Below are 144,179 nucleotides of genomic sequence, written 5' to 3'. Positions count from 1 at the left end.
GGACATTCCGTGCTAGGAGCGTGGAGAGACTGCTGGAGGGCCAGGCAGAAGTAAGAAGCACATCTGCCTGCAGTTGGTGGCACCAGGTGGCTGCTCACCGGCAACTCCTGGTGTTGCGAGGCTGCTCTCTAAGCACAGCCTGGTTCTTGCAGGATGGTGCCAAGCAAGGGCCTCTGCCGGCCCCATCTGGAAATGGAGGGCGACTTCACCACTCAACAGGTGGGTTTGGGAAAGAAAGGCAACCTCCTGCAAGTGGTGGAGCTGTGCTCGCTTGTCCCTTGAGTGTCACCATGCAGGCTGGGTAGCCAAAGGGAGAACGTCACCTGGAGAAGCAAGGACACCCGCTCGTCAGTGGCCGCTGGACGTGAATGTGTGGGGACAAGGAGCCTCTGCTGCTGGCCACAGCTTGGAGGAGGGCAGGGCGAGGGCTGGGCCAGGCTGTCCCAGTGGCACGCCGGCGCTCCGGCACTCAGGAGCCTGCGAGCCGCAGCCGATGAGCTCGATCCGCGGCTCCAGCTGCTGGCTCCCTTCCTGTCCTGCCGCACTGCTAAGTACCATGCCGCGGGCAGGGCAAGGCAGGCTGCAGGAGCGCTGGCCTGGCAGTCTCCATTGACGGGCTGTTGCTCTGTTTTCCTTTGCAGCAGGAGGGAGCAGCGGGAGGAGGTGGTGGGGGCTGCCCTGGCCCTTTGCTCAGCGGCGGACCCCGACCGCTGCCCAGGTGCCAGGGCAGGCGGGCTCCAGCTGCAGCAAGGCACTCTTTGGGAAGCCCCTGGCAGCCCTCTGTGGGGAGGACGGAACGCTGCCCCAGCCCATCCAGGTAAGCCGTCCTGGCCAGGGGTTGCCAGCCCTCCGGATGCTCCAGAGAGGTGGTGGGTGTCCCCAGGGGCTCCGGGAATGGGGGATTGGGCTCTTCAGCCGCAGAACACGCTTCAGTTCGCAGCCGCTTTTGGGGGGAGGAGCTGTATCTGAGGCAGTTCTCTGGCCACTGCTGTTGGAAGGCAGCTCCTCAGCCAAGCAACTGACCTCCTGCCTCTCCTGCAGGAGCTGCTGGCTGCCCTGCAGCAGGAAGGGCCATCGACGGAGGGGATATTCCGCAGAGGTGCCGCCAGGACAGAACTTCAGGAGCTGCGCGACGCCCTGGACCGTGGCACGGAGGTTGAGCTAGGAAGCCAGCCCGCACTGCTGCTGGCCAGCATCTTGAAGGTGAGTGCTTCCGAGCTGCAGCTGGAAGAGCTCCTGGCTGGCCTGGAGTGTTCAAAGGCTCACCTGGAGGCCTGGCATTGCAGGATTTCCTGCGAAGCATCCCTGCCAAGCTCCTCATGACAGACCTCTACGAGGACTGGATGGCAGCAATGCAGAAGATGAGCAAGGAGGAGAAGATTGAAGAGCTGAAAGCGTAAGCGTGGGCTGCAGCCTGCCTGTTGAGCAGGAGCCCTGTCCTCTGGCTGAACGCTCCTGGGAAGCCGCGCCACACAGCCGCTACCTCCTACCTGCCTTGGGCAAGCCTGGGCGACGGCAGTGGGCAACAACTGCTTTCTTCACCTTGCCTTCCTCTTCCCTCAGGGTGGCCGAGAAGTTGCCCACAGCCAACCTCCTCCTCCTCAAGGGGCTGCTGTCCCTGCTCCACTGTATCAACAGCAACGCGTCCACCAGCAGAATGACCTCCAGCAACCTGGCCGTCTGCATTGCGCCGAACCTGCTGAGTCCAGCCAACGAGGACCAGCTCCCGCTCGAGGCCATGCTGGAGGTGACTAAGAAGGTACGCTTTGTTGAGCAGCCAGCTGCAGCCTTGCCAGCCCATCAGAGCTTGGCTGTTGAGAGGTCCCTGCCTGCCTCCTCTCTTGAGCAAATGCTGGCCGAATGGCTGCCTGGAAGAGCAGCCCCGCAGCCACAGCCTTCTGCGCAGAGGCAAGGGTCAGGAGCGGGAGAGGCTGCTTGCTCTGGTTTCAGGCAGCTGGCTTGAGACCAAGGGTTTGATGTCTGCAGGTCAATATGCTGGTAGAGTTCCTGATTGACAACTGCAGGGAACTCTTTGGGGAGGAGACGGCTGACGCGTCCAGTCCCTCAGCTGACGAGTCCAGTCCCTCAGCTGACGAGTCGCCAGCCCTCACAGACAGATGCACAGGTAAGAGAATGGACTGAGGGTTGTCACAGCCTGAGCAGACAGCTGGTGTAGGGCTTTGGGTAGGTTTTGCCGTAGCCCTTGTCCACTTCCCAGGAGTCACTTTGCTGTATGGGCTTTTGCTTTCCAGAGCTGACTTTGGAAGAGGAATGTGGCCTTGAAGGGGAAGCAGAGGTGGAACAGCAGGTAAAAGCCTTGTGGGACACAGCACCATCTCTGCCTGTCCTCCAGAAAGCAGCAGGGGCACACATGGTGGTGGGATCGGAAAGGGCCGAGGTACGGCACCCCGGCAGAATGAAGTGGGCAAGTCTTTTCTTGCTCGGAGGGGGACCGCAGGCTCCCTGCTGAATGCCCACCCCCCCAAATGCACTCGGTGCCCCACAGCAATGTGAACATGGTGTTCCAAAGTGAGGCCCTCGGAAGAAAGGGCTATTGCAAACCAGCCAAAGGGTTCTTCTCTGTAGAGCTGTAGTAGCAATTTGCCAAACACTTGCTTACAGTGCCAGGGTGTCCCTTGCCACCTGCTGACACAACATTTCTGGTTTAGGCACCTGTTGCTTTGCCTCCAACCACCCCAGAGACCCTGGTAGACACACTGGGAAGCACAGAAGAAATAAAGAGCCTTAAAGAGGAAAGAAGGTAAAACAAGTCAGCTTTGGTTAAATGAAGAACCGATTCCAGTTGATTCTGGCGTTGCCTATCTAATCACGCTGTGCGATGGAAAGGTTTGCAGGCTGCCCACAGGAAGCTGGAAATGGAATAAAAAGAAAGAGAGAAGAAACCTGGGCAGAGGAGAGGGCAAGCCAACGAGAAAGTAAGAGATGGAAGACAGAAGACAGGCACTGGAGAAGAAGCCGGAAGATGCAGGACGTCAGGAAGCCCAGGTGTGTAGCAGGCCCTGCTGCCCGTTTTTCCCAACTCTGAACACTGCTCTAAGTCAGCCCAACTCGCTGGCGAGGGACGGTGCTGCGCAGGGTTTGGAAAGAACTCTGCGGCCGCTCCCCAGGCGCTCCCGATAGAGCCCCGCTGCGTGGCACAGGGCTGCTGTGCATCTCTGCACGCGCACAGGTCTCTAAGGGCATCGCGCGTGGGGCGACAAGGTGGCGTAGCCGTCCCGTAGTCAATGCCGGCAAGAGCTCTCTCCTCTGGGCTGTGAACAGTCCCTCGTAAGCGGCGTTCCCCAAAGCCAGGGGAACCAAGTCATGCCTGGTCCTGCCTTTGTGGGTTTATCAGTGCCTTCTGACTCTGTCGTTGCAGGGGCCGTTGTTTCACTACTGGATGAACCTCTGTGACTCCTGGGCGCTCTGCCTCCCTCCATCCCTAGTTGATGTTTGCAATAAAACAATCTTTTCTCTCTTCTCATTGTGTCTGCCATACAATATTCTGGACCGCGGAGATGGCTGTTTGATGATGAATCCTACAGGAGGAGTTTGGGATCATCCCTTATCCCAGAATCCTTGCCAGCAGGTATCACGGCTGAGTTCATGTTTTTTAAGGTCAAACTGCAGCACAGTGTGACACAGGATGGTGGAGACAGGATGAGATCTCTGGAGGTGTGACTGTTTGCTCAGCTCCTGCTCGGATTTTGGCTGACACACACCTTGTGCTAAAGCCTGCTGTATGCTGGAAGCCACGTCGTTATGGTGGTGGAATTGGAAATGGGAGAGGTTCGTCAGGCGAACAGATGCTGTGATGTTTCTCAAGTAGAAGAGTAGTTTCTCATAGGTCCAAGTAGCTGAGTGTCATACACCTGTGTGAAAACTGTCTTCAAAAGCAAAGCACTTTGAAGAAAGGACCTCATTCTTGCTGCAGCCTAAAATCCTCTGAAAGTGAAAGCACTGTCATCAGTCTTCAGCTCTGCAACAGTTAAGGTTAAGGCCAGTGTGGGTTTACCATCACTCTTTATGAAGCAATCCTGTTTTAGGATTTGCTCAGCTGAGCACTCATGGGTGTAGATGTCAACTTCAGAGGAGTTTTGCTAAGGTCCTACTTCATCAGAGCTCTGTGAAGTCTATTTTGGGTCAGGGGGCTGTGCAAAATGTGGATAATGCAAACCAGTGAATGGCTTCCCTAACGGCAAATCATGCCTGATAAATCTGGTGACCTTCTAATGGCAAAGCATTTGACACTGTCCTGCATGACACACTTGTCTCTAAATTGGAGAGACATGGATTTGATGGATGGACTACTTTTGGTGTATAAGGAATTGGCTGGATGCTCAAAGAGAAAGAGTTGAAGTCAATGGCTTTGTGTCTAAGTGGAGACCAGCAATGAGTGGCGTTCCTCTGGGGTCGGTACTGGGACTGGCGCTGTTTAACATCTTTGTCAGTGACATGGACAGTGGGATTGAGTGCACCCTCAGCATGTTTGCCGATGACACCAAGCTGTGTGGTGTGGTGGACATGCTGGAGGGAAGGGATGCCATCCAGAAGGACCTTGACAGGCTGGAGAAGTGGGCTGAGAAGTATTCTCTTCTCTTAAACACAACAGCCTCTAAGAAGGAAGAAGATAATTTATATAAAAAAACAAAAACAAAAAACCCCCACTGTAAGCACTCTCTTTTATTATCTTGAATTTTGGACATATTCAGTCTCACAATGACCCTAGAATGTCCTGGCAAGCAGCATTAAAGACTATAGTGTCAAATATTTTTCAGCCATAACTGGAACTAAAAAGCAAGTTAAGTCTTTCAGGTAAAATAAGAATGATCTTGAACTTAATGTAAACACTTTAAAAAATATTATCCCAGTATTTTCACTTTGAATTAGGATTCATTATTTGCATTTCAGGTACCAGTCAGTGGCTCTGATTAAGGTCAAGACCTTTATTTTCCTTGACCATACAGTCAGAGATGCATCCTAAGAATTAACACTCTAACAAGGGTGTGAGAAACAAATATAGTTGGAGGAGGCATTAGGCTTCTATTTTATGGGAGGGAAAACTAGCATGAAGACTGAAGTGACTTGCTGAGAGTAAAACCAGGAGTCACTGGGACAAGTACCCATCTTTCATCAGTCATACACTATGAGAGCAACACAATTCCTCTTTCAAATGCTACTTCTTTTTGTCATGTCAGTTTTCTGTCTTGTTTCCACTCCTGACAGAAAGCAAAGTAGCGTAGACTCAAGGAGAAAGTCTATTCATACTGATTGAACTCCCAGGATTCTTTTGAGTAGTTAGTAACATTAAGTATATATAAAGCACCATTCGAGCTGTTGGAAGGAAAGAAATGATGATACAAAACCATAAAAAGCTGTTTATGTGTAATGTTGTAGTCTAAAAGTTCTTCAATTTTTAAAAGGAAAAGTAAGATGCCAAAACATTCTCTTAAATCCTAGAAATTGTTCTTAATTGAAATAGAAATCTTCTATAGGGTGTGGGCTCCTAATAAAACATTAGCAAAGAGGAGTGTGGAACTAAACTTACTGTCAAGAAATCATGTTTTTGTCTGATAAATAGGCACTAGCAGCTGTTTTTACAGCTGGGAGATTCCCTCTAACCATAGGACCAGACAAAGTCACTTCTTATCTTGAACCCTCCAGGTTGTCTTGAACAATGGTAGAATGGATGAAGAACTGAAAGAAATGTTGAAATTGCACCTTTTCTTATGGTAAACGACAGTATTATTTGCATTCTTCCCAGTCTTCTTCCATGTGCTGCCCACTTTTTTTTATGTGCTATAGTCTGTCTTCAAAGCACCTCGATAAAGGACATGCTCAGGACTGCACTTCTCTTAGATTCTGAGCTCAACTGCCTCCTCTGTCAATACAGACAGGTTATCAAGGTTATATGCAAACTTCATCCCACTGGCCCAGAATAGCGGAACCACAAATTATGGTAACTTCTCTGGGCATGACGGGAACAGGCAGCCCCACGCTCACCCTGCCGCCGGTCTCCACATATTTTCTCGACACATGTTTCTAACTGCAGCACCATGAGCACTTGAAAAGTCTTCTGCCTGCTTTGCCGGCTCCTAACAAGCCGCTTCAAAGACTTCAGGCCTCTCTTCTCTTCTCACATGCTAACCCATTGAATGGCCACATGCTTGTACCTGTAATGCACTCACAGAAGACGATTGAGAGAGTTATGAAAGTGTTACCAACTACAGGTGAAAATAATTATGTAAGGGATCTTTTTCCTTGAAGAATATCATAAAACAATAATATTTTGAGCTATCAATAAAAATAAAGTTGTGCAATAAAATGGGAAGTTCCAAGCTCCCTTCTTCCCTCCAAACAGTTAGCAGCAACCTCTAGACAGGAGCATGGAATGGCCTTGACCAGAGTCAGCATTGCATGGCATGGACCTGCTCTAAAATAGCTCTAACAAAAATCCAGCCTCAGAGAAAAATGCAGAAGATAAATCCTGTGACTATAACAAGATTGAGCTTATAAACTCAGCATCTCTCTTCAGTGAAGTGATTGTTAAGACTATGGCTTCAATTTCTGTCCTGGGGCCTTTTCAAGCTGATTAGGTCATTGTTTTATAAGTTTGACGTTTATTCAGGAAGAGATTGATTCAAAAACGGAGCACATATTTTAGCTGGTCAAGAGAATACATGGCACAAGATTCTATCTGTCAGTGTGTGAGATGATGTCCATTGAAACCCATGGACGCTTCACTGAGATTGCCTTCTTCATGTAGACATTCTTCAATGGGCTTCAGCTGGTTAAAAATACACAGTCTGTCCACTTAATGTCACTGTCCAGGAGAGGTTGTTTGTCCCAGGTAGTATTTCATGCGCTGATAGCGGTCTTTCTGAGGGAGGAAGTGTCCATGATGAAAGTATTTTTCATCCTAATCAGGGCAGAGCAAAGGTGTGATGCTGCACAGCCTCTCCCTCTCACGGGGAGGGAGGTGCATATTTGTGTCTAAGTCTAGGCCACGATGCTGCCTTTCTCTAGCAGCATGAAGTGCTCAGGATCATTGAGCAATGCAGAAAGTGCAAAACACTAAGTAGCTGTTAAAACGTTGGAAACTCTATACCTGGACTGTCAGCACGTTCATCCTCTTTCTCCCCGTCCTGTAACAAGAGATAGATTTCCCAACACACACTTCTAATCCTCATTGCAGTGGCACAGGGAGACGAGCAGCAAAAGGTGGGACTGACTGTGGATGCCACGTGTACAGGCATGGGGAATCCACGCAAAGCCACACACAATCGTGACTTAGACACAGTGGTTTAGGGACCTGGACAGTCGTCCTGGGGCATGAAAATCCTAGCAAGATCAGCTTCAGACAATCCAGACCCTGGAGACCAGAGGGAGAATCTGGAGCAAAGAAGATGTACCTTCAGTGCAAGAGCATCCGGTAAGCTGAGGTGGAAGAGGACGAGATTGGAGAACGCTTAAGCAAACTGGACACAAACAAGTCCCTGATGGGCCTCAATGGAGTGCACCTTCAAGCACTGAGGAAGCTGGCAGACTGAACTTGTAAGGCCACTCTCCATAATCTGTGAATGATCATGTCACCATGACATGAGGAGAGAGGTGACTGAGGACTGGAGGACAGCAAATCCACCTAGACTTTAGACTTCACACCATTTGCCAGAAAATCCTCATGGAGAAGCTGAAGCAGCATGGACTGGATGAGCAGACAGGGAGGTGGACTCAAAACTGGCTGAACGGCTGTGCCAAGAGGATGGTGACCAAGCCTAGTGTTCAAATGGCTCCAAGTCTAGTTGGAGGCCTGGAACCACCAATGAACTTTAAGACAAGGGGCACTGCCAGCAGCTGGAGGGAGGTGATCCTTCCCCTCTGCTGTGCTCTGCTCTGGGCTCCCCAGTGCAAGACAGACATGGCCATATTGCAGAGAACCTCCACCCCAGTAAACCACCCAGTGGTCCCCCCAGGTTCTGCTGGGAGTCAGAATGTTGGTCAGTTGGCCTTTCTCATTCCGGCCACTCTCTACTCTGCAGGGAGGCTCTCACCGATGCCAAGATGGTGCTGAGTGCTGACATACGGTCAACCTGGGGCTGCAAGAGAAACGGGAGACGTCTTCTCCTCCTCCAGGAGGAAATGGTCATTGCCAAGGACATCAAGCATGGAGAAAGGTGCCAGAGCCATCCCATAGTCAATGTCAGCAATAGCTCTCTCTTCTGAGCCAAGAACAGTTCCTCGTAAATGGTGTTCCCTGAAGAAAGAAAACCGAGTCCTGCCTCTTCCTGCCATTGTGGGTTTGACAATGCTTTCTGATTCCGTCGTTGCAGGTTCCAATTTCCTGTTACTGGTTGCAATAGTGCCACTCCTGGGATCCACACTTGAATTCCAAAATAAATGGATATTTTATCTCTCCTGACTGTGTCTGCTAGACTATATTCTAGACAAAGCAGACATTGTTTTGTCATAAATCGTGGTGTCAGGCAAGGCCATGCTGGAGAGAAGCCCCGCCCCCTGCCCAGGAGGGCTCCGCCCACGTTCCATTGGGCTCCGCCCACGTTCCATTGGTTTCCAGACAACCTTTGTTCAGTCAGAGCCGGCAGCCACCGGAGACAGCAGGAGGGAGCTGTGCGGGTACGGAGCAGTGCCAGAAGGAGGCAGGGTCTGACCCGGCAGCACCAGGGCGGCACTGGGAGCAGCTCCCCACGTGCCATCCTCACTGCGGCCGGCTGGGCCACGTCCTCAGGGCACTGCCAGGGCACTCCTGTCCCGGGCGCGATGGGCCAGGCCAGCTGCTGCTGCAGCTCCAGGTGGGCTCCCCTCGTGGCTCGGGGACGCGCGGGCACAGCCGGGCCCCGCAGCAGCGGCCCTTCTCATGCCCGCCGCGCTCTGCTCTGCAGTGAGGCGTTCGAAGAGGCCGAGGCCGTGCTGAGCGCGGACGTGCGGCTGACACGGGGCCGCAAGAGGAGCGAGAGGCGCCTTCTCCTCCTCCAGGAGGAGCTGATCATCGCCAAGTTGCGGTCAGAGCCTGCGAGCCCCGCTGCCTTTGCCCCAGCCCCGGCCCCCCAGGGCAGGGACAGCCTGGCACCAGCCCCAGGCCCCGGCACCTTGGGGCTGGACATGCCAGTGGCCGTCCCAACGCATGGGGGGATCCCAAGGAGGCCACCTCCAGCTCCCTGTGCCTCTCTTCTCTGCAGACATGGCACCACCGTGCGTCCACAGCTGCGCCTGGCCCTGGACCAGCTGTGGGTGCTGACCAGCAGGAAGGAGGCAGCGGGGGAGGAAGCAGAGGAGGTGGAGGAAGGCAGCGATGAGGACGGAACCTCCGTCATCCTCATCTGGCCCACCGGCTCCTGCATTGCCACTTTTAGGTGAGCTGTGGTGCCACGTCCCATGGAGAGGTTCCAACCATGCCCACGCCACACTGTGAATGGCCTCTGCCCTCCGGGCAGCGCCTGGGCAGGGAGCGGGCAGCACAGCAGCAGGGATGGATGGATGGATGGATGGATGGATGGATGGATGGATGGATGGATGGATGGATGGATGGTGGGGCAATTCCACATCCTGCATTCCCTGCCCACCCGCTTCTGGTCCCCAGGAGGGAAGGGCAAAAGCAGCTGCTCTGGCAGGACAGAGGGAGCCAGGGCATGGGCAGCACCTCTGTCCTGCCCCACGGGGCTTCCACCCGCCCCTGTGTCCTTCCCCATGGGGCAGGTCTGTGCAGGCACCCGCCACTGCCCAGGGGCTGGGGGACGGCAGGGCCTGACGCTGTTTCTCCTCTCTTCCTGCAGCTCGCAAGCGCAGAAGAAGCTGTGGGTGGGCATGCTGCTGGGGTAAGCCGGGGGGATGCTCCAGGCGCAGGTGGACTGGGGAACACAGTTCCTCGGCTGGGGAGAGGTGTCCCCGCGGCTGCGGGTAGCTCTCAGGCAGAGCTGCCTGACGAGAGAGAAGAGGCGGCTTGGAGCTCAGCCAGCTCTCTCCATGTCCCTTCCCGGTTCACAGGACACCAGAAGGAGCACACAGAGCCCGAGTGACCCAGCTTCCATCCCTCAAACTCCTGGAGAAGGAGCTGAGCCGCCGCCATCCCGTGAGTGTCTCTCTGGTCTGGGCTCTGTCCCGAGCGCTGGTCCTCCAACCAAGGATCAGAAGCATCGCTGCTCACCTTCTTCCACTCCTCCTCTCTTGCCCAGTGGAGGACATTCCGTGCTAGGAGCGTGGAGAGACTGCTGGAGGGCCAGGCAGAAGTAAGAAGCACATCTGCCTGCAGTTGGTGGCACCAGGTGGCTGCTCACCGGCAACTCCTGGTGTTGCGAGGCTGCTCTCTAAGCACAGCCTGGTTCTTGCAGGATGGTGCCAAGCAAGGGCCTCTGCCGGCCCCATCTGGAAATGGAGGGCGACTTCACCACTCAACAGGTGGGTTTGGGAAAGAAAGGCAACCTCCTGCAAGTGGTGGAGCTGTGCTCGCTTGTCCCTTGAGTGTCACCATGCAGGCTGGGTAGCCAAAGGGAGAACGTCACCTGGAGAAGCAAGGACACCCGCTCGTCAGTGGCCGCTGGACGTGAATGTGTGGGGACAAGGAGCCTCTGCTGCTGGCCACAGCTTGGAGGAGGGCAGGGCGAGGGCTGGGCCAGGCTGTCCCAGTGGCACGCCGGCGCTCCGGCACTCAGGAGCCTGCGAGCCGCAGCCGATGAGCTCGATCCGCGGCTCCAGCTGCTGGCTCCCTTCCTGTCCTGCCGCACTGCTAAGTACCATGCCGCGGGCAGGGCAAGGCAGGCTGCAGGAGCGCTGGCCTGGCAGTCTCCATTGACGGGCTGTTGCTCTGTTTTCCTTTGCAGCAGGAGGGAGCAGCGGGAGGAGGTGGTGGGGGCTGCCCTGGCCCTTTGCTCAGCGGCGGACCCCGACCGCTGCCCAGGTGCCAGGGCAGGCGGGCTCCAGCTGCAGCAAGGCACTCTTTGGGAAGCCCCTGGCAGCCCTCTGTGGGGAGGACGGAACGCTGCCCCAGCCCATCCAGGTAAGCCGTCCTGGCCAGGGGTTGCCAGCCCTCCGGATGCTCCAGAGAGGTGGTGGGTGTCCCCAGGGGCTCCGGGAATGGGGGATTGGGCTCTTCAGCCGCAGAACACGCTTCAGTTCGCAGCCGCTTTTGGGGGGAGGAGCTGTATCTGAGGCAGTTCTCTGGCCACTGCTGTTGGAAGGCAGCTCCTCAGCCAAGCAACTGACCTCCTGCCTCTCCTGCAGGAGCTGCTGGCTGCCCTGCAGCAGGAAGGGCCATCGACGGAGGGGATATTCCGCAGAGGTGCCGCCAGGACAGAACTTCAGGAGCTGCGCGACGCCCTGGACCGTGGCACGGAGGTTGAGCTAGGAAGCCAGCCCGCACTGCTGCTGGCCAGCATCTTGAAGGTGAGTGCTTCCGAGCTGCAGCTGGAAGAGCTCCTGGCTGGCCTGGAGTGTTCAAAGGCTCACCTGGAGGCCTGGCATTGCAGGATTTCCTGCGAAGCATCCCTGCCAAGCTCCTCATGACAGACCTCTACGAGGACTGGATGGCAGCAATGCAGAAGATGAGCAAGGAGGAGAAGATTGAAGAGCTGAAAGCGTAAGCGTGGGCTGCAGCCTGCCTGTTGAGCAGGAGCCCTGTCCTCTGGCTGAACGCTCCTGGGAAGCCGCGCCACACAGCCGCTACCTCCTACCTGCCTTGGGCAAGCCTGGGCGACGGCAGTGGGCAACAACTGCTTTCTTCACCTTGCCTTCCTCTTCCCTCAGGGTGGCCGAGAAGTTGCCCACAGCCAACCTCCTCCTCCTCAAGGGGCTGCTGTCCCTGCTCCACTGTATCAACAGCAACGCGTCCACCAGCAGAATGACCTCCAGCAACCTGGCCGTCTGCATTGCGCCGAACCTGCTGAGTCCAGCCAACGAGGACCAGCTCCCGCTCGAGGCCATGCTGGAGGTGACTAAGAAGGTACGCTTTGTTGAGCAGCCAGCTGCAGCCTTGCCAGCCCATCAGAGCTTGGCTGTTGAGAGGTCCCTGCCTGCCTCCTCTCTTGAGCAAATGCTGGCCGAATGGCTGCCTGGAAGAGCAGCCCCGCAGCCACAGCCTTCTGCGCAGAGGCAAGGGTCAGGAGCGGGAGAGGCTGCTTGCTCTGGTTTCAGGCAGCTGGCTTGAGACCAAGGGTTTGATGTCTGCAGGTCAATATGCTGGTAGAGTTCCTGATTGACAACTGCAGGGAACTCTTTGGGGAGGAGACGGCTGACGCGTCCAGTCCCTCAGCTGACGAGTCCAGTCCCTCAGCTGACGAGTCGCCAGCCCTCACAGACAGATGCACAGGTAAGAGAATGGACTGAGGGTTGTCACAGCCTGAGCAGACAGCTGGTGTAGGGCTTTGGGTAGGTTTTGCCGTAGCCCTTGTCCACTTCCCAGGAGTCACTTTGCTGTATGGGCTTTTGCTTTCCAGAGCTGACTTTGGAAGAGGAATGTGGCCTTGAAGGGGAAGCAGAGGTGGAACAGCAGGTAAAAGCCTTGTGGGACACAGCACCATCTCTGCCTGTCCTCCAGAAAGCAGCAGGGGCACACATGGTGGTGGGATCGGAAAGGGCCGAGGTACGGCACCCCGGCAGAATGAAGTGGGCAAGTCTTTTCTTGCTCGGAGGGGGACCGCAGGCTCCCTGCTGAATGCCCACCCCCCCAAATGCACTCGGTGCCCCACAGCAATGTGAACATGGTGTTCCAAAGTGAGGCCCTCGGAAGAAAGGGCTATTGCAAACCAGCCAAAGGGTTCTTCTCTGTAGAGCTGTAGTAGCAATTTGCCAAACACTTGCTTACAGTGCCAGGGTGTCCCTTGCCACCTGCTGACACAACATTTCTGGTTTAGGCACCTGTTGCTTTGCCTCCAACCACCCCAGAGACCCTGGTAGACACACTGGGAAGCACAGAAGAAATAAAGAGCCTTAAAGAGGAAAGAAGGTAAAACAAGTCAGCTTTGGTTAAATGAAGAACCGATTCCAGTTGATTCTGGCGTTGCCTATCTAATCACGCTGTGCGATGGAAAGGTTTGCAGGCTGCCCACAGGAAGCTGGAAATGGAATAAAAAGAAAGAGAGAAGAAACCTGGGCAGAGGAGAGGGCAAGCCAACGAGAAAGTAAGAGATGGAAGACAGAAGACAGGCACTGGAGAAGAAGCCGGAAGATGCAGGACGTCAGGAAGCCCAGGTGTGTAGCAGGCCCTGCTGCCCGTTTTTCCCAACTCTGAACACTGCTCTAAGTCAGCCCAACTCGCTGGCGAGGGACGGTGCTGCGCAGGGTTTGGAAAGAACTCTGCGGCCGCTCCCCAGGCGCTCCCGATAGAGCCCCGCTGCGTGGCACAGGGCTGCTGTGCATCTCTGCACGCGCACAGGTCTCTAAGGGCATCGCGCGTGGGGCGACAAGGTGGCGTAGCCGTCCCGTAGTCAATGCCGGCAAGAGCTCTCTCCTCTGGGCTGTGAACAGTCCCTCGTAAGCGGCGTTCCCCAAAGCCAGGGGAACCAAGTCATGCCTGGTCCTGCCTTTGTGGGTTTATCAGTGCCTTCTGACTCTGTCGTTGCAGGGGCCGTTGTTTCACTACTGGATGAACCTCTGTGACTCCTGGGCGCTCTGCCTCCCTCCATCCCTAGTTGATGTTTGCAATAAAACAATCTTTTCTCTCTTCTCATTGTGTCTGCCATACAATATTCTGGACCGCGGAGATGGCTGTTTGATGATGAATCCTACAGGAGGAGTTTGGGATCATCCCTTATCCCAGAATCCTTGCCAGCAGGTATCACGGCTGAGTTCATGTTTTTTAAGGTCAAACTGCAGCACAGTGTGACACAGGATGGTGGAGACAGGATGAGATCTCTGGAGGTGTGACTGTTTGCTCAGCTCCTGCTCGGATTTTGGCTGACACACACCTTGTGCTAAAGCCTGCTGTATGCTGGAAGCCACGTCGTTATGGTGGTGGAATTGGAAATGGGAGAGGTTCGTCAGGCGAACAGATGCTGTGATGTTTCTCAAGTAGAAGAGTAGTTTCTCATAGGTCCAAGTAGCTGAGTGTCATACACCTGTGTGAAAACTGTCTTCAAAAGCAAAGCACTTTGAAGAAAGGACCTCATTCTTGCTGCAGCCTAAAATCCTCTGAAAGTGAAAGCACTGTCATCAGTCTTCAGCTCTGCAACAGTTAAGGTTAAGGCCAGTGTGGGTTTACCATCACTCTTTATGAAGCAATCCTGTTTTAGGATTTGCTCAGCTGAGCACTCATGGGTGTAGATGTCAACTTCAGAGGAGTTTTGCTAAGGTCCTACTTCATCAGAGCTCTGTGAAGTCTATTTTGGGTCAGGGGGCTGTGCAAAATGTGGATAATGCAAACCAGTGAATGGCTTCCCTAACGGCAAATCATGCCTGATAAATCTGGTGACCTTCTAATGGCAAAGCATTTGACACTGTCCTGCATGACACACTTGTCTCTAAATTGGAGAGACATGGATTTGATGGATGGACTACTTTTGGTGTATAAGGAATTGGCTGGATGCTCAAAGAGAAAGAGTTGAAGTCAATGGCTTTGTGTCTAAGTGGAGACCAGCAATGAGTGGCGTTCCTCTGGGGTCGGTACTGGGACTGGCGCTGTTTAACATCTTTGTCAGTGACATGGACAGTGGGATTGAGTGCACCCTCAGCATGTTTGCCGATGACACCAAGCTGTGTGGTGTGGTGGACATGCTGGAGGGAAGGGATGCCATCCAGAAGGATCTTGACAGGCTGGAGAAGTGGGCTGAGAAGTATTCTCTTCTCTTAAACACAACAGCCTCTAAGAAGGAAGAAGATAATTTATATAAAAAAACAAAAACAAAAAACCCCCACTGTAAGTACTCTCTTTTATTATCTTGAATTTTGGACATATTCAGTCTCACAATGACCCTAGAATGTCCTGGCAAGCAGCATTAAAGACTATAGTGTCAAATATTTTTCAGACATAACTGGAACTAAAAAGCAAGTTAAGTCTTTCAGGTAAAATAAGAATGATCTTGAACTTAATGTAAACACTTTAAAAAATATTATCCCAGTATTTTCACTTTGAATTAGGATTCATTATTTGCATTTCAGGTACCAGTCAGTGGCTCTGATTAAGGTCAAGACCTTTATTTTCCTTGACCATACAGTCAGAGATGCATCCTAAGAATTAACACTCTAACAAGGGTGTGAGAAACAAATATAGTTGGAGGAGGCATTAGGCTTCTATTTTATGGGAGGGAAAACTAGCATGAAGACTGAAGTGACTTGCTGAGAGTAAAACCAGGAGTCACTGGGACAAGTACCCATCTTTCATCAGTCATACACTATGAGAGCAACACAATTCCTCTTTCAAATGCTACTTCTTTTTGTCATGTCAGTTTTCTGTCTTGTTTCCACTCCTGACAGAAAGCAAAGTAGCGTAGACTCAAGGAGAAAGTCTATTCATACTGATTGAACTCCCAGGATTCTTTTGAGTAGTTAGTAACATTAAGTATATATAAAGCACCATTCGAGCTGTTGGAAGGAAAGAAATGATGATACAAAACCATAAAAAGCTGTTTATGTGTAATGTTGTAGTCTAAAAGTTCTTCAATTTTTAAAAGGAAAAGTAAGATGCCAAAACATTCTCTTAAATCCTAGAAATTGTTCTTAATTGAAATAGAAATCTTCTATAGGGTGTGGGCTCCTAATAAAACATTAGCAAAGAGGAGTGTGGAACTAAACTTACTGTCAAGAAATCATGTTTTTGTCTGATAAATAGGCACTAGCAGCTGTTTTTACAGCTGGGAGATTCCCTCTAACCATAGGACCAGACAAAGTCACTTCTTATCTTGAACCCTCCAGGTTGTCTTGAACAATGGTAGAATGGATGAAGAACTGAAAGAAATGTTGAAATTGCACCTTTTCTTATGGTAAACGACAGTATTATTTGCATTCTTCCCAGTCTTCTTCCATGTGCTGCCCACTTTTTTTTATGTGCTATAGTCTGTCTTCAAAGCACCTCGATAAAGGACATGCTCAGGACTGCACTTCTCTTAGATTCTGAGCTCAACTGCCTCCTCTGTCAATACAGACAGGTTATCAAGGTTATATGCAAACTTCATCCCACTGGCCCAGAATAGCGGAACCACAAATTATGGTAACTTCTCTGGGCATGACGGGAACAGGCAGCCCCACGCTCACCCTGCCGCCGGTCTCCACATATTTTCTCGACACATGTTTCTAACTGCAGCACCATGAGCACTTGAAAAGTCTTCTGCCTGCTTTGCCGGCTCCTAACAAGCCGCTTCAAAGACTTCAGGCCTCTCTTCTCTTCTCACATGCTAACCCATTGAATGGCCACATGCTTGTACCTGTAATGCACTCACAGAAGACGATTGAGAGAGTTATGAAAGTGTTACCAACTACAGGTGAAAATAATTATGTAAGGGATCTTTTTCCTTGAAGAATATCATAAAACAATAATATTTTGAGCTATCAATAAAAATAAAGTTGTGCAATAAAATGGGAAGTTCCAAGCTCCCTTCTTCCCTCCAAACAGTTAGCAGCAGCCTCTAGACAGGAGCATGGAATGGCCTTGACCAGAGTCAGCATTGCATGGCATGGACCTGCTCTAAAATAGCTCTAACAAAAATCCAGCCTCAGAGAAAAATGCAGAAGATAAATCCTGTGACTATAACAAGATTGAGCTTATAAACTCAGCATCTCTCTTCAGTGAAGTGATTGTTAAGACTATGGCTTCAATTTCTGTCCTGGGGCCTTTTCAAGCTGATTAGGTCATTGTTTTATAAGTTTGACGTTTATTCAGGAAGAGATTGATTCAAAAACGGAGCACATATTTTAGCTGGTCAAGAGAATACATGGCACAAGATTCTATCTGTCAGTGTGTGAGATGATGTCCATTGAAACCCATGGACGCTTCACTGAGATTGCCTTCTTCATGTAGACATTCTTCAATGGGCTTCAGCTGGTTAAAAATACACAGTCTGTCCACTTAATGTCACTGTCCAGGAGAGGTTGTTTGTCCCAGGTAGTATTTCATGCGCTGATAGCGGTCTTTCTGAGGGAGGAAGTGTCCATGATGAAAGTATTTTTCATCCTAATCAGGGCAGAGCAAAGGTGTGATGCTGCACAGCCTCTCCCTCTCACGGGGAGGGAGGTGCATATTTGTGTCTAAGTCTAGGCCACGATGCTGCCTTTCTCTAGCAGCATGAAGTGCTCAGGATCATTGAGCAATGCAGAAAGTGCAAAACACTAAGTAGCTGTTAAAACGTTGGAAACTCTATACCTGGACTGTCAGCACGTTCATCCTCTTTCTCCCCGTCCTGTAACAAGAGATAGATTTCCCAACACACACTTCTAATCCTCATTGCAGTGGCACAGGGAGACGAGCAGCAAAAGGTGGGACTGACTGTGGATGCCACGTGTACAGGCATGGGGAATCCACGCAAAGCCACACACAATCGTGACTTAGACACAGTGGTTTAGGGACCTGGACAGTCGTCCTGGGGCATGAAAATCCTAGCAAGATCAGCTTCAGACAATCCAGACCCTGGAGACCAGAGGGAAAATCTGGAGCAAAGAAGATGTACCTTCAGTGCAAGAGCATCCGGTAAGCTGAGGTGGAAGAGGACGAGATTGGAGAACGCTTAAGCAAACTGGACACAAACAAGTCCCTGATGGGCCTCAATGGAGTGCACCTTCAAGCACTGAGGAAGCTGGCAGACTGAACTTGTAAGGCCACTCTCCATAATCTGTGAATGATCATGTCACCATGACATGAGGAGAGAGGTGACTGAGGACTGGAGGACAGCAAATCCACCTAGACTTTAGACTTCACACCATTTGCCAGAAGAAAATCCTCATGGAGAAGCTGAAGCAGCATGGACTGGATGAGCAGACAGGGAGGTGGACTCAAAACTGGCTGAACGGCTGTGCCAAGAGGATGGTGACCAAGCCTAGTGTTCAAATGGCTCCAAGTCTAGTTGGAGGCCTGGAACCACCAATGAACTTTAAGACAAGGGGCACTGCCAGCAGCTGGAGGGAGGTGATCCTTCCCCTCTGCTGTGCTCTGCTCTGGGCTCCCCAGTGCAAGACAGACATGGCCATATTGCAGAGAACCTCCACCCCAGTAAACCACCCAGTGGTCCCCCCAGGTTCTGCTGGGAGTCAGAATGTTGGTCAGTTGGCCTTTCTCATTCCGGCCACTCTCTACTCTGCAGGGAGGCTCTCACCGATGCCAAGATGGTGCTGAGTGCTGACATACGGTCAACCTGGGGCTGCAAGAGAAACGGGAGACGTCTTCTCCTCCTCCAGGAGGAAATGGTCATTGCCAAGGACATCAAGCATGGAGAAAGGTGCCAGAGCCATCCCATAGTCAATGTCAGCAATAGCTCTCTCTTCTGAGCCAAGAACAGTTCCTCGTAAATGGTGTTCCCTGAAGAAAGAAAACCGAGTCCTGCCTCTTCCTGCCATTGTGGGTTTGACAATGCTTTCTGATTCCGTCGTTGCAGGTTCCAATTTCCTGTTACTGGTTGCAATAGTGCCACTCCTGGGATCCACACTTGAATTCCAAAATAAATGGATATTTTATCTCTCCTGACTGTGTCTGCTAGACTATATTCTAGACAAAGCAGACATTGTTTTGTCATAAATCGTGGTGTCAGGCAAGGCCATGCTGGAGAGAAGCCCCGCCCCCTGCCCAGGAGGGCTCCGCCCACGTTCCATTGGGCTCCAAGTCATGCCTGGTCCTGCCTTTGTGGGTTTATCAGGGCTTTTGACTCTGTCGTTGCAGGTGTCGATTTCCTGTTAAGGGTTGAAGTGCTGCGACTCCTGGGCTCCTGCACGTGATGTCCACAATAAAAGGCCATTTTCTCTCTTCTGACTGTGTCTGCCATACGATCTTCTGGACTAGGTAGAGGTTGTTTTGTGATGAATCGTGGTGGAGGAGCCTGGGATTGTCTCTTTCCCCAGAATCTTTTCCAGCAGTCATCAGGGCTGAGTTGAGAGGCTTTAGGAGTCAAGGCAAAGCACAGAGTCAGAGAGGAGGGTTGAGGTTGGAAGGCACCTATGGAGGTCATCTGGCCCAAGCCCTGTGCTCAAGCAGGGTAGTCTAGAGCACGTTGCTCACGACCATGTCTCCTTGGGTTTTGAATATCTGCAAGGCCGGTGACTCCACAACCTCCCTGCACAACAGGTGTCAGCGTTTGACCCCCTGCAACTGTAAAAAGTTTTCTTGTGTGCAGATGGAATATCATGTGTTTGAAGTGGTGCCTATTACGTCTGGTCCTCTCAGCAGGAGCTCTTGAGAAGGGTCTGGCTCCCTCATCTTCATTTCCTCCCAGCAGGTTTATAGACATATATTGATAATAGACCCCCTCACACACAACTTCCCCCCAGGTTTTCTCTTCTCCCAGCTAAAGTATGCCAGCTTAAAAGCACCTGGGAAAATGGTGTTTCCCTGAGTCTCATTGTCTTCTGTGTAATTGCCCTGGTTTTAGCTGGGACAGTGTTAGCTCTTCTTTTTAGCAGCTAGAAGAGCTCCGTGTTTTGGTTTTACTCAGAGACTCGCTCTGAGAAGAATGCTGATAGCAAGTTGATGTTTGTGGTTGGACATGAAACTCCAAGGACTTTTCAGTGTGCCGGAGTGCAGAAGCACGGCAGGATAAGGGGGGAGCATAGTTGGGACAAGGGGGACACGATTCCCCTTGTGATTTGTGGTGGAACTTAAGATTGAGGGCCAAACTGGCCAATTAGTATTCCATATCATGCAGTGTCATGCCCAGTATAAAAGTGAGGGTCAGCCGAAAAGAAGGGCTTTTGCGCGTTGGCTCTTTTGCCGCTTCTGCTCTTTTAGGCTTGCTGCGCTTTTGCTCTGTTGCCTTTTTTTCTCTCTCTCTCTCTCCCAGTACTCCCACTCTCGGAGTACTATCTCTCTCTCTCTCCCCCCCTCTATTTCGGGGCCTCGCATTCGTCCGGGATTGCAGTTTCGGGACGAGACGGGCTTCGCATACGAGGGGGTGGTGAGCATCTACACTGTGTATTAAATCATCTGTATTAAATTTTTCTTATCTCAACCCACAGGTTTCCCGTTTATCCTTTAATTCTCTCCCTCATTCCTGGGGGTGGGGGAGGGTGAGTGACCGGTTGTGTGTGAGGTTCGGCCTAACCCACAACAGTAATGTATGTGTGGCTGGTGTGTCCACCATCTTCTATAGCTGACAGTTTGTGTGGTGAGGAAAGCCAGGGAACCACCCTGCAGCTGAGTTCTTGGAAGATACTCCACTCTGACCTGTCACACGCTGAGTCTCTCTCAAATGCTCCTGCCTCTTCTTATGCTTTGGTGCTGAGCTAAATGCTGTCAGACCTAGCATTAGAAAACTCGGAATTCCCCGTCCAGACTCTACAGCTGCTGTTGGACCTGTTCATGTATCTTCATCCTGACTAATATCTCTTTATACTCTTCCCCAATATTTTGCTTCAATTTGGCTTTTCTTTCTCTTTGGGCAAAGATTTAACAACCCCAGCATCACTTGTCTACTAATTGAACTTAGTTTTAAACATGTGGTCCAAAACCCACCTGAAGTTGCCCACACAGAATATCCTGGAGAGGGCATGATCTTTTTGCAATAATCCGGAGATGTCAGGTGTTCACACGAACCAATAGTTATGGTACGGTTCAAAAGGGCAATTTGACTTTCAGTCAGGGAATTGTTACACTTGCTATCAGCCTTACTAACATGAAACATAGAGCTAATTCCCCAGGTTATGCACCATTCTAAGTTTCCCATGTATTTCCAAGACCCTTCTTCCCCCTCATTTGGGAGAACTGCCCATCTCTCACTGCACAACAGTCTGGAGGAACAGCTTTATTCTCCAAGCTTGCAAATTGATTAAGAAGATGGCTGATAATATGTGTGGTGAGGAAAGCCAAGGAATCACCTTGCAGCTCAGTTCTTGAAAGATACTCCACTCTGGGCTGTCATTCCCTAAGTCCCTCTGAAATGCTCCTGCCTCTTACTGCGCTTTAGTGCTGAAGTCAATGAAAGGCCAGTGCAGCAGCATGCACAGAGGACCATCAGCCGAAGGGATCTTCTTAAGCTGCCTCCCAGGTGACAATCTATTGAGGATGACAGGTGATGATGACACTTCAGTGCCTTCTTCAGCATACCAGTGGCACCTTAGCATGAGAATTTGGGCATGAGTTCCCAAGCAGTTGCTCACACTGGTCTCCAGGTAACTGCAGTGCTGCAGAGGAAACTTTGAGCTGCAGAAATGGCTGGAATATGATGGCCCAGGCATATGTGGTGGGATGAGCAGACTGAAAACACAGCTGGGCAAGGGTGTCAGAAAGGACTACAGCACAGGTCATAGGAGATGAGAGTAAGTGTCTTGATGGTGCTGCAGACACACAGAGCCGAACTTGAGCACACTAGAGTATGTCTTTCAAGCCTTCCTCTCTATCCAGCAGAGAATCACAGTCCTACAACACGTAATTCAGAGCATTTATCTCTTGCTCTGAGTTGCCTTCAGAAGTCACTGGTTCCTCTCTGTTAACTACTGCAGGAGTCAGCAGAGACTAGCCCTCCTGAGCTGAAGTTGGTTTTCAGGATCTGCGAATAGGACTTCCTATGTGACTGGTAATATTACAATCTGAACATCTCTTTCTGACTTGAAACAGATCAAAATATTGCATTTTGGCAGTGCCCTCAAATAAACTAAACAAACAAAATATTTTTAACCATTTCAGTTGGGATTTGTGAAAAAAATTTTCAATTAAATGAAAATTTAAGATGTGCTCTTGCCAGCTGGACTGCAGTTTGATCAGTATCAAATATTCTAGAGTCAAATAGTTTCAAAAGAAAATAGTCTGTGTTCTGTCTGAAAAAGGTCAGCATGAAATATTCTGCTATTGTGAAAGGTTTTGCTTTTCATTTTCTCAATTAGAAAATGTCCTTGAAAACGATATCTTCCTGCAACCAAGATTTCCTTTTGATTAAATGACATTTTTTGATGGAAAATCTTCTAAGCAAATATAAAATTATTAGAAAATGTGGCCAGCTCCAATTGCTCCTGTGTGACAAGAGTATGCCAACAGATCCTATCTTGGAGGGCAGCTGGAAAAAAAGAGGTTGCCTGGCCTTTCTTCTTTGTTTGATGATTGAACAAGTCACGGGCTACTTGGAAGTTACTGGTAAGAGTTCACAGGTAAGGCTCCAGAAATGGTCAAATGAACTAATTAATCAAATGAAATAATAAAGTTAGATGAGGACAGGTTGTAACAGGTAGAGTAATTTCAGTTCCTTTCCAGAATACTGCAAAAACATGAAGAATGGGATAAACAGATATATTTGTGTGGAGCATATAGGGTGGGAGAAATGGTCTACAGGCCCATATAACATGATAGACAGTGGTTTATCGAGGTGTTTGCCGACACTCCAGAATGGAAAGGAGTTTTGCAACTATGTGCATATGTACATCACTCTAGTTGAACACATAAAATTTTATTGAGCAATTTGTTGAACCAAAGACTGCCTGCATTTTCATATCTGTCTCCTTTCTTGCTTAGAGAGCATCTCCACAGCTTTGATGTGATGAGGGAAGTTGGCATATCAAGAATTTGCAGTGCCTCAGTCTGCTACCAGATTCAACATCAGTCATTGTTCTCAAGGCTTGGGTCACATAATTACTTTCAGATATGACTGTTTCTGCAGCTTCTACTTAACTGACTGTTTCCAGAAGTGCCACTATTAGGCATCTTCTTAAAAGTTCTTTTCCTTTTGCATGCAAGCAAGTGTTCAGCCTTCATGAGATGTTTTGGGTTAGTTATTTCATGATTCAGTTTTGTGGGTTGACGTTGGCTACCAAAAACGTTTGTCCCTTGCATACCTGTGGCATAGGTGTTTCTTGGCACTATTGGAGCCCATCATCCCTGACATCACTACTTAGAGGTACAGGAAACTGGGACTTGGGATTCCCAGTCTTCTGACTGAAATCCAACAGACCAACCCCTTCTGACTTTCCAGTGTTTCACAGAGGAGTAGAAATCACGAGTAGTGACAGAAAATTCCTGAGATCATCCTTCCCATGGGGATGCTGGTAGACTTTTACCTTAACCACACATGCCAGAAGACCCTGAGGAAAGAGATTGGTGCAGTAGTTCATACTCACTTTTTCCTCAGGGATGGAATAAAAGTTTTGCTCCCATCCCTAATCTACACAAGGGTTGTATCTGTCACCCAGGCGATGGAGTGGGGCACACAGCATACTGGTGATATGCCATGGGGTTTGGCTATGGGTGACCCAGGTGACAGGACACTGGCTATAGGATGCTTCTCATCACACCCAGATTGGGAGGTTAGCATCTGTAGCTGATGATATTCGCTGTTCCCCCAAAGGGCTTGGGAGCAGGAGGGAAACACTCTTTTTACTGTATCATGGGCTGAGGAATTTGTAGCTTCCATGAGAACAATGGAGCATTGCAAAGCTGGAGAACTGCCTGCAATCTGCCACCAACCCAAATGAGGACACAGCTAAAAGAAGGAAGGAGGGAGGGATATGCAGTGCTAGATCTTCACTGTGAGAGACAAGAAGAGAATTTTCTACCAACCCCAGGGGACTGTACAGACCATGCTGCAACACAGAAAGCTGTTGGACAGAGGCCAAGAGGAAGGTCCTGTCCTACCTAGACAATGGGAATGGGGGTCATTTTTCTAAAGACTATTTTATTTTAACCTCTCATGTGAGATTTTCCTGTTCAACTATCCACCTCCACTAGTCACAGCTGGGGACACTTGAAACTGCTTGTTGTGGCCCAAGAAGTTGGTTGAGCACAATGCTGTGTGACTATATCCATGCTTTAGAGACCTCTGAGAGAGCCTCTTTGACATCCAGTGGCTGCTGACTGTCCAGCAGTATTTTTGCATGCTTGCTACATCCTTTATGTCAGTGTAGCAGTTGTACCTATGTCCTTTCTGGTCTCTTCAGTGGCTTACTTCCCTGATGTGATAGTTTGATGTGTGTGGGGGTGTTCTGGTGGCAGGGGAGGGGATTTGCTCCCTGTGCCACCAGATCTGAGTCCCATCCCCCCTGGGGGAGGTTGAGCCAAATTGGCGCCTGTGATAGTTTGATGTGTGGGGGGGTGTTCTGGTGGCAGGGGAGGGGATTTGCTCCCTGTGCCACCAGATCTGAGTCCCATCCCCCCCCCGGGAGAGGTTGAGCCAAGGCGGCGCCTCTGCGAATTGCCCTATTTAAGTTGGGACAAAGGGGCGGGAAAGGGCTTTTTGCTCAGGAGCGAGGAGAGAGCAGGAGGGCGCTGCCCTCGCTCCCGGCTCCCGGCCGAGCGGCCGCTCGGGCCCGGGCCGGCGCCATGTGCTCAAGATGGCGCCGGGGGAGCCGCATGGGGGACTCGGTAAGCGCCCCACTCCCGGGGTGCCCGCCGGGCCGAGCTTCCCCAGAGAGGATTAAGATCTAAGAGAAGACAACCACAACGACCGGGTCAGCAAAGATGAAGCAGGAGGAGGTGTACTGGAGCTGAGGCTTCCCTTGCAAATCGGTGTGAGATTGCAGGCGGCCCCCCTGCAGCCAGGGTGTACTCGGCGGAGCAGCGGCCCACTCGTGGCCTGTGGAGAAACCCACGTCGGGAAGGAGATGCCTGAGCCCAGGAGAGGTCGTGGAGCAGGGGATGCGCGACCAGGTACTGTTGATAATGGGGCATGGAATGCACGACGAGGTCGTGGAGGCATCTGGAGACCGTGGGACGACCCACGCCGACGCGAGTGGCAGCAGCTCCCTAAGAGGCCGAGACTGGTAAAGCCCGAACTGGTGCGATCCATGGGGAGGATTGCAATCCTGCGGGCAGGACTTACTTTGGAAAAGTTTGGGGACTTTTTCTTTGTGAGTAGGGGATCCACCGAAGCAAGGGAAAAATGGTGTAAAGACTCCTCCTCCTTTAAGAAAGGAGCGGCAGTGAACAACATGGATGAACTGACCTGTACTCCCCCATTCCCTGTCTCCCTGCGCCGCTGGGGGGAAGACAGAGCCAGGAACGAAAGGAAAATAGGGGGTGGGGAGGTGTTGTTTTAAGATCGGGCCTTGTTTTCTCTTTCTCCTCTCAAGTAACCGGTTTCGTTCCCTTTTGTCTTTTGTTTAGTAACTGTTAATAAATTGTTTTGTTTTTTTTTAAGAAGATAAGCCTGAGTCATGTTTTGCCCGAGACCATGGTTGGTGGGTGCTCCCTTTTCGGTTCTTGTCTCGACCCTCAGTCCAAAAAAAAAACCACGACAGCGCCTCTGCGAATTGCCCTATTTAAGTTGAGACAAAGGGGCGGGAAGGGGCTTTTTGCTCAGGAGCGAGGAGAGAGCAGGAGGGCGCTGCCCTCGCTCCCGGCTCCCGGCCGGGCGGCTGCCCGGGCCCGGGCCGGCACCATGTGCTCAAGATGGCGCTGGGGGAGCCGCATGGGGGACTCGGTAAGCGCCCCACTCCCGGGGTGCCCACCGGGCCGAGCTTCCCCAGAGAGGATTAATATCTAAGAGAAGACAACCACAACGACCGGGTCAGCAAAGATGGAGCAGGAGGAGGTGTACTGGAGCTGAGGCTTCCCTTGCAAATCGGTGTGAGATGGCAGGCGGCCCCCCTGCAGCCAGGGTGTACTCGGCGGAGCAGCGACCCACTCGTGGCCCGTGGAGAAACCCACGTCGGGAAGGAGATGCCTGAGCCCAGGAGAGGTCGTGGAGCAGGGGATGCGTGACCAGGTACTGTTGATAATGGGGCATGGAATGCACGACGAGGTCGTGGAGGCATCTGGAGACCGTGGGACGACCCACGCCGACGCGAGTGGCAGCAGCTCCCTAAGAGGCCGAGACTGGTAAAGCCCGAACTGGTGCGATCCATGGGGAAGGATTGCAATCCTGCGGGCAGGACTTACTTTGGAAAAGTTTGGGGACTTTTTCTTTGTGAGTAGGGGATCCACTGAAGCAAGGGAAAAATGGTGTAAAGACTCCTCCTCCTTTAAGAAAGGAGCGGCAGTGAACAACATGGATGAACTGACCTGCACTCCCCCATTCCCTGTCTCCCTGCGCCGCTGGGGGGAAGGCAGAGCCAGGAACGAAAGGAAAATAGGGGGTGGGGAGGTGTTGTTTTAAGATCGGGCCTTGTTTTCTCTTTTCTCCTCTCAAGTAACTGGTTTCGTCCCCTTTTGTCTTTTGTTAAGTAACTGTTAATAAATTGTTCTGGTTTATGAAGAAAGCCTGAGTCATGTTTTGCCCGAGACCATGGTTGGTGGGTGCTCCCTTTTCGGTTCTTGTCTCGACCCTCAGTCCAAAAAAAAAAAACCACGACACCTGATGAGACTGTTATTCTGTCATGGCTGTTAATCTGCTCGTAATCAAAGCACTTTAGTAATAATACAAGCTGTTGCTTCATGAATCCATTTTTGAAAGAAAATTTATATTACTTAGCCTGCATATTGGCTCATTCAAGCATTTATTTATTATCATCAGTCTTGCCTCTTAGCTATGTGTCAAATATGCCAAGAATATAGTAGGTGTTCTTAAAATATAATGGATAAACCAATTCCAGGACAGAATGAAGAAATGTGGCCCCAGTTCTAAATGTGAGTCAATCACAGTCCCCTGGGTGCTTGAATTGTCCTTCAGTTTAGGCGAAATTCAAAGAGAAGAGTTGCAACTTCTTCTGGAAGAGCACCTGCAAAAATGGTGGTCAGCCCACATGCTTGTTGTCTTTTTGCTTTGATTTGCACGAGGAAAATGTAGTTTCTGTGGGCCATGCAGCAGGTTTGTGGAAGAGGTAGGGGTAGCAGGCAGTACACTGGAGGGCAGAGCTGCCTTTCAAAGGGACCTGGACAGGCTGGAGAAATGGGTTGATACGAACATCATGAAGGTCAGTGAAAGCAAACATGAAGTCCTGACTCTGGGTTATAATCACCCAGTCTTGTGAAGTGTGTGAGGGAGTTAACCAGGACTCAGCAGGTACCCCTGCAACACAGGAGGCCAACTGGCTGTATCTGCAAGAGTGCAGCCAGCAGTATGAGGGGAGTGATTATACTCCACTCTACTTGAGACTGGTGAGATCTTGCCCAGTCTGAGGCTTCCCAGTACGAGAGACAGAGGAACAAACCGAAGTGAGTTCAGTGGAGGCCACCAAACTGGTTGAGAGGCTGAGGACAGTGATATGTTAAGCCAGAGGATGAATAGGTGAAGGGTAGGTCTTACCACTGCTAATGGCTACCTAATAGGGCAGTGCTGAGGAGATGGAGCTTCTCAGAGGTGCACTGTGGAAGGGCAAGATGCAGCAGAAACAACTGACATCAAGGCAAATTCTCATTCGATGTAAGGAAAACATTTTGCACCACGAGGATGGTCAAAGAGTGTGGGATCTCTGTCCCTGGAAATATTCATAATTCATCTGGATGACCTGATCTATTTGGCCCTTCAGAAGTCCCTGACAACCTGAGTTATTCCATGGTCCTATATGCAGACCACCATCTCTAATTCCTAGAGATTTCAGATGACAAGATGACTCCAGAGAGTTGGTAGACAGCTTGGGTGAGCTGCCAGTCCCTGTAGGGCAGAACAGACTCTACTAAGGCTTATCTAAACACATAGAGGAAATCCATAGCCAAGCTGGATCAAGACATGCCTTCCTAGGGGCCGGGTCCTTTCTGCTGCAAAACAGTGGGCAGCATGCTGCCCTTAGCATGTATCAGTACCACTTCCATGCACCATGATCAGCGTGCCCCCATCCAATGCTAGCAAAAGATGCACAGAGCAAAGGTGACAGGGAGAAAAAAACAGCAAACAGCTGACTCAAAAACATATAGCAGGGAAGCAGGAAAGCCTAGCTCTCATGATCTGTTGTTGGTTTTGTAGGTGATCATTGACCAATAATGTTGGGTTTTGTTCTGTTGAAATCCATTGTCCATTGCAGCATTCTCCTTGATGGAGAAAAAGTCAATTGATTTCTGTGTCTTTCTGTTCAATATCTCATATACACATATATGTGAGATAGGTATATGTATGTGTAAGTATACGTGTATATATGTATGTACACCTATGTATGTGTATGTATATGTATGTATGCACGTGTGTCTACATATAAGGCACTGACGAAGAAATGGCATGAGTGTGAAAGAGGGGAAAATATACTCTGAGTTTCCTGGAAGGACAAATTGAATCTGAGAGATACGCAAATACCTGACCTTGTATGGGGAAGGGAGGACTAGTGTAACCCACCTGGTGCGTCACTTCAGATGCTTTACCTTCACACACACACAGTCTGTTACTGGTCAGAAAAGTCTGCAGAGGGAGGGTTTTGACCACAGAAGAGTAGCCCACTGTAGAGTCATTGCCCAAGAGAAGGTGGATTTCTCCCCAGGCACATGGCACTGTGGTTGTGTGCAATCATAGATTGGGTATTGTGAATTACAGACTCTCTCCTACCCACCATCTCATAAAATCTGTCTTCCAGACCCCTTTCCCACCCTTCTGCTTCCTTCCACAGACAACACTATCCTGAAATAGCTAGAGCAGCCTGTCATAAGTACACTTGGACATGTCCCAAGAAGGAAAAGTGTCAGCACGAAGGACTAGCACCTAACTTCTGACCATTGAACGCAGCAGGGGCACCAGAGCTGGCTCATGGTTGATGAATATGCGACATAGGTTGTCCTCACCATAAACTGCAACAGTGTGTCAGCTCCTGCTGTCACTCCCTTGACATGGCTGTGATCCTGATGTCTGCAACACTTAGTCCTGTCCATGATGCCTGAACCAAAACCCAATGTTCTGTGTTGCACAAGAGAAGTTGAACCACGGGTTGCAGTGACCAGACTGCCTGAGGAACCACACCGTGTTTATAATGCAGCTGTGAGCAAAGCCACGCAGCCAGCAAAGAACATCCTTTGTGCTGGACTGATACAGAAAGCAGAGCCCGTGCACGATTTTGAAAAGGATTGGGTTTGTTTAGTGGGGAAAACTGACACTGTTCTTGTTGTCCATTTCCATTTCTGCCTCTTGCCTTGGATTTGAGGTTGTCTAAGCCCAGGACTAACTACTTGGACAGCATCTTTGCCCTAAAGAAACCAGGCACGTAAAAACCTCTCCTAGGTACAGCCCTTCCGCAAATAATCACCCTGTGGTCTTGTGTTGCTAACAGGCAAGTGTAACAAACTCTGAGACTAATGAAACCTGTTCTCCTTCAGACTGTATCATGGCCTGTTGTGCACTCTGACAGAAGCTCTACCACTCGTTGGGGCTTTCAGTAGTCTGAGTGTGGGTTCTCTTATGTCTAATGCACAGTGCACTCTTTCTTTGTGCCCTTTTGCTGGGGGCAATGATTAGGCACATGTCTTCTGTTGCACTGCCCTTTATTTTAAAGTTTCTAGGCACATAATTGTGTTAAAGGTGTCCACACCCTCTGTAAAGTTCGATTGAAAATGGTTACTAAATAAAAAGTCATCAAGTCCACAGGTCCCTCAGGTCAGAAGCACCCTCTGGCCAGTCATCATTGTATGCACTGATGCAGGAAGAAATTAAGGGGAGATTATAGAGGACCTGCCGATTGTTGGCTGCCTGTGGATTTCCTTTGCAGCTCACCAGGTGGCATTTCCCAAGCTGTAACAGAAGCATGACAGCCAGCCCAGGGAAGGTGATGCCATTGTCATGGGCAGACAGGCTGGTGTCTGCCCCTCATCTGTTCCAGCCTGGGTGTACACTGATGCTCCCAAGCAGCCTCACTCTGCCCTCTTCTTGCCTTAGCAGGGAGCTCTCACAAGCTAGCTGTATGGTGGGTGTTGCATGGAAGATGGGAGAAATTAATTTCAGACTGACGGAGCAATAAAAAATGCTCAAGGCTAGCAAGATTCCCAAATGAAGGCATCGAGAATCAATGTGGGTATCAGGGGGTTATGAAATCCTGTCAGGTGGTAGATGTAATGTGCAATTAGTCTCTGACCCAGGCACATTGCTGAGAGTCTCTCTGCTCCCTTGAGCTCTGAGACTTTCACAAAGAGGATTTTTTTCCTTCCAGTGAGTCTCCAGCACTCCCCATGCGTCTTTTGAGGTTAATCCACAATGACATCCTACATTATACGATTAAGCGGGAGCCTCCCAATCCTGGACTTTACAGGTTGATATGTTCCCTTGTAGTAAATCTTAGCTATCACTACAGCTTGTCATATGGTAAAGATATCAGTGCTACTTCTTTGATACCTCCTAACTGAGCCAATATGGGATGAAGGTCTCACTTCGGAAAGGAAGGTAAGCAACAAGGCAAGCTGTAGTCTTTGGGAGACTGGCTTCTCTTCTCTCTCTTTGGGATGGCAGAGCTCTTTCTTAAACTAAACAAGATCTCTGTATGTCCAAACACAGGAGGGTAGAGCACTTTGCTACCCCAAAAGTGATGTTTATTAAAAATAGAGTTGCCTTTAAGCCTGGAGAAAGCATAAAAGGAGCAATGGCTTCTGAATAACAGGTAGGATTAAGGGGCAAGTTCAAGCTGAAGTGAATGACAGATACATTAGCCCAGTTTCAAAAAGCTGTTTTGAAAAAGGAAAGCACTCAGAGTCATTTTCTTGGTGTCCCTCTATAGATAAGCAAACTTTCAGGGTCTATCTTTACCTGTCAGTACTTCCTCCTGACTTCTCCCAATTAATTATTCACAGCAGATGTAGGATCCCTGTCTCTCCTTACAAACCGAGAATAAACATCATCAACAAGCAGCCAACAATGAATAACAACTGTCTGCAGAGTGCTTTCCTAGTTCAACAATTGCTGACAACATTCCATAGTCAGTCTTGAATGATATGGCTCTGTCATGGTTTGGGGGGGGCGGGGAGGGGTTCTGGTGGCAGGAGAGGGGCTTTGCTCCCTGTGACCTCCCTGGTTTTGGAACCGGGTTAGACTTGGTTCTGGCCACCAGATCAGACTGCCATCCCCCTCGGGGTTAAGCCAATCAGCGCCTCTGCACATTGCCCTATTTAAGTCAGGACAAAGGAACCAGAAAAGGTGCTTTGCCCAGGAGCGAGGAGAGAAGGGAGGGGGGCACTGCCCTCGCTCCCTGGCTCCCAGATGGGCAGCTGCCTGCGTCGGGCCGGCACCACCCACTGAGGATGGCGGTGGCGGAGCCGGCTGGGGAACTTGGGGAGCGCCCCACTCCCGGGGTGCCCACTGGGCTGAGTTCACCCGGAGAGGACTGAGAACTGAGAGAAATGGCCGCATCGACACCAGGTCAGTGAAGATGGAGTGGGAGGAGGTGTGTGCCGGAGCTGAGTTTCCCCTGCAGCTGGTGGTGAGACGGTAGGCGGCCCCCTGCAGCCAGGACGGCCTCAGTGGAGCAGAGACCCACTCGCAGCCCGTGGAGGGAAGATGCCTGAGCCTGAGGATGGTCGTGTTGGGATGCATGACAAGGCAAAGAGGCATCTGGAGTCTGCGTGACGACCCACACCGGAGTGAGTGGCTACAACTCCCTGAGAATCCAAGACTGTGGTAAAGCCTGCACTGGGGCAATCCATGGAGAAGGATTGTTTCCTGTGGGCTGGACTCACACTGGAGAAGTTTGTGGATTTTTCCTCGTGAGTAGGGGATCCACTGGAGCAGGGGAAAAGGGTGTAAGGACTCCTCCTCCTTTAAGAAAGAAGCAGCAGTAACAGCACAGAATGAACTGACCTGCACTCCCCCAGTCCCTGCCCCCTGTGCTGCTGGCAGGAGGAGGTAGAGCCGGGAGGAAAAGGAAAGGGCGGGGGGGGGGGGGAGGAAGGTGTCGGTTTTAAGATCTGCCTTTGTTTCTTTTTATCCTCTCACGTAACCGGTTTTGTTTCCCTTTGTCCTTTTAAGTAACCACCAATAAATTGTTTTGCTTTTAAGAAAGCCAAGTCTGTTTTGCCCGGGACCACGGTTGGTGGGTGCTCCCTCTGTTCTTGTCTCGACCCTCAGTCCCTTTATTATATTTTTCTCCTCTCCACTTTACTGGAGAAGGAGAGACTGTGTGAGTTTTAGTTGCTGGATCAGCCTAAAACCACGACAGGCTGTAAGCAGCAGGAGTATTTGCTATAGCAATTTATGAAGATATTCCTCTATTTGACTGTGATTTCACAGTTTATACAGATTTGTACACTGTGGCATCACTCAGAAATACCAACATCATCTGGGTAAGGCAGATGCACATACTAGTCTTTCTGCCAAATTTGCCTCAGCGTACAATAGGAAGTTCGCGCCAGATTTGTTCTGGCTGGGGAAGGCAGGTGGGACCTGCTCTAACACAGAGCTTGTATGTGGAAAGATAAGATGACAGCTTATTTTTTAACGCATCTGAATCAGTGGAGCACTTGTCAGCCCATGGGCTGTGGCAGTCTGGAGCTGGTCCTCGGAAAGCAAAAGCTAGGGGTGCGGTTTCAGTTGCAGTGTGGGTCACGCAGGCTGTACTTCGTGAATAAAAGGACATGAATCTCACACGGCTGTTCAGTTTCAGAGCTGTGTTTCCAGCTTAAGCAACAGGGACTTGCAATTTCATGTGCACACAGACCCTCCTACCTTCTGCTGCTGAAAAAGGCTAGAAATGCCCCCATGTGTGTTTGAAAAGCTGTTTCCTGGCTTTGCCAGCCCCGGGTTTTCAGTAACATCAAGCAACACAACAGGCAGCCCAGGGCAACACTTTTACCTTTGGTTCTTGCTGTTCCTTTTACTCTCAGTTATCTTATGGGAGCCCAAACCAAGTCTCTCTCAGCTCTTTCTAGCTGGGCCCATCAGGATGGCAGGACTTTACGCATCTCCCAAGTTGATGCAGAAAGAGGTACTGGAATGCAGTAGGAAAACTTACTTCCACAGCTGGCACATTCAGAAGTATCACTGCAGATAGTGAGATATAAGCACATCCAAAACCAGAGTGAGCCTCTCTTTCTTCAGGGAGGCCATGTACGCATGCAAACCTGAAAGTGTTTTATGTTCCTTATGTGCATGTGAACGTACACTGACTTCTTGTGAAACCATATGTCTTTGCAAGGTCATACCAGTCAGCTGCTCTTCTCCTCCAGTTCTATGAAGGTCAAGCTCCACTCTGCCAGGATGACCCCACTGATGTGCTGGCCTGAGGCTGCTGGACAAGGACACGCCACACACCTACAAGAACGTTTATTTAAGGTGCACAGGTAAAGTAAAGATAAATCCTAAGATCTGTCTCTGCAACAGGCTGCTTCAATGTCTCAGATGGGTGGTAATTCCTCAATCCGGTGCAGTGAGGTGATGTGGAGAGTGTTTTGAGAACCAAGGTATAGAAAGGCAGCAGCTGCAATGCTGTATGGGCCCCTCACAGCCCACTGCAGTCTTCTTGCAGGAAGAGAATCCTTCAAGGCAAATGTGTCCTCCTGCAACCTGTGCAGCACCAGTGCACCCCACATGGTCTTTCTCACGCGGTCCTCCTTGCTCTTCCACCAACTGCCCCTGCTTGGAGGTGGTTCCTCTGTTTCAGCCACATCACAGCATGTGGCAAACCCAAAGCCTGAGCTGAGGAAACCCTGAGTCAAATGCCACCTCTGCAGCATTTCCTTCAAATTTCTCCTTCCTTCATCAGAACCTTCCTGACATTGAGGAGCAAACTTGTCCCACCCAGCTTCAGAGGTCCTTGCTCAGCAGAAGCTCAGACTGTAGCGCTGGTGTCAGTGGCACTTTCTAGTCTGAATGCCATAGATTTTTCTTTAAAGGGTTGTATCTGTTCTGCCGGCCAGAGATGCTGCAGTGGGCTGTGCCGGCATCACTTACCTTAAGAAGAGACAGGTCGCTGTTCAGCTCCTGGCTGACCCACAGCCCTGGGTAAATACCCGCACTGCAGGCATTCAGCAAACTGGACCCGTATTAAGGCATGAAAGCTATCAACAGGAGCTTTATCCCCACTTTGGGCTGCAGTGAGGCCCAGGTCTACCTCCCTGGGACACAAGACCCCTTTAGGTTCCCTGCTAATCCCCCTGAACTGCCATGCCAAATGCCAGCCCCGTGTGGCATGGTGGGTTGCTCCAGCATGTGCAGCACAGAGGCACATCCTCTACTTTCAGCCAGCTGATGCTCTCAGGAGTGCTCTTGATAGGCAGGTCTTTCCTACAGTGCTGCTCCTGTTTACTATCCCTTGGGGGTTCCTGGAGACATGCAAGTCTCCAGTTTGGGATGCTATCTTTAACGCTGGGTTCAAATACTTCTAAGGCATTTTTCAGACTGCCCATCCAGGAAGGTTTCTTCTAGTTCCAGAGCTGGCTTTTGCTTCTCAGGTCAATATTTAGCCTGCACAACAATCATCAAAAATCATAAGTCCAATCCCTCAACCACAAGATTGGTTTAAAAATTACATTGTTATTATTTTTGGACATGTATAATGACCTTGGAGTCTCTGTATTTGCTTTCTAATTTTTTGAACTTCAGGTTAAATTCAGATAGGGGCTAAGAAATATTAGCTTCTCTCTTTTTAAATGAAAAACCCTGAGTTTCTTCTTCAACACCACGTGCCCCAAAGTTCAGACTCAGAGAGAAGGAGTTAATTCCCCACAAATCATGCTGACATAAGGGAAGAGCATGTTACTCTCGGCAATCCACTTCCTCGGCTGCATGGTTCTTCAGGCTGATCTGTGTTCAGGGGCAAAGCAAAGGAGCCCGTAGTGACAGCCAAGTCCTAACTGAAATGTGTTACCTCACCCAAATTCAAGCTCACTGGGCACCTGTGTGTTGCAAAAGAAAATATGTGCGCTCACAGGTCTCACCGCTTATCTTGCACGCTGCGGCATTTAGGGCCTTCACACAGGGGTAGGGTGGTGTCCTGGGAGAGCTAGCTTGAACCCCAATCATCATTCTCCTTTCTTGCAATGAACCACACCCAAACACACTTAAATCTGAGTTATTTAGCAAATGGATACAAATCCATTGGGGTTGATGTGTGGTGCTCAGCTTTGAGGTCTTGGATGGGGCTTATATGGTCTCCAAAGACTCCCAAGGTGGTGACAGATGGAATAGGAGCCTATGCTCCCCAGCCTGGATGTCACTCAATGGCTGAGTGAGGCGAAAGCTCTGCTGGCAAAGCACAGGGCTTTTGCTGTGAGTCGATCCCTCCCACTGATACTCAGCTCCCAAGGACCTCCAGCCATGCATGTCATCTCCCCAGCTGACTGGCTCAGGAGTCACCATGTGGAAGGGCACACAAAAACAAATGGGAAAAGGACCAGATGGAAATATCTTCATGTAAGTTAAATAAATAATCAGTATTTCCAGTCCTTGCCTTTGCTTGTTAGATAAGGGCTTTCCTAGGCTGAGACAAGGGCTTTGCTGGACTCAGACAAGGTTTTCTCTCAAACAAGGCGTTACTACGTTATGAACCGAGGCAAGGTGAGATCTGGACTGAGATACATAAGTCCAGGCTTAGCCTACATGACCTTGTTGTGATCCAAGTCTAGTAATACCTCACTCCACCCTTAAAAACAACCATGAAAGAAACTTCCCGTTCTTCCTGAATGGGAAGCACAGTTTGAAACGGGGCAAATGTGAGCCAAAGCATTCACGGCCACCTGATTTCCAGGGAGAAGTGAGGCAAGGATTGCAACACGCATCCCAGGTTGGTTTTTAAAGCCATGACACACTGCTTTGGAGAGCCTGCTGTAAGCACTGTAGCTGGAAACCTTGTGCATCCTCCTGGAAAAAAAGACAAGGAGGCAGCAAATTGTGCCCTTGTCCCTCACTTACCCAAACCCAGATACTGCCCACTGGGGCAAATACAGAGTGGGGACTCTAACTTTCCCACTCACTACCACCTTGCTTCAAAGGGAAGGGGTCTCCATGGCAGTTGCTAGGAAAAAAAGTTGAAGGGGAAGAACCAGAGAATTTATTTTTAATAAATTTTAATAGGGCAACCTGGCCAAAGACCTGCATTTACTGAGTCCTCAGCTTTAGCAGTGGCTGAGAACTGATGAAGATGACTACAAGTACATTGGTAGTCTCCAGGCTTAGTTTGAAGCCCAACAAATCAATGCAAAAGAAGAATTGTCAGTGACTGCAATAGGCTTTTGGGTCCAGGTACAGTATGGGATGGTCCATACGGGTACTTCTCCACGTAGCTGAACTCAGGGTACTGGGGCAATTTTCACTCAAATGCTTCATATCCGTCCAAAGAAAGTGTCACACAGAGCACCAACAGCTGTATACCATGTGTTTTAATAAACTGTATAACTAGCAGAAAAATAGTTTTGAATGTGTTTGTCCTCCTCCCCCCTAAAATAAAAATACTCAAGTTAAAACCAAAATAGCGTCAACCCCAAAACAGAAGAAAAATATTGTCCCGGAGCAAAGCTGACACACCATACAGAGTTGGAAAAAAAGGTCTTTGATGACATTCTTGGGTAAAGAAATTTTGTTTGTAAAACACAAAGTAGTGAATAATAAAATGCTTATTGTTTTGATCAATTTATCTCTCTCTCTCTGTATATATATATATATGCAGATACATATATATCTATATTGATATACCCTTGGTGGGATGAAATGGTACATCTATAAGACAGAAAAAATAAAAGGGTGACTGTGGGGAAGGAGTAAAGAAGAAAATAAAGGTATCGTTTCAGTCAATGAAGTAAGGACAATGCTCAATTCCCTTACAAGGTACCATGGCACTGCTTATCGAGGGATATGCTTGTCTCTCCACGGCTATGCTATGTCCTTGGTCCATGGATGAGCTATGAGTTTGTAATCTGAGTGGTCGCCTTCACTGCTCTGTGTATGGGCAGTACCTCAGAAATGTATGAAGCATTCCTTCCCCTGGTTAATTCCCATGCTTTACCATGATTTTTAATTTAAAATTGATTAGCATTTCAGTTTGCATTTTTTCCCCTGGGTTTCTTGCATTGACTGCTGTGCAAGTCTCCACAGTAAGGCAGAGCAACCTAGAGGAGCAATATGCCACCGGAATGTGCCGTTATCACAACGTGACTGGATGAAGAATTCATTTTACAACGGATCCCATGCTACTTTGACCTCATACTCAGTCTGTGGAGCTAAGTCATGCAGTAACCTTGGCTGTTCTGCATTGGGTGGGCCTGTGGGTCACATCTTAATCCAAAAACAAGGATAGGAAAGAAAAAATATTTTTTATTTCCTTTTCTCCTTCCATGGAAACCTACCCACACAAGAAGAGTAGTCAATACCCTTCTACGCTGAGGTCTCTGCTTCACTCTTAGGCAAATGAGTCCTGCGTTCAAAGAAAAGAAAACATATTCTTCCTCCTGTTGTTATATTGCTCTTTCAGAGAATCAGCCACTGTCCATGCTCTCCCAGATCTCAGTGTCGTGCTTAACAAGCAAACTAAGCACAAGCTCATGCTGGCTGCAAAGTTCAGGTGACCAAGAAGGTATTAAGAGAACAGCTCAGTTTGCCAGCTTCTTGTAAACACCACATTGCAAAGAAGGCAAAGGCAAAACACCAAAACAACCCTCTCCACATCTCCCCCAACCTCCTTCCTTCTGCTTTTCTTTCTTTCTCTCTGTTTTTCTTTCTCTCTTTCACTCTGTCTCTCTTTCTTTCCTTCTTTCTTTCTTGTATGGGGGTTCATGAAGAGAAGTAAGACTTGTGCATCACAAATGATGGAACTATCCCCACCTCAGCGATCTCTCCACTCTACAATAGTGCACAAGCCCATCTTATCCTGTACCTGCCCCCAGAAGGTGTCTGTTTGTCTCTTATCATTTGGAAAATCATGCAGTCTGATCTGCTGGGGAGTTCTGCAGTGCAGGTGACTGGTGGCTGGTTCTCCTCCTTTCCTGAGGCTCATAAGTGATTGTTTTTGGACAGATAAGCAATAAGAGCCACAGCCACCCCAACGTAGATGCCAGTTCCAATTGTGATAGACAGGACAGCCAGGAAGAGTGCTCGCCGGGAGCTGGAGCTTGCATGATGGAAGTCCCCCTTGGCTACTGCTTTGTTTGTCTGCAAGATACACAACAACAACAATGCAATATATTTATTTGTTTTATCTGGAAATTAAGATGCGATGCTCATTTCTTGGCTAAAACATGATCCTAGGATACGACAATAAACTGGCTGGAAATCAGATACTTTTTTAGTTGAATGAAGTTATTTGCACAATTAGGATGATGATGAAACCAATAGTATCTCAAGTGGTACTTTTAAGTGCCTTTAGGTTTAAACATATCCTAGGATTTAATACTATGCATCACAATGACTTCTGAGACGGCTCAGCCTGCCCTGAGAACATGGACAGATGGGCCGTGAGCCAAGGGTCTGCCATGTCCCCTCCAGACACAGCTACAATCCTGCTTTTGTGAAGTGGCTGGATTCCAGCCTGGCTGGGGAAGGTAACAAGGGAAAAGCCCTTTAAACATGTCACTTGCACAAAAACATTCTTCTGAGTTAGGTGAAATGTTCGATCTGTTCTTACCTGGACAAGAACAAGAGGGGCTGAATCTTTCCTTCCAGCACAGTGCTTTCGAGTATACTAACTAGGTGGAACTACTGGTCCAAGTTCCCCACCACAGAAAGGCCAGACACCACCAGTTACCTGGCATCCTCATACCTCAGGTCTGAGCTTTAGTGCAGGACAAACACCTAGGAAACTAGGGCTGGTAGACGCTCTTTCAGCCTTGATTCAGATGAACTCTTAGGCATACGAGCAAGGCAGTTCCCTTGACTATCCGAGGGATGACGCACATGCTTAGTGGGGCCATTGGTGTTGGAGCCATGGTCTTCTCTCTTGGGGGTGGTGCATTCAGCCGGATGCATCAGCTGGAGGAGGAATTTCCATTTGATGTTAAAGTGCATCTCTTGCTATGGTTCCCAGTAGCTCAGAAGACTAATCCAAAGCTCCGGTAACTGTATCACATCTTCTATTTAGCTTTGAGTACTCAAGCAGGTGCCTTGAATTCAACCTGATCAGCTGGAGTTCCCAAAGTTATATGCACGGCATTTAGGCTTGAGCACAATGAACCGCACAAAGTTACAGCTTGTTAGTACAGCTGTCAATAACGGACACAGAAAGCAGAATCACAGCTGGATGAGGATTGTCTCCTGTGATGATCCCACAGTCACACTAACATCAATGGGATGGAGTTTGAGAAGTATTCAAATATCAGTTCTTCTAACGCACCTTCCAGGCACCTTCAAGCCCAGGAGCCAAGACAAAGCAAAATCCCGGCTCAAAATAGGCAAACGAAAGCTAAAATTAGGCAGGACTGATCCACTCATTGACAAGACCACCTAATGCCCTTTCAGTGGGTCTCAGTGACCCTTGCAGCGTGATGAAAGGAGGACATCATTTTTATAGACCGTGGTGTGGTATCAGCAGGGTCAACCAGCAGCCAGTAACAGATCTGTCACCTACAAGAAAGGTCTTGTAGAAGCCTATGAGCTCCACAAGTTCTGACACAGCCTTCGTTCCCTCGTTACAATGACTAAGGAATTTGTAATGCTTAATTGTATTTCTCCACAACTACAATTTGTTTGGATTTGCTGAGACGCTTTCTGCTTCAGTGTCATCTATTGCTCTATTTTTGTCTTCTTTTTTTACTATCTTGCTACTCTGAGCAATTTACAGCAGCCATGCTGTAAAGTTTCCATGCTTAAAAAAAGGCTTCTGGCCTTTCTGACAAGGACTTTATTAGGAGAACCGTCTCCTCTCATTAATCAACCTAATTTTTTAAGCATAATGCCTTATAAATGTTACAGGCAGAAGCAATGTCAAATAATACATATTAAAAAAGAGACAGACTAGGCTGCAGGCAGGAGGAAAATTATCATTTCGAAACAGCAACATATAAACAACTCCTTGGTTTACACCTAGTGTCATGTCCTTTAGTTTAGATGTGGAAGGTATCCTACTCTCTTCGCTAAAGATGTCCGGCCAGGCAGGGTGACCAGGGATTGCATGAGCTTCTTGTCTGAGACCACTCAAAAGAAGAGTCCTTTCTGGAAAAATGCAAGAGGATTTGGGGACCATGGAAATATTTCTTAGGGTCGCGTAAAAGTCTTGGCAAGGAAAGCAGAGAAAGCTTTAGAAAGAGTCAGTCATTCAGCTGTTCTTAAAGATTTTCTTCAAGCATCTGCTACCCATCACAACATTAATAAAAGGCTTGAACAGAGAGGCTTCTATTCACAGAAGTTAGGTAGGATTTGTCAGGCAAAGGTGAATGCACAGCACTGAAGCTATCTGAGCCTTTGGATAAAGTGAGGTAAACAGTTACAACCTCTAAAATGGAGAGAAAGTTTGAAAATGCTGGAACATTTCAATTTGACACTTCTGAAACGTGTTATGTTCTGAAAAATTCTGCAACATTTTGGGTTGACCTCTTTTAAATAAAACTTTGTACGGTTTCAAAACAGTATTTTTTTCACATAAAAATAGATGAAATGTCAAAGGGAAAAGAAACCATTAACCAAAATGTCAAATAAAAAACTTGACAGTATGTCTTGATTGGATTCAATAAGAGGTCAGATTTACCCAAAATTATGTGTTGAGCGACTCAAAGGGATTCAGAAGGCTGATTTGTCAAGCACTAATAGCCTTTTTTCTGATAGGATCTTCAACCTAGCAACAAACCTGCTCCCAAAGAACAGCTTTTTTTCTTGATGAGCTATTTGAGGACAGCCCTGACCTTTGTGAAAGGAATTGACCTGTGGTGGAAATCCAGCTTCTTGTTGAAATGTTCAGTCCAGCCAAAACCAGTTGCTTGTATTAGCCATGTGCTGCCACAGAGCTGCTGAATTTTGCAGCTCCTGTCATCACAATATAGCTTGAATTTACTTGGGGAACAGGTCTGCGTTTTTACCGTTCTAGTTTCCAACAATTTACCTAATCCGAGTGTGTTTTCTTTCTTTCAACCTAATGCATATTTGTGATTGAGCAAAATCAAATCCCTCCTATATCAAATTCTGAATGTAGAGCGCAATGGTAAAGGCACATGGGAAGGACAATTTTATATTCATAGAATCATAGAATCATAGAATGGTTTGGGTTGGAAGGGACCTTAAAGATCATCTAGTTCCAACCCCCCTGCCATGGGCAGGGACACCCTCCACTACACCAGGTTGCCCAAAGCCTCATCCAACCTGGCCTTGAACACTTCCAGGGATGGGGCATCTACAACTTCTCTGGGAAACCTGTTCCAGTGCCTCACCACCCTCAATGAGAAAAATTTCGTCCTGATATCTAATCTAAATCTCCCCTCCTTCAGTTTAAATCCATTGCCCTTGTCCTATCACTACACGCCCTTGTAAAAAGCTCCTCTCCAGCTTTCCTGTAGGCCCCCTTTAGGTACTGGAAAGCTGCTATAAGATCACCCCGGAGCCTGCTCTTCTCCAGGTTGAACAGCCCCAACTCTCTCAGCCTGTCTTCATAGCAGAGGTGCTCCAGCCCTCGGATCATCTTCGTGGCCCTCCTCTGGACTCGTTCCAGTAGCTCCATGTCCTTCTTATGTTGGGGACTCCAGAGCTGAACACAGTATTCACACTTCTTTTGATACAGCCCAGGATACGGTTGGCTTTCTGGGCTGCCAGCGCACATTGCCGGCTCATGTTGAGCTTCTCATCCACCAGCACTCCCAAGTCCTTTTCCTCAGGGCTGCTCTGAACTCATTCTCCGCCCAGCCTGTACTTGTGCTTGGGATTGCCCCGACCCACGTGAAGGATCTTGCACTTGGCCTTGTTGAACTTCATGAGGTTCTCACAGGCCCACCTCTCCAGCCTGTCAAGGTCCCTCTGGATGGCATCCCTTCCCTCCAGCGTGTCCACAACACCACACAACTTAGTGTCATCTGCAAACTTGCTGAGGGTGCACTCGATCCCACTGTCCATGTCACCAACAAAGATGTTAAATAGCACTGGCCCCAGTACCGACCCCTGAGGAACACCACTCGTCACTGGCCTCCACATGGACATTGAACCGTTGACCACAACTCTTTGAGTGTGACTATCCAGCCAATTCCTTATCCACTGAGTGGTCCATCCATCAAAACCATGTCTTTCCAGTTTAGAGATAAGGATGTCACGTGGGACAGTATCAAATGCTTTGGATAAGTCCAGGTAGACAATGTCAGTTGCTCTTCCCCTATCCATCAATGCTGTAACCTCATCATAGAAGGCCACCAAATTAGTCAGGCAGGATTTTCCCTTAGTGAAGCCATGTTGGCTGTCACCAATCACCTCCTTATTTTCTATGTGCCTTAGCATAGTCACCAGGAGGATTTGCTCCATGATCTTGCCGGGCACAGAGGTGAGACTGACTGGCCTGTAGTTCCCTGGGTCTTCTTTTTTCCCCTTTTTAAAGATGGGGGCTATGTTTCCCCTTTTCCAGTCATTGGAAACTTCAACAATTCCTCCTTTATTCCATTCAGAAAGGTTTCCATTGAGATGGAGAAATCATCAACACATAAAACACCCTCCATCAGTGTAAGACTAGACCAAAACGTCTTGCTTATCAATAAGAAAACTCTTTGTTGCTGTTCCCTGATGAGCAAAACCATCCCATTACTCCCCAGTGTCACTACATGTAAATTACAGCATTTCTGCAGGCTTTAAGCTAAACAGATCTGGAAAATAGTTACTATACAAAATGCAATTGAGGTCAATTTTAATAGGTTAGCATCTGGAAACTAAGAAGCAGGTTGTCTTGAATTTACTTTTTGAAAAAATAAGGATCAGATCTTTGGTATCTCTGTGCACTTTGAGGAAGTTCCTTGGTTTTGGAACCCATCCAACAGCTTATGACCCAGCCCATTTGATGCCTGACACAGAGAAGTGACGCTCTGTTTGGGGGCTTCCACATCAGGGATGCCCATTCTCTAGCAAACTCTGTGTGGGAAATGAGGACAAGAAATGTCTCATGTAGATCAGAGAGCCCAGTCAGACACAGTCTCACCAGCTTTTCCTTGATGTGGTAGAAAAGGTGAAAACAATGCTTATTAAACCTAAAAAGAAATGAAGACATCTAAATGCAGACAGTGGTCACGCTGTTCACTTGTCTTCATAGTGTCTGTGCTTCGGCTACTGTCAGCTGAAAGATTAAATTTGTCTACTTAGAAGGACTGGCCACCTAAGCCCACAATCAAACACCACAGACAGACAAGCAGACACAATGATTCAAGTCTCCACAGCCAAAACAGGTACAAGTACAGAGAGTGGTATCTGTTGCAGACCCGTCTTGGTAATTGCTGCCAGCCACAACATTGGGACCTCAGGCATCAAAACAAACTCAGTTTTCCTTTTCAGCACATGTTTCTGAGTCAAACAATAAATGTTTTCACAATGCCACTGTGGTTAAAATTCCTCAGAAAAAGAAAAAAAAAATCCATTTTATCTATTTTTTTTTTAAAAAAAGTATTTTATATAAAAAATACTGAGTAAGGAAAATATCCCGTCAAATTTTGGTTAAAAATGAAGTCATGTTTATGGTGTGCTAGTCTGCAAACTAGTGTAAGCTAGGATGTGTTAGACTGATGCTGTCTCCACTTTCACTAAACAGCCCTATCCTAGATGTCCACAGTGCCTGTGATGGACCTGCTCTGTGCAGCCCTGGGTGCCACAGGTGCCCCAGTCTACGCAGAAACCTTGCCTGAGATGACAAATCCCTGCATCCATCCAGGTGTTTCGGCTCAATTAGAGGTGAGGATGCGGTAACGTGCACGACCCCTGGGGCTGATGTGCCAAGAAGTACAAAGGCACTGTTTGTCCAGCCATTCATACCCAGCCTGGAAATGGATTTCTGTGGGTTCCTCTTCGCAGATTCAGCTCCAGACTCACTAAAATAATATTTGCTTTTGTTACTTCTTGCCCTGAAAAGCAAAGCCCCAGCAATGAATATTACTGGGCTGAATACTCAGCTGGTATTAACTAGTCCATTGTGCTTTGACTCCAGAGGGTAATGCAGCCAGGACTGGTGCATGAATGAAGATCCAAATCCCCTACTAACAAAGGGCTTGATTTACTACAGCTAAGTGCCTTAATTTAAGCAGTAAGGAATACAAACAGCTATTCTAATGGACTTAAAAGTGGCTGCAGAAGTAAGCACTTTTCCTAATCAAAATTACATTATCTGTGGAGTTTTATGGTACTTCTATCCATTCTCTTCTTCCCTTCCCTGGCAAGAGTGTGGCTGGCAGCCAGATGATTGATGAACCTATTTAATACAGTCTTTGGGCAACAGCAGGATCAACAGGTTTGATAAACAGAGCAGGGGACAAGTGCAAGACATGGGATGAATTATGAGTGGGGGATAATTCATCGCAGAACACCAGGCAAGTTCCCTCACTGCACAGCCAGAAGATGAGATACTTTTCTTGCAAAGGGTTTGTATGCCTGGACTACCCCTGCCTCTTGGTTTTCCCTTGGTCTACGTCCTCTGGATGCCCAGATATGACTATGAACTTGCCATCTACTGGCACAGGTTGTGATGAAGGCTGGGTGTTCCAAAGCTGACAAAACAGGCTTGAGCAAATACTAGCCCCAAATCAATCCTCTCTTTAGAGGCTTTGGATGTAAACCAGGAAAGTGAGAGAGGGCGGGGGAAGAAGAAGGGGTAAGGAGTCCTGGAAGGTTTATCTTACTTCATTTAAGTAACAAAACAAATGTCTTTTTGTTTAGAAACACTTTCAAGGAACTTCCCTGGAGTTTCCATTTGAGCTTCTGCAAAACATATTCATCATGTCTCTGGGCTGTGTGTGTTATAGGCTAAGAGAAGATGAATACTGTACCTCCACAGCTGCAAGGCCAAAAAATTCTGCTGCATCCCACAGTGACTCATATATCATACTCACAAAATACCTTCTGGTATGCTGTATCTGGAAACAAGAAACACATTGATCACAGTTATTAATCCTGCCTCACCTCCCTGAGGCTGGAGAGCAGGAATGGCTCCATGTAAGAGGAGAAGAGGGCATCCTAACCCCTTTGGTCAGGAGATGGAAGGATTTCTTTTCACTTCATGGGAAGACATGGCCAGAAGGGAGCAGGGATGCACACCCTCCATGCAGCCACTGGCTAGGCCCGCAGTCTTAGTTCTTCAAGTGGCATGCAAAAAAATGCCAAAGAATGAGGAACAACTCATACAGAAAATGCTTCTGCTCCTGTATCTTCTCCTATCTTTCTTCTAGTCAAAATCTCTGACTACTGTTTTTAACTTGCCCAACTTGTATTTCCATTGATCTCAAATTTCTGGGAAATATCTTCCACCTTCAGGCTTACACCACTTATTTACTGGTCATGCAGGTCGGAACTGATGAGGTAGCAGAGAGAGGCCCAAAAGCCATCAAAAGGGACTTCAGGGCATCGGGGTGTTTGGTCGAAGGGTCAGGAGTGCAGGTAGTGTTTTCCTCAATCCCTTTAGTGACAGGAAAGAATACAGATAGGAACAGGAAAACACACCTGATTAACAGATGGCTCAGAGGCTGGTGCCACCGAGAGAAATTTGGTTTCTTTGATCATGGGGAGGCTTTCACAGAACTGGGTCTGATGGCAAATGACGGATTTCAGCTGTCTCAAAAGGAGAAAAGGATTCTTGCTCATGAGCTGGCGGGGCTCATCAAGAGGGCTTTAAACTAGGTTTGAAGGGGGAGGGGGATATAACTAGGCTCAGTAAACTAGGCCCAGGGAACAAGGCCTCCCACCCCCCCAGGGTGAAATCGGCGTTCTCAGCTGGCTCTCTGAAATGCCGGTACACCAATGCACGCAGCATGAGGAACAAACGAGGAGTTAGAAATCTGTGTTCGATCAGGGGGTTATGAACTTGTAGCAATTACTGAGACTTGGTGAGACAGCTCGCATGACTGGAATGTGGTCATGGATGGCTATGTCCTCTTCAGGAAAGACAGGCCAGCAAGGCGAGGTGGTGGAGTTGCTCTTTACGCGAGGGAGCAACTAGGGTGCATTGAGTTCTGTCCAGGGGCGGATCAGGAGCAATTTGAGAGCTTGTGGGTGCGAATTAACGGACAATCTGGCATATGTGATACTGTTATTGGTGTCTATTACAGACCACCGGATCAGGATGAGGAGGTTGATGAGGCCTTCTACAGGCAGCTGACAGCAGTCTCGCAAATGCAGGCCCTGGTTGTCATGGGGGACTTCAACTATCCTGATATCTGCTGGAAAGTCTACTCAGCCAGCCATCCCCGGTCCAGGAGGTTCCTTCAGTGCACTGATGATAACTTCCTTATGCAAATGGTGGATGAGTCTACTAGGAGAGGAGCGCTGCTGGATCTTATTCTCACTAATAAGCAGGGTCTGGTTGAAGCGCTGAAGGTCGAGGGTAGCCTTGGTTGTAGTGACCATGAAATGGTGGAGTTCAGGATCTCATGTGGCAGGAAGAGAATACCTAGCAGAACTAGAACCCTGGACTTCAGTAGGGCCAACTTTGATCTCTTCAAACAATTGCAAGGAGAAATCCCATGGGATAGATTACTAGAAGGTAAAGGGGCCCAAGATAGTTGGTTAGCCTTCAAGGACCTCTTCTTCTGAGCTCAAGACCAGTGCATCCCAACAGGCAGGAAGTCAAGAAAGGGCACGAAGAGATCTGCATGGTTAAATGGGGAACTGTTGGGCAAACTCAAGTGGAAAAAGAGAGTGTACAGATCATGGAAGGAAGGGCAGGCCACTTGGGAGGAATATAGGTCTGCTGTCAGAGGATGTAGGGAGGCAACTAGGAAAGCTAAGACCTCCTTGGAATTAAACCTTGCAAGAAAGGTCAAGGACAACAGAAAGGGCTTCTTCAAATACATTGCAGATAAAACTAACACTAGAGGCAATGCAGGCCCACTGGTGAATGAGGAGGGTGCCCTGGTGACAGAGGATAAGAAGAAGGCAGAGTTACTGAATACCTTCTTTGCCTCAGTCTATACTGCTGGAGGCTATCCTGATGAGTCTCGGAACCCTGAGGAAGTCAGGATAGAGGAAGAGTCTACCCTGGTTGATGAGGACTTGGTTAGGGACCAGTTAAGCAATCTGGCCATCCATAAATCCATGGGTCCTGATGGGATGCACCCGTGGGTGCTGAGGGAGCTGGCGGATGTCATTGCCAGGCCACTCGCCATCATCTTTGCTAAATCGTGGGGAACGGGAGAGGTACCTGAGGACTGGAAGAAAGCAAATGTCACTCCAGTCTTCAAAAAGGGTAAGAAGGAAGACCCAGGTAACTATAGACTGGTCAGCCTCACCTCCATCCTGGGAAAGATAATGGAACAACTTATCCTTGGTGCTGTCTCTAGGCATATCAAGGATAAGAGGGTCATTAGGGGCAGTCAGCATGGCTTCACTAAGGAGAAGTCGTGCTTGACAAACCTGATAGCCTTTTATGAGGACATCAACCAGTGGGTAGATGATGGTAGAGCCGTGGATGCGGTCTATCTTGACTTCAGTAAAGCATTTGACACAGTCTCCCACGGCATCCTCACAGCTAAACTGAGGAAGTGTGGTCTGGATTATCAGGTAGTGAGGTGGATTGTGAACTGGCTGAAGGATAGAAGCCAGAGAGTAGTGGTCAATGGAACAGAGTCCGGTTGGAGGCCTGTATCCAGTGGAGTCCCTCAAGGGTCGGTATTGGGATGAGGGAATAGAGTGCATGGTCAGCAAGTTTGCTGATGACACTAAACTGGGAGGAGTGGCTGACACACCTGAAGGCTGTGCTGCCATTCAGAGAGACCTGGACAGGCTGGAGAGTTGGGTGGGGAGAAATTTAATGAAATACAACAAGGGCAAGTGTAGAGTCTTGCATCTGGGTAAGAGCAACCCCATGTACCAGTACAAGTTGGGGACTGAACTGTTGGGGAACAGCACAGGGGAAAGGGACCTGGGGGTCCTGGTGGACAGCAGGATGACCATGAGCCAGCAATGTGCCCTTGTGGCCAAGAAGGCCAATGGCATCCTGGGGTGTATTAGAAGGGGTGTGGTTAGTAGGTCGAGAGAGGTTCTCCTCCCCCTCTACTTTGCCCTTGTGAGGCCGCACCTGGAATATTGTGTCCAGTTCTGGGCCCCTCAGTTCAAGAAGGACAAGGAACTGCTTGAGAGAGTCCAGCGCAGGGCCACAAAGATGATTAAGAGTGTGGAGCATCTCCCTTATGAGGAAAGGCTGAGGGAGCTGGGTCTCTTTAGCTTGGAGGAGACTGAGGGGGGGCCTCATTAATGTTTATAAATATGTAAAGAGTGACTGTCATGAGGATGGAGCCAGGCTCTTCTCAGTGGCATCCAATGGTAGGACAAGGGGAAACGGATATAAGCTGGAACATAGGAGGTTCCGCTTAAACATGAGGAAGAACTTCTTCCCAGTAAGGGTAACAGAACACTGGAACAGGCTGCCCAGAGAGGTGTTGGAGTCTCCTTCTCTGGAGATGTTCAAAACCCGCCCGGACACGTTCTTGTGTGATCTGATCTAGGTGGTCCTGCTCCGGCAGGGGGATTGGACTAGATGATCCTTTGAGGTCCCTTCCAATCCCTACCATTCTGTGATTCTGTGATTTGCACTGATGGTGAGAAAAAGACTCCAGAGTCTTTGCTAAGTATACAGTTGGGAAAAGGGTGAAGTCAGGATTTTCCTCTGAACCATGAATGACAGCAGGGGGGAGCCAGTGAGCAGGGGAAAGCGTGGGGCTGGCAGACACCCAGTATAGGGGCTGGGATATGGCAGTAGAGTTTTAAGTCCTGAGGAGAGCATCAAAGGGACTATGGAGTCTTATCAAACAGCTCCACAGGCAGAAATGGTGATCTAAATAAACGACAAATGGTTCTTTGCTCTGTCAGGCATTTGCAAATTCCATTATGCCCACACTGTAAAAGAAACTCCAGTCTGTGGCAACTTGCCTTTCAGGTACTGAAGAGCTCTTCTGGAAGTTTCCATCATTTCTGTGGGGAAGTTGGCCCAGGAAATGGACACGAGTCTCAAGCAGCCATTCCCCGTCTGGAACTTATTGTGGAAACAGTGGGGAGCAGGTGCCACCTGAAATGTAAGCACTCCTAAACAGAAACACAAATCTCCTAGACTCAATGCTGGACTTAGAGTAGCATCTCTACTGATGCTTATTTTTTCTTCTTCAAAGGAAGGCATCCAACCTAGTCTAATCTAGCCTTCAGACTGCAGTGTCCAAAATCAGTTCCTGGATCATCGTCAGGAAATTCCAATCGACACTCTAATATTGACAGGTAGAGGCCAGATAACTTGCTAGGGATCAACCCCACCCTGAGCATTTAGAAGATAAAAAACATAATATCTTGACCATAACCTTCTCTCTCACTGTCTGGTAGCACTGAGATCCAGTTGGGATGGTTGATAAGGACCTTGAGACAGTAAATGCCTAGCCCACATGGAACTCCCCCTGGGGCAATACTATGAGTACTTGGGTAGCAGTGACAAAAGGATGATACTGAGATATCACCAGCATTTCATTAACACATGGAGAGGGGATAAACTGGCATATGCAGCTACTGCTGCTGCTTGCTCAAGGCTTTGCCAGATGTCTTAAGTGCTCTGCTGCACCTCAGAGTGACAAAACAAAACTCAGTGTGAAAACCTACCCCTGAAGGATTTCTTTAAGCAATGAATGCTCATTCCAGTAAACAGGCTTCCACAGGCAGAGCACAGCACTGTGCAACATGAGCGCATTACAGCGGACACTTGCTGCTTCCCATCGGCAACCCCTCTGACCTGCCTCACCCCCTTCCTTATCATGACTGTTCAGCAAAGCAATGACAGAAACAACAGGCTCAGCACAGAGGAGACAGGAACAGCCACTTGTGTGCGCGCAGTGAAAAGGACAGGCTGGTGGCATCCTGTGTCTGGAGTAGTCTCTTGTATTGCACTTCAAGGACAAGTGCAGTTTAACCAAATGTTATTCCAACAAGCCCTTCAAGTGGCATTTCCTTCTTTGCGAGCATCACCTTCTTTGCTCTGCTCTGCATCAGCATAGGAACTTCCAGCCTGGCGAAAATCCCACCAAGCTACTGAACAGTGATGGAGCAGATGAAAACAAGTGGCCTGAGTAAAGGAATCTCTACTGCCACCAAATTAAATGATGCTGTGTTGGCAGAAGGAGACGTACTGGGAACAATACTTATTCCTGGAAACCCATGAAAGGCTCAGGAGAAAAGAGTATGAATGGGGAGAAGAGGGTGTCAATTGAGATCAGCATGAGTCTGCCTCTTCTGCGTGATCAACTTTCATAACATCTGGGTTTGAACCATCGGATTGTTTTAGTATCAATGTTTTCTGCTGGAATTTGAAAATATGACACGCGAGGACGTGGTTCAGCCCCTGGCTGGTGCTGCCTGTGGCGTTTGATTGTATATTCAAGTGCAGATAAAACTATAAATGTCCGAGTGAGACTTTGGCACTTGGAAAAACAAGAACATAATAATGAGAACAGCAGGTGTAAAAGGCCTGAACGAGCAGAATGCAGAGAGATGTTTTCAGACAAACTCCACAGCAACAGCAGTTCATTCGATTGCACTTGAGAGGATGAGACCTCAGCCTGTGATACAAGGGAAATTCTGTTTTCCCGGCATATACAGGAATTTGGATGTTTATGGTAAAAAAAATGATTATTTCCCCCCTCCACTTTGCTTCTAGCCCTTAAGCAGATGTTTCCATTTTGTGATAAAAGAGAAGAAAATTTGGGAGAGATGACGTGGTGAAGCCTAGTTTACACACACACAAGCACATGCCCACACAGACTTATACACAGCTGACATGGGTTTGTGTCCGCACACACAGATGTATACATGATCTGCCTAGAGGCTGGATGCAGCTACCTAGGTACCACTGAAGTTTATCAACCAGTTGTTAATGACCAATTCAGTCCCAAGTGGCTCCTTTATTTTTACTATTTAGATGGTTGTTTGTTTCTTCTTTGAAGACACAGAGTTTAAAATGTGAGTGTTACTCAGGAAAGGAAATCTGGAAGTGCTTCCTAGTTTTCAGATTTCATTTTGAGAGCGGCAAGAAGTCGCTCTCAGCTCAGGGGACATCACAAGGTACTTTTGCCCATGGTGCTCCTGCCCCTGTTGCAAGATCTGGATTGGGACGGACTGGACAATGCCACAGATGAGTCTGCATTTCAGGACCATCAGAGTCTCCTGACTTTGCATCTGGTGTGTGGTCAGCAACAGAGGTCACCAAGAGGCTGTAGAGTCTTGATCCGCGGATATATTCAAAACTCTTCTGGACATGGTCCTGAGCAACCTGCTCTACTTGACCCTGTTTGAACAGGGAGGACGGTTTAGGTGATCTCCAGAGTTCACTTCTAACCTCAACCATTCTGTGATTCTGTGATTTTATGAAGACTTGACAGTTGTACGAAGTTGTTACTCAACCGTCAATTTCCTTATACACAAATATGCCTGGAGAAGCTCTCTCTTTCTTTCACAGGCAAAAGCAGGACTTTAAAGTCCTGCAATGACTTTGTTAGGGCTCTGCTGAAGGACCTGCTGGAGGTAGGTTCCTGAATTTGGAAAAAGCCGCATTCGTATCTTTCTACCTCTATCTTGTTATATCAGGTTGGTGTACAGAGCGGATTCCCTCTGTCCACATCCAACCCTACTGCCCTATATCTTGTGTCAAGGTGCAGTGTGTGGTCCCAACCTAGGCAGCTGTGGATCTCAGACCTCACTGTTGAGACCTCTTCTGTCCATGAGGATGGCCATGTAACCCCGCACCAAGCCATGTGGGTACATGTCTCATGTGGAGCGGTGGCATCAATCCTCAGCTCTAAGTTGAGGGCTTATCATTTTGGCTCAATTTGCTGTGCTTTGGGATAGGTGAACTGGTCATTATGCAGTATCCTTCCAATTCAGAATGTCCACAGTACTAAACAAGAGGGACACTGTGAGGCACCAGCTCTGTGCCATTTGTGGTGACCTGTCTTTGTTTTGCTCTGGTTTCTTCTGTCTGCCTTTGGTCCTGTTCCTCATTGTGATGAGAGGCAGACCATCGGTGGCTACTTTACATTCACTGTAGTGGCCCTGCCCTCTCTTTCCTCCAACAGGAGTCATACAGCAGAGGCAAGGGTAGAAGATGCTTCCCAGTGCTGCTAGAGAGGATCTCAGCCCTAGACCCCCACCTCCCACCCTAGGACCAGACCAGAGAGGGGTGGTGGGACACGGATATGATGGGGGTTTCTGCCTTGGACACCCTGAGCCACATTTGGTGGAGGACTCTCTTTGGGGAAAGAGAGTCAGAGAGACTACAGGTTTGAAGGTGTCTCTGGGGTGGTTTCTTCTCCTGATAGGAAGAGATTTGATCAGAGAATGAGTTCCTCCAGTTCCGAACTCTCCATTTTCTTACCTGCAGGTGCCTCTATTTGAGCTGAAACGAAATCTCTGGAATTTAAGTGAATTAAACAATCTGCTATCTAACAGACCATTAATGACTTTTTGAGGTAAAGAATCCTTGAGGTAAGAATCACTCGTTTGTCGATATCAGTAGCTATCTCAGCTTTGTGTCACAATCACCCATTTCTCTACATGTAACCTGTTTTACACTGTTCTTTATCTTATCCCAGTTTCATGTGTGGAGGACATTAAGAGTAGCTGTTTCTGATCTGTTGTTGGCAAAGCCTGGTTTCCCTGGGACAAGTGTTTTTCCCAAGTTGGTTTCCCAGCACATGGAGTGGGTACCACACCAGTTATATGGAAGTGTCTCCAGGGACCCAACTCAAGCTGCTTCTGAGAAACATTTTGTCATCTAGTATGTTAACTAGTAGGGTAAGAAGTTATCAGGTACTGTGAGCTCTGCACATCTGACAGCAAATGTGAGGTAACTTACTCCTCATTCTTCAAAGAGCACATTTACCTTGAATTAACTCAACTTTTTGACAGGACACTTCAGATATGTCCACAAAGTCACCAGAGATCAAATGATGAAGACCACTTCTTTCATGTGAAATGACACTTTCTGCCCTTTCCATTCCTTCTACTTTCTTGAAGCCCATAAGAAACACAGTATTGGGAACAAAACTTGAAAAAATGTATTTTTTCTTGCATCACTTCTTTGTTCTCTTTAAACCTTAATGCTCTTTTCTTCCCTTTCCTGGAGAGGCAACATAAGTGATGAGGCTGGCTTTAGCAGACAGACACAAGGGACTGTGTGACCAGAGGGGTGATTGACATGGAGCAAGAAACCTGCTGCTCCAAGACACTCCATTGAATGTGTTGAGAGGGAAATGAGGAAAATGCCTGACAAGCACATGCTGGGAGAAAGTTTTCTTGAGTTCCTAGCACATTTAATCCAACAGAAAAAATCCTGGGGGCAACCTGGGTCACAGGCTGTGTGTGTTTTAACATACCATCTCTTCAGTATGTCAGAAAGTTTAGTAAATTTGCTTTATAACCGGAGACAATAGCAAGTAATTAAGAGCCTGATGATCCTGCAGCACTCCTGCAAGGAGAATAACTTTAGTAGGGATATATCCCTCTTAGAGTCCCATCTGAATAAAGCGTCAGGAGTTTTCCTGTAATTTCCACACGGACACAAATGAGGCCAAACTGAAAGAAAGTTTCCTGACAATGACAATAGGTCAGGTTCTCAGTCTTTTGGAGACACTGGAGGGATTTATGTTGATCCAATGTGGCTACAGAACAGGGCTCAAAATTACAGCATTTCTCAGCTTGCAAGATAGACCCTCTGGAAAGATATTTGTGTCTTTTACATACTCTTTGGAAAATGCTATTTTATGCCTAGGACCAAAAGCCCAACTAGGTCAGCTCAGTAGGGCTGCTGTGACCTGTGGTGGTTGAGGATTTGCATCTCAGTAGGCAGACAGTAAGGCTTGATGTCAAGGAGACTTGGAAATCTAGACTTGTATGTGCTGGGGAGTGCTCCAGACGAGCAGAGACAGAGCGTACTGCTGCACAGATCCTGAACCACTTGCTGATGTTAACCAACATCTCTCCAACCTCTCCATTTTTCACTCTGGTCCCTTGGTTTGATTCAAATTAAAGAATAATGCTCAGGTTTTATTCAAATTTTTTAAATCAACCAAATCACCTTCATGTAAAAACAGGGAAACTGAGGCAGGGAGGCAGAAGGGGGGTGATGCTGCAAGCAAAGGCAGAAGCTGCAGCAAACCCAGGATCCTGAAAGGTATCCTGATGATACTATACTTCTTTGATTTTAACATCAGTCAGAAAGAAATCTAACTAAGTTGCAAAGGCTTCCGCGAGGGTCTGCACAGAGAATTTGGTTTAACTGCATTGCTTTGAGAGGCAAACCAGAGCTTTGATTGTATCAGCCGAGAGCTGATTTGTATCAGCTGGCTCTGAAACAACTTAACTTCCAGAGTTTGAAGGAGGCTGTTCCTCCCTGCAAACAAAGACTTCCTTTTTGAAAAGAGGTAAAGATCTTTGTTTAGGAGCCTTCAGAGGAAAGCAACTCTCAATTAATTTGGGATGTCCTATTAGAAGGGTGCATCTGACACAGTGGGAAAACCTGAAAGGACCTTCCCTTTGCAGGAATGTCGGATAGCCTGTGTGTCCGTGTAGCTTGGATGGTGGTGGACAGCTGCCCAGCGTGAGGAATGTGATGGGCTGAGCACCCCTCGCCTTCCCCCGTGCTTATCTGGACGAGTGGATTTCATCACCTATGGGAAGCCTGCTGCAAAATTGGCCCATGGATTGAAAAGGTCTGATGGACAGGCAGGACAGGCAGACAAAGACCACCAAAAATTAATACAGATTTCCCTAGTTAAGCGTGTATGGTGCCAGCAAGGAAATCCAAAGCCTTGGTTTGCTATGGATCGCATGGGGAACGCCCTCACAGACGATAGAGCTGCATGATAGCTAATTAGCAGCCAGCCATAAATTCAATTCCTGCAACCCACTGATGGTCTACTTTCCCAAGGGCAAGTAGGAAGTGCCAGGCATGGCCCTACAGAGCCCAGGAGAAAAAAAAGCAGGACCCAAACTTCTGTCCCTTCTCTTTCTACCCACCTCCGTTCCCTGACACCAGCAGCAGCTCCCTGCTCTCACAGGCGGAACTTTCCTCTCTCCTGACTTTGGCTCCAAGCCCAGATGACAGCAGCAAACCCAGCGAGGTGTCATGAAAGTCTCGATTCAGGTGTCTCAAAGCTCTGGGATCCCCTGTGAGCAGTGACAGGGATATAAACGGCCCTGGGCAAAATTAACTCTTTCTGGAAGACACTTAGGTGTCTTGCTTTGATTCTAAAAATCTGATGTGTTACCTGTCTCTTCTGATTAAAATGGTTAACATCTCCTCCCTACATAAAATAAAACGTCTTGGTTTGGTCAAATAAAACATTTCATTTCATTGTATATACTTTTTTCTTTACTTTTGTTCGTTGATGCCCTGAAAAATGTTGAAGAAGAGCGTAAAGAACTCTGTCATCTCCATATACTGCTACCTCTGACACAAGAGATTTGAAACTGTATTTTTTTCCCCTATTGAACTCAGCAGCAAAGTCTTTTCTTTCAAGGGACTGTCTCAAAGGGGAAATTCTATTAGAAGTTGTATTTCTGAATTCGTCACTGAAGTTTTACCAATGCACATATCATGGAAATTACTGGGGAACAACATCAAGAAAGCATTACAGAAGTATATGCTTGATCTGTTCTTAAAACCCTCTGTTCCTATCTGCTGACAGCACCACCGGAGACAGGTTATTGTGTTGGATGGACCGCTGCTCTGACCTGGAATTTTCATTTATTCTTAGGGACAGTTCAGCATTGCTGGTTTATAACGCAGAGTAATACACTGAGTTAATCCATTATGCTAATATGCTATTCCTATATTTATTTAACAAAAGACAGTTGATTTTGCTGACATAAAAATTGCACCTAATTAGCATAAGAGCTAAAGTCACTGTATTTTGATCAAAAAAATCTGTTTGTTCTTGATTGAAGTATGCAAAAAGCACTCTGAATTACTGGCTTCCTTAAGTTTTCTGCTCAGACTTCTATTTCCATTTTTACCAGAAACTTCTGAGCTGATAACAAGTATGGGAAAAAGGCAGTGGGTTTCTGTCTTTCTAACAGACATCTTTTAAAATGAAATTTTATTAATTTTCCCTCTCTTTCTCTTATTTCCTTCATTTTTTTTCACTATTATCATTGCTTTTACAATAGGTTCTATATTTACATGGCAAAAAAATAGTTATTAAAGTCCCATGAAAGATATAACTGTGACGTTTCAGAAGACAGAAACTCAGGAGGAAGGTTTTAGAAGCTCTGGAGGATAAAAGAAGAAGGAAGAAACTGCATTTAAGACTAAACAGAGATACAGGCAAAGGACTAAGCATGAAAAGTGACATTTCTTTCTGACCGAGGGCAGAAAACAGTGTCAAAAAATGTGTTGAACACAAATATGTGCTATCAGAATTAAAAAAAAAAATCACAGAAATTAACTTAAGCACTCTATATAGATAGTTTTGAAATATTTCATGTTGATTTTGAGCTTTTCTTCGGGATTTTTCTATATATACACATTAATCAAACCTTTCACATGAAAAATTTATTTCCAATTGAAAACAGGGATTTGTTTTGTTCTGCTTGAAAACGTATTGATATGGGATGCTCCAAACTTTTCGAAATGTTTTTTGAAAACTTTCTTAGACACAAAAATTCTCAAAACAACTCTTTTCTGAAACGCATACTATACACACACACACAATCTTAACAAATCAACAAAACTTTTGTGGATAAATTATTTGGCTTCAGTACTGTTTATTATGCATTCAAGTTTTAATTGCTTTTCAGTAACTAACCCATATTGCTTCTCTATAAACGTCACCCTTTCTGAGGAAGCTGCTCCTCTTGTTGGGGTTGGGATAGCCTCAAGTGAAGAAACTCCTATGGAGTAGTGACCCTCCCGAGAAGCCATAGTCTGGACCTATGGGGTATTTTGCGCTTGCTGCTGGATGCAGACCTGAAGCTGACTCTGCTACCTTGGAAAACACCTAGAAGGAGGACACTGAAGAAATTATTCCTGGCTAGGCTGCTCGTACTGTGGGGGAGACCTGGAAACTGCAGTTGGTAGGTGGTGTGATCACTGCAGTACAAAGAAGATATTCTCCATCCTTCATGCCTAGCCCCAAAACCATCCTTGGATGGGGAAAGAATGAATAAGGAGAAGAAAATGTGCTGTAAGACAGGCATCCTACCCAGACACCCACCAGCATCTACTAATGCCAGCAACACCTCTGCACAGGCTGAAGAAACTGGAGAGGCCTGCTCATCTCTTGACTCAACTCCATACTCAGTAGAGGAGGACTCAACAAGATCTCATTTTTTACTACAGGGAAAGTTCATCAGCTGACCTTGAAACAATTAATTTGTATTTGTCACCATGACTGTTGGCATAGAAATGGAAGGTCTAACCTTGTATTAAGCTGTCAACACCCCAAAATGACTGTTCTGTCTTCCCTGTGACTCAGCATCTGCAAGACAAGAACTCCACGTTCTCCAGCGATAACATGTCGTAGTGTTGTCATGCCAGCAGATACCAGCCCCTAATCTCTTGTGTACAAAAGTCCTCTCTGCTACACATACAGTGCTCCCAGGCAGACGGTCCTGTGTTTCAGTGATGCAGTGGTTTGCCTGTGCGGGGAGTCTATCAAAGCGCTTTATCTCAGCCCTTGCTCTTCCCTTGCAGACTTCTTCCCCTTTGATCTCCTGTAACTCAGTTCTGCTTCTCTTGTTGCTTCTCTGCTCCTGGTTCACCCTCTCTTTCTTCTATCCAAACAGCAACCCTGCTTTTGCATTCTGTGCACATTATCTCCACCTTTTAAAATGGGTGCAGGCTGTCTGAAGGGTGGGAGGTATGGTATGTCGTGTTCTCATGCTGAGTGTTTCAGCAGGAAAAGGGCTCTCTGTAGAGCTGGGACGTGGGTGTATAGAAGACATCCAGGCAGCACCACTACCTTCCCAGGGGTGGGCAGCTGGAAGGAGCCCAGCAGCAGCCAGAGTGAGCTGAAAAGACTTTGTTTGTCCTTCCGTTGCACCGTGAGCAGGGCAGAAACTTGGTGGGAGATCAGGGGAGCTCTCCAGAAAAGCTGCTGATTCACCTGCCCGAGTGCTAAAAACAACCCCTCCCAACTCAGTTTGTCCGCTGAAGTCACAGAAAGGCCAGTGAGACCCCACACTCGCAGTGCCTTAAGCACGAGAGTACGTGAGTGACCCCTGTGGATCTTGCAGCACAGAGCGGCTGGTTTCACCTCCATGACGGCAAGAACATCCTGCTAATGTGTCTTCATCATGCCCGAGGCAGCTCTTACTCCTGCCCTCAGGAAGAACACAAACTGGCTCCAGACACGTATCCCCAAGGATTCTCTAGCTTTGGTACTCTCTCCTCCTCCAGCATCTTACTAACGCCTGCAATAACCAGCTTATTATACTGTTTTCTCACTGCAGACTCGCTCCCTGAATCTCCTGTTGCCATGCTAAGAGAAAGGCGCAGGATCATAGAATCATGATTTTTTTCATGGATGGCGCAGAGCTGCAACAATTCTTACACTGGTGTGCAGGGGCCATTTTATTTTTGATTCATGGGGCCCCCAGACAGAATATTTGCTGCTTTGATGATCACTGGTGGCAGGAAGAGGCCATCCCGGAGGTCTCTTCTCCCTTTAAAAAACTGCTTCACAGGGGTAGGGCTCTTCTTCAGTGGAAACCTGTTAGCATATAAATGTTAAGTCTTGATGGTACAACAGGGAGAGCACAGATTGCTAATAAGGATACTTCTTAGTGACTCTGAGGGGTCACCAACAACCTGGCCAAGTTTTTTAATATCAAATTATTCCAAAGAGTACAAACAAGAACATGAAGTCTGCTTCTCTTCTCTTCCTCTCTCCTTCATTCTGTTGCATACATACAGCAAATATTACTGTGATGTAATTGGCAATGCTGTGTCTGCCAAAAGTAATGAAAAATGAAAATCAGAAGCCCTCCTCTCCAGCCAGTTGGCTTGTCTAGCAGCAGGTGGGTTGAGCCTGCACAGCAGCTGCAGCAGATGCCAGGTCCCTGTCAGCAGGAGGGCGGCGAGTTTGTGTGTGCGTCCCTGCTGTACATCCTGTGCCGAGCGGGAACACTGCAGAGAGGCAGGGAATGCACAAACACGCTCGCTAAGGGAGGATGCGACCCATATGCCACATTCTTTCTGTGAAGAGGGATAAAAGCCTCAACAGGATGCCCTGGTTGAACAGAGGACTCGTTCTGCGAAATGCGAACCTCAGGAGTTGGAGCAGGCTCCCTTTGATTTGAAAGGGCTTTGGTTCTTGCTCTCCAGCCCTTTCCCTTTAAGGTACCAGGAGCAGAGTGTGCTACTCTGGGTATCTGGGATGATGACAGCTGCTACGGAGAAAATCCCTTTTAAGTCCCTTTCATCTGGCCATCTCGTGTTGAGGACTACTCCATTGCACACAGGCAGGCAAAGGAATGCTACAAGCCTGCCTTTGCATTTCCTGCAAAACCCAGCTCAAAATCCTTCATGCCTGTTAACTATAGGATGTCACTTTCTGTGGTAGGGATCAGTGTGCCACGCTACTACAGCTTTGAGTTGCCATCCATCAGCTGAGCCTTGGGATCCAACCACTGACGCGCTATGTATCTTGAATTTACTGGTGCCAGGGTTTTCACCAAGAGCTCAGCCAGCTGGGGACAGAAGGAGGGCCAGATAATGCCAGGCTGTTGTTAAAACCTGCCTCCTAGGTGGGACCCTGAGTAAGAGTAGAGTAGTGAAAAATATCTGGTCTGCCCCTGGAGATCAAGTCTTTGGAACTCACTCAGAGCAATTTCAGCTGCGTGGGGAGGGGAGACGAGGACCAGCAGATCCATCTCGTTCATGCAGCAGCAGTTTTACACAAAGGGATATGGGAGAGGATGGACCACGTCCAGAGGCGGTAGCAAGTGAGTAGGGTGAAATTCTGGGTGCAGATATAAACTAGGCGGATGCTTAAACATCTTCCACACTGCGACAGTGGAGCTACAAAAGCAGGGCTGTGCTAGTGAGGCACAAAGCCGGTCCTGGTCTGATATCTCTATTGCATTAGTCCATCAGAAAATTTCAGCAGGAAGTCATTCGTATGGGGAGGGGTTTGATAATTAATTGTTTCAGAGCTTACTCACTCTCCTCCTCTTCCATCTCTCTCTCTCTTTCATCTTGCTGCCCCACTGGGCTAATACATGCTTCACGATTGAAATACATCCTTTCTGAAAATATTCCACTAAAATATTCATGAACAACTGTTTTCACTATTTGCTCAATGCTAAATGACTTCATGATAGGTATGCAGCCAGAGATGTAAAGCAACCATCTGCCACGGTGACCAGTGCTCCCTCTCTGTCTCCTTTTGCTCCCTCTCCGTCTCTCTCTCACTTTTTCTAAGCTGTTAGTCCTTTGGTACAGGCTCATGCATTTTTCTTGCCATTCCCAAGGTGTTAGCTTTGATTTGTAGAGCATCTAGCACAAGAGAGATCCTTGTCCTGGGCAAGTGCTGGTGGCAGTAACAAACATACAGATGTTATCAAGAGCATCCTAGTGACACTAAGTTAATGGCCCACACTTTTCTCCTCCCCTAGAAGACAGCACAAGGCCAGGCTCTAACCCTTTTCGGAACAGGATACAAATGTTATTACAGAGTGCTCTCCGAGCCTTTGTTCTCTTTCAGTTCAGAGATGGGGTTCTGACCGTAGCAAGGATGCTAACCGCAAAAACACTCTGAGTATCAGGTAAGATATATTGCACTTTTGCTTACATTTCTATCTCCCTCTACAGAAAAGCTGTCTGCTGATAGAGGAAATATTTCTTTCTAGTATAACTATAGGCAGATCTATTCCTGCTCAGTAGTTACCGTGTGGTTACTCATGCAAACAGCAGCACTATATGCGAAACTTTCAGAGATGGGATAAATCACTCCCATAGGGCACAGCTCCACCACTCCTGATGGGAGTGGGTGCTGCAGGACTTTGTCCCTGTCTCCCTCCGCAAATGTCTCTGTGACATTTCAAACCTCCAGCTGAGACAGATTTAAGACGTGGTCTGTGATGTCTGCAGGCTGGAAGGTGAAAAGCTGTTGAGAGAAGTATCCACTTGAAGGAACCCTTTCAGGGGATGTGAGCAAATACATTCCGCAGGCTAGTACTGGGCAGAAAGAGGGACTTCAAGTATTCAGAGACATCTGGGATGATGGGGGAGGACTGGAATGTCAGGAAACAGGAGGTTTTGAAGCCAGAAGGCCTCCTGACATCTCTGGAAGGCGATGTGGAAGAGCCACAGCTGTCTGCAATTTTGGCAGCCTTGGGCAGCAGGACAGATTGCCAATGGTGTGCACACCACTAGAGATGTCTTGGTCCATGTTGGGCTCCAGAGTGAGCTGGATGTGGCCCCTACCTCTCCACTGTGCCACCTCCTCTCTTGGGCAGGGCCACAGACAGAAATTTCCCTTCTACCATTCAGCGTTAGGTAACATAACAAAGAGCCCTGGGCAGGGGAAAGGAGATGCTGCGGAGACTGATGACCCCAATCTGTAGAAAAAAAACATTCTGTATGGTTGTCACTTCAGTGCCTAAGCCCAGCAGTAAGGTATCAGTGAGGTCAGGTCCCTGCTGCCAGCAGATGACTTTCATACGCCCATACTTGGCCCAGGTACACAAGGATGATGAGGGGCCACCAGCTCATTTGATGGGAAATGAAGAATCACAATCAAGGAGCGGTTGCCCTGCTCACTCCTGAGGAGGGACAAATGTGTCCTTGAATGTAGTTTCCCTGCACAGTGCAGGAGAAGATGGGTAGAGGAGCACAGCATCCTGCTTTGGGGCACATCTTCGCAAGGAAGGGAACTTAGTCTCTCTCCCAGTGCTGTGTCCTGACTCAAACCCACCAAAACTCCTTGCTCAAATTCTGCAGAGCTTTTAACTCAGTCTAGCTGCTTGAGCTGCCAAACTATCCATAGTAGGCCACTAACAACATTTCTATTATTTCTTCTCCTGAGAAGGCCTAAGGAGGCAATATGTTCCCGTGGTGGGAAAGACACACCTGGAGGTTCACCTTAGTGGAGCACAAAGGACTGGAGGGAAGTGCTCTCCAGGCTTCTGGGAATGCAGATAGGAGACTCAACCCCAGACAAGGCCAGGGATGTAGCGATGGGCATGACTGATCAAGGTTCATACAATAATGTCTTCTGCTGGATGAAAAACTGGGCAAGATATGGGGCGTGCAGGATCTTCACGGGGAATGAGAGAACATATGCATAGTTTCATGGATCAGCCAGGCAGCAAAGGTACATTGCTAAGCTGTTCACTGAGTGATGAGGGATGAACAGGGCACCTTTAACCCCACATATATGAACCAAAAGCAGGGGAGATGCTTTCTGACACGTCTAGCTGGGCACTTCTCTAACCATCACCACTTTTAGGCTGGATAATGTGTGAACTGTGAACCAGCTGAGATGCAGGCAGTGACATGTCTCCACAGAAAGAAAAACACCAATATTGAAAACAGAAGAAACTGTGTCACCAGGCTGGAATGAGTCCGCTTTCAAATGAGCCCTTCACTAAGGAGGAAGAGTGGTTTCATTATTTGCAAGCATGTGGCTTGGAGCAAAGCACCAGATCACGACAGCAATCTCGAGCATGTTTCAGTTGCCATCGCTGCTGTTAGAGCAATTAGGCTGAGTCACTTCAGAGCTCTTTAAAAATCATCTTGCTTTCTCTTTAACTTCATGTGAGAGAGAACTAAGGTTCTGGCCCTTGCCTACAGTAGGGAAAGTAATGAAAGGAATGTCTACAGCAATTTGAGTCTACCTTACTCTCTGCTTTCAGATTTCCCGTGCTTTTGGAGAGTCTTGAATTATTTCCAGAGGAAAACACTGGCTTTCTGAAACACCAGAGTGCTACTGCAAGGGTGTATCTTCTCAGACAGTTCTTTGCTTTGTTTCTTCCTCTCTCTTTGGTCCCTTAAGGTTTTGATTTTGCAGAAATGCCATCGGGAGAGTAAAGCAAGGGAGCTGTGCTTGAGTGGAACAAGGCTGATTTACATCCATCATTGTGTTGTCTCCCTGCCTTTCGTGCAGCAGCATCTGACACTCCTGTGACATTGTGGCCCTGCACACAAGTTGGATGGAGAGGTGTGAATTTACATCACCAGTCTCACAGCCTTTGAGGGATGGTTGCTCTTTGATACTTGCCAGCAACAGGGCTCGTGAGGACTACAGACTGGCTCCAAGTGGGGTCCTGAGCTCAGGCCCTTTTCCCAAGATGTCCTGTTCAGTTCTGGCTTTTCTAGGGTCTGATCTGAAGCTAGGTGGTGAAATGGATGGGACACTTCCCAGTGGCTTGAGAAACTTTGAAGAGTTTCTTCAAAGAGGGCTTTAAAGAAGCCCTTTAAATCTCCTTCCTTAGAGGCGCCCTTTAGATCTGAATTAATTTGTAGATTTGTGCCCATTTTGGGGCCAGTTCTTTTGCTATCTCCCAGTCTGGAAAATCACTCTTTAATCCAGCTGGGGTGGCAGAGAGGAGCTGGCTGAGTGTACACAGGAAATTAGAATCCTCTTGAACCTGTCCATGTGTGAGCTCTTACAGTCTAAGATTACATGTTGATGAGAATGCCTTTGGTCTTCGGCTCTAATGCTAATATCTTTCTTCTTCAGTTCAGCGGCTCCTTTCTAACACTGGATTTCCTACTTCAGCAACTGCAAAGGCAGACTGACTAAGTCAATTACAGACAAGAGTAGCGCTCAATTTTGCCCTTTCTACCAAAGAAGTGCTTTCCTTTCATAGTAGCAAAGGCAATGTGAAGCTTATCCATAATTGAGCCTCGCTGGAAAGGTTATTCCAACAGGATATCGACCTCTTCATGTCATAAGGATATTCATCTAGGGATAGCATTTCTCATGCCCAACTTCTTTCTTCACTTGCACTAGCATTTTACTGTGATTTATTGTTGTGTATGTAACTTCCAGTAAAAATTCTGAAGTCTTCAACGCCTTGCCAAAAGCACAGAGAGGTTTGGGAGAATACGGGAGTCCGGGGAGGGGGGACCTGACACATTTTCATGAACACTTCCACTGGGCTGGAAGTGTTCATTCACAAGGAAGTCTCTTACTGAGCCCCAGTAAAAGCACTTTTTTCTATATCGTACGTGCAGATGAGGTAGGCCATGCACATGGTATTGTCAAGGGAGGGAAGTAAGGTGGAGTGATGCCTACAGCAAAGCATGAAAGCTGGAACGCGTCTCATGAGACTATGTGCCACAAAGTCCTGTTAGCACTTACAAAACAAATACGTATTTAAAAGGGAATGTAATAACTATAGAAAATTGGACATGGGCATTGCTAAAACTACTGAAAACCAAGTGAACAAGGGTATGAAGATGTGTGTAAACCCAAAAGAGGCAGGTGACAGTAGTGACCTTTATGGCCCAAGGTTCCCCCCCACTGGCATCCCTGTCCCTCTTGTACTAGGTACTCAGCAAAGCAGAGAGATTCTCCCTCCTTGAAGCAATCTCTATCAACAGTCATCAGTTTAATTTTGCAGCAAGAAAGCCAGGAAGGAGTTCATGCCTGAACTTCTAAGAGCAGGAGCCATTTCACATTTGGAAGAAGGCCCTGTGGTTATCCAGATCTGATGCTTTTCTTTAGGCTGCAAATGCAGGAGACCACTAGCACACTCAACACAGCCTAATGGCAGATGAAAGGTGTACCAGCTTTAGTGAGACAATTATGGAAGCTAATTTTCAAACAATGTGCACTGAAACGTTCCATTCTTGACCTTGGATAAAACATCCATACGCACATTCTGCACCAGTGCAAGTCTTTATGCTTACAATGGGATTAAAGTTAAAGGGGGAAAACTTATCTTATAAAAAAAGAAGCTACCCTCTCAGTGCTGCCATCCTAAAGCTGAGTGGCAAAACATCATTTTCCACATGTTGGAGGATGGGGATGGACTTGGAAAAGGCAGCTGCACATTAGTTTATTGAAACATACTGAACAGCCAAAATATGGCAGCTAATACCTGGCAATATTTAAATATATGTTGTAGTTTAACCTCAGCCAGCAGCTAAGCCAAATATTTGCAAAATCAAGACTTGTTTATGTGTTTTATTAACTGACTTTTACCACCATTCTGTGGCTGGCTGAAACTTAAGACCATATCTGCAGTTTTGACATATAGACTGATCACACCACTTTTAAAACCAGCATTTTTAAAGAGCTCATGATTTAAATTATGGTGAGTGGATGCAATTTCAATAATTAATTTTATCTTTTTTTCCAGTTTTCACAAAATACGCACATTTGTATAGTTGTGGCTTTTCAGGGTAGAAGGCATTTTTAACCAGTGCTGGGCTTCAAGTGGTAGAATAACTGCATCTCATGGAATATTGAATTCAGGCCAGCTAGGCACAAGAGTAATGTTAGGAACATTCCTATGTCTGTATCTTAATTAAGGGTCTCAGTTTTTATACTAGCTTGCATTACACTGAAATGAATAATGTATCTTTGAAAAGAAGGAATGGTTTAGATTCCCCTAAAGGCAATGCCTGTCTTGGAGTGACAGACATATCAGCAGTACAAAACCAGTGTCACTGTAAATACTGGGCAATGGCTTTAAAAACACAGTTGGTTAATAATACATATTGGTTTCCTTCTTGAAAAGGATATAGTTATTTAAGTTGCAACTGCTGCTAAAATTTTTCTTTATTCTAATTAATTGACTTATTAATTCCAGGCAAGCTCTCTTCTAGCTTATAAAGAGCCAGAGCACAACATGTACTTTTCTTTACACGCTATAGGAGCAGAGGTGAGCAAACAAGAAAGCTCTTGGAAGGGTTCCCCAGGGTCTAAGGATACACAATCTGCCAGCTTTCAATGTTTCTGCTATTAAAAATAATGCTAAATTACCTCAGTAATATAATTTTATTTTTGCTTGCCAAGTGTCACAAGATTGCTGAGGAATACAAAGTAAATGGCATTTTTGGAAGACGCATGCCCTCCTCCTCTCTCACCAAGTCAGGCTTTTCATCAGCTTCTGAGAGCAGGGCTGTATGACGGCTATAGTCAGGCTTCAGCAACACAGCCTACTCATGTGGAGCCAGCCTCAGCATCCAGGACATATGTCTGCAAACCAAAATCATGTGAAGGTCCTCGAAGGAAATTCAGGGATGCGTAGGGTAGAAATCGAGGCTGATGTCTTGATATGGGAAAGCAGAGTCTTCTTCTGTTCCCATAAGTTCTATTTCTGAAATCAGATGGATGAGTTAATATGGTGGATGGGTGGTATTTATTGCATTGGATAATGGGCTTGATCCCAAAGATGTTTAAAACCTGTTGCCCTACAGGCATGTGAAGCTTGTTCTGCTGCCTAGTGATACCTGTCTAGCTCTGAAGTAGAAAGCCGGATGATTGAAGAGCAGCCTACTCATGACTGTGGAAAATCTGTCAGACTGAGATCTCTTCCCTGAGTGGATTCAGGTTTGTCTGTCTCCAAGGACCAAACCTGGATATCACTCCTTGCAAGTAAAGAGTGGAAAAGAGAGGTTGGGAACCTTGCTAACAGACATAGAATCATAGAATGATTTGGATTGGAAGAGACCTTAAAGATCATCTAGTTCCAACCCCCCTGCCATGGGCAGGGGCACCATCCCCTAGATAGATTGCTCAAAGCTCAATCCAACCTGGCCTTGAACACTTCCGGGGATGGGACATTCACAACTTTTCTGGGCAACCTGTTCCAGTGCCTTACCACCCTCAGAGTGAAGAATGTCTTCCTTATATCTAATTGAAATCTACCCTCTTACAGTTTCACATCCCCATAACTTGTTGGTTGTCTCATGCTGTTTACTCCACTCTTCTGGGACAAACAGAGACTCTAGCTGAGCCTCTGGCAGGGGAATAGCCACCAAGCAAGAGAAAAGTCAAGGATATTCCCTGAAGACCAAGCCTGCATTTATATCAATCATTCAGGAGGTTAATGATACTTCCCCTCCACATGCAGATGGTTACGATAGCGTTGATATTTTAATTTTACATGTAGCTGCTTATCTAGGAGTTGAACAGTGTCAGATGCAGAGAGGACAGAGATGGCTAATTGCTTATGCCAGTCAAGATTTTAGAGCAGGAAAGAGAAAGTGAAAGAGAAGGAGGATGAGAGAGAGAAAAATAATTTTACAAACTGTAGCATTGGGGAAGTACTCTGTAATTGCAAGACACTGAAAGAAAAAAAAAAAGCCCTGCTGCAATTAGGAGCCCAGAATAAACAGCAGGAGAACGCAAGTAGCTTTCTTTGGTGCCCTTTATCTCCTCTGGAATTTGAAATTTATTAGTGTTTGTATGTTATAACAAAAAATCTCCTACTGGCAAATTCAACAGAATGAGAAAGTCTTCACGTCACACAGTGGACTGATCAGGATGCTTTGATTCAGAAAAGCACTGAGCACTTGTCAGCTCTGACTTCTACCCTGCCCTTCAGCAACCTTCTCAAACCCATGGGAGTGCCAGCACTGAGTCTGTCTCACCAGCACCAGTGGCTGGTGGCAGGGGTGTTATCCTTCCCTCACCTCTCTTCTGCTTCATTGATGCATCTGAAGGCAGAGGAAAGAGAAGAAGAGTCATACGTGCAACTGGATAAGAGCACACAGGCAAGGAGAGGGAAAACACAGTGATGATGAACTGCTCTAAGAACTACCCACTGACCAGCAAGAGACTCAGGCACCATCAAACTAGGGCAACAGCAGCCAGAATCCCCATGGTCTGCACCTGTAATGGCATTAGAAGGTTCTTGTTAATGTTCTGGCACTGGAACTTGACTGTTCACACTTTGAGATAGTCAGAAAAGTTCTTGGTGTGGTTTTGGTTGTGCCAGATATCAGTGCCAGATGATGCCTCTGCATAGTGAAGGAGTTAGAGCAGAGCAGGACCACTACCAATGTTCATCTTTGATGCAGTGACACTGGTGGAAAATAAGAGAGCAGACTGGGCATAGACCATTCCTGCCCACAGACTTCAGTGTCAGAGAACAGCCCTGGGCAAATTCATCAGTGAGGATGTGGTCAGTATGGTCTAATCCACTGGTTCCCACTTCACTGGACCATGGACCACCACTCATCCTCAGAGTTTCTGGGAAAGTGCCATGCCAGACTCCACAGTTTGGTCACCACCTAATCTCATGGGCAGAGTGATCTGGGAGACCTAGGACATGGCTTGCACACCAGGTTCAGCAACCACTTCACAGTTTTAAGTGTAACTCCCTTCAGCTCCTCCTGCACTTGACTCTCAAGGCTGTGCCAAGGGACACATCCAACCCTTGCCTGAACTGATAGCAATGGGACATCTTGGGTGTGTACAAACCTACGCATGCTCAGACACACACACATACACACACACACATTATACATGTGTAATATCTGATGTAAATAAAATCACTGTAAATCAGATGCCAGCATTGAAAAGAGTTCAAAACCCGTTGAATAAAATTTTGATTGAGGATTATTCTTGGGTTTAGGGAAGAAATTACAGCTTTCCTGCCATTGTCAGCTGATGTCTGTGCTGAGCCGGGGGTGCCATTTGTGTTTTGCAAATGGGCCTTGGCTATCTGCATGGAGCTGCAGCTCTTCTCACTGTTGTTAAGTTTCCTTTGAAACTTTCTGAAACAGTGTTTTTACACCCACACACAAAGAGAATGACACACTCCCAGGGCTGTCTGGGGAACTTAGCAACACGCTTCTGCTGGGAAGCCACATAGGCAGCAGCAGTCTGATCTGAAACACCTCTTGATGCCGGCACCAGCTCTTCCCACAACCTTCTCTTAGACAACTGCAAGGACTCTAACGCACCTTGTCAGAGGTCTTGCCTCAAAGAACAGGATCTATCCTTTGTATCAGTCATCTTAGAGTGCAGCGCACAGAGGGAAGGGAATGCAAAATCTCAGGTCACGCAGCAGAACCAAGAACAGCCTTGGGTCCCTTAGTCCCAGCCTTGAGCTGGGGTGGTCTGCTCTTGCTCTGGTTCGTGTTTGAGCATGAATGGGTGGAAAGGGCAGCTCCTCAGAGTGAGAGTACTTGGTGATGAGGCACAGCTGCAGCTGGGAGAGGATGCAAATGTGGTAAAGCACCAGCCTAAACTGCACTGGAGTTTGTCTGTGTCTTTGATGCGCAATGCTACCTCTGCTTGCTGCAGCAGCATGTGGAGGGTTTCTCAAGCTCCTTCCACGCACACAGAGGGCAGGACAGGCTTCTGCAGGACGTGAGGAAGACGGAGGGCCAGTGTGCATCAAATCTTTCAAGAGGTCTGGCAAAATGAGACTCAAAAAACCTAGGATCCCCTACGAGCTTATGCAACATTGGCAGCCACCTACAGGACAGGTCCCTATCATGGTCCCTGATAAGGGAAAGCAATAGATGAGTCCTTCTGGGATAACAGAAAACCTACAAGAGGTGTGGCAAAGAGAGAGGCAGGACAGGCAGGCGGACTTTTCAGGTGCACTAACCATGACAAACCTTGGTCTCCTCTGGCATCCCTTCGCCCAGTCTGCACAGTTGGTGGAGTTAGTGCCTGCCTCCTCCAAGCAGCAAGCTCCTGGAGACCTCTACCAATTCTCCCGCAGTTTCCCCAGTGGTACAACAGAGATGTGCCATCTTTGGGGCAGACCTGAAGTGGCCCAAGGACAGGACACCTCCAGGAAAGTTTGATTCTGTGGTTTCATCTTACGAAAGAAAGCCAAAATGGCGTTCAGACTGCTTTTTTGGAACCCAAGAACTCAAGTGAGGATTGAATGTAGTGCTCCCATTTCCTATGTGTTGATCTGAGTCCTCGGAAATCTCATCTCTCATGCTGCCAGGCTTGGAGGAGAGACCTCTCTTTGAGATACAAAAAAAGTGGAGATCACTGCTTGACCCATCAGCAGTACTGCTGTCCCTCAGCAAGTCTGAACCAGGAAAAACTAAGAGCTTGCATAACATGAAAGAACAGACACAACAAATGAGACAAGGCTCCTCTATGGAGCCTTGCAGCTAAAAGGCTAAAGGCTCCTCTTTGGGCTCCTCTGGTCTCCAGCAGTGGAAAACAACTGATGCCCTGGGAAGTGTAAAAGGGAGGGGCAAGGACATCATGCTATTTCCCCTAAACAGTCCTCTAGTCTTCAAGGAAGGTTTCCATGGAAGAGGAGTGATTTAGACATCTCAGATTCCTTTGTTCATTCTGTTCCTTTGTTCATTTCTTTTTGCAGCGAAGATAGCAGAACCATCAGCCTGGCTAATATAGTCACTGACAGATCTCAAATATTAATAAACATATCTGCCTTCTGTAATTTGAAGCAACATTCCAGATAGAGGTGCTGCAAGAGCAGCTGCTTGCTTGCATGATCTGGTTGAAGAGGACGTGCGTGTCAAAAGGGGGATGTGCAGAATGCAGAATTTGCAGAGGAGGGTGATGAAAATAGCTGTGACTGCTAGTGGAGCACACACTAAAAGTGCTCCTGTTGTAAGTGGATAAGTTGCAACAGAGGAAATAGCTGTCAGGTGGCACAGACATATAGCCCCAACAGCCCAGAAATACGGACCCCTGAGGGGGAATTCATCATAGCCTATTCTTCACCAGTAAACTTGCAAGGCAGAAGCTTAGATTTACAGAAGCAAATAGCAGGGCCTGGCTGGAAATTTTCTCTCAATGTGTTTTATGTTTGTTTGCCTGCATATGGAATTTGACAGAACATGACTGCTCTCTGTAAAGATTTTCCTGGGGATGTGTAAAAAGTGCTGAGAAAAGGAAAATACTTCCATTCCAATACTCTGCTGCAGTGCTGCTCCAAGGCAGCTGCAGTTCGCCTTCTGAATGTCTCCCCCTCATCTGAGGATCAGTTTCCCCGCTGGAACTACATATCCACCTTGATGCACCATGGTGTATGCACAGTGTATGACATAAGTAAGCTACAGGACAGAAATTAATCCAGCAACATGTATCGGTGAGTCTTCACTAACACACCTGTCCTGTAGTCAATGAAAAATATGCAGAAATTCCATAGTTTGAATGTGGAGGGAATTTGGGCCATATCTTATAGACTTTGAGGTGTTGCAATGTTAGCTCAGGGAACGAAATTCATGACCTCTAGCACGCTGAGGCAGAGGCTTCAAAATTAAATGCCAGAAATACCAGAGAGAGGAGCTTCGTTTCTGAAATACAGTTCTATTATTCATCCAGGAAGCCTCAGGATGCTCCTGCAGGCAGTCCCGCCCGCACTCAAGAACACAAATGTAAAGCAGTACAGTAATTCTATATGGAGACATGTAGCCTTTTAGCTGCAAACTTGAGTTTTCTTTATTTTGCTTTGCCCAGTGCATTCTCACCAAAGCATTTATTCTTGTTATTGAACTCTTTTTTTTTTTTTTTTTTTTTTTCAGGGAACTAAAAAAAAAGAAAAAAACTCTGCTTTTGAATGAGCTGTCAGACCCTTTTTGATGGCTGTAAATATACCAACACAGCCTGCTGCTATGAATTAATAACTATTCTTAGTCATTCAGTATGGGTTTACTGAATATTAAGAAACCCGCATGACAAACAGTTTTCCTCCTGCTGAAGGAAACAACCTTTTATTTTCAGAATATAGGGGGTTAATATAATAAAGCACCGAATAAGTAAATGTTACTCCAAAAATACACAGTCTTGAACTCAGCAATCCTGTAAAAGCAGTTAGCTCACTACCTAGGAAAGTCGCCAAAATAGTACACTGTATACAGTTTCCATATTGACATGAGAATAAGCAAATCGGAGCAAGTTGCAAAAGTGACAGAGCTCTCTTATCAAGTTGGTGAGATTACCTTCACCAAAGGACACAAAATCTGCAGGAAGAAGTGAGACACAGAGTACCATGCGAAGATGAACGCCATACTCAAAAGCAAGGGAGTCAAACAAAGTCTGACTGTGCAGATGGCACAAAGAGCAGATCACAGATAACAAGAATAATTCAGAAGGAGCCAGCCCAGAGTCCTGATCTGTCCCATTACTCAGAAACAGAGTATAGAATTTAAGTTGAAAACTAAACTCTAGAGTCTTAAATAAACTTTTTTATGGCAGATGGAGAACTGTCACCTGGTAAGGCAGGGTCTCCAGATCTACAAATTGAATTTTAATCATCAGACTCACTTCTTTCCCATGTCTTAATGAAAAGCATCAAAAGTTCAAAACTGGAATTTCATCCTAAGGCAAATTTTTGACATTTGGAAAGACCTCTCAGGATGGAAAATTATTTTTTTTCTCCAGCTGATGACGGGAGGAAGCAGGCACCAGGTCTTTCTGTAAACTCTACCTTGGTCCTTGAAGAAACGAGCTACTTTTAAGTCCCATCTGCCTGCCTCTGTGGCTTGAAAGAGTGCTGGCATTATGTTTTCTAACAAAGTTGAGTGGCAATCTTGACAGAAGTAGTAGCCCACTCAAGGATTTGTAAATAGGCTACTTCGGAAAAGGTTGCAAACACACCAGTCATCAAGCAGCAAGTAAACCAATTCAAGACTGAGAGAGATTGCTGCTGCGTGAAATTAAACATTATTAAGCTTTTTTTTTTTTTCTGAATTAGTTACAGGGCACAGAGCAGAGGCATGTTAATAAATCAGTTCCAGTGTCAAGCTGGCATCAGAGAGGATTTTAGCCAAACAACCGATAAGCCTGTAGAAATGTTAAGCTCTGCCTATAAAAGCTGCAAAGCCATTCTTGACTGTTCATCTAAACTGTTCTCCAACCTCTGCCAAGATAAAGTGATATTGCATTTTCCCCTCTTTACCTCTAGAAAGCTTCTTCTAAAGCCGAACCCAGACTCATCTTACTGCAACCTAGGACTGAGTTTTTTTAGCCATCCTGGAGTGGATGTGGAGAAGAGTTTTTTCCTTCCTTGTTTGCACCTGCTTTTCACACACTTGGACAGAAATTCTTGCATTTCTCCCTGTTCACCTCTTCTCCAGGCTTTTTCTCTGCTCTGATCTACAGCAGCAAGGAGTCTTAGCTGGCATTCGGCAGCTGGTAACACTGCCACACACTGAAAATGTTGGCAACAGCAAGAAGCAAAAGCTGGCACAGGCAGAGATAATAATATGTATTATGCTGAATTTTATGTCAGGACCAGAAGGCTCTTTATTACCTGATTTTCTTCTTTACAGCTCCCAACAGAGCAGCAAGTGCATATATTACACTGTAAACCTCTACAATGCAATCTATGTAAATCACAAATGTAAAGCCATGTAACGTTCCCTCACAGCGACCCAACATCAGCATCATCAGCACTGTCAAAGCCAAGGGGGACCTATTATTGCCTTTGCTGGCATGTCTTCGCCAGCAGAGATAATGGAAAGGACTTCTCCCTCGCCTGGGTTGTATCTCCCAACCTGAGTGTCCTAAACAGCCACTGCTGGCTAAGGGACCAGCAGCTCGTTTTTTTCGCAGAGCCGCTGGCATGAAAGCTGACCCACAGGGGTTGGGTAAACAAAGCCCTCCAAAGTCATCCCAAAAAGCTCCTCTGTTGTCTCCTGCTGAAGGTATTTGGGAGCTGGAGGCTGAGCTAAGCCCTGGAGAGCAGGAACCCTAAATGCTCGCCTAACAGCTACTTGGAGGTTACTTGGAAATTTCTTTGTGGTCAGGGGAAAAAAGGTGATTCAGTGAAAGGGATTTTCTAAGGATGGAACATAGCTAGCGGAAGGGACCAACAATATCTCTGGGCACAGTCATCCCTGACACAAGGAGACTTACTCAAGAAATTTTAGAAGATGAATGAAGGAAGTGCCAAGACAAGTGTTACCCTTGACTAAAGGGAGAATCAAGCCATGACAAAATGGGTTTAACGATACCAGAGGCCTGACTTGCCTTTCCTCCTAGCACCAGAAATGAGTTCCCTGCTCCTAACCCGTCCACAAACTGCCCAGCTCTGCTGTGTCAACACCACCAGGGGGTAGCAGCTGGTGAAGTTTGTTGCTGCACCATTGACTTCCCCCTCTGAGGTGGTAGATTGTTGCAACCCAGTCTTGAGTTTTGAGGGGACCCTAAACTGACCTTCAGAGCATTTCTTGCCCGTTTTTCCACCTGGGGCTTGAAAGGAGGTGTGAAGAAGGCAGAACAGAGGTACATAAACCATTGCATGGGAATGCCTGCAATCCAGGACGCAGGTAGCATTTTTCCAACGTCGGGGATGTTCACGCCTCTTGCAGCACCTGCAAGGAAACTGCCCACAGACAGCTCTTCACTTAACACTCGCCTCTGAGGACGCACATTCACCTGCTGCAAAAGATGCTGTTTGACAACATTTTACTGGAGGAAAACTGGCTTGTGAACAAATCAGGAGCCCTGGTTGCCTGAATGATCAGTGGCACCTAATTTCATGTTAAGAGGCGTTTGCATCCTGAGGGGCCATGTTAATGGAGTCCGACTGGGTGTTGATTTGGTTATCCTTTGCTGCTAGGTATACAGATATCATTTTCCACAGGCAGGCAGGCTGCATGGTAATGATCCATCCTCAAAGGGGCTCAGAGGCAGCGAATTCTCAGAGAGATCCCTGCCACAGATAGCTAATCAGAGAAGTCAGGGCATCCCCGCGGGGGAGGCTCGGCAGCAGGGCGGCTATCCCAGTCACTCCTGCTACAGAGTCCATGTCCACATGCTGCTGAGGCCACAGCAAAAGTGATCCTGGGAGCTGAGGAGTGAACTCACCAAGCGTCCTGAGAGCAGAATAGATGCAGATCATCATGGATGTATTAGGCTTTCACGTGTTGTCCTGTGCATAACGATTTCCAGTGGGCTCTGCTGACGTTAGAGAACACGTGCAGCCAGAAAACCGACGAGCTGCAAAGGTAACCATCCAAATGGACACGTTTGTGTTTGCTGACGCAAAGCTGTGTTGCCAGCTCCTGCAAAAAATGCTTTCAGGACAGCAGCCAGAGGACCCAGGCTTGCAGTCAGCGGACCCAGGCTTGCAGTCAGCAGTGACAGCAGAGATGTCAGAAGAGGAGCGATGAAGGAGCAAGGAGGAGAGGCAGGGAGTAGGACTGGCTTGTGTGTGACCTCAGCTCCTACCTGCGAGGCACTGGCGCAATGCACCTGCTGAATAAACACACCACTCGCCTCTACTGTCCTTAGGAGCTTCAGACATGAGTTGTTATGCTGCAGCCCCGTAGCCCTGAACGATGGTCCCTGTCCCACAGAAAGGCAATGATTTGACGCGCGTCCCTCAGCCTTGTGCCAGGGGCGTCAGGGTCCAGGTGTGCCAGATTCTGTACAAAGGAGAGAGAACAGACCCTTCCTCCTCTGTCGACTTTTGTCTCAAGGTCTGCCTCTCACACTCTGGATTTCCAGCAGATCGTCCTTATCCCTGGCAGCTGTATTTTTGACTGCGCAATCTGAGGCGTTTCCAGCCGCAGATGCTCCCTTTCTGGGATGCTCTGGGGCTTTATTGCTCCCAGTGAGTTCAACCAGTGGTTCATGAAAACCAGTATCTCTGCAAACTAAACCACTAAATGTAAAAGGAAGTCACCATTAGTGACACATGACAAAACAGTTGTGGGAAGTGCTGTAAGCAAGAAGACATGGAGAGGGAACAGGTAAGGGTGGAAACAAGCTCTTTCCCTGTGGAAAGACTCCTTCAGCCCAGAAAGGCGAGATCTACTTCAGCCTCATTTGACATCCCGTGGTGTTGACTTCATTCGCATTGACTTCATGGTCCCTAGTCTCAGACCCAACAACTAAAGAGTATCTCCCCATTCTTTAAGAGAACATTGTGTCTGTCTGTAACGTGGTTTTCTTGTTTACCATTCCAAATAACAACCCAGTGGTGGCAGGCAGACGGGCAAGATGAACTTAAAGGTCTTTGTCATGCCTAATGTCTATGATTTTATTAGTCATTTCAGTCAGAAAAAGAGGAGACAAAATGTTTGAATGGAGCTAAAAGGACATGACATCATGGTTCTGTTTTCTTTCTCTGGAATTAGTAATAAACTGGATTATGCTCAGCCACTTATCATTAACAAAAAATCTTTAACTTGCTTTCTCCAAAATGTTTCCCCTCTCTCCTAAATCAATTCACCACAGAAAAGCAAGAGGCTTTCTCCCGTACACACAAAGCAGAACAATTTGGTCTTTGAGCAAGTAATAGAATTTCAGGCATCACAAACGACTCAGCAATGTCTCGGCCATACATATACCCAAACAGAAACTAAACTACTTAACTGCAGCCTTTAGCAGCACTTGTTCTGGCTGCTTAGTTGAACATCCTGTCCTGCCAGGCTGGCTAAAATGCCCTGGTGAGATCCTCTTGGCAGGGCTGTTTATGCCTTTCAGAGTACTGCTCTCGCCAGTTTATTTCATTTTAAGGTGAGAAGTCAGGATTTTCCTCAGTGGACTTCATGGCACAGTGAAACTCACAGTGACACACAATTTCACACAAAGTGGCGTTCACCCACAGAGGGGCTTGAGCTGGTTCAAGGACTCCACACCATTCACAAGCTTTTCACAGAGAGGGGCTCACCTCCCTCCTAGCACAGCCCTCTGCCTCCTGACACCTCCTAAACTCAGCCCTGCTCCAGGTCTTTGCAGCAGAGAAGGAGGATCACAACCTGCCAGGAGTGACGGAAGGAGGAGCACCGTCCATCTTCTGCTTCCCCCACGCTGTGATGCTGGTGGAAGCACTGCCTCATTACAAGAAGGGCTTCAAGACAAAGACATAGCAGCAGATGAGGGCAACCAGCTATGAGCAGATACTGCAGCACAGTTCACCTCCTCTTGAAGTCTACCCCTTCTCTTCTGACAGCTCAGTGACCCTCAAGACTCTACATGAGAAGGGAGGAGATGGAGCCTTTCAATGCAAGCACAGGTTGCGTTAGTCGATTCGCCCCTCTTATAGTGATTAAAACGCTGGCAATGAGGAAAGAGCTTCCCAGACCATATCAAGGTTGCTGCTTTGATTTTCTTCTCTGCTTGTCTCCCAAAACAGACTGCACGGTTCTGCTGTGCATATGGTGCAGAGAATAAATAAAAACAGTTACTATATATAACACAGTATTTTCTTCTGTAGCTGCAGGGCTGTAAAACCAACCCCAGAGATGTCATACCTAAATGGCACATCTTACCTAGGCTTCTTGTCTTCCCGACATTGTCAGAGCTTTCTAACCAAAATGAACACAAATCCTTTCCCAACACATGGCCAGATTTTCTTTTTTTCTCTTTAAGAGAAGTCTCCCTTTGTCCTTGCTGTTGTGCACCGCTCACATCAACGCCTTTCATGCCCTTCCAGCACTGTCATCCATCAGATGTTGCACGACCTGGCCCCAGCTCCTCCAGGTTTTCTGCCACAAACTCTCCCACTCAACCCAAAACAGCAATTTGTTTTCAGGTGTTCACAAGCACAGGCCGAAGGTAAAAAACAGACACCAGACACCAAACTCCGCAAGGCATCATCTTAATCTAGCTCTGAGACCAAAACCAAGTAGGAGGATATGCCAAAATGGCAATATAGCAAGCAGATCTCTTGTTTACAGGAGTGATGGCCATGTGCTCCTGTTGCTGAATAACTCTTCTGAACTACTGAGGGCCAAGTGGGTTTCAGGTCTTATGATATGTGTCATCTTGTACAAGTTGAGAAATTACAACTCGCCTTGTCTGTACCCCCTACACACAGGAATGCGTTTCCAAATCAGTGATCCGTGTCTCCAAGAGACCTCATGCTCCAAATATCATTTCTCCAGTCTCTGCAAAGTGTAGATACCTGTTGTCAGGGCTTTCAGTGCAGCCATGGGCTCTGCAATTGGGTGCTGTGGGACTGCTCCCTGTGAGGATGAGGACATTGCCCTGCTTCACTGTCACCCACCCCTGGCTCCCTGCTCCCCTTCCCTTGTGGAGTGGCCCTAATCTTGCTGCTCCCTGATGCCTCTGAGAAGGGAGACCACCGAGAAACTATTTTCATGGGATGAATGGAAATTTGTGTGGAAAAAAATGGTATTATATAGACTACTGAAGTTTTACCCTGAGATTGCCGTATGCTTATGGCGTCAGTTTGAGGTTATTCTCTGTGTCGAGACTAGCATAATTCCCTGCTCCGTCTATTCACCCTAAAATGGAAACTCTCAGATCCCTAACTTGGATGCCTGAGAAAGATATGAACTAGGCAACATTTCCACCTCTGTTCAGCAAAATAAATACCAGGCAGGGTATCTAGTCATCACCACTTGTAGTAGCACCACTGCCTTCAATCTCCCAATTCTCTCTTGATTAATCTTAATTGCTACAACAAATGTCCCCACACTGGATACCTACTAGGAGAAGCAGCTCAGGGTTTACAAATGGTGGCATTTCTACGTTTTACCTTTGATCCTCAACACAGCAAGTGCTAGGAAGAATGATCTTACTCGCTTTGCTAACAGATGCAAGCACATACGGTGAAGACTCCAGGTTGGTGAGGTATGGGCTGGTAGATTAAAAGAGAAGCTGCACACACTGGAAGGGTGATTTAATACCGACAATACTGTCACCACCCTGTGCTCATACTGGAGATAGCAGATGATGCACATTCTGCCAGAGAGATTTCACAGAGGTTGTCATTTTCCTTTGCACAGAGCTATGACAGCAATCTCTCAGCTTAATTAGCAATTGCCGAAATATGTCACACTTGGCAGGAGGTAAATTATTTTGGCTTTATCAAACCATTTTCAGACATGCTGTTTCCTTTGCGGTCACAAAAACATTACAGTCTTAAATCCACAAGGGAGCTATTACAGAGGGAGAAAAAAAAAAGTTTTTGTAATAATAGCAGGGCTCTGTAACAAAGCAGCCAATGCAGGGAAACAGTGATCTCTGCTCCAGGTTTCACTGTGATATTGCTCACTGTGAGATTGTTCAGGTCTGGCTGGCTTCCCAAAATGAGCAGAAGCAGCTATTTCCCCCAAATCACGTTACGGCAAACAGCAAGTCGACATAATCTTCACACATATCCTATTTCAAAAGCAAAACAGACCCCTCCCAGCTTCAACTGGAACTGCAAGTCTGATTTGCAACATTGAGAGAAGTTCAGATTGCCGCTACTCGACCCCTACTTTCTTAAAGACATCCTGAATTTATAGGCGTGATGCCAAACCGTGGCATCTTTAACATCTAAGCTAGAAATATAAGATAGGACTGACGCCTGCATTTTTTAAGAACAAGCTTGGGCTTTCAGTTGTTGCACTCCCACGAAGGACTCATTCAAATGCCTTGATTGCCTTTGCTTTGTGGAAACCTTCCTGAATCCCTACTAAACACCACACCACCGACTGACTCTTTCCTCCCTCTTTTCTAGGAGGCCCTCTCTGATGTGCCAGGTGACCAGAGAGAACAAAAATTCTCATCTTCAGTTGGTTTGCTTTTGACACGTTTTGCTGATGAAGTGGCTCAGCAGCTTGAATCCCACTGGCTTTCAATGTGTGATCTGTGTTCCCGTGCTTTTCTGGGGCTTAAAGACAAGCAGGAAGGTTCTTGGCACCAAAGGACACGTGGTGGTCTCAGCACTGCAAGCGATAAACTTCCACCAATGTGCCCTGCCATGCCTGCTCCTCACGGGGCTCCACGGGGCCAGTCTGCTCATTTTCCCTGAGAAAAACATCTTCCTGCATGCAACACATCGTGAAAGGCTGATTTATTTCCCCTCCGACACAGCCACATTCTAGTGTCCATGTTCCAGCTCTTCTAGCACTGTCATTTATATGGTTCTCGCCCATCACCCCAACAGCACTCAGGATGACACAAGAAGAAAGTACGTTCAACCTACAGACTGGCAGTGGTATAACTGCACCCAGCAGGACACTATTTTCTCTTTCAAGCTAATCGTGGCAGAGCGTGCCAGCATATTTGTGCTTCCTGCAGGACTGATTACTTCCTTCTACACATTCTCTTATATCTGGGAAGATCTTTTCTAGTATAAAGGACATTGATACTCAGTCTGCGTTACAGGGATGGGCTGCCTGAAGTATGCTGCTTTAATTAAAACAGTATAACTTCTGCTTGTAATTAATCCCTAAGGGGTTTCAAAGATGGGATTGTTCGTTTATCCTGGGCCACAGAAAATAGAAAATTTCCCATTCAAGGAGCGCTGGACTCAAGAGGCAGAGAGAGCGACACCGAAGCATTCAGAGCCTGACTGCAAGGATAGCAACGCAGGGAAGCCAGAGTGCCTTAGTCATGGTCCCCTTCCGAAGTCAACCTGTAGATGCCCCTCCTTTTGTTCGCTGCAAATGAAGAGGAAGCAAGACTCAGGCTCAGCCCTTTTTGAGGCAAACCTGTACCACAAGCCACCTCCATACCGAATCTAGCTGAGGCACAGGCAGCGTTCCAATGTACTTACTGCTGCTTTATGTACTGACAGATAAAAGAAATGCAACTGTAACCTGTGCCATTATTAAATGCATTAGAGATCAAATCACCATGTAAATTCAGGAGAGTATAGGTACTTGTGAGAGCAAGCAAGTGCTATCATTGCAGTATTCCTAGCACAGCTTGTTCCTGCTACCAGGAGGAGCAATGTCGCCTCCCGGCATACTGGCAAAACTGTTGACATAAGCAATCTCCAGAAATAATGAACATTGCAGAAATACACCGGTTTTCAACAGCTCCCTTTTCTCGAATACTGGAAGTGGTTATCTGCCCAAGCATAGGGTGTCCCAGGTACACAGAGGTTATGGATGCAAGGACACCATCCACAGAGAGCTGCATCATCAGGAGATGCAGGAATGCTCTTACAACCTTTCCAAGATGAAGGCCTTTCTGCTCCTGGGACCTCGGTTCCCTCAATGAAGGGGAGTCACTGTAAAGCCTCATTTAGACATATGCAGCAAGGGCTGAGTTAGGTCTCATGTTCATGCAGAAATATGGGAACCCTGAACTGAAACACTCATCCAATGCCACAATAAAAGTCGCTCCTTGAGCTTACCGTCAATTTTGCTTAAATGACACTTCATTCTTTTCTGTTTTCAACATTTCTGCTAAGCAAGTTTAAGAAATGTACGGAGAACATAAACCTCCACTTGCAGTTCATGAGCAAAAACCAGGCAAATAATGTTACCAGTTCCCCAGGCTGAATCCATGCTCTGAAACACTTTGAGATACCTTGTTGTTAATAAAGAAATGAAGGGGAACAAATGCTGCTCATTCCTTTTCCAGACAGAGTGTATACTTGTGCTAGAAACATCTATGATGATCTGTTTTCCAATCAGCAGATATATAAAGTGTGTACTATGGTTTTGTTGTTATTATACAACACAGAAATTATTAAAAATGGAGGAGGGAGTCATAAGGCATAACTTCTAGGAAACAGAGTATCTGAAGGCTTGAAACAAGGGAAAAATGCTAAAGTATTGGCAGAACAAAGTGAGATATGGAAGAGTAAGAGCTAACGCCCATGTAATTTAAATATTCATTATCATTATGGGAATACTGAAAGCCCTGAGAACAAGAAATTTGTGTTCACCACAATTTAGGAACAGCCACTGAATGTCACAGGACAAGGTGGTCTTCACCAGGAAGGAAGGAAAGTTTTCAAATATAGATGAGACATCCTGAAGACACATCAGGAAAGGTCCAGATAATGCTCAGAGTGAGTTCAGCTTAAGCTAGACCAATCTGTCACAGCTGTGGTTCAAACTGAGACTAGGTGGATGCACTGAAACTTTAGCAAAGACAATCTGGACAGTCTTTCTACCAATGCTGTGGCAAGGTCTCATAAGGTCACTGAAGTTATTGCTTTACAATCACTTCTGTGTAAGTGCAAGCTCCTAATTAATTGCTTAATTAGTCGTAGTCTGTAGAAACCTGCTTAGAACAACGCCATCTGTGCGACAAGGTCAAGGAATGAGGACACATTCAGCGCAATTACTGAGTGTGCTGTCTTGAATGAAATCCAGAAAATCCAAGCTGGGACAATTCCTATTTAAATTAGTTCAAAGGCCCACATGTTTTTGGACACCAAGTCCGATATCCTGGGTTATCACACCTGGGAGGATTCAGAAGTAACTCTGTCTGCCAGTATCAGTCCAAGGACCACCTTCAGCTTTTGCAGCATGTCCTTGTCATAGCGAAGGGAAGTGTTGGGAGCAGCTACTAGGCTCTGATCTGTGGACAGGGATTTCTCTGTTGACTTTTGGTCCCCATTGTGAAGAGAGGACATGAGTCCTTCCGAAGATCCCCCATCAGATGACTGAGCAACAAAAAGTCCAAATCCTAGCCAGAGGTGGCTCCCTGAACAGACCTGAGAGGAGAAGATTTGGTCTTTCCTGCTCCCACCATCACATTTCTACACCTCACTAGAGACAGTAGCCATAAGGAGAGGTCACTCATGGCGACAGATCTCATGATACTGCAATGGACACTAATACCCATTCGTCATCTTTGGGACTGAGAACTGCGAATTCTAGGTAACAGCTGGTTTCAATTGCATCCTTTCTCCTGGACTTCATGATGGAAAAGTACTCACTCCAAGGCAGGCAGGATGAGGAATGGGATTGAGCAGGGATTATTAATTCCATCCCTCTTGCTGGATGCTGTGACTCCTTTCATCTCTGGCCTTGCTTACCCCCTTGGAGGAAGCTGAGTCCCTCTGTGAACATGCATGGACTTGCATTCATCCAAGCAATCATGACTCTTTCACATTTCTTGGAAATAATACAAGACTCTGACTCTTTCCTACTTCTGGGAAATAATACAAGAAATGCCAAGATACGGAAATGTCTCTCATAACTCATTGCTCATTGTGCCCCATAATCAGTATATTTTAGTACTAAACTGGCATGGGGGAAGGGAGAAGAAAGATTTTCACAATATGAAAAAGTTGGTGGCTTTTTCCCTCCAAGCACACAAAATACTACATTAGTTTTATTACCAACAGTACATTAAGATCATGTGTTTTGATGGGTGCATTTTAATGTCCTGCCTGCCTCTGTGGATACAGCTGCAGGCAAAGCATCCAGAAAATGCTATCGTTTAGATTAGGAAACAGTGTTCGGGAACAATGTAATAATATTAGATAATTAACTAATATTTCACTTCTTAGAAAAAGTTTTCATAGAATCATAGAATGGTTAGAATTGGAAGGGACCTCAAAGATCACCCAGTTCCAACCCCCCTGCCATGGGCAGGGAAACCCTCCACTACACCAGGTTGCCCAAAGCCTCATCCAACCTGGCCTTGAACACCTCCAGGGATGGGGCATCTACAACTTCTCTGGGCAACCTGTTCCACTGCCTCACCACCCTCTGAGTGAAAAATTTCTTCCTTATATCTAATCTAAATCTACCCTCTTTCAGTTTAAATCCATTGCCCTTGTCCTATCACTACATGCCCTTGTAAAAAGTCCCTCTCCAGCTTTCCTGTAGGTCCCCTTTAAGTACTGGAAAGCTGCTATAAGATCACCCTGGAGCCTTCTCTTCTCCAGGCTGAACAGCCCCAACCATTTTAGGCACGAATGAAACAAGGACTGGAAACAGGGTACCATAGAGACTGGTAAGGGGTAGGGTCAAGACTGTCACAGATCGAAGCCAGAGCTATTGAAGAAGGAGAGTACCTACACATCTGTATGCCCCTGGCAGCCCGAATTTTGAAGCGGTTGCCTCAGGGAAGCTGTTCCTGCTGGGCTCAATATTTTGTCCAGAGTCAGGGGAATGAAATGCAATCTCTCTATCTATTTAATTGGGACAGGTTTATTTCTTGTTGGTCTTGTTGGCTGTCAAGCTTTTTGGCCGGCCCAGAGCTTAACTTTACAGAGGAAGCATGTAACCACTGGGGAGGTGCGTGCTGCTCAGGCAAAACAGCTGAAAACAGAGAGTCTTCTCCTCCCTTCCTATTTCAGATATTGTCTCAGTTTACACAACAGCTGCATTCCTTTCCCAGGTTCTGCCGTGCAATGAGTCCTGAGACTCATCTGTTTTGATACAACAGATAATCCAGTATTTGTTTTAGGCTGAAAAGCATAGTCAATACTCGTGAAAAGGCAGTGCCTGGTTTTAGGTATCAACTGCACAGTTGCAGGTACATCCTAGTCCCTTCCACCCTACAAGGTGGTTCTTGTAGTTCATCTCAAAATAAATATATAAAGATGTTATTTCTTTGCTGCTGCCAGGAAGTCAGTCAATTCAATGAGAAGTCACAATTGTCTGGCAGGCATCTTTGGGTGCCTAAATCACTAGAGTTTTTCTGCAGCCCATTTGAAAGAGATATGTAGATTGTAATCAGAAGTGATCAATTCAGTTTGCTGTGAATTCAAACAAAGTAGTGATTCAGTAGCCCTCATCAAAACAGCTGCTGAGAGATAGCAGCTGTATACTCAAGATTAGAATATCACCCTGGGTCTTTGTACACGATGTTTATCTCTGAGAAGAAGAAAAAAACCACCTGAGTATTCTGCAGACCAATAAAGGTTAACCTTAAGTCTTTGCTGTCAAAACATCCATTCATTTACTGCTGCAAACATTAAACTTCAGATGTGTGTGCCTCTATTCATTTGTTTCTGTTTGGAAAAGGGTGCTGTCAAAGCATGATATGAAAGAAAGGTCTATTACACAAACAGCACCCAAAGAACGACTCTAGACACACGCTCTCTTCTTGCCACAGGAGAATTCAAGGGAGATCATTTACTGCCGTGGATGTGAGGAGCTTCATCACATCACCAAGTTTCTGAAGCAACTTCCAAAGGTTTTTGGCTTTTCTGACAACTGGAGCTGACGCTGGGATGACCGGAATCGAGGAACCATACTCCATTCCCAGATCTGCAATGAGTCTCCTTTTTTCTCATGCCTTTTTCAGCAGGGTGACCTCCTAGGGAGGTGCAAAATCATGTGTCTTGTTTTTGCCCTTGGACTGGGAGCACGCTCCTTCTGTGTCCTCTCCTGGAATATAATTCATCCTGGCACTCTACCTTTGCAGATGTGAAAAATCAAGGATTTAGCTGGGACGCATGAGGATTACCAACAAAAGCCCCTCCATGTCCCTGCTAACAATTTCTAACTCCATGTCCCTGCTAACAAAATGCATCCTCGCTGTCTAAGCTAAAAAAGAACACCAAAAAACCACTGCCTAAGACTAAAAAGGTGTTTAAACTTAGTGAGAATCACCTAAATGCCAGGAGGCCTGAGTCCTCTGATGAATTGCTGCGGAAGATTTATTACCCAACTCTTCAGATGCCTACACCAGACAAGTCTCTGAATGAGTTTGTGAATATTGCAGACGCACCAAGCTTAGTGGCAGGTGTGCAAGTGACATGTTGAAGGTGCATTACTTTGCACTGAAGCAATCCTCAGTCTCGTGAGCCTGTGAAATAATGAGCCAATAGATGAGCCAAAAAAAGTAATAGTGGGATGAAAAGACGATGCCAGGAGGGAATAATGTTTTCTACCCTTGGAGCATGGCTACCTTGATACCATCTCTGGGCTCTGGCTGGCTCAGCATAATGTGTGAGGCACAAACGTCTGGCACAGAACAATTCATGTACAAAGTTTGCCATTGTGCAGGATGTTCTTGCTAATAAGAGACCGCCTCATCTCCTAAAACGTTTCAAGTTGGTCTCTCTTCTGTTCCAAAACTTCCTTGTAATTAAACACTTTTATAATGAATTAAACTCTCCAGGGAACATTATTTGCGAGCTACCTTTCCAATTATTTAAAATTAGCTTAACGGCTAAAGCAATCAGGCCATTCATTAATCTGATCCCTTTTTGTAGCTGTAGTTCGTGACTTGGAAATGTGACCACAAGATCAAAAGGACAAAGAGGGATGAAAAGGAAATTATACAAGACACTTATAAAGATCCCTGGCCCAAGACCTCACCTACAGCTCTGTGAAATCAGTAGCTGCTGACACATGATGCGCTCTAAATGGTCATTTTCTTGTGTGCACAAATATCTCTCTTTTCAGGAAACGCCTACTCGAAAGAGAAAAGTCCACACAAGTGAAGACTACTCACACTCAATCCGCTGGCTGGGAGCCAGCTTCCACCTGGAAAGCAGAGAATGAGAGGTGCTGGTAGTTAACAAGCCCCACTTCACAGTAGCTATCACAGTCTGAGGCAGACCCTGGGGAATCAAAGGGCCACAAGACATCCTCTGCCGCTCCATCCAGGACAAGTCTTTCCCTCTTCTCTGAAAGGAGCAGAAGTTGCAAACCTTGAAGGTACTGAACCACGTGATGAGCTTTCTGCAAAGGCAAAGGATGTCACCCAAATGTCCCTGATCGGGGGCCAGGGACATATATTTCAGAGCTGCTCTTCCAAGAACAAGAGACCCAGCACTCTCACACAGCGACATATGTTCCTGGCTATCTCAGCAGGTAGCTTCTCTCTGTATCACATTCGAGAACAGCAGCCACGTTATTTTATGCTGGCACAGGCTGTGCCGTTCAGTATGCACTACCATCCCCTGCCTGCCAAACATGCCATCTGCCCAATGGGAGCAAGGGGAAGAGTGTGGACAGGCAGCCCGCAGCGACCTTCTGCAGACCAGCCCCTGTGAATACAGCCTTGCCCACGCCCTGGCCATGCACAGGCTCTGCATGCCCCATGGGCTGCACTGGCCTGGGACATTATGCTCTGAGCGTTTGCCTTTCACTCAGTCTGCTCAGAGACACTTGGTGTCAAGGGAGAGCTCCAGCCCCACGCAGAGCTGTCCTAGGTAGGACAGAGATTATCATACCAATCTATTTAGTGCTCATAGCTGGAACCACTTGCCTCATGAACACGCCCACGTGAGCCACAGTAGCAGAGAAATCCCCTTGCAGTATCCATGCAGTCTTACATTTAATGCTTCTTAACAGGGGAAATCTCTATCCTGACTTTCTTCAAGCAAGACCTACATGGAGGAGTAAGCTGGCCCTACCCAAGCTATTGCATCCCATGCCATGCTCCTAAATTAACTTTGGTCATCACAGCCTCTCTCCCACTCTCAGTTTCCCCATCCAACACAGCATATTTCCCTCTCCTTCATGCCCTTTATTCTTTCTCAGAAAAGCTGAGGGATCCTCACTCTTCCTGCTGGGCAGACTCCAGGTACTGGAGGGATCCACATCACACAGGCGTGTGTATAGAGAGATATTCTAGTGGACCTCCATCCTACTCAGACAGAGAGAAGCAGTATGAGGCTGCTGGTGCTGTCTGCATTTGCTGAGTACTCCGAGTGTCTTTCTGTGATCTCTGTGGCCAGTCATGTATATATGTAAGTATGTGTGTATGGCATGTGTGTGTGCTCTGTGCATGTGTTCCTGCCAGCAGCACATCTTCAGCCTTGCTGCTAGTTGGACCTGTGGACATGGAGCAGCCGCGGCTTCGCCCCTCTCGGGCTGCGGGGTCTGGCATGACGTATTTTCCTCTAACAGACTCTACCTCTGTGTCCAACTGACACGCATGGCCAGCAGCTAACTGGACTTGTGTCTGTTGCTCACTCATGCTGTTCAGCCCAGGGAGACCATGGCGCACAGCACTGCTTCCTGCCCCAGGGGCAGACCCACCCCCGGATTAGTATCGGTCATGTCTGCAGACCTGCTGAGGGCAGAGTGCTGGGCTCACAGGCAGGCAGCCCCTGCCCCAATTCCCTGAGTGGACATGGTAGACAGGGGGTGAGAGCTATCAGCTAGAAGTGATCAACACAGGCCATGTGCCTCGGACCCAGACTTGAGGACACATGCAAGTCAAAGCACAAGATATGTATGTCTGAGAAGCCACATGCAAGTACAAGGCAGCTGTCTTGTGGTAGCTAAAATTATGGTGTCATTTGATGATCTCGAAGTGCTTATCCTTGCAAGCACTGTGCTTTAACAGGAGTGCACAAATATGCACTCACACAGAGAGACGGTTTGCAAGCAGAGCTGTACGACCAGTTTGCAAGCAATGTTCACCTCACATTTCTTCATAGAAAACCTTGCTTTCAATGGTTTCAATCTCTTGCCAAACTTCAGGCCTGATATCTAACAGATTGGACGCTTCCAGAATGTAAGGTGACTGTGCGTCCGAAAAATTCAAAACAGTTTGGGAAGCAGTCAAGAGGCGGGTGCTGGAGGCTGGGGACTGGGATTTAATAGAGAAAGTCGGCATGCCTGAATATGAAAAGGGACCTGAGCACGTTGTTCAGGGAAGTAGTGAACCCACAGAGGGTATTATCCAAGCCCTTCCTGTGCAGAAAGTGCTTCCTAACTCAGGTCAATCGGACAAACATGAAGTTATCTGTTGGAGAGTGGTTCAAGATCTACAGTCCAAAGTGGCACAATATGGAATAAGTTCTCCTCAAGTCATGCAGATTATTAGAATACTAAATATTGACTTGCTCTCTCCATTTGATATCAAGCATCTAGGTCAGGTATTATTGCAACCTGTTCAATATACAGTCTTTGAGGCCAATTGGAGAAGGATGGCTGAAAGAACTGCAGCTGGGAACATGCAATTACCTCCAACCGATCCTAGATATGGAGTTCCAGCAGATGCTCTTACGGGAGCTAATGCTTTCTTTGATCCTGATGTTCAAGCTACCTGGCATTCTCAAGTCCTTGAGCAGGCTCAAAAAATTGGTATTGGAGCCCTATTAAAAAGCATAGACATGGCTGCTCCTGAAACATGATACGTGAAGATATCTCAAGGACAGAAAGAGCACTTTTTATCCTTCGTGGAGAAAATTGCTGCAGCCCTTGAAAAACAGGTTGAAGATGAGACCCTGAGGCAGCTATTGTGCAAACAACTAGCAAGAGATAATGCCAATGACGAATGTAGAAGAATTATAGTTGCTTTGCCAGGGGAACTCAGACGGCAATGGTTGAAGCCTGCTCGAAGGTAGGATCTGAACATCATAGATCAGCTCTGGCTGCAGTTCTGCGGCCTATTCAATTCAAAAATTCTGATCGTAGACCAAAAAGGCAACCTAAGAGTGAGAGCAACCAGAAACAGACCAGACAAAAGAGGAAAAATAAGGACAACAGGAGAGCTGCTCGCTGCGTGAGATGCGATAGGCCAGGTCACTTTGCAAAATACTGCCAAGCTACATACCATGCCAATGGACGACTCTTGACGCGTTCGGGAAACTTGACCAGGAGCGCAATGGGGATGTGCGCTCAGACAGAAATGTTTCCCCAGGGCATGGTACCAACTCAGGCCTACTCAGCCAGCTTAGGGTCAGTACCCAGGGATCAGCCGGAGTGGATGTACACACCGCATCAACAGTCATCTTAGAATCCTGTCGTGTTTATAAGGTTCCCTTGGATGCATTTGGGCCCCTAGGACAGGGACTGAGGCATTGCTGGTGGGAAGATCTAGTGTCACCATTCAAGGGATCTTTGTACACCCAGGTGTTATTGATGCTGATTTTACAGGCCAGATTTGTGCCATGGTTTCCACACCCACCCCCCCTGTTACTATTCCAGAAAAAACTGAATCGCTCAACTCGTGCCTTTCAAGTCATGTGTTCCCAAGACAGAACAGCGAAGTCGCGAAGATGGTGGCTTTGGATCCACGGGACTTCCACAGGTCTTTTGGACCGCAGACATCAATAGCCAAAAGCCGCAGATGACATGTACCCTAATTCTACCAAATGCCCAGTCGTCCAAGATTCAGCTCCGAGGTTTGATCGACACGGGCGCTAACGTGACAATCATCTCCTTCTCTGCATGGCCTCCCACGTGGCCTTTAGCTCCTGTGGGGTCAGCCATTGCAGGGTTGGGGGGAACCACACACAGCTATTTAAGCAAATGACCTGTGGTGGTGAAAAATGCAGAGGGGCAAATAGCTACAGTTCGGCCCTATGTCACTGCAGCTCCACTTAACCTCTGGGGGCGGGATGTATTGGCAGCTTAGGGGGTAAGGATTGGGACAAATTTTTGATGGGGACCACTGTACTGAAGGGAGCAGAGTATCCTACCTTGCCTTTGCGGTGGCTAGTAAGCAAATCCATCTGGCAACCCCAGTGGCCCCTACCAAAAGAGAAATTAGTCATCCTTCATCAGTTAGTTCAGGAACAATTACAACAGGGACACCTTGAGCCTTCACTAGTCCCTGGAATACTCCTGTTTTTGTAATTAAGAAAAAATCAGGGAAATGGAGATTGTTGCAAGATCTCTGAAAAATCAGTGCAGCCATGGAAAGTATGGGGGCATTGCAGCCTGGTATGCCCTCACCCACCATGATTCCAGCAGGGTGGGAAATCTTGATCATTGATTTGAAGGATTGCTTTTTCACTATTCCTTTACATCCTGATGACAAACCAAAATTTGCCTTTACTGTGCCTGCAGTCCACAATGCTGAACCTGCAAAGAGGTATCAATGGAAAGTTCTACCTAAGGGCATGAACACCAGCCCAACCATCTGCCAATGGTAGGTTGCTCAAGCTTTGTCCGGAATCTGTGAGCAGTTTCCTGAGGCATACTGCTACCATTACATGGATGATATCCTGGTGGCAGCATCCACCCAGGACGAGCTGCTGAGGATACAGCCTCAGCCGCTTGCTGCTCTGCATTCTTATGGATTGCAAGTGGCTCCGGAGAAAGTTCAGCAGTATCCTCCCTGGAAATATTTAGGAGTCAAAATTCTGGATAAAACTATACAACACCAAGAGGTGCAATTCTCGGGTTCTATTAAGACCTTGAATGATGCTCAGAAATTGCTGGGTATCATCAATTGGCTACGTCCCTATCTAGGGCTAACCACGGCACAGCTTTCCCCGCTCTTTAATATTTTAAAGGGGGACCCCAAGTTGAATTCACCTCTGAAACTGACTCCTGCAGCGTGGCGAGCGCTGGAGGAGGTTCAACAGGCTGTTTCTGCGCGTCAGGTTTATCGAGTGGATCCCTCCACTGATATCACTGTTTTCATTACCACTTCAGATTTTCATCCTACAGGTATCATTGGCCAGTGGAATAAACAGTGGCCTGACCCTTTGCATATTCTGGAATGGGTCTTTTTGCCACATCAGCCAAAAAAGACAGCACCCACATTGTTTGAATTAATCGCTTGTCTAATAATCAAATGCTGCCAACAGTGTTTACAATTAATGGCAGTGGATCCTGCAACAATTGTTCTTTCAGTACAGCAGGAACACTTTGAGTGGAGCCTTACTAACAGTGCTCCTCTGCAAAGTGCGCTGCAAAACTTTTCGGGAAAGATTGCTTATCATCTGCCCAGTCAAAAATTACTGCAATTGGCAAAATCAACAAGCTTTCCTTTGCAGCCAAAAAATAGTCGGGTGCCAGTACAAGGACCCACCGTCTTCACCGATGGGTCTGAGAAAACTGTGAAAGCTATTGTTACCTGGAAGGAGGAATCTGAGCGGCAGGTGCTGGAAGGCCACGAATCAGGCTCAGTCCAGTTGATTGAACTGAGGGCTGTTGCCATGGCCTTTCAACAGTTCTCGCAGGTACCTTTGAATTTGGTCACCGATTCCGCTTATGTAGTGGACATAACTCAACGCTTAGATTGTTCACTTTTGAAGGAAGTGAATAATGCGGCTCTGTTTTCATTATTGAAAACTTTGTGGTGTGCAATTTAAGCTCGAGTTCACCCATATTATATTTTGCACATTCATAGTCACACCAACTTGCCAGATTTTATAACAGAAGGCAATGCCAGGGCTGACATGCTAGCTAACCCTGCGTGGGTGGCGCCTCAGCCTGACAAAATTGCACAAGCCAAGGCATCGCATAGTTTCTTCCATCAAAGTGCGCATACCCTGCAGAAACAGTTCCACTTAACGCCCACTGAGGCTCGGGACATTGTCAGCGCTTGCGCTGACTGTCATGGACTTGCGGCACCTCTGCCATCGGGGGTAAACCCCAGAGGCCTAAAAGCCCTGCAGCTTTGGCAGGCGGATGCAATGCATATTCCTGAGTCTGGCAGGTTTAAGTATGTGCACGTGTCTATTGACACTTTCTCCTCAGCTATGTGGGTGTCTGCTCATACTGGGAAGAAAGGTCGCGATGTCATTGCCCATTGGAAACTCCCTTTCGCGGTCTTGGGCGTGCCTTTTTCTGTGAAAACTGACAATGGCCCGGCCTAGTCTCACAAAAGATGCGGCAGTTTTTACACCTATGGGGTGTAAACCATACCTTGGGTATTCCGCATTCTCCCACCGGCCAAGCCATTGTTGAACGCGCTCATGGCACTCTGAAGCGTGTTTTAGATAAACAAAAAGGGGGAATGCATGGAGAAACCCCACAGAGTCGCCTAGAAAAAACATTATATACAATTAATCATCTTACAGTGCCATCAAATTCAAATAATCCCGTTATTTTGAATCACTTTCTTTCATTACAGTCTTCGGGCGAGACGCACCTGCCTCGAGCGAAAGTCTGGGTACAGGACCTACTCACTAAAGAGTGGAAAGGCCCGTGTGAGCTTATTGCTTGGGGTCATGCGTATGCTTGCGTTTCCACAGATACTGGGGTACGATGGCTACCCGCAAGATGCGTTCGCCCTGACCTGCGGCATCAGAAACAGAACAGGCAACCTTCAAATGACGGCCAGAATGCGGATCATCAATCAAATGATCCTTCTGATGAAGATAATGACAGAGATGTCGACCATCAGCCTGGTCCATTCACAAGTAGAGACTGAACTTTAAGTTTCCTATGGAGTCAGAATGTTAGAGCCCTTAAGGCTATTTAGAATTAATGATGGAATGTATAACTGGGTTTGCTAGATGTATCTCCCATGGCATTGCTGGAGAATCTTTCTGCCCACTTTAAATTGGTCTTAAACAAAAAGGGGGAATTGTGGAGAAGTTTTCCAGCTGCTGCAGCATACTGTGAAAGTTCTTTCCCCATGCAGTCTAGCTGAGAAACACCTGTAGCTTGTTACACTGGGAAGGTTGTTTTGAAACAGGTGCTGTAGCATTCAGCCAATCGCTCTGGGAGGTGGATGGTCAAGGGACCAATAGCCTTGACCCATCTGGCGAACCACGTGACTTGTAATTATTTAAGGTAGGGCATTTCCTCCCAGAAGGTTGGGTGTTTTCTCCTAGAAGTAGGGTGTTTCCCTTCTGAGTGCTGGAGATGCACTGGCCTGTGTTGGAGCTACAGCCCGAAGCCCTCTCGTTGCAACACAGTGGCCATACTGTCAGCCCTTGGCCACCTCAGAAAGACACTGGCACAGAGCTCTGCTGGGACAAAAGTCCTTAGTAACTCCGTGTAAGGAGGAACTTATTTTGACCCATTCCTGACACAAGAGGGTATAATTGTCCGGAGGTTTTATTCATAACCTTTAACAGCTTAAAGACTACAAAATTTCATCAGAAGGATGCCTGCATGTGCCTGTCCTCCTATGCATGCACAGAGCAAGGCAAAGAATGCAGAGATTTGCTTTTTGAGTGATGGGCACAGACAGCTCAAAGCTTTGTTTGACCAATGGCAGAGACAGGGCTGGGCAGCCGCAGAACACGTGGCACCCTACATCCAAGCTGTGCCACCCAAAACAACAGCGCAGCTTCCACTCAGGGACTGTGTAGTTTGGCGTCCTGGTCCAAGACACTAAAAAAAGGACATTTCAGGTTATATTTAAAGAGGTTAAAGCTCATCTTCTTTTGACAGTCAGCTCTTTTGTACAAGTGCTACTTAGTCCAAGATACGATGAGTGCTGAAAAATCAACAACCTCTCTTGAAAATGCAATTGCTAGCATTGCTTCAGCAATGCTGACCAGCATATCCTGCAAGTATACAACTTGGCCTGTTACTGCATGTAGAACAAGCAAAGAAAAATACTCTACGTTTTTCTTTCGCCTGTGCCTTTTCGTCTCAGATACAAGGGGATGCAGCATCCAGTACAAACATACGCTCATGGCTGTGGGTGTCAACTTCTTTACAATCTACTATATTCTGTTTTCTGATGGAGAAAAGTGGGGCAGAGAGGAAAAAAAACCAGGGTGGGCTGGTAGAGCACGGAAAAATCTTACTAGCACCACCAGCCAGTTTGGTGGCACATCACACCACTGTCCAATCTCACAGTTTTCCTCTTTGAGATGGGGACTATGAACTACATTTTTAATGAATAAACAATAGGTAACACCTGGCTGTTATTTTCCCATCCTTTTTGGCAGTGGCTAGATGTCACAATCTGATGCAGAAAAGCAAAGAAAGTGAAATATATTCACGTGTGCTGAGCACCTCATCTCTGGTCTCTGATAAAGGTTGAGTTCATACTGTCCTCTCCCTTCCAGTAGGGACACAACCGTTATGGCTCTTTTCAGCCCAGTGACCACTGAAACATCTCAAAATACAGTTTTTTCAAAGCCTCTATCTCTGAAAACTGGATAGAAGGTAACCAAATAGTTCAAGTTATCACGAAAAAAGACAAGCTACTCCTTTGACTGATCACATATGCCTCGCATCTGCATGAAAACCACAGAGAATCCTTTTACCCAGGACACAGCCCCTACTCTTCCTTAAAGATAATCTGAGTGATAGTATCCGGAGCTGAGCTCACTCAAGCAATCCATGGGCTGGGGAAATAAATTACAGAGCCATGCATCTCTCGATCACTGCGTGAGGGAGGTAATTATGGCACGGAGCATGTGTGGCAGATAGGAAGCGATTGCTCCCATACGATTGGATCGCAGTCTGCTGCCTGGCAGGTCTCACATGCTGCTGGGGAGAAAAGTGGGTTTGGAGTCTATTTGAGCACCTAAGCATGCCGAGAAGTGTCCGGGGGAATTTTTCAGGTGTGTCCAGTGGGATTTTTCTATGCCAGACTGGTACAGCTCCATGGTGTTGTATGTACTTTGGTTCTGTCTGGCCTGGCTGGCATATCTCAGAGGCTTTGGTGGGGACTGACCAGGGGTGAAGGGCTCCATATGACCACCCATATCCCACAAGAGAGCAGGGACAAAGTGAATCTCATTCACACCAGCATAGACTTAGGTCTCTGATAATGAATTTATTTCTTTTTCCAGGAGGGAAAGAAATGTGTGACACAGTATTGCTCTCCTTCTGAAAAATAAACACAGGGAGAAAAAGAGGATTTGGACAAAAAGACTTTGCAGGATTATCAACCCCCACCAAGCAGAAATCGTGGACAGGCCCCAATAAATTGTCTGATAGGTTTAATGGCAAACTTGACAAGACAAAAAGATTTTTTTTTATAACTTCTTTCTCTGACTTATGAAGCTTTAGACTTTCCTACAATCTACAAAGCTGAAAACTTCTGTAAAAATGAAAACCAAGGTACCTGTATGACTCCAGAGGGTGGAGATTTACAAAAAAAAAAAAACATAATGAGGTTTTTTGATCAGACACTGTTTGTGGAGGAGAGTTACATAGTGTAAGACATGCAACAGTTACATGGGAAGGAGAACACAGATTAAAAGAGAAGCAAGTAAATGAGCAAGTATACCACACAGCAATGGCCTCAGGCTCTCTGTTTTACTGAGGGCAGATGAAAAGCAGAGACTCCCAGAGTTGCTTGGGATAGGAAGATCACCAGGCGATGCCCTACTCGTGAAAATCGGATATCCAGTTCCAATGGAAAGGAATCATAGAATCATAGAATCATAGAATCATAGAATCGTTAGGGCTGGAAGGGACCTTCAAAGGTCATCTAGTCCAACCCCCCTGCAAGGAACAGGGATATCTCCAACTAGATCAGGTTGCTCAGGGCCTCATCCAACCGGGCCTTGAACATCTCCAGGGATGGAGCATCCACCACCTCTCTGGGCAACCTGTTCCCAGGAAATGCTTTTGCTTTCGTAGAGTGCATTTCTGAATCCACTGCTCCTCCCCGCAGGCTCAGCCAAACCTGATGCACACCCTCATTCCCACCGTGCAGGCAGACCCTGCACAGCTGCACTGTTTGACACAGACGGCCTCCAAGAAGCCCTAAGTTAGCAGCACAATGGCAAGAGCCTTGGTGGGAAAAACAAGTCCATACAGAGCAGAAATAGCCCCTGCAAGGAAACACATTGCTTTTATGGAGCACAGGGGAAAAGAGTATTTCTATTCGTAAAGAGCATCTCTGAAACCTTCCGACGTTGATCCTTGTATAATTCTTTTGCACCATGACATATACACAGCGTAAATGTACTGCCAGGTGCTGCAGGAATAAACTGAGAGCACCTGTCCCTTTGGACTGAGCTGCTGCAAATATACCTTCTGCAAATTAGGCCTTCATCTGTAAATGCATTTCACACCTAAAGGAGATCAGTTTTTTAAAAAAAAAAGTTCACCACAAGTGCTAAATTCTGGCACAATGAATTCATCCACCAGCTTTGAAGCTCCTACATGTTACAATTTTTTCCCAGACTGGACATTTTTAGTGGAATCACCCAGGAGACTTTTGAAAACATGAAATTTTCAAGAGCTCGAGCAACTGCAAAAAAAGGTTTGAATACAAGTGCCAAGTTTGATATTTAGTTATAGTTCTGACTTTTGATAAAGGACAGGGAATGTTAGTCTACCCTTTTGTATTAACAAGAGATCTCAAATGTTATTCAAGAATTTGAGTTAAAAGACCTATATAAATAGAAATCACATGCTAATGTTTTATTACCTCACATATGAAGCATCATTCTGAATGGTTTATGCTCCAAACTATGAGTCGATACTACTGTTGATATTAGTTTAGCTAGGTGCAGGATTTTGGTGGTTCATACAAGCTATTTTAGCCAGTTCTCAGCCATAGAAGGTTTTGGGCTTAATTTTTCCACTGGAAAATGCCAATTTGTTGGACATGGGGTTTTGCAGAAGTGCCAGTTTCAGTGAAGGCTGGTGGCTTCTCAGGGCTGTGAAGGACCTGCTGGAGGGGAAGGCAGACAGAGAAGGTACCTGCCTGGGAAACTGGGGAACAGACAGACTGATTTGCCCATGTTGGACTGGGACAAGCAGGGACTTGGACATGGTTCTGTGAGAGATTTAGGAAAGCAGTTCTCAGCTGATTCAGCTGTTGGAGAGAGCTAAGAGGAGAGATGAGAAGAACGGAGCATGCAGAGGTGGCATTATTATTACCACATTTTTAGTGGGGAGAGAAGAACAAATTTCTACTTCCAATGCAAAAACGAGTCAAAATTCCTCAGAAACACAGTCTTCCTCCAGCTGGATTTAGCCACAGCTTGCCTTGGTGAATCCAAGGGGCTAATTAGCAAAGATTAATTTACTGCCTCTCAACCTAATAAAAGCAAAGCACCTGCCTGACCTTTCCCGCTGACAGCTCCTAGTTTTAGGCAGTCACATTCAGCAGTCCCCCATCGTTATGCTAAACAAAACCAATGCCTAAGTTCCCATTTTCCAGGGACTAAATCGTTCAGCACAGTATCATAATCTTTTGCTGCCTTCCACTTTCCTTATGCTCCTCTCCAGGTATTGGGGTCTTATGGATTCGTGCCGGCCCCTGGGATCGGTTCACAGCTAATGCAGATGCCCTGTGCTTCGTACACTAGCTCTCAGCACATTTAGCTTCTCAGCCTTACTAATTCTTAGTACTTAATTATGTTGTTTGTTTTGTACTTATTGGACTGTGCTGTGCTCTCACTGCTTAGATAAAACCAGCTAGCAATCCCCAGGCCTCCCGAAGGAATGCTACCGCAGGAAATTAATGAAGACACTATTTTCCCCGGCACAGAGCAAACACACCGCTAATGGTGACAAACTCTCAACCCTTCCTTGGCTTGCAGCATTGGTGAAAAATCTTGCCTAGTCCATGCGTGTGAAGAGATGTGGCCATTGAAACTGCTGATGAATAGCTTTGCCTGAAGGACCACACGGCAGGATACTGAAACACGCACAGTTCCCACCCAAAGCTTTACTTTCTGCTGTCATCATTGTCAGGCAAATTCCTTGACCCAAAGTTGAGAAAACAATAGAGCTCAAACAAGGAAACTTCTTATTTTCCACTGGACAAACTTTAATTGTCACAGAGGCTTCCAAGTTTGATGACAGACGGTTCATTTAAAGCGAAAAATAGTAGTGCTGTATGTCTTTCTCTGATATCGAAGACCAGTATTCTTCAGATCTGAAGTGCCAGCTCTGGCTTGACAAATACTCAGCGCTGGTAGATGTTTAGAGCAGGCAGATTAGAAAGACAGGCAAGAGGGTGAACGATTTTGGTGCTGTGGAGTACAGACTGTAGTTTGCAAATAGGCATTGCTACCACCAGTACATAGAAATATAAGTGAATGTTTCCTTGCAGTCACTGAAGAGACTTCCAGTGCGACTCCTTTTGTGTCACATTACATTATCTGCCGTGCTGGGAAACTCAATAATTGCAGGCACTTACGAAGACGTACTTGTCGAAACAAATGATGGGGCATGAGGTGATTGTTAGGTACAGGCTAAAAACAAGCTACCCTGTCTCATGAAGGAAACAAACCAAAACATTGTCACTTCTGTGGTAAAAAATATTTCCATTCTAAAACTGGACAAGAAGAAGAGACTGAGCAATTTTTCAGGGGAAAAGGAAAAGGTTCCCGGAAAGCAAAATTGCTTCTGCAGAACAGAAATGATTTTTCTGCTCCTGGAAGGATATTACCTGGCCTGCTTTTACAGATGATCAGCTTAGGAGCCAATAGATCAGTTTTCCCAATGGGAAATCTATATGTTTGAGGTGGCAAGGGTGTTTTCCACTCAAACGTCATGTCCACAGAAAACCCCTAGCTGGACATTGTATAACCTGACACAGAACCTAACCATTGTCAACTAAAACCCGAAATATTTTGTAGAGTCCTCCCTCAGCAAAGTATCTCACAAGACAACCACCACTATCACGGAGACATATCAAGGTGGGGAACACACTACCCTCTCTAACCAACTCTCACTACCCTGGAAAGCATCTCGCCCACATTTGGGTCTTGGTGAACTTTCCTTCCTGGTGTGGGGTAATGGCTGCTCCGTGGATGCAAAGCTCTGAATTAGCAGGAGAAGTTTTAACATTACCTCATGCGACAGGTAAAAGGCAGCAATTCCCAATGGCCAGAAGCAGCAAAGCATGGAGAACACAGTGAGGCCGAGATGATCTCTTGGTGGCATCATCAGGAAATTGTCTTCACTTTCGGTGTCACTTGAGTAATCGCTCTGGAATAGTAAGGGAGAGAGAAACGTAGAGGTGCTGGTTAATGTTATCACCATTTCTCCCCTGCCATGGGCCAAGGCTGTGATCATCTGCCCATAAAACTCCCCCCAGTCATGCCAGGGCAACTCCTCAACATGAACAGAGGTCTCCAGCACTCACGGTGGAAGGCTTCTGGTGACCCACCCTCGGGTCTCTGCCATGCAGGAGTCAGGGCAAGCTCTGGGGGCACTTGTATGCTCTTCATCAGGGCCCATGTACCCATTCTGCTCTGCTGTGACCCCACAGTGACGGGACCACAGGAATTATCCTGCTCTCCTGCAGCGTCCAAGCCAGCCAGTGGTGTCCTTCAGGAGGACTTCAGGATTGGGACTGTGGCCGTGGCACATCTCCCTCCCTTCCCTGCTGAAAGGCTCATCAGGGCACTAACCTCCTGTTTTAGCAACACCCTGAGGGGAGGCTGAGAGACCCAAACCCATATGTCTACACCAAAATCAAAGAGGGAACAAGTGGGAGCACAGCTCAGAGGAAGGGTTATCTCTGCAAGTTGCAGGCTGGGACTGCAGCTGCCCTGTCAGCACCAGCGTTTGAGGAAGCCACCCTAGCCAGCGTCACAAAGTTAGCACTCTTCTTCTCTCCTACTGCCTGCACCGCGCTGGCTGGCTGGCATCCTACTTATGAACACCAGGGGAATCTCTGTGCACCGACTGTGCCACAGCCTCCATCACTATTGCATGAACTTGAAAGCAAGAAATGAGAAATTACAAGAGATTTTGGAAATCACTGCAGGGAGCTGAAAAGAGCCCATTTTACACGTTTGTCTTTCATCAATGAAAGAAAGCGACTCTCTAGCTGGATGAGCCAGCGTGAGCTTGGGTGGGTTAGCACTTCGGAGACATAATGTCACATATCTAGTGCAGAAGAGGCTGTAAACACTGGGTGCTCTGCATCTCCCAACTCAAATGCCAGTCTTCTGGGAGATCACTGCTCAGGTGGCCAGGAGAATGTCAGCCAGAAATTACCCAGTGGGGACAAGGTGACAAACGTGGTGCAAACCTAAGCATGAGGAACCAAGGTAGGAAAGCTGAAACAGAAAAAAAAACCCATGAGTTGCTCCAGCAGCAGTGACATGCTGCCAGATTTACAGTGTGTAGGCAGAAACACCTGCCCAAGCACAATTCTTAGATGCTGCAACTCTGACCTAGCAAAAGTTTCCTACACGGTGATTACAAGGACTGGTCCACAGGGGACCTGACTGCCCTGCTGCTGAGCAAGCGCAATTCTCCAGCAAAACAGGAGTGGAAGAGAGCCTGATCTCTAGTGGCTTCCTCTGCGCCTGCAGAGAGTCCACAGGCAACAACGGGCACTGAGGCTGTCATTATTCCAGGCTTTGGAGTTACAGCTGTGGTGCAAGAAGGGTCCTGTAAAGCTTCTTAACTCACCCTGGGAGCACCTTCAGACAAGGTGGCCAAAAATCTTCTCTACCGTTTTGTAGTTGCATGTTCTTCACTGATTGTAGGAGAAATGCTGTGCAAAATCTTGCTGAAAGGAAGACATCTATGTCACATTTGGAAACTTACCCTTTGGGGCATAGTTTTGTGTCCCTCTCAGAAACCTAGCAGCCTGTTCAGGAGTTCTTGGCCTTTGGGCCAAAAGAACTGCTAAAGTGACATTGCTCTACCTCTACCAGTGACCTTTAGGTGAGAAACTCCTGAACAGGCTGCTAAGTGTGCAGGACAGGAAAATGAGCCCATGCGCCCATGAAACCCAGAAGGTAAGTTTCTAAACACGGCACTGGTGAGCCACGACTCAGAAGAACCTAAGAAATGCCTGTAGCCTAATGACATTTGAAAGACTTGTCACTGGGCAAAGGGATTGCCTCCCAAGCTGACCCATTTGGGGAATCCACCAGGTGACATGACCCATCGCTTGCTAACATGGAGACTCTGCTTTGACAGATATTGCTGTGGGGCCTGGGAGGGAGAGGTGGGGGGACCAGAAGGTCCCATGCACTGCGATTGTGTGGTGCATGTGAACACTAGCACACAGAGCACCCCAGCCTATGCCGGGAGCCTTGACACCTCGGCAGAAGTGACAAAGCTCCATTTGGCATAAACTCAATAAAATCTCATTTCTGAAGGGACACTGGCTGATGCCAGTTTCAAACGTACAACGTTTGAGCTTAGCCACTTCCCTTTCTGCTTTCATTTTCAGAATAGGCCATGTAAGTAATTTTTAATACTAATAATCTTTCCTTACAAGGGTAAGAGAAGAGAGGGGGAGGGATGAAATCCACAACATTGCTGAAACAGTCTCTTGAAATAGTGCCCTTCCCTGAACTTCATGACACAAAACCAAAAATGCTTTTAATTTCCCAGTTCTTGGCTAAGTAGTGTGCTGGCATTGTATCTGTGGAGACTACATGTGTGATGCTTCAAATTGCCTTTTCTTGTGGATGAAGATGAAATGGGGCAAAGATTCTCTAGATAACTTTGATCAAGTGCTGAACCAGAAAATTATCAGTTATGCTGCTTTCCAAAGGGGCTAATCATTCTCAGGGTGGTGGCACCACAACATCTTAGAGAGCTTCCATGTCGACTGGAGAGGTGGCTGTTTGATTGCGAGGGGTTAATTGCAGAAATTAATATAAAACCCTTACTGGAGAAGATTAAATCACTCTAGGCTCATACTAATCGAACAGTAGAGTTATACTGTGAATGCCATCTTGCTGGGCGAAGTCCCCGTAGCACACACTGGATCAGATGACCTGACCATCAATCACCAAGAGCGACAGAATAATTCTGATCAGAAAGCTTTGATCAGGTAGTCCAGATACAAAACAGAAGGGAGGGAAAAAAAAAAAAAGTCTTAAATCACAGAAAGAAATCCCACAGCAAAAGGTACCTCTTGCCCCTTCCTGCTTAAACACTCATTTCTCCAAGCAAACCTTCCTCCCTAATACTCTCTTTTTTACCACAGAATACCCAATCCTGAGTTTACCGAAAGATTCTCCCTATCCAGAAACCTTTCTGACATTGGGAAGCTTTTGGCAATTTGGCTGCCTAGCTGGCTGTCTTCACTTGTTCCTGGTTCTGCAAGAGCTGCACCCTGACACTGAAGGAGCTGGACATTAGGGATGCTAAGTCAGAATTACTTTCACCAATTGCAGTTGCTTTGGGTTAGCAGACTAATCCTGCATAATCACTAATAGTCTTGTCCACAGCACTGCTCCTTTCATGTTTAACAGTCTCTTTATAAATTTACATGGAACTCTTCACAATTGCGTCATAATTTCACTAATCTGACTGAAAACTTTTAACTCTTGCAGAAGTTAGGGAATAGCACAACTAATTAATTTTCAAGGTTTGGGTGGTGAGCAAGAGTGCACAGACAAACTTTGCTTTATTTAATGTTAAGCTAGATGAGTTTAAGCAATCTGAAATATCAGACTATCAGGTTTTTCCTTCTACAAGTGTACCATTGGTGCATCCTCCAACCAAATAAGAAGCAATCAAAACAGAACTTGCGCAACCATTAAAAAAAGTACCTGGCAAAGAGCATCTTTTTCTTGGTTGAGATATTCTGTTCATCAGCAGAGCAAAGATCCCTAACAGTTACTCTCCTAACAACTCCCAGTTACTCCAGGCTTTTTTTGCTGAGATGGTAAAGACACAATCAAGTTATCCTCTTTTAAAAGAGCTCTTCTATCCTGTTAGTCAGACGACACCCCTGTCTTCATGACACAAAAAAAATCTTAGGATGAAACAAGGCGAAATGCATCCTGATGCAGCTGCGACCACCCAAACAACAACAGACAGGAGGATCAAGGGGAGCCAAGGAACAGAAGCAGCAGCAGCTCATGGTCTCTTCAGGACATCGAGGGATTCACTCCTTTTCAGATATAACATCTGGTTCCAGCAGTTTCCACTGCAATTGCACAACCACTTCTAAGCACGGAGAATACTTACAGAAGGCAGTGCCTTCCCACTGCAAATCAGGCTCTGTCTCGGAGACACATCCTTGTGCCTTAACATGAAAGACGTAGTCTCGGCAAGGTCCACAGTCCTTCCCCTTGCTGTCCTCTCTGCAGCCCATGCAAGGTGCTGCCGTGAGAACAGACACCTGTGAAAATGGCCCTGTAGCAGAAATGACACATAGAATCATAGAATCGTTTGGGCTGGAAGGGACCTTAAACATCTCTAAAATTACTGAGGGGATTTCCTGATTCCATTGGATCCTTTGTCACAAAAGCAGTTACTACAATGACAACAACCCTCCTCATCCTTGCTGACTACTGCTGCATGTCCCTCACCAGCACACTCGGAGTTCAGCAGAGGAAACAGCACAGGATTAAGCTGTCTCAGTTTATCCACAAGCCTTTTTGTGGTGGTTATGAAAAAGAGATGACCTCAGGAGTGCAGGCAAGACTGGAGTTACCAGAAGATCAGGCCTCAGAGAACATCTCTCCAGAGCATGAGTTCCTGACGAAAGCACAGCACCCTGCCCAGATGAATGTGAATGGCAAAGAAAGCAAGCAGCTCTTTTCCATTCCCTTCCCTTCCCTTCCCTGTGGGAAAAGGACCTGAAGACACCGGCCTGTTTCCCTAGAGGACTAGGTGACACTATCAGAGGGAAGGCTTTCACTGGCTGAACCAGCTGAGATGCCCCCACACAAGCTTTTTGGCTCTGTCCTATTTACACATGTTTTTCAATGGTGCACATCTCTTCAGCCCTATGATGCGTTAGGCACAAGTAATGTGGGCAAGGATGTAAACTAGATTTGTGCAGAAACCGTGGATGTGGCAAAGGACGAAGAGGAGAAATGAACTTTGTTAGGTTAAGGGAGATGTCTGCTTCCCAGACATGGAGTGCATGGGATTTTGCAGCAGCTGAAATTTGGGTGCTGACAACCAAACCGGAAACCTTGAGCTCTGTATTCATTGGGACTGCTTCTGATGCTTCCCAAATGTGCAAGAAATCAGCCTTGAACAAAATCACAAACTGGCCACCCTGAAGACTGATAGGATGAAGCCAAAACATCAATGAATTTCAGTCTGTAAAATTCAACTGGCTGCTTCAGTCGACAGTAATGCTTCCTCAGCAAATGAGTGACAAAGGGAGGGGAAGAGAAGAGAATATTTAAGATAGGGTACTGAATCACATAGACACCCCATTCCTGAAAGGACTATGGCTTGGGAGCAGGAATAACCCAGCACAGAGCGAAGCTGCCTGTGCATAGAGCCGAACACGGGATGTGCACTCGGGGCTGCCTTTCATGAGGCAGTCACCCCGAGAAGCACCACCAGACCAGGGTGTTCAGTCAAGAGCAAGTTGAAAATAAACTTCCTCTGTGATGCACCACAGGAGGAACAAACATGACTCACAGAGAGGGAAGGAAAGGTACTGTGCTATGGACACGTACATACTGGGTCCAGTTCTGGTACCACCATTTCCCAGTTATGTTGGAGAAATCAGGAATCAGAAGGCAGGTACTTGCGTCATGCAGCAGAAAATCAGCTACACAGGAAGAAAGTGGAGAAGCCAACTTCACTTGTAAGATAAATTTAAGATGCGATTTCATCACAGCCTGTAAGTGCCTGCATGAGCAGATAATTTCTGATCAGAGACAGCTCTTTCATTTGGCAGAAAAGCAGAAGAAACCCCAGCGACTGAAAGCAGAACAGATGAAGAGCAGACACAAGGTGCAGACTTTTAAGAGAGATGGTGATGAACACTTTTCCGCAGCTGTAATGGATTTTCTACTACACAAAGGCCTTTCTTAAATTGAGGCTAGCTATCCCTAAAAGCTATATGCTTTACCTCAACCGAGACATTATGAGTGAAGAGAGGCTCTGCAGACAGCCTGCCGTGGGCTGCCTTTGACATTCTGGAGGCCGGACTTGATGGACACATAGTCCCTTCCAGTATTAAAACGCTAGGCACACTGGAGAAATCAGACAACAAGGTCTGCTGTGAACCACAGCTGCCAGCAACCTTTGATGGGTATTCAGGAAGGAGCCCTTTTGGTATTATTCCTTTTTTCCTTCAAAGCAACCAATTCAGCAACAGGCACACACTGCATACAAAACTAATTTCTGGTATGGCCCTGTGGGATCTGCTTCAAACCCAGATGGTCCAGTGGTCTGTTTTCAACAAGGACCAACACATGATGCAACTGTAAGATAATATGTGCTCTGTTTCCCTCCACACAACGCCTGTTTCAGTTACGCAGTTAAACACGATGCGCTATTCTGACCAGCATTCTGCATCCCTTTGCTCTTCTGCAAGCAGTCTGAGATCACCCAAATGCAGCAGACGGCAGAGGCAGCACACTGGATGGTAGCTCTCTCACCAAGGGCTTTAGTTTATTGCTACTTTGCCTCAACGCTCTTACTTGTCACTGGGCAGCACCTGGCTGATGCTTACTTAAGAGATGATGTCTCTAAAACCTGTTGCCATCCAAAGGAGTGTGGCCAGCAGGTCCAGGGAGGCGATTCTGCCCCTCTACTCTACTCTTGTGAGACCCCATCTGGAATACTGCGTTCAGTTCTGGAGTCCCCAACACAAGAAGGACATGGAGCTGCTGGAGTGGGTCAGGAGGAGGGCCACAATGATGATCCGAGGGCTGGAACACCTCTGCTATGAGGACAGGCTGAGAGAGTTGGGGCTGTTCAGCCTGGAGAAGAGAAGGCTCCAGGGTGATCTTATAGCAGTCTTCCAGTACCTAAAGGGGACCTACAAGAAAGCTGGAGAGGGACTTTTTACAAGGGCATATAGTGATAGGACAAGGGACAATGGCTTTAAACTGAAAGAGGGGAGATTTAGATTAGATACAAAGAAGAAATTTTTTACAATGAGGGTGATGAAACACTGGAACAGGCTGTCCAGAGGTGTTGCGGATGCCCCATTCCTGGAATTGTTCAAGGCCAGGTTGGATGAAGCTTCGAGCAACCTGGTCTAGTGGAAGGTGTCCTCCTTGTGGCAAGGGAGTTAGAACTACATGATCTTTAAGGTCCATTCCAACCCAAACCATTCTATGATTCTATGATTGTTTGTTCTGGTGATGCATTGTTTATTTATTTATTTTGCCTATTTATTTCTTTCTTTCCACAATTTTAAGTTTGTTGCTCCTCTTCAATTTTAAAGGTATTTAAGTGATCCATAATCTACTAACCCTGACCTGGTCCATGCTCCTCTTGTTTCCCCAGCTCCCAGCCTAAATTGCCTTGTCAGTCAAGCAGCCAGCCTCCTAGAACAGGTTCACAGAGGTCTCTCCTTGCTTGGAAAGCTTTTCATATATAACTTCGCAAAGCCAAAATGCATCAGGGGCAAAAAAAAATGACTGCAGCTGTCCAAGCCCATTCTTCCTCCTGTTCCCCTGGGTTTCAATCGTCTCCCTTGCAATGTTTTCTAGACACCCACAGCCAGTCTGCCTATAGCTCATCAGTAACTTGCATTCAACACATCACCACTGGAAGGGGATTACTGCAGACAGCAATAAACAGAATCATACTAAAACGGGCCAGCTGCCACAGCTTCCTAAATCACACTTTTTCTCTGGGAGAGCAGTAATCACAGCCATAAAGTGAATATCCCTAATCTTTGCGTGAGTGACGGGAGCTCACAACAGCCCTCTGAATTCACGGGGAAGGCATGTGTGCGTCATGGCACACTCACGCCTTTGCAGGTGGGACAGCAGCCACCCAGAGAAGTGGCTTTCAGCAGCTTACACCATCAGGAGAGTGAAGCTGTGGTGAACACAACGCACTTCACCAGTGTTACTCTTTGTGGCACAGGGCATCACTTTAGGGCCCCCCGTCAGGGAGAGGAAGACTTCCAGCCTGCAGACACAGAGGTTCCTGCCAGAAGGAGCAGAGCAGGTGGTCCTTGCAGAGCAGGTGGTCTCAACGCTGCCTGTTGAGGAAGATCAGGGAGATACCCCTCTTCACTGAGCCACTTCAGCAGGAAGAGTAGCAGTGCACCCCTTAGGCTGGGGCAGGTGGGATGGCCCTTCATGATTGTCCTCTTTTTGCTTTGGAGCTGACACAGCTTCCTTTGTGGTCCAGTCCTTAAAGAAGTGTTTGCTCCCCTTCAATTTTAAAGGTATTTAAGTGATCCATAATCTACTAACCCTGACCTGGTCCATGCTCCTCTTGTCACCTCCTGCAAATGAGAGCGTGCAGCTCATCTGGACCTCCTGCTGCTTATGGGCTGGAGCCCAGGGACCTCACTGCACAGCATCCGTCTGACAACTCAGGGAAGTGATGATGAGAAAGAGAATCGCTCTGAGCCCTGGCTGCTATTAACAAGATTCATAGGAGGGTACTTGGAGACTGCTGAAGGTGACTTGCCAGCCATGCTCCCTTCACCTAGGGCTGGCTAATAAAGGTTAATATCCCTTGGCGGGGCTCAGTATCTCCAGACTACAGCGGCTTCTCCTTTAAGGGAGAAAAATAAATCAAATGCAAATGAAGTGTAATCACTCTTGTAACCTGTTAATAATGTGCCTGTGAAGGAACCCAGGGACATAAAACATGTCCTGTGGGGTCAGAGCAGTGATCCATTGAGCCCCATGCTCTGCCTCTTAACAGAGCAGCAGGACATGACATAAACCTGAACACTTGGCAGTCCATTCCTAGTACTCCCCCAGCACCCACAACTGTTGTGTAAGAGATATTAGAAATAAAAGCTTTGCCATTTCCTTTTAATATCTGTTTATAGATTCCTCACCCATGAATCTGCCTAATCCCTTTTGAGCTTGCTGATCCACCACAACCTCTTGTGGCAGTAAGTCACCAAGTGTTCGCTACCCTGTGGATAAAGAACAATTTTCTGTTATCTCTGTTAAGCCAGTCTCTTACTAGCTCCCTCAAGTGTTCTCTGCTTCTAATACCGCAGGTTTGGTGAACAGTGGGTCTGCATTCACCTCGTCCTTCACCTTCATGGTCTTGTGCAACTGGCTCATATACCTCTTGGCCGCCTTCTCTACAAAATGGAGAGTCTCAACCTTTTTCATGGCTCCTTGTAAGGAGGGTGCTTCTGACTCTTGATCATTTTTTTTGCCCTTTTCTATCTCCACTACGTCCTTAAGAAGTGGGGACCACAATCACCCACCCCATTTAAGAAAGTGGGTTGCACTGAGCTTCAATACAGGAGCACAATGCTGCCAGTGCTCTGTCTTGTTCCCAAAACTGTTCCTTAAGATACTTAACATTTTGTTGACTTCTTGGCTCACCCTGCACACTGTTTTGTGGCACTTCATAGCACTGACAATGGTTTCTCCATGGTTTTAGCTCACAATTACAAGCTCAGCATTGAGTTCACAGGGATTAGATTATTTTTCCAAATATGTATTAGTTTCCATTTATTTACATTGAAATGCATCTGCCATCATTTTGCCAGTCAGTTTTGCACAGTCATCCGGAGTTGTTCGCCACCAGCAGTACCACCTGAATACCCAAAAGAAATTAACACAATCCACAAACTTGGACAGGTCTGTTTCCAGAAACAAGAGCCCAAATGCTTCCATCTTTCCCTGTGACCTTATCCCATGTCCCTGTGCTCTTCTGAGCATGTGCCACAGGACAAAGAAACCAAAATGACATTTTCCAGATCCACAACACATCCCTAGGTGAGCTTCAGCAAGACATTTCTTCAGTTCCCCATGTGGAGAATGGAGAAAGTACTGTTTTCCCACCACGCAAGAGCACTATGATGACCAACCAATTCGTCAGTAAAAACAAGGTGCAAGATCCTGAAGGGAAATGGCCATACAAACAAGTACCTAAAGCATGCAAGAGCTGCCTCAGATGTCATCCGTGCTACAGCTTCCCATGTCTGCACTAGACTGTCTCTTCACCCATGCTACAGAGCTCTCTGCAAGGGGAACCCCACCATGCTCAGCTCCCCAAGGGAGTGTCCAAACATGCTTCCTGGGTACCTACTCCCAGGAGAGGCTCAGGACACAGCAGCTCAGATCTTCCCAGCACAATGCAGGACTGTTCAAGTCTGTGCGAGCTGGCCGCATTGAGAGAAAGCATGCACATCGTGGGGCTTGATGTGCATAAACCCCCTCCAGGGCCTTCCCTTCACACTGCAGAAGAGACACAGCCAGGAGGTGCTTGGGAATGTGGAGAAGAAGGGTTAGGTGGAACAGGACATGGCTTGGGATCCACCTTCTGTCTCTACACTTTTATGCTCAAGTAGAAGGGATGAGTTTCACAGCAGCATCCAGCAATTTGTAGGGGAAAAAAAGATGGAAGGTTTAGCTTGAAAGCACTACATTTCCTTTCTTCTTTCACTCCCCAGAACACTCTGTTTATTTCGTTTTCAGAGACTGTTTCAGACATTGCTGGGAAAAAGAAAAAAGGGTTTTAAGAGAGAGCTCAGATGTATTCTTTTATGCGACACATATGAATAATTCAATTTACTGCCATCAATAGCTTGGGTTTCTCTAAATAAGCCATCTATCTAGGGGTTAGGAGGAAAACTAGCACAAGTGTAATATGACAAATGATGTTTCTGGATAAAAGATGGCACTGCATTTACACATGAACTCTAACAGGAGTGTTTTTCAGCTAGCAGCTCACATAATATTTCACTGCCGCCAGATTTGACAAGTCGTCTGTCCATTAGTTGTGGCGTAAAGAATTCATAAGATATTTATAAGCATTCCAGAGATACCTAAATAGGGAATCATTTGATTTCAGGGATGGGCACTGAAAAGAGAAGTTTAAAGCTTTGACAGAATGAGCAGCTTCCTGCTTTCATGCCTGGTAATTGCTGGAGCAAAGTGGGGCTGTATATGCTAATGAGAGCTGTTTCAGAAATGTTTTTCTCTCCAGACAATTATGATTTTCATAGGCAGTCTGAATAACATTACACCAAGACCTGAGGAACACTGCTATTTAAAAATAATTAAATAAATAAAAGGTTAAACACAGCCACGTTGCTGCAGCAATGTGCAGGACCCCTGCTTAGGATGTCCCCTGCTCCTCTGCTAGATCTCCCAGGTTCTTCAGAGTCACAGAATCATAGAATGGTTAGGGTTGGAAGGGACCTCAAAGATCACGTAGTTCCAATCCCCCTGCCGTGGGCAGGGACACCCTCCACTACACCAGGTTGCTCAAAGCCTCATCCAACCTGGCCTTGAACACTTCCAGGGATGGGGCATCCACAACTTCTCTGGGCAACCTGTTCCAGTGCCTCACCACCCTCAGAGTGAAGAATTTCTTCCTTATATCTAATCTAAATCTATCCTCTTTCAGTTTAAAGCCATTTCCCCCGGAGAGAAGGTGTCTCTTTCTAGGCACCTCCTTCTAGGCAACTTCTGAGAGACATTGGTGAGCTGGACAAACCCATCCTACAGCCTGGCTGGGTCAGCTCTTCAAATCAAAACCGAATCACTGTTAGTCAAAATAGCTGGTGTTTTTCAGAACTTTCCCTGCGGCAAAGTTTTCTGCAAGAAAACAACAACCTTTCTGGTTATCAAGAGCCCAGCTCTCTTCAAAAACAAAACCCTGGCAGAAATCCACTGACCAGCGGGGTCCATAAAAGCTATTTTCTACACGTGTCCATGGACTCCTGTGAGTATTGCATAAAGGGGATCACTACAAAGGGGTGAGCTAGATTTTTCTGGATTTCTGAGAAACTAAATACCCAATCCTGAAAACCACTAGGCAGGCACTTTGCAATAACATAGGCAATGCCAGAGAGACGTAGGGGAAGAGAAACGACTTATCTCCTAGGTTGTTCTGTCTCCCAGAAGGCATTTTACTGAGATACCTGAGTTGGGAACCCATTTGCCTTGCCCTGACACGTGGAGAGCAGGCAGTAACCCCCAGCTTTCAAGAGACAACAGCTCTTCTGCACAAAGATCCCCTCTTTGCTAATGTTTGTAAAATAAGGATATTTTTAGAGTCTTTTCCCAGAAACAAGTGCCAAAGTAGATATGTTATGACAAAAAACCCTTGCAAGAACTGAGCCCTGGTCTGCTCTTATACTATGCAGCTCCCATCTCTCAATGAGCTGTGGCATGACAGTCAATGTGGCAAGACTCTCAGCAACATGCCGTGCATCCTCGATGGCGGAATCGAATCATAGAATCATAGAATCATAGAACCATAGAATCAGAATCATAGAATCATAGACTGGTTTGTGCTGGAAATCCTTCAAGGCCCTCTCACAGTTAGGAAGCAAAACCTTGCACCTCTGCTATATCACCCTCTCACAGCTCTCTCTTTAACTTCTGCTCTCGGTCCTGGTACTAACCCTTTCCACTTCACTTTGGGTCTACCAGTAATTTAAAAAAGCATTTGCTTCTTGTCAGTAAATGTTGGGAAACAAAGCATTCTAGCGGGCCAGACTCGTGCTGCACGATTCAGGTGCTGTTTTTCTTATTTGGACAACTAATTTTTTGTAGTTAACAATCTGGCATGGTACCTTCCCCTACTCATTGACTGCTGTCCTCAAATACATTGAGAACATCTGGACATTCCATTCCTGATATCTCAACACATGAAGTTATGTCTCTAATGAATCTCTGTACTAGGCAAGCCCAAGAGACCCCCATGCATCTGGCCACATAGATACAGCATCTGTCCACATGGGAACCACAAGAGCACAACACAGCAGTCACCATTTTTGCTGGTCTTGTGCTGTCAAATGCATCTCTCCTCTCCTCCCCATCTTTCTGCACAACCGGCTGCACCTGCAGAATCTGAATCTTCTCGGGATGGAAGTTACTCCCCATGCCGAGACCCCTCGTGCTGCTGCTCAGCAGGTTGGTCATTTGGGTCTGGTTCATGGAAAAGGGTGAAAATTGCAGCATTGCACTCGGTTGGCCAAGTGGCACAGCAATGGAGACTGACACCGGGCTAGAAGCAGAGGCTTCTACCAATTCTAGCAATGCGTGTGTTTCCAGTCAGGCAGGTCCTTCCCCAGACCTTGCCTCATTTTCTGCTTCCTTTCTCCATTCTCCTTGTGGAGAAGACACCTCAATACACAACAGAGGATTATGCATGGGTGTGTACTTTGTGAATGTTGTCCTTCTCTGAGCACTCTGTAGGTGTAGGCAGGATGGCTGTCCATAAACCTCTCTGTTTATTAGCACAGTAGCACCCCACAGCGTCAAGGGAGGCTGGGAATCCCATGGTGCCAGATACAGTACACCCACTTAAGAAGGGACACGTATGACCTCAGGAGGTTACAGCCCAGAGAAACAGATCAGAAAGAAGGAGGAGTCAGGGAAAACGATGCACACACTGTCGCAGCACAGTACAAAAATTTGCAAAGACACAGGTAAAGAGACTCTCTCCTTTCTCCTCTTGAGATCTGGGGAGGGGAAGGATGAAGTTCCTTTCCCCACATCTTCAGTTTCACAGGTGGTTTTCTAGAAAAACATATTCTCTATGAAAAGCTGATCAAGCTCCTGTGGTATCACTTCGAAGAGACATCCTGATCAAGGGTTCTCCATTGCAAAGGCACATTAAAAATCCCACCAAGATAAGGGAAAATATTTTTGTTATAAAACACTTCTTCCTTGTCCTGCATGTGTTCCTGGCCTTTTTTAGCCTATTCTCCAAGAGTTGGCTAGAGAAGGTCTTGCTCGATTTGGACTGACAAGAGGGAGACTTTTTTTTTTTTGCTGCCTAAATGTCAGGCCAGATGTGTCAATAACACCATTAGGCAATTACGTGCCTGCTGCAGTCGCTTGCAATTACTACTGCAGGATTGAAACTAGAGCAAAAAGGCAGTAACTAGGGATTTTGTTTTGATTAAGAAAACGAGACTTCCCACAGCCAATTTTGAAACGCTGTAGAAGGGTGTGATTTGAGCTAACACCCTCACATGCCTCAGAGAGAAACTTTTTGTCTCCCTGCAGAGGCACTGAATACTGCATTATCGGCACACACTGGGAGAAACACCTCTCTCTCCCTACCTTATCAATACAAAGAGAAAAGAGAAAAAAACAGAATTTAGACTCTTGTGGGTTTGCCACCATGCTGATCACAGGGTGGGGCACTGGTATTACAGGAGGTGAAAATAGAAGTTTTAGGACTCGTTAGGTCTCAGTGGAGAAAACTCCTGCAACAGAGAAACACAAGAAAATAGTCTCTTATCTCACCTGAGACATGCAACAGTCTTTGCGAGGTTAGGAGTCTGTGACCAATGCTAGAGAGTTTTGGGATCAGAAGAATTATGTGCACCCTCCATTCCTACACACACTGGCAAACACAAATCTGGGTCATACTAGGACAGCTGGTTTCAGCCAAAACCAAAAGGATTTTTCAAAGCAAAAAATGCATCATTTAAGAAAGAAATAGGTTGATTTCCACAGTCTGCCCCATTTGGAGAAGAAAATGTATCTGACTTTACTGTGAGCAATCAATGAAGCACGGGCACCTAAAAGAAAACATTGCATTTGGGATCTAATGAAGTGTTTCACTCCATCAGGAAAAAATATTTTATTTCAGTGACATGGGATTCGTTGCAGCTTGAAACCCAAAGACTTTTGGGTTTGCATTCATTCAGACACAGAAATGTTTCGTGTTTGAGTCAGTATGCAAAACAATCTGCTTTATGCCCAGCTCAAGTCAGGAAAAGGTAAGAGTGTTGACCTGCTGAGCAAGACAAGCTCCATGTACGTGGACAGATGCTCCTGGCCCCGACCTTACACAGCATTTAAGCACATGGTTAATCTTCAGTTTCTGACCAGCCCATTCAGAGGTGGGAGGGAAATGCTGATCCCTGTTGGGGCCAGTGGGAATTTTGCCATTAGCATCCACAGAGTTGGGACTTTACCCAACAAATAAAGATGAGCGATTGCCCACTCTCCTGGCCGGAGGAGACAGCAACACAGCTGATCTCATGCAGACCATCTCCTGGAGAATGTATGCTTAACCCAGATACGCCCTCCTCCCCCCAGCCTTCCCCACATATCCCAAATGACATCTGACCTCTAGTTCCTGGAAATCCTCCTCTTCCTCCACATCATAGGAGAGAGTGTGAATCTTGATGTCATCCGCTGAGAGATCAATGAACTTGCTGTCCGGGTACTCCAGGCTGTCTTTGGTGGGGGAGCGGTCCTCGATAAAGGTGGTTTCACAGCACTCCGAGCTGATGCTCTCACCCCATGAGCGCAGCACGTTCTCCGAGTAGAGGATGATATTGGGCCGGTAGTGAGACTCCACCGTCTGCTGCAGCATGTTGGGGTCCAGGAGCTGCTGCACAGGGTCGTTCCTGCCGTTCTCCAGGCAGCTCAGAGAGGAAAGGCTGCCCGCTCGGTGGCTCTGGTACTGGGGGGTCGGGTACACAGAGACCAGACCATCTCGGCTCTCTGCCACTAAGTTCCTTGTATTAATTAAACCGTTCCTTTTCCCGGCTTCAGCGATCTTATTGTGCATTAGCACGCTGTTCTGCTCAACCAAGCCATCCATACTGGGAGGTGTCTGAGGGAGTGGGACAGGCGGTCTTTATTTTGTTGTACCTTAGAGGCAGGTCACACTGGGGCGGTGGCTCCCATTTTCCTGATGAAGAAAGGAAATAAATACCAAGGTGAAGACATAGGCAATGAATAACATACCAGAGCACCCATCAGCTTGTATTTGGTATCACCTCAAGAGGAAATACAGCCCCACGTATGTGCATACCCTGCTCTAGCTCTCCAAATATATTCCCACTTGGAGAGACAAAAAACATCACCCCAAATCCACGGGGTGAACAGGAGCAGATGACAACATGTGATGACAGAGGACTTCCTGAGATGTCTTGGTAATGATGTGCCCTGTCAGAGAAGGGCTATGATGCCACCTCCATCCTCCCACAGACACGCCTCAGTGATTCTGGGGACAATGTCCCATTCCTCTAAATACTCTGATAAGAGAGGTGAGGGGGGAAAATAAGATAAAAGAACTGTTTTCAGTTCTCAGAACTCTGCAATTACGAAGGGCAGACATCTGGTGTGTTCAGCTGTCAGTCTCTGCAGCCACCCCTCATGCTCCGCAAGTGCTTTGCTACCCTTTGAAAACCCGGCTGAAGGAAAAGAAGCAGGCAGTACTCTTTAAAATGACTGAAAAAAACCACCACCTGAAGGTGAGATCAGGCCTAACCCAGAGGAATTAAAACTCCTCTGGACAGGGTCCCAAATCTCCTGTGTTGCTCTGGGTGCCCTACTTCTTCCAATGCCTCCGAGGCCACACCAGAGCAACAGGTTGAAGGGCTGTGATGGGGCTTGTAAGTGTGACCATCCCCATCCAGATTCACCTGGAAGACATGGAGGCACAGTCTCTTGAGCCCCAGGAGCTGGTTGTCTCCTTTTGCACAGGAACAATAGCTGTCCTCTGTCTCACCAGACCACCAGCCCTGTACTGTTTTGTGTAAGTTGCACTAAGGCGTGAGAAACGAAAGGGACAGTTCAGAAGGCTACCAGTACCTTTTTCCAGCCCAAACACTTTGTCACCAGGACACCAGTTTTGCTCAGGTGCAGCCAAAGGAAAATGCTTTCTGAAACACTGATGTGTCCGCCATGGTAAAAATGAGCTCAGAGGTCAGTTTCTGGGCCTGACCATAGAAATCACAGAAACGCTCCTGGCTTCAATGAGCTTCATATCAGATCCTCTAAGGCCAAATTCTTAAGGTAGGATTACCTGTCCCCAGTGTGCTGCGTGGAGGAAAACAAGAATTACACATACAAACACACATACATATGTATTATTTCTGCTTGATGCTTTATCTCTATTTCGCTTTTATATCAGAGATGTTCTAACAGACCAATGGCTAGCACAATTTTTATTTCCTCTAAATAACTCCAGACATCTGCAGTCTTCCTTTTGGCTTGCAAGAGATATCTAAACCACTCCTAAGAGCTGGTCGTCTGTTCTTACACTATGAATGAAGCAAGAAACTTGTTTAATGTACAAGAGAGCTTAACATTGCTTGTTGCAATGTTTGCATTCACAGCACTCGGTTTAACATGCAGAAAACCTGTTTTATTGTGTTGTCAAATAGTTCAGAGCTCGTCCTAAGTGAACTGGCAGGAAAGCTGCACAAGTGAAAACACACCATGGTGGGATCTCATGGAATTTACACCACACGGCTCTCAGCCCCAATCCTGGTCTGGAACCTGCTGGCAAAATTAAACCAATTTGCAGATTAACTCAGAAGCTTGGACTCAGTTTCACCAAAGAATTAGTCTCAAAGCCCTCAATACCTTTGTAGCAGATAAGACTGAGAGGAGGTACTCTGCCTTTCCAAGGAAAACTCATTACTGTACGCAGCTACGCCTGTGCTAAACAAACAGAGGATCATGCCCTCTTCCCACTTCTGGTGGGGTGACATCAGCTTGTGTCAGCACAGATGTACTGGTGCAAGGTGGAGCTGCTTTCTCATTCAAATTGGTGCAAGGTGGAGCAAGCCAAGTTAATCAAGGAAGAGCGGGTGGGGAGGTCAACGTGTCACACATTTGCCTTAGAACTGATGTTTGCAGAACCAGAGTCATCTATCCACCGCTCTCCACTGAGTGCTGGCAACCTGCAAGACCTCCTGTGGGCTGCTAAGCTGTCCCAATTTTGCTGTTTAGGAGGCTTCCGAGACTGAGTGGGACCCAGTCACAACCTCAGTTGGGGAACACCCACTGCTTTACTCAGGTCGGGTGGGACCACTTAGTTAGGAGATGATTCTGCTGTGTCTCTAACAGCTTCCACATAAACTTTCCCCTTCTTCCTCCCATCCCCCCCCCCCAAATGTCAGTACATCACCACAGGCAGAATCTGAGAAAAACTCAGCAACTGAAGAGTGAGTTCTCAGGAGACTTTGCTGTTTCCCCTGATATGGCTTGAAAAATGTGCAAGGCTCCCTGACATGTGACACCAACCGTCGACCCCACTGAAGTCTGAGAGACTTCACCCAAAACTATAGATCATCTCAGAAGCATTCTTAGCTCTACCATTTGTCTAAGCAAATGGAAGTGGTCAGCAGAAATATGCCACAGATGTGGTAGAAATTGGAAGACGGTGTGCAAATCAAACAGGTGCCCTCCCAGAAAAATGGATGAAGAGGTCAACAGTTGGTCACTTCATCAAACCTAGATCAGATCACACAAGAACGTGTCCAGGCGGGTTTTGAACATCTCCAGAGAAGCAGACTCCACAACCTCTCTGGGCAGCCTGTTCCAGTGTTCTGTTACCCTTACTGGGAAGAAGTTCTTCCTCATGTTTAAGCGGAACCTCCTATGTTCCAGCTTATATCCGTTTCCCCTTGTCCTACCATTGGATGCCACTGAGAAGAGCCTGGCTCCATCCTCATGACAGTCACCCTTTACATATTTATAAACATTAATGAGGTCCCCCCTCAGTCTCCTCCAAGCTAAAGAGACCCAGATCCCTCAGCCTTTCCTCATAAGGGAGATGCTCCACACTCTTAATCATCTTTGTGGCCCTGCGCTGGACTCTCTCAAGCAGTTCCTTGTCCTTCTTGAACTGAGGGGCCCAGAATTGGACACAATATTCCAGATGCGGCCTCACCAGGACAGAGTAGAGGGGGAGGAGAACCTCTCTTGACCTACTAACCACACCCCTTCTAATACACCCCAGGATGCCATTGGCCTTCTTGGCCACAAGGGCACATTGCTGGCTCATGGTCATCCTGCTGTTCACCAGGACCCCCAGGTCCCTTTCCCCTGTGCTGATCCCCAACAGTTCAGTCCCCAACTTGTACTGGTACATGGGGTTGCTCTTACCCAGATGCAAGACTCTACACTTGCCCTTGTATTTCATTAAATTTCTCCCCACCCAACTCTCCAGCCTGTCCAGGTCTCTCTGAATGGCAGCACAGCCTTCAGGTGTGCCAGCCACTCCTCCCAGTTTAGTGTCATCAGCAAAGTTGCTGACCATCTAATCTAGGTGGTCCTGCTCAGGCAGGGACATTGGACTAGATGATCCTTTGAGGTCCCTTCCAATCCCTAATATTCTGTGATTCTGTGTGAATGGCAGCAGCAAAGCTTGGGTCAGGCCTTGCAACTCCATGCAGTTACATCATTCCAACAAATGGGTATTGTCTGGTTGAGCAGCACTCAGGAAAATGCCATTTTAAGGCAACTTTATTGCATGCCTTCGAGCTGCGCTGTCAGATTCCCTTCGTGTTTCCTCTGCCCTTGTCTGTCATCCAGATAACGCTTGGCTCTGGAAACACAGTCCTCACCCACGGCGTTCCTCTGGCAGCCGTACTGTCTTCATGGAAAATGTTCGCTTCGAATGGGTGCAAATGAGGCTCTACAGCATAGTGACACCAGACATAGCTGGTATGCAGACCAGTATGTGTTCCTCATGCAGTTTTAGGTAGTCGTCTTGATTCATCTTGAAAGTGTTGGATTGTGAGGAAGGGTCGCTCTCACCTCTTTAAAGTTGATTTGCATGGAGATACTCGAAAATCATGGGAAATGGAAACCATCCTTCAGTTCTTCTCACACCCCTCAGGAACAAGAGGAGAAAAGCAAGGAGAGGCCACAGTGGAAAATGCTTTAGTACGCCTAAGTGACCTGAGACCCTGGAGCACTTCAGAACCTCTCTGGGATGTTGGTGTTGTCAGCAGTCAGGACTGCCCCACACCATCCCCTGCTCCTCAAGGTTCACCAGCTTATGTGATGCAGGAGCCAAGTCTCTTTGGCTGATTAAAAGGAGGCCCAAGACTTAACATCATTTCAAAAAGGTGATTTGGCTCCAAAGCATTTGGAGTGCTGACAGATATGATTCCGCAAAAGACCTTAACCAGGACTGCTCGTGACAGCTTTGGTACTCTATGGCTGACAGGGACTCTGCTGTTCTCTACTGACCCAGGGAACTGAGAACAACTACATTACAGGCTCAAGCATCCTCCCTAATCACCCACACCAGTAAAGTGTTGGTACACCCCATAGCCTGGCGTTAGCCTGTACCCTCTCCCAGACAATACCTATGCTGAATGCTCCTGAGAAGCCCAAAGAGGAAAACCACCTTGTTTTGGCCAGTAAGAGAGTTTAGCAGTATGGACGCAGTTGATATCCGACCATTCAGCCTACAGGCAGGAGGATGGATCCTGGCATGCCTCACTTACTTGACAGGAGGGAGCCTGTGGTGTTGCTGAGTCCTACCATGGATCTAAGCATCTATCTGGCCAGTGCTTACCTGCCGTGCATTTAAACCAGTCTTGTAAACCAATCTTGAAGATTCTGAGTGACACTTTCCCCTTGGGATGGGGGAGGGGGAAGAAGAAAACATCCGAAATGAGGTAAGGACAAGACAGGAGCATCCTTCCCACACAGAGCTCCTCCCGTAATAGGGCTAATGCATTGCTCAAGACATCCTCTCCAGAATCCCACATAGCAGTGCAGCTCGCACGCCTCGGGGAAGGTCAGCAGAGAGAGAAGCGGATGGCAGTGTGCAATCAAGGAAAATTGTTTAACCCTAGAGTCATTTCAATCTGTAGCTGGCTGGCTACCTTACCAGAGCCTGACTCAGTGTTCTCAGCCCTGCAAGTGTATTGCTTAATGGTAAGGAGCTGGCAAGACTCTTATGCCTTTTCATTATAATATCTTAACAGGAAAAAAAAAAAAAAAAAAAGGTGGCATTGATTTTTCTTTTCCAGGTGAAATTCCGGAGTGGCTGGCCATTAGGTTTAAATCAATAGCACCTTGATTGCCAGAGCATTTTGATGCATAGCTGAAACAAGGTCAATTGCTGTCTAGGGAAACTGAGAAACAGTTGAGGTACCCAGAGGCTCTTCATCAATAAAAAGGCAGGATTAAGAGTGTTGTCAGCCACAAAAGAAATTTCACGTCCTTGTGGATAAAAGAGAACCTCCTCTGGGCTTTTCTCTTCCCAACCACCCATTGAAGGGAGTTAAACCAGATTTCCAAGGCTTTTGTAACCTGCTGCTACCTCAGCATTGGTGGGAGAATTAGACTCAGAAGCTGGACTTCACCTACGGCAGACACCTGAAGACGCTTCTTGTGAGAAATCAATTGCAGTTACACAAAGTGCGCAGGACCGGTGGGCTCAGACTCCTTTCAGAGAAACAAAACCCCTGTAAAATACAGGGGAGGCCGTCTCATCTTAATACTGACCTTCAGATGAATGAAGCAAATGAAATGAGTCCCCCATGTTCAGATGGAGGAGCAATGGACAGTGGCATGTGGCAACACACGATGCTTAGGGGCAAAAGGCAGCAAGTGCCTATGCATTGGCTCGGAGCCTGTATCCTGCCTGCAGGGACTCCTTGGAGGTGGGTTTGGTCACCATCCTTTCATTAAAGGCTTCCACTGACCTGACCTGGGCCAGGCTCGCATGTCTGCGACTCACAGGCAGGTCCTAAAATTAAGATTGCTCCAGCTTCCAGGTCAAAACACAGCCCAGAGGATCCCAGATGGCAGCACGACTGAGCAGATGACCTCTGATAGACCACCTGAGGCAACTGAAAGAGGCCTTCTCTGCAGGCAGCCAACGCTCAAAGCGAAAAAGAGGCACTCTCATTACCTAGGACCGCAGTGAGGTTTCAGAATGATGCTGACAGGAAAATGAAACTCATCAGAGCCCTTAAGTAAGAGAGCTGTTCAGTCTGCTCCAAGGTTCAGAGTTAATTTAACTGGTTTGATTCAGGTTTCATTTGTCTTCGCACAGTTTGAATTTCTCCCCACAAATCACTCACTGGTACTCAGGGTAACCAGAAATAATTCAGCATTTTCAGACCTGAGGCTGAAACCAGAAGAGAAGACCAAGTTCAAGCTATCAACAAATAGTAGATCAAACTTCAATCTAATTTTTACCTCGGAGATTAGATCTTTTTACCCAGGTCTCTGGTATTAAAAGTGAAGCCACTAATTATTGTAACCTTTATTCTTTCCAGTTTCTTGCATTTCTTTTTCTCTCTCTCTTTCTTATTTTAATAAGAAGCTGCAACCAGTGCCAAGATACTTAGTCTGCAATCCTGCGGCTTATTAAGCTATCACTTGTGTTACAGCAGAGCCCAGCTATGGTAGCTGCAATGAGAGCTACGCTCTGCTGGGTGTTCTGCAGACTCCTGCTATGATGACAGCAGCTGACAAACTAATTAAGCAAAGGGTGCGAGACAGAGAAATGCGAGCTGTAGAGAGGGCAAGGAGAGAACAGCTAAACGCTGTGCCCCGGGCTCTGGCAGACAAGGAGCCAAAGCCAGCTCTGCTACTGCCCACTGTCCCAAAACTCCTTCACTCTTCTGTGACCCAGCAGGATGCTGTTGTCCTCCTGCCTCCAAGGGGCTCTCCCCTTTACATAGCTCTAGCACAGCCTCAGGGTGTTTCAGCCTTCTGGAGACCCCTGCCAGGTACTAAAAGTCTTGTGTTAACAAGCAATTCACTTACCTCTGAAATACCAGGCTACAGCTGAAAAGCTCCAGCCCACAACTGAAAAGCTCCAGCCCTTTCCTCATAACAAATCAGAAAGACATTCATCCAGGCAGACCAGACATCACCAGCCCAAAGGCCTGTTTTATTGGCAGGAAAACTTGGAGATGAAGGCAAGTCATGGCGAGGCTGAAGGCGGAGTCCTCATCTGCTCTCAAGGCTTCTGGCTGTACCTGCTGTCATCCCTGCAGATCTTGCAGAGCCATCAGCCAGGAGCAAGGGCTCAAAGAACTCATGTGCCTCTGCATAAGGGTCTTGGATATAAGAGGAAATCTTTTCCCTGTGAAGACAGTCAAGCATTGGAAAAGGTTGCCCAGGGAGGCTGCGCAGTCTCTATCCTTGGAGGATTTTAAGACTCAACTGGATGAAGCTCTGAGCAACTTAGTGTGACTTTATAGTTGATCCTGTTTGAGCATGAGATGGGACTAGAGACCTCCTGAGGTTCCTTCAACTTGAGTTACCCTATGATCCAAATCTCTCTGCTCCTGACAGATTCCTCCCTGTCTCCCATGCTCCCAACAAGACACTCACTGCTCCCACATTCTTCTACCAACCCCTCAGTGACTCTAAACCTAACACCAGCACAGCAAGGAGAGACAATAACCACCTTTGGCACAGCCGTGCCACCAGCAGAAACTGATGCAGCCTCGCAACTATCAGATTCAACAAAGTGCCGCTGGGTTTGATGCTGCTTCCCCCACGGCCAGCACACAGAAAGTGGAGAGGAGAAAGCTTTCTTGAAGAGTACGCAAGCCAAATGGGGAGAGCGACAGCTTGATGAAAACCACATTGTGAGAGGTTCAGAGGCTGCAGTTTTCCTGGTGCAAGCTTTCAGGTATAAGGGAGTTTTTAACGCATAATGCAATAGGCTTCAACTTGGTTTAAGGTATTTCAAACACCTAGAAATGGCAACAATATGGAACTTTTGCTTGAGAGAAATCACAGGCAATGCATGGATCTGAAGAGCTGATTACAAAGTGAAATATTTAAGGAAAGGAAGGGAAAAAAAAAACTTTCCCCACTTGTATTTTTCTTCTTTGATTTAGCTGGGCTCATTAAAATGGGTTTTGTTTTAAGGAGACACTGCTATTTCAGCAGCTGAAATTCCTTTCGACCTATTAAGTAAACTACAGGGAGTTTCATAAGGCAATGCAACTAATTCACACTGGGAGAATTAAGAATGCATGCATTAGTGATAGCTAAATGTTTAATTGCTAACAGTGGAAGTAAAAAGACCTCCATGCTATTTTTGTATTACCAATATGCAGCAAATCCACTGTGAGACACAGGCCTGTCCTGCCCTGAAAAGGAGGGACTCGGAGTACAGTGAAATGCCCAAGGTCATGTCAGACACAGTAGCAGAGCTGGAAATAAAATCCAAGTCTCTTGATTGCCTGTCCAGAGGTATATTTAAATGTGGAAACAATTACCATATGCATATTAGATCTGCCTGAATAATTGATTGCTTGATTCAGTAACTCAACCAAAGATCAGGGGGGAGAAAGGACGAATTACCTTGTGTTGATCTAAAACATAAAATGTTATCCCTACAACGAAATATTTCCTTTTGAGCAGAAGGAAGCATCTTGCCTGAGCCAAAATGAAATGTAGTTTCATTTATTTATTTTTAATTCAACAAACTGGCTTTTAGTTCAATTTGCCTCAAGTTGCCTCCAATAAAGAAATGACACATTCAGGCTTTGCTAGCAAACCTCCTTCCCAACTAATTTTGACAGCCTCAACTCTTTGCTGAGTTCAGCCCAAATTCACAACTTTTTTTCATTTGACAAAACTGCACTTTCCAGCTAATAAATAACTGACCTGAATAACAGCACCTGGCTGTACTGTAAATAACTCTGGCTGTTGTGAAAAGCACCAGTATAAAAACACCTTGCCATCTGCACAACTTATGGCAATTATTTTGTAAAGTGAAAGCAGTCAAAAATAAGGCTCTGTGCCTTTTTAAGCGAGAAACTCATTTCACCAATGCAATCAGGGAAAGCTCCGTGTTGGAAAGCTATTAGCAGCTACCTAACTGCACCTGGACACGAGTGCTATGAATCAGCCTCGACCAAGTGGCTAGTGAGCTCAGTGTGAACCTATGAAACAGCTGGATCCTGTCCTAACTCTGCACCTCCACACGAGCAAAGCCTTTTGCGCACTTGCCCGACACGCTGCTCTCATGCCTTCTCCATCTCTCCTGGCTGCAAATATCTACCCTCCGCTCCGAGTCTGGCTATCCATCCACAGCAAAGGATGCCTTCACACCAGCTTGTATCGCCAAGTCTTTTGCAGCACTGCTGTTCACAGGGTCCCCAGTACAGCAGAACAGGACCATTTGACAACCTTAAATACCACTCTCAGTCCCCCCACCCCCATTTCAAACTGGGGAGATTGAGTCATGAGGATTCTTGCTTTAAAAGACATATTTCTCCCCACAGAAGGCCAAGCTGACATTTCTTCTCCCTCCGTCCATCCCAAAATGCTATTTTGTAAAACTCTCTGATTATGTCCAGCGCAATAAAACTAACCTTTACAACATAATAAATAGAGAGACACATAATGAAACAGCTCAGGTCACTACCTTCAGCAGTGTGGTCAGGCTGAAGGATCTGTTTGCCAACTCAAAGAGCAGAAAATTGTGCTGCCTTTCACTTTCAAAGCAAGTGAATACGGCTGTCCTCTGGGGTGTATAATTGCATTCCTAATTGTTCAGAGTGCCCTCACTGAGAAAAGTTTCATCCAAAGTGAGTCCCACAACGTTCCTGCATGGAGCAAAGAGCGCTCCTAGCCTCTGCCCAAGAGCCGCTCCAGCTCCTGGAGAAAACAACTCAGGCCCACACTTACCATGTCAAGTTTGGGGCCAGAACTACTGTTCTTGTAGATTTAACCATGACCCATGCTTTGCAGAGTGAAAAGTTATGCACAGCTGAACTGCTTGCGTCACTGCGTCTTAACTTGATAGACAAGCTGCATTCCCAGATGAAAAGATGCAATGCCTCAGATCTCTTCATCCCTACACCGTAAAGTCTGTAGAGTTCTGGAGAGTCAATCTAAGATTTAAAGGTCTGGAAAGGACTGAGTTACTACCAAAAAAACTCTCTGCCTAATTTTAGTGATGCCTGGTGTTGCAATAGAATTAAAATTCTTCAGCCTAGAAGCAGCTACCTGATGCCCTGCCCTGTATAAACCTGCAGCAAAGCAAAGTCCCTGCTGCACACGACAGAGCATCTAAATGAACCCTGAGAGGATCACCCAGGAGTATCAACACCATAGCATCACCTGGACCTCTCGATCTGCCTGCAGGCTGACTCCAAAGCCTCCCTTTGACCTAAAAATCCTGGTTTGTAACCAGGCTGGCACATAGAAACACCCCGATGTGGCTCCAGGACTGGCCCTACTAACTCACTCAAGTCTCACTCCTGATGAGCAGTCAAGCCCCTATATGGCCCGGTCCTTGTGTACACCCTGCTTATCTGGCTCTACTTGCGTTTCCACCTCGTGTTCAGGAAGCAAAGCAGGACAGAACACCTATCTCACACTTGTTCTGCATGTAACACACCAACGCTATGCTCTAGGCTGGGATTTGATATATTCCTGAAACATGAATGATAAATAAAGAGAGGACAAAACAGGAAAACAGCCCAGTGCTGCAGACCTGGTGCAAAACCAAGGTTTCCCTATCTCCTGCCCCGAGCAAAGGACCCCGGGGTTGTAAGTCACTTTGCTAGAAAAACACTTCTGCGATACTGTAAAATTGCTAGTGCCAGTTCATCAGGGCGAGGATGATTAGATTAAGCAGCCGCTGCTGGGGCAATAAAATCAGCCTTGCTTCATCAGGCTCTAGAAGAATTGCGGAGCCAGGAATACTCTGTGGGACAAAAGCTTTATAGAATTAGTGATTCAGACTGGTAGCTGGAGGCAGGTAGGGCAGGCAAAAAAACACTGAAAAGTAGCATCAGTGGGTGAAGATTGACCTTTACAGACCTTTCTTAACCCCATGCTCATCCCTCCCTGTAGAAGTCAGAGTTGAAATGAATAATGGGGACCATTAGACTAAGGGCATTGCCAGAGTCTGAAGTTTAAAAATCCTATATCTTCTTCCCTCTGGCAGGAGAGGGGACCTAGAAACTCTGAGATTTCTGTTTGAGAGGCACAGGTATTTGGCTGGCAGCATATCAACTCAACATTGCCTCTGTGATCGTGCAAGCCACGTGCAGCGGAGAGAAGCGAGATCATTTTGTTGCAGAAAGCACAAGAATAGGAGCTGGAAGGTGGGTGTGTGGCGTGGGGACACCACGCACTAGGAGAGGACTGGATCAGCCATTGCATGCAGCAGGCAGCAGCTGCAGGAGATGTCCTGAAGAAGCACGCTGAGCCCATCCGTCCTGTGGGACTTGATGCCAGGCTGCATGTCTCGTGGGACGTGGAACGAGCAGGTCCCCCCTCAAGGAACTGAACTCTTTGATTATGCCATGATTGTCTTCCGACCAAATTATCCAGTTGCAAGCACTATTTCAGAGATCTTCGTCTCCCTGAGGATTTTTAAGAGGTCTGAGCACTCAATCAAAGCACAGAAACCCCATTAAACCTCTGCTCGAATTACACCAACTTGATGTGCACAGTGAGTTCATTCTTCTTGTACCTCAGTGAACTAAAGCCTCAGAGCTTAAGGACAGAAATACTTTACAGCACAGATTTGGATGGGTGGTTAATGAGGGAACTTTACATGTTCAGGTTTTATATTGATACACATACACAGATACACAGCTACAGGGAAGCCACGTATAAAATTGGTAGTGCTAAAGGCATGCACGGACTCACACCTCTCATGTACTGCACCACTATTTTAAAAGGCAGTCTTTGCTGGTGCAATGAAGATAACCAGAGCTTGTCACTCTTCTGATACTATGACACCAAATTCAAAGCACAAAATCTTTTGTTTCTTAGGTGGTATAAATTGGACCAGATCCACCTGAATCCTCAGTGTCACAGACAGTTACATCTGCTGCAGAGTATTTTGCTGTGATCGCATTGCTCAGAGTAGTTTCCAACTTTTACTAGAGAAAGAGTATTCAGAAATGTTTGATTTGATAGCCAGAGGATGTGTATTCAGACACGAGCAGATAGATACTCAAACACTTACATGCACACACACTATTCATTCACATTTGTCAAAGCGAAGTCACTTAACATGCAGAGTATTTTTCTCCTGCTTAAATCTCTGCAATTCTTTTCTGTTTGTTTGTTTTGTGTTTTGTGGTTGGTTTTTTTCCCCCACTGGCACTGTACAAACAATAACCTGTAAAAAGTCAAGCCTTCAAAGTGAAGAAAACAAAACTTGGAAGTCTCGGTATGTAATCTGTGATCTTAATAACCACACAGGCAGTATTAACAACTCTCCTGGATAGAAGCATTTACAGCTGTCTGCGGATATGAATTTACAGTAAAGACAAAAAAAATCATATCCAACTATTGTTGTACCTTTCTCTAATACTTATCCTCAGAAGCAAAAGCTTTAAATCTAAAAAAATTTAGATTTTAAATCTAGAAAGCAGCCTTCATCAAGTTACATGTGTTGTGCTAGTGCCCATATACACTAGTACTGCATTACATCTGCATTTGTACAACGAAGAGGCTTCCTGTGCGTGTGAGATTTATTCCAGAGCATATGGCAACAGTGGTGTGAGATGTCTGCTTGCCCACTTAATAAAGGGAAGCTTCATTTAATTCCTACAAATGTATTCATCCTTCATACACCCTGGCATGACCTGTAGTTACCAAACTGTCAATAAAACGTCACCTTGGCCAGTAAAATCAGAAGTGGCTTATTCTTTGGAGCGAGGTAATTTGAAACTAATATGGAGAGCATCTAAATGCAGCTACTTTGAAGTGATAGCTCATTAACTATAATTAAGAGCAAGTCATTTAAACACATGACTGTAGAAAAGTGCATTCTCTGCTCTGACTGCATTTTATAATACACAATAATCCCCCTGAAACCACCAGTTAACTCATCTTCTCGGGTTTAAGAATATCAAAGCATCTTTTAATTGTTGTTAATGTCCTGTTTACGAGGGATTAATGTCTAATTATTTGTGATTTGAATATTTAATCTCTGTGGAAAGTTTAGATCTTTTTTTGGCTTCTTTCTCTCTCATTACACACTAAGGCTGCAGCCTCCCCTCCAGTTGTTTTGAAGACAGTTCAACGGATTGGTCCTCAGAGCAGTTCCTGCCACTAGGTAGCTCCACGGTTTTATGGGGGGAGAAAACCCACCAGCACCACCAGGCCCGCATAGACCCTTTCACCTCTCCTCCCGCAGCGTACTCTGGGACCAGCAAGAGCTTCCAGTCTTGTTCCAGGAAGGCTTCCACTCCTGCAGTGCCCATTCCAGAAAGGTCTCAACGCATTTGCCAGACTCCTCTTGCTGAAGGGTTCTCCTTGATCCTTTGCGGGACGCTTTGGTGACCCAGAAGGAAGGGGCAGGCACGGAGGACTTACTTAAGGTCACCCCTTTCTGCCACTGAATAGCAGGGACCACTCCTCTCTCCTCACCTTAACCACCCCTCTCTCCCAACTTAGCTGTCGCTGCCCACAAACTAAAGGATGGGGAGGAGAAGAAATTGAATCCAGAGCCTCTTGAGCAGGGTGGTGAGGAGAGAGGGCAGCTGTGGCTGCAGGGAGCCCCAGCCTCCTGCCGCCTGACCCCCGCCTCAGGCTCTGCCCCGGAGCCGGCACATGGGGCCGTGCATCCCCCCCATAGCCCCTCTCCCCCTTCCCGGGGCAGAGGCTGCTCTGGACCGGCGAGATGGCCGGGTGCTGGGAGGGAAAGATGCTCTGCCAGAGTGAGCTGGAAGGAATTTCTCCTGGGGAAGGAAAGGGGCAAGGAGGACCCCGCGTACAGTTTCTCTTCCAATGCTCCCAAGCCCAAACCTCGCCACGGCACTAGGAAAGCCTCATCCCTCCGCTGATCCCCGTCGGGCGAGAGCGGGCACGCTAATTTCGGCTCTCAGCGGGGCATCGGGGAAGCACCGCTGCGGGCGAACCCCGCTGCCTGGCGCGGGCAGGATCTCAGCCGCCCCGGCCCGGGGGCGGCCCCGAGTCCCTGCGCTCTCCGGGGCTCCCCTCTGGAGACTCTCCGCCGCCGCGGCTGCGGGAGCCGCGGTGCCTCCCGCCCCCGCTCCGTGCCCGGCGGCCCCGCTCCGGAGGATGGTGGGGAATTTGGTGCATCGCTCCCCGGAGGGGATAGGATGGGGGGGGGAGGGGGAGGTGGGTGTCACTCACCTCCCTGCAAGGTGACCCGCAGCGCGATGCTCCCGCCGGGGGCTGCAGGAGGGGCGGCGCGGCTCCCGGGCCGGCGGCAGCTCAGCGCCCGGGCGCGGCGCCCGGCAGCATCCCGGCAGCGGGGGCGGCGGCGGGGGCCGGCGGGGAACCGGGGCCGGGGGCCGGGCAGGGCGAGCGGCCGGCGGGGCTGCGCCGCCTACACCGCCCGGCTGCACTGTGCACTCCACTCGCGGGGAGGAGGAGGAGGAGGAGGAAGAGGAGGAGGGAGGGAGGGAGGCAGGCGGGCAGGCGGAGGGAAGCAGCAGAACCAGCCCTGCGTGGCAGCGCAGCCAACTTTCCTCCTGCAGCGGGAGCAGCCTCACGTCCCCTGGTGTGTAACCCCCCGGGGGGACACGGCAAAATCCTCCCCTCTCTGCCGCCATCTCCTCCTTCTCCCTGGGCCTTCCTCCCATACAGGAGGTCTCCGTGGCTCCCCATCCACTGGAGCTCAGTACCTCTCCGGGGTACGCAGGCTCCTCTCGCCGCCCCCTCCGGGGCACCAGGCTGCCCCCCGCCCCCCACCTTGCCCTGCGGCAGAGGCACCCCTGGTACCTCTCCCCCAGCCACGCAGGCACCTGCGAGCACTGAGCTTGACACACCAACTCCCTGAGGTGATGGAAAAGCTCCAGCAGGTCTGAAGAACTTTATTTTATTTGAGTGTTTTATTTTTTAGCGTAGTGACGAGCACGCCGGGCTGCATGCTGCAGTGTTGACGGGGTGCTCCCTGCTTTCCTAATAACTATACATGATAGGGGTAAGCAGGGTTCATTCATTCCTCTTCCCATACCCAGCAGGCCTGCTAGCCAAGTAATTTGCCTAAAAGCTTCTCTGTCACCACTTCTTTCTAGATGCTTCAACATCTAAGGCTCAAAATGCTGTTGGAAGATCACATGCCCAGTTCAGATCACTGCTTTCCTGCAGAGAGGGAGACACGAGACCTTACAGCCCCGGTGCGTTTCTGTTACCTCCACCTCTGCTTGGGTTCAGGCTGTTTTCTCTCCCTGCTTGTTCGTTGCTTGTTGTTATTCATACTCTCAAAATAACCTGTGCCAAATCTTTGCTTTGAAGGAGAATGTTCAAGATTTAAAACACACATTAAATAACTTGAGCCTGTCTTGGGGATTTTTGTCAGAAAATCCCTCCAGCCCCATTTCTCCCTCTTTCACAACATTTTAGTTCTCTTCCAAACTTCCTTTTCAGTGTATCCTAGTGATTCTTGCAAAAGATTTTTCTCTGCATCTAAATATGTGGTCCCTTCTGCATTCCTGACTTGCTCCAGACTTCAGGGAGGTTTTGTGTCTTACAGAAAACAGTCTCTTCCTTAATGTAATAGGCACTGGGAGAGAATAAATATGTAATCAGCAGAAAAAATAGCCCTGAATTATGATCTCTCTGATTCTCCAAAGTGCTTTTCACCTTTCCTTTCTTGGGAATGGAAGCTTGTAAACCACGTTCATTATGTCTTTGCCAAGTAAAACTTTTAGGAATAAGACTGTCTTTCTGTTCTGCTTGTACAAGAACAAAGCTTTAAGGAGGTTGGCTCACAACCAAATGCCTTCTAGCTGCTGCAGTGCAAATTCTTATTGTCAGGTGTTACTGCTACTGATAGGAGATATCATCTGCCTTGGATGGCTGGTGAATTCCTGGCGAAATACAGTTTCTTAGTGACCACAAATATTTGTGAAATAGAAGGAAAGGAAACATGGCAAGATTTCCAAAAGGATTTGTTAGATTTTTTCCTTGGAAGAAAAATGTGACGTTTGTGCAAAATGGAGCAGGGAAGGGATTTCTGGGTCATCAAGTCAAATTTTCTGGCTTCCAGGCAGCCACATCCTCTGATGCTGTTTGTTTCTTTCTGACACTTCCAAAATGAAGTGTTTTGCATGCTGTCATCAAGGTGAAGTTCAGTGACATCAGGAAAGTAATAATTTTCTCTTACACTCTTCCTCCATCTTTCCCATTCTGCCTGCACCAAACCAAGCACATTCTTCGTTCAGTCCGGGAAGACCATGGGCCTTTGTGTCCTTGAGGAAATCGGGCCTAATTACTTTAGTTTTGCAGAAGAACCAAGAAAATCTAAGTAGTGGAGCAACCACAATCCAACAACTGCAGTGGTTGTAACTGTTGCTACAGACCAGGACATACTCTGTCTCTGTTGTATTGTCAACCTCTTTTCTTGCCAAAAAATACCCAGGAAGGAGTTTACCAGTGCTCTAACTAGTGTTAATCATGCCACTTCCCTATTTGCACTACTCTTGCCATAATTTGGCCTATTCCTTGCGCTGGGAAGCGAATGACTATGCCTGATCTGATTTTGATATTTGCAGCTCTCATTGTGTACCCGGTACCCTGCAGATTGACAGTGTGTCTTGCATTGCCCTTGGCACCTTTGGAGAAGGGTTTTCAAAGACCCATAGAAAGGGGTTTTTGGTGAGGTGAATTGCAGCAGACTAGTTTGTGATTTGTGGCTTTCTCTTCAGGTCTAGCAGCATCACTGAGAGTCCCTTTCAACACCAGGTAAACATGCAGAAGTGCATCCTTCATGGATTGTGCCAATGCATTTCACAGCTTCTTGGTAAGAGCTATGGACGGGAAGAAATATGGAAGGTTCATGTTATGGGTCTAACTATGGTAACTAACCCTTTCTTTCTGTTTCTACAGGCACTTTTCATCCCTCTGGGGCTGAGGCAGATGCACCTCAGTAGGAAAGCTTCCATGTAGACAGAAGTGCAAAGCATTGTGGTGACAGAGAGCAGCATGAAGAGATGTTTGAAAGGGGCAAGGCTGGGGAGGAAGAAAAGTCCACCTCCCTTGAGTCTGATCACTGGTGGAGGCTTACTGCAGCTGCTTGCTATTCTAATTTTATGCCAGAAACCTGCTATGACAAACTACATAGCAGCCGGGGACACCATCTGAGTAGTTGCTCGGCTGTGGCCTGAACTCCTGAGAAGCTACCATTCAAAGACCTGATGAATAATAAGAACAAGGATGATCCTTTCAAAGAGGAAGAATGGAAGGCAAGGCCACTTAGAGCAGAGGGAGAGATGGGAGGGATGCAGGGCAACCCAAGTTGGCTTGGGAGCCTCCATGGGTCCTATGGTCTTCTGCTTTCTGTGAGGAACTAGGGATTTGGGAGTCATCAAGGCAGTATGTAAAGAGGAAAGGCCACTTGGAAGGAGAAATTGCCAGAGACATACAAACAGCTTTTCCTGCAACACAGGGTTTTGCACAATGTAAGGAAGGGATAAGACTTCGCAGGCATATATTCTTATAGCTCCAGGGAAATCATTTCACCGCTTGTTGCTCTGATCAGGGCTGTTACACTGACCAAGCATTTGACCACTGACTTCAGTGGAAGCGCTCTGGGTAACAGCATCTGTCTGGGAGACTCGCAGTCCTGATCAACTGCCTGCTCTTTGCTCCTCTGGATGCTCTGCACCACTGTTAGCAGTCACTCTGTGAGAGCCCTTGGAGACAAGAGTTGCTCTGAAAGCCTCCTGGCCAAAACCACCTGGGAGGCATCACAGGTGGGAGCAGGAGAGAGTCCCTGCCTGGAAACCATGTTCCCAAGTGCTGCAGGAAGTGAGGATGAGCTTTGTGGTAGCCACGAGGGTTTGGGGAGCATCCTTAGCTGGTACATCTGTTGATGTGCTAAAATGCTCAATGGGAGATGGTGGGAGAAACGTTAGGCTGCAGTCCTCAGCTGTCCAAAGAAAGTCTGAGGATCTCTGGTGCGGTGTATGCTCTCGTAGGCCCGGAACACCCTGAGTAGGAAAGTGGAAAGACCAAGTGCATCCCTGGGCTGTAGCAAGAGCAGCAGCACCACCTATCACCAGAGAAGGAAGGAAAGAATAGGGAGGACAGATAAAGTGCTTCTCCTCTGTTCTCAGTACAAGATTAGAGCCCAGACCTTCTCAATGAGCAAAGAGAAACTTTCTTCTTCCAGCAGAAGAACTTGGGTTGAATCTTTCCTGGCAAACCTTCTGCTAAAGCCTCCTCTGGATGCTCTGTGGATGACTTCTTATTTGTCTACAATCTAGCATCCTTCACTGCAGAGAAAACAAATGTCACTTAATGCCTCTAAAGCAACAGCTGAGTGGTAGACTGACCCTCTGGACCACCTGAGCTCAACAGGAAGAGAACCCAGTTAACATGGCAATGCTCGTTGGCTTAGGTGAGGCAGCCCAGTTGATGTGCTCAGCCTTAACAATGTGGGGGTGTGGTTGTGGAGTGATCTTGCTGTGGTGCAGAGCTAGTAGAGCTGGAAAGGAGAAGGTTTCGAGAGAGAAGGGCTGAGAGCTGGTATTTACAGTGATAATGAGCCAGAAAGGAAAAAAAAAAAAAAAAAGACTACAGACTACAGTCTTGCTACAAAACTGCAAGAATTGTTCATCATTTAGAGAACACAGCTGGGCTCTAGGACCCTGTGCTCCGAAGTGTGCAAGGCTTTTAGCTTGCAGGTCAACACATAAGGGTTCTGTCTGTCAAAAATCCTGGCACCATAGGTGCTGGTGTGGTCTGAACCACATTTTGCTTGACTATAATTCAGAGTGATGGTACAGAGCAATCAGGAAGTAGACCAAAATCTGTAATCTCTGCCTGCCAAAGGCAAGAAGAATCTTTCCATTTAATTGCATCAGACCCCAGAGGTGTAGCAAGGAGTGCTTTTAACTTTCTGAGGAAGAAAAAGGAGTTAGCTGAGCTGTGTGGGTGCTGAGGTTTGTATTGATTTGTTTTCTGGTAGTTCTGAAACCAGAATAAAAATGAAAGCTTGAGTTAACCCAAGCTGAGCATTTTTTTTCTTATTCTGTATTTATAGCAAATGGAAAAGTAAAATATGTAATTTTTTGGCTGAGTGAACCATGTAGCTTAGCTGGAAATCCAATGTTTCATTGCTTTGAACTCTGTTTTACTCTTATAAAGTGGATATGCATGCTTACTTGCAACAGAGGAATAATCTAAACGCAATCACGCACATTCTTTGCCTAACCTGCACGAAGAAAGTGTGGCTGCTAGATGTCATCTGCTAGGAGGATGAAGTAAACAGGATGTAGGACTTCACATCTGGTCCTAAAGTAATTTGGAAGGACCTGTTAGCAAAAGTGAGACAGGATCAGCTTTTTACATACACAAGTCCTCAGCCCAGTCTCTGGAAGGGGTTGTCTGTATCTCGCTTGCTCTAGAGGAGTTATATGAATTCAGCTGAAGTGGTCCAGTTTCTCATATGTCCAGGAGACGTGAGACTCAGAAGCTTGGAAAAAAAAAATCGCATTGCTTTTATTTTGCCATCTGTGCCTCATCTCACTGCATGCAGTTCTCATGTTTGAACTTTTTGGCATTCTTCCAGGAAGCCTTACAGCAAGCGCTTCCCTGTTCATAAGGCAGCTCCTTAACTGTATGGATGACTGTAGGGAAGAGGGGACTGTACCATTTCTGTGCCTTCTTGCATTGCTGGCCTTCCAAGGTAATGCCAGGAAAGGCATAGGTTAGTGCTAATTGAGATGTGGCCATCCGTCAGACAGGAAACATGCCAAGGCCACCTTTTGATTTTTTATAAGGGAAGGAACCAGTCATTGGCAATGATATTTAGGTGCTGCAGACCTTGAACAGAGTCAGACAGGTGTCTGAGATGAGAAAGGTCCCCCTTGGATATGATTAGGGATCTTCTGAGTTGTTCAGTATCTCACATTAAATGCCTTTTCATCCACTGTGAAACTGCAGCATAACTGCTTTATTTGTCAGACACTTCTTTGGAGCTGAGTGCTATGAAAATTGACCTGTTATTTGTCTTACGGTATTGCTCAGGCTCCTGGTATGTAAGAACATGTGTATGAACATGGTAAGAAACAGTCCTGTTCCCAAAGATCTGGTACTTCAAGTATCCAGAACAGGAAAAGAGTCAGGCAAGGGGAGTACCTATCAGAGGTCTTGGACCTAGATTTATATTGGCATGTTGATGGCTAACTGGGCAGACATTAAGTTAAGTTAAATGAATTGCAGATTGTCACGTTGGGTTGGTTCAGCCCCTTAAAGAGAGATGCCCAGGCCTGTGGAGAAGCCCTGTGTCACCCAGGCAAGATCAATGGACTCAGTATGGGACATCTGGGAGAGCTGTACCTCTCTGGAGCAGTGGCTGGAGGCAGGAGGACATCCCGACAGGGAGCTGAGCTGAGCCCTGTGGATCTAATTTCCACCTTGGCAATGGTGATTTAAGGAGAGTACCAGGCCCTTTTCTTGCCAGGTTTCGCAGGTGAGGAGGAGAACGATGCTGAAATGAAAACTTGGGGAAGGGCAAACTCGAGGAGACAGGCCAAAATAATACATCATGGTTAGTAAGTAGTGTAGTTGAGAAGAGATGGCTTGAATTCTCCTTAATGAATGGTGCCACAAATGTTTCATTACATTCACTAAAGGAATTAATCCGTCTGGTTGATAAATACCTAGTTGCCAGGAATGCTCATTGAATTAACTGATGCCACCTTAAAATGCAGACTGGAGCATAAATTTATCTTTCTTATTAATTTTCATGCCTTTTCTATATGATGAGGGGTTTTTCTCCCCTGGAGTAGCTGTTAAAGAGAGATGACAGGTGTTTCACAAAGAAAATATCCTAACAAATACCTTAGAGGTTCTCTGGCGATTCCCTACTTGCCCCGTGCAATGCAGGAAGCCTAGGAGGGACTCATCCGCATGCTGCATTCAGAGTGCTGTAGCTCATGCAGCATCCTGCTCTGAATGTGAAGCTGCTTTTGAGATGGGCGTGCTCCATTTGTCCTAAGCTAGCCAGCGCTTTCAGGCTCAAGGCACCTGGGGGTGGGTTGGGATGTGTACCGGAAAGCTGCTCAGGAAGTCTGGACTGTCAAAGACCCCTCTGATTCCAGAAGAAAAGGGCATGATCTTGAAAAAAAGGCAACTTTTTGTCTCCTGTCTTTCCTGTCCATGGGAAGAGGTCTGGATCCCAAACTGCTTGTCCTCTTCACGTCGCTCATCAGTGTCCCCAAAGTAAGATCCTTTCCCCTCGACAGTAAGGGGATCACCTATAGCTTATGGTTCTCCACTGATCTCTTTGTATATTCTTATAGGCAAACAGTTTTGAGATCCCTTTTCACAAAAGAGATCTATAGTAGAAAAGGAAGACATTTTCCACGTAAAGACAATATTAAAGGTAGTCAGAGACAGATCAGGCCTTTGGTGTTCAAGGAAAATTCCCTACTGAAATCAATGAAGGGTTGTGCTTCCAAATTAATTGCATGCTTCTGTCCTTAGCATCTGGGCATGGAACCAAAAGTGATGAGCCAACAAAGCAGCACCGAGCTGCTCTTGCAAACAGTCACCATCAATAATGAGAAATACTAGGAGAAGTACTCTTTGAAATTCAAATCACAAGTAGCATCATTTAAAAGGGAACTCAGGAGAAGCAGAAATATCATGCACCACACATTAATTGTCATGCATGTGACAAAATCCTCTGTATAGCTGTTACTTAGCAGCATTAAATTTATTCCCGTATTATTAATGCCATACCTGGAATGAAGTAATTAAACTGGCAGCCCATTTCTTCTGAACTAGAGGCCAGGCCTTCAGCTGGTGTAAATCTGGATAGCTCCACTGCAGAGACTTGGATTTACAACTGGTTGGGGAGCTGAGCCATTGTTTCTAAAAAGGGAGAGCTGAAAACGAAGTCAAAACCATCATCACTGTGTGTTGTTCCTTCTGCCCCAGAGTAAGGGTAAGCGAGGCTAAAGTCCCTGCTGACCTGGAACCGCTCCCAAAGCGTGCTGCGAGCAATCTGGAAACTCCTCCCAGCAGATTCAACAAATTAAATTTGGAAGGTTAAATATTTAATAACATACTAGTGATTTCTTCCAAATGGGCACACTTAGTCGCTTCTATAGCCCATTCCTTTTATAACCAAGTTCATCAGAAATATTTGCAGATCTGTTTTGACAGCAATGCTATATTATGCGTGCAGGAAAAGAGCTGATGTGAAGTTCATCACCTTGTCCTCCCCTTTTGAGCCCTCTAGCCAGAGCTGCCTTTTGCCTACCTTCCAGCCTGACTCCCAACATCCTCATACCTCCACCTGCACCTGGACAACTCCAGCTGCATCCACAGCACCTTTCACGTCATGACCCCAAATGGCAGATCTGACCCACGGACAGGAGAATTGGTCAAGTGTGTGACTGCAGTGATAGCATGGCCCTTTCAGATTGCAAGTGTCCTGATGCCAAAGGCATTGTTATTCAATGAGCGGCACCTTGCAGAGCACAAAAGATTTGGGAAAAGACAGAATCCCACCTGAGAAATCTGAAGCCTGTTTGAAAAATCCACCAAAGCTGAAGGAAGGAGCTTACTGGGAAAAGGACTACATATCTAGTATGTCAACTGTGCCTGCCTTTCTTTTGTATGAAGGAAATAAAATATGCTTTTATGTGGGCACATGGAAGAAAAGGGGAGGTATGCTAATTAAGCTCCCCAAGCAAGAAGAGAGCAGGAGATATTGGGTTCTGGCACATAATTAGACCGATTTTTACCTACCATAGCTGACACCAAATGAAGATAAGAAGTGTGACGGTTCCTAACAGAGGAAAGGGGTTCTCTGTACAACAGGTGGCAGATCTGTGGAGCATCTCACTGAAAGACACTGCAGATAGGACAGCTTACATGGGTGCAGAAGGGGACAGGTTTATGGAAGAGCTGCCCAGGGAAGTGATTGAGTCACTGTCCCTGAAGATATTTAAAAGACATGTGGATGTGGCACTTAAGGACATGGTTTAGTAATGGACTTGGCAGTGTTAGGATTACAGTTAGACTCAATGATCTTAAAGGCCTCTTCCAACCTAAAGATTCCATGATTCTATAAGAGGTTTGGTGAGGGATATTGAATAGATAATGATTATGTCTGGTTTGGAAAAGCCTGGAACTCCAAAGGGCTGGGGATTTACAAGTGTCACCATGTTTGCCATGTTCTTGTAGCTTTCCCCCAGCACCCGCTTTTGGCCCCTGTTAGAGACAGGCAGACCTTTGGTCAGATCCAGGATGACTGTTCTTAACTTTCTGTGGCATCCCAAACTACTGATTACCAGACATGCATCATCTTATTTTATGAGTGAAAAAAACATGTAAGCATGTGTCATGGATTAGCCCAGCCAGCATCTCAGCCACCACTCAGCCGCTTGCTCACTCCTCCACTCAGTGAGGTGGAGAGGAGAAAAGTGTAACAAAAGGACTGAGGGTTGAGATAAGAACAGGGAGGGAGCACCCACCGACCATGGTCCCAGGCAAAATAGGCTCGGCTTGGGGACAAATCAATTCAATTTATTAACAGTTACTTCAGAGGATAACAAGAAACAAAGCCAGATCTTAAAAACACCACCCCCACCCCCCCCCCCCCACCCCCCCCCCGCGCCTTCCTTTCTTCCCGGCTCTACCTCCTCCCCCAGCAGCACAGGGGGACAGGGAACGGGGGGCTGCAGGGCAGTTCATTACACGCTGTTTCTGCTGCTCCTTTCTCAAAGGAGGAGGACCCCTCCCACTCTTTTCCCCTGCTCCAGTAGATCCCCTCCTCACGGGACAGTCTTCAGACTTCTCCAACGTTGAGTCTTTCCTGCAGGATGCAATCCTGACCCATCGGATTGCTCTGGTGCAGGCTTTTGCCACAGAGTCACGGCTTCTTAGGGAGCTGCCACTCGCTCCGGCGTGGGTCTTTTCACAGACTTCAGATGCGTCTCTGCTTCATCGTGAGTCTCATTCTTTACGACTTGCCATCTCACCACGGGCTGAGGGCAATCCCCACTCCGGCACCTCCTCCCGCTCCATCCGCACTGACCCGGTGTCCATGTGGCTGTTTCTCTCGGATCTCAGCCCTCTCTGGATGCACTCGGCCCAGCGGCACCCCGGCACGGGGGGCTTCCCATTTCTCCCAGTCGCGCCGTTGGGGACATCTCCAGCCGGTCGCGCCGGCGGGAGGTGGGGAGGAGGGCCAGCGCCAGCCCCCGCCTCCCCCCTCTCCTCCCTGCAGGTCCGAACCACGTTTCCGGCTCCTTTGTTCTCGTCTTAAACGGCACATTCGCAGAGGCACCGATTGGCTCCACCTGAGCGGATGGGGCGTCCGACCGGTTTTGGAGCCAGGGAAGTTACAGGGGTGAAGCCCTTCCCGCTACCAGAACCCTTTCTCATGAACCCAGCACACCATGTTCAACAGCCACCTCTTCCAGGTGACTTTTTGGGGCTTTTTTGCATTTCTAAGGTAGGCTTTTCTGAGAGTTATATACCCTTCTTTAGTCAAGGCAGAGTTTTACAGGTACCATCTGGCCCTTAATTAAAAATGGTAAAATTTTACATTAAAATTGCTTTTCAGCAGAAACTATTTGAGCGTTTTGAGGTTTTTGTTTTTGTGTTTTTTTTTTCTTTTCAGCAGGTGTTTGTTTTCTTTGAGAACTTTTGCTTTTAAAAGGAAAATTAAACCTCTCTCCACAATGTTTAGGCGTGCCAACTTTTCACATCTTCATTGAGGGAAAAATGGAGTGTTCAAGGTTTGGGGGATATTTTTGGAAGAAATATCACAACTTCTGATGAAGAACCATTCCATCTTTCAGGGCTCTTCTGTTCTCAATATTGTGTATAATGAGATATTGATGCAAATAAAAAAAACACATTCAATTTAAAAATATGTTCCAGGCAGGTTTTTTTTCTTATTAAAAAAAAAAAAAGGAGTGTGCCTTCGATGTTTGTACAACGTTTCTGTTGATTTGAGTGGCACTGGTGCCCAAATCTCTTAGACAGCTTTGAAATTAATTCCTAGGCATTTTGGCCTCAATAAAATAACAGAGGCCTCTTAATTTTATTGTTCCTTAAAGTACTAGTAAAAAATTGCCCTGGATTTGTCTTATCTGCTTCAAAATAGCAACTTCTTCCCACATTCATGGGGCTGACAAAGATGCTTTGGACGGATAACCCAATACTCTTGATCTCCAAATGTCTGGCTCTTGGTGCTAGATCACTGACAGTCTTGTTGTTTCTCTTTCTTCTTTACTAACAAAATACCAATACGTTATACCAGTTTTTATTATGGGTGCCTTCTATTTTTTTTTGTTCTTGATTAGTGCAGATTATTACATATAAAATAACTCCATTAAATCTCTCTTGCCTGCAAGTAGTTAGTCTGCCAGCTTTATCCACCTCTTGTAATCTACTGGTTCTATAAATCACTGGAATCACTGGAACAGTAACACTCCTCTTTCTTATGTTTCTGAGTAACACTTACCAGAGGGGAGGCAGAGAGAGTTTAAGCTTTGGGATTTATAGTAGTCATTGCTCCATAAATAATGAATCATAATAATATACAAACATTGACCTTTTTTTTTTTTTTTTTTTTTAGTTCAAAAATATCTTTTACACCAGGCAAATGCAGAGCAGGGTCCCATAGGGAAATTTTCTACTCATCAGCAAGAGTAAAACTTACAGCAGACTATTCTGAGCATACAAAATGCAGAAATCAGCACAGTTTGCTCCAGACAGTTGACAAATCAGAGTTACTGAATCCCAACTGGTATGTAAAACTGCAGCTCTAACCTCAGAGCTCATCAGTCGAAGCTTTCTGGGGTGTGCTAGTGCTATCACTTCAAGCTATTGTAATTTCCAACTACAACACACCTATAGGTAAGTCAAGGAAGAAGACATAGAATCATAGAATCATAGAATGGTGAGGGTTGGAAGGGACCTCAAAGATCATCTAGTTCCCACCCCCCTGCCATGGGCAGGGAAATCCTCCACTACACCAGGTTGCCCAAAGCTTCATCCAACCTGGCCTTGAACACCTCCAGGGATGGGGCAGCCACAACTTCTCTGGGCAACCTGTTCCAGTACCTCACCACCCTCAATGTAAAGAATTTCTTTCTTATATCTAATCTAAATCTGCCCTCTTTCAGTTTAAATCCATTGCCCCTTGTCCTATCACTACGTGCCCTTGTAAAAAGTCCCTCTCCAGCTTTCCTGTAGGCCCCCTTTAGGTACTAGAAAGCTGCTATAACATCACCCTGGAGCCTTCTCTTCTCCAGGCTGAACAGCCCCAACTCTCTCAGCCTGTCTTCATAGCAGAGGTGCTCCAGCCCTCGGATCATCTTCGTGGCCCTCCTCTGGACTCGTTCCAGTAGCTCCATGTCCTTCTTGTGTTGGGGACTCCAGAGCTGAACACAGTATTCCAGGTGGGGTCTCACGAGAGCAGAGTAGAGGGGCAGAATCACTTCCCTCGACCTGCTGGCCACACTTCTTTGGATGCAGCCCAGGATACGGTTGGCTTTCTGGGCTGCCAGTGCACATTGCCGGCTCATGTTGAGCTTCTCATCCACCAGCACTCCCAAGTCCTGTTCCTCAGGGCTGCTCTCAATCCATTCTCCGCCCAGCCTGTACTTGTGCATGGGATTGCCCCGACCCACGTGCAGGACCTTGCACTTGGCCTTGTTGAACTTCATGAGGTTCTCACAGGCCCGTCTCTCCAGCCTGTCAAGGTCCCTCTGGATGGCATCCCTTCCCTCCAGCGTGTCCACAACACCACACAACTTGGTGTCATCTGCAAACTTGCTGAGGGTGCACTCAATCCCACTGTCCATGTCTCCAACAAAGATGTTAAATAGCACTGGTCCCAGTACCGACCCCTGAGGAACACCACTCGTCACTGGCCTCCACGTGGACACTGAACCGTTGACCACAACTCTTTGAGAGCGACCATCCAGGCAATTCCTTATCCACCGAGTGGTCCATCCATCAAAACCACGTCTTTCCAGTTTAGAGATAAGGATGTCGTGTGGGACAGTATCAAATGCTTTGGATAAGTCCAGGTAGACGATGTCAGTTGCTCTTCCCCTATCCATCAATGCTGTAACCTCATCATAGAAGGCCACTAAATTAGTCAGGCAGGATTTGCCCTTAGTGAAGCCATTTACACTTTGTGCAAAACAGGTTCAGCTAGGGTGAATTGGCATGGCTGATGAGATTAGACTGATTTTCGTCAGGCAATACCCTAAGGATCCTGTGGCCCATGACCCTATCCTAACATGACCTTTTTAAAAGCATAAAACATAAGAAGAATTCACTTTACATTTATACAGAAAACAGGTGTACGACTATATTCTCATTGTTCCATATGCCAGAAGACTTGAATGCAGACTGCAGATACTGTGGTTTCAGTTGGTTTTGTAAGGGTTTATATTTTGTCTATCTTTCTTCTCTGTCTGAACACTTCTTCTCCCATCATTATCATGACTTCATGTCTTTCTGGAGGCACCTGAGGAATTTCAGTGGGATAATTCTCTGAGACGCACTGAAAACCAAACTGGCTTGTTTTTAGGCCCAGTTAAAAAGGTAGGATGAGAAGCTACTCAAACATCTTGCAAAAATCCTGAGGAAATCCTTATATTTCATCCCTGTGAACATCTGAAGCTTCAAGGAAAACGTTCACTGAAAAGGCAAATCTAAAAAACGCTGAGGCGTTCACACTTAGATGGAGTGTGTGCCTTTGGTGTGTGTCAGAGGGCCTTTCTCCTCCCACTACTGCTTTTCTGCTAGAAAATGTCACATCTTGGCTTCTTCAAACACAGATTTTCCAAGTATCTGAAATACCAGCTGGAGTATTCTCCAAAAATCACTAGCTAGTACTCCTCGCTGGTAAGGACACACTCCTTCTCCCATTGAGGGCAGCAGTAGAGCAGGATCATGAATTTCTTTAATGAATTTCCCTTAGATCTGGGGGTCTGCAGTTTTCTCCACAACGACCCTTGTGTATAGTTTTGTTCCAACTGTAATCATTGGGGGAGGCAATTTGTTGGCTGCTTGATATAACCAAGATAGAGGGAGGTAAACACAAGGCTTGTACCACTGGTTAGAATATCTCCTTGGGCTGATGCTGCTGGTGAGCTTCAGAAATTTGAAAGCAGGGATGGATGCACGTAAGTGTGCATCATCCAGAAACGTGAGCTGCTCTCTGACCAACACTTTAAACTCCTCAAGTCTTGCTGTCTGGTTTGCAATCTGGGTAAAAGACAGTCATGCTGCTTTATAACTGGCAGATACGATTAGTAACTTCTGTGGCCTGTCTCCAGCCTAATCCAGCTGCTCCTCTGGCATTTCAGTGTCTTGGATCCACATAATCACGCTGGGAGGATAACATCTGGTAGGTCTTCATGTGTGATGCCCAGCTGCCATGTGTGCTCTGTATATCTTTCTCTGGGAGTCTGGCCATAGCAATCGTTGAGACCCTGTCTGGCAGACGTTTGCCCAGGAAACATGGCTTGAGGCTAATGTAAGTATTTTCCCAAATGGAACCTCAGCAAGTTCTGCATGAATTTTTCTTGTACACCAACATTTGAACCTTGGTCTGAGTTAAACAAAAGAGACCAAATGAAACACAGCTGTGGTCACAAAGCATCTCTGTGTGAATTCCAGATGCTGTGCCAACTTGCCAGAGATATCTACATCATTTTCATCTTTTATGAGATCATACTGACAATGATGACTCTTGGGCTACTTGATATCTGTCCTAAAACCCAGGCCATGGCCGTAAAGAATATCCCCAACTCACAGATGCACCCTGCCCGTTGTGACAATGAACCCAAAGGGAAATCTTCTTCCTGTCTTGCTGTTGTACCTGTGTTGAAGGTCATACATCACATGCAGCAGACTCTTTAAGCTGCTGCTGCCTTCTCCACTGCCTCTCTGCCCATGGAATCGAAAGCGAGTTTCCTATCCGTGAAGGCAGCATGTAAAGGGCAGCTGAGTCGCTGGTGTGTCTCTGCCAATAGCTGTAGGACATGTAGCACCCATGGCTGACCAACAAGCAGTGAAGCTGGATCATTCTGGATAGTGTTCACAAGTCAGCACGAGCTGAATTTTGGACAGGAGAAACTGTTTCTGTAACGTAACCTTTCCCAGCAATGGATACATCTCAGTCACTTCTGCATTGAAGGAGGTTTGTTGTGTGTGAGATGTACTCAGTCCATCTTCAGGTACCACTTCAACATGAGAGCGGAGATAGCCATCTGGCCTGTGGGCTGATATGGAGCCACTGCCAACAAATGAGAGAGGTAGCTATTGTCTTCAAGTCCGCTGAAAAACATGATGAACATTAATGCTATCAAGCAGCTTTTTGTAGAAAACTTCTGTGCTTCACTTAACTTTTGCTTTATAGTCTTTGTGGAAACTTGATTTCAGCCCTATCTTTGTCGTTGTGGGTTTTTGTTCTAATGCATTGGTCAACCACAGCTATTTCATGGGCTTTTGGAGCCCTGCGAGTTCTTCTGCAGAAGCTGATACTAGGACACAGCATTGCGTTCTTGAACGTCATAGCATGAAGTACAAGGACCAGTACACACTCCCTGACTGGAATAGTTCTTGTGCCTTCTGAGCCCCCAAGGTGAGTAGGAGCTTATATCAATGTTTGCTTCAAGAAGATCTATTTAAAATGCCAGGCCCATTAAAGGT

General features: G+C 47.0%; 1 protein-coding gene across 1 annotated transcript; it reads right to left on the bottom strand.

Annotated features, from left to right (window-relative positions):
- Nucleotides 1-37,817: 37,817 nt before the first annotated feature.
- Nucleotides 37,818-114,402, bottom strand: SYNDIG1 (synapse differentiation inducing 1). The gene is made up of 3 exons (XM_086630507.1): nt 113,923-114,402; nt 98,833-98,970; nt 37,818-37,976 (listed from the first exon to the last, which is right to left on the bottom strand). Exons 1-3 carry the CDS (start codon nt 114,400-114,402, stop codon nt 37,818-37,820), a joined length of 777 nt encoding a protein of 258 aa, XP_086486633.1.
- Nucleotides 114,403-144,179: the final 29,777 nt, after the last annotated feature.

This window comes from Tauraco erythrolophus, chromosome 2 (assembly GCF_009769465.1).
Source record: "Tauraco erythrolophus isolate bTauEry1 chromosome 2, bTauEry1.pri, whole genome shotgun sequence".
NCBI classification, from domain to species: domain Eukaryota; kingdom Metazoa; phylum Chordata; class Aves; order Musophagiformes; family Musophagidae; genus Tauraco; species Tauraco erythrolophus.
The sequence above is the reverse complement of the archived record's forward strand: the minus strand, read 5'-3'. Positions and strand labels throughout refer to the sequence as shown.

Bases quoted from the DNA above. Each gene is read 5' to 3' on its own strand.
- SYNDIG1 (XM_086630507.1), bottom strand. From the start codon at position 114,402: ATGGATGGCTTGGTTGAGCAGAACAGCGTGCTAATGCACAATAAGATC. The intron at 98,971-113,922 runs GTCAGATGTCAT...TTACTATTCCAG, and splicing joins AGGATTTCCAGGAACTAGAG to AGCGATTACTCAAGTGACAC. The intron at 37,977-98,832 runs GTAATGTTAAAA...TGTATCTTGCAG, and splicing joins CCTTTTACCTGTCGCATGAG to ACAAACAAAGCAGTAGCCAA.